Raw genomic sequence first — 108817 nt, forward strand, 5'->3', positions numbered from 1 at the left:
TGAATTCACCCGGGACTGCTAAGGACCGAGTCCCAGAAAAATGTTCAAGGCTCAAAACAAACTTTTGGCTCATGACTCCCAAATTCTTACCCACCTTTGCCTACCTGGCCCTTTTACTGACCGAAGCCAAAAGCAACCTGGCTGCTGGCTGGGGCACTGACGTGTGTTAATAGTGTGCTGTTCTGGCCCTTGCTCGAAGGGATACTTCAGAAAGGTATTACCCATTTTATGGTTAACCATTTTACTTTTGACCGTTTGGTCCTTTGCCTGTACTTCAGGACCTTGGTGAACTGGGGTCAGGGCAATCAGTTGGGCAGATTAGCATAGGCCTATTGAAGTCAGCTGTGGATGGCACAGTGCTGGGGTAACACTTTCTGTGGGCTCACTCAGTAACTTTTCTTCTTTTTGTTTATATAAATATATGCACATTTCATGCTTTGTCTTTCCTCTGCTGTGTTACAGAGCCACAGGCAGCTGAGCGGTGCCATCAGTGGCACAAGATCTTACACAACATCTCCTATTTTAATAACACGAGGTTCATTTGAGATTGCAGGCGTCGCAATACGTTGGTTCAGACATGATCGCTTCCACATTTCTTTTTCTTGGGGAACAGCTGAGGTTTCTTTCCATTAGTCTGCATGCCTTTGGTTGAGACCGCACTTTGTGGACAGCAGATGTTCCTCTCTGGCTTGAGTGCCAAAAAGATTTAATGGAAGATCAAAAAAGTGATGCTTGTCCCAGCCCCCAGCAGATGGACCACATCTGCTCTGGGCAGTTCCCATCGGGCCCCTCTGGAGTGGAGGCAGCCAGAGTCCCCTGTTCAACCTCTCCACCCCGGCATTCACTGTGAGCACGAAACACGGGGTTGGCCACGAACAAAGAAAGAAGAGTACTGTGGTAAGCAAGGATGAGGAATCTTCTAGAATTTCTTTTTCTTTGGCTTTTAAAAGAAAATTTGTAGTTTGTAATATACAGTAAGAAGAAGCATGTAGAATAATATTAAACTCATAAAAGTAACCCTGAAACTGCAAGGTCAGTTTTGGCATCCTGGATCCAACAACTACAGCAGGAGCAAAGCCACCCTTCCCTGTGCTCCTCCCAGCTTCAGAAGAGCAAAACATCTATGAAGAATGGTGCTGGCAGGAGTGTAGCTATGTGAAAATAGAGAGCAAGAGAGATATGAGCAAGAAATCTGCTGAGAGCAACTTGTTATTCTCTAGATTTTGACAGACTGACTCTTTAATGTCCTCTCTGGGAATATCCTTTGGCATCCATCTCCACGGCTGTTTTTCAGATTCGAATCCACACAGAGATGGTCCAGCTACAGCACCTGCATCTTCCCCAAAGCTCAGCATCGCCAGGGTCTGTGGCTTTCACATTGCCCCTCTGTAGTTCCTGGGCTCCCGTAAAAGCTCTCTGTTTATTTCTCTGATCACACATTTGTGTTTTAAGACCTTGTGGTTTATGACCAGTCAGCATCAAAGCCAGCAACGCTTCCAGCTTTGCTGCTTTGCATTCATGTGTATCTCAAAACATGGAGTGATCGTCCGCCAAGGGAACTGGAGGGTTTATATTGAGACAAGCTGGCTTGTAGGGTGTAACCATAGCAAACCTACAGCAAAAAGCCTTGGAAACCTTCAGGATCAGGGTCCAGAGTAAAGCTCGGCAAAGGGCTGTCCTCTTGTGCAAGAGAGACCTAATTTCACATGCAGTTCTGCAGCAGTTGAAACCTCCCAGGCTGGTGTGGAGCACTGTCTTCTTCATGTATGGTCTTCTCTCCTTCGCAGGATGCTGAGGAGGAGGAGGAGGAGGGAGAAGTCGTCACCACCTCAGTGGGGGAAGGAGAGGGATGCTCAGTGCCACTGCAGCTCTGCTTGTTGCGGAGGAGGTGGGAGGCAGCCTGGGAAGTGCTGGCTCCACGCTGGGACCCGAGGTGCCACCTCCCCCGGCGCCACTACCACTGCCAAATGGGGGTGAGGGAAGGACCTTTCTTCTGAGTTGGCTCGTATTTCAGAGTGAAGTTTCCCAGCAGCAAGGGGAGGGGAGGAAGGAAATCTTATTTTCCTGTAAAAGGATTCCCTGCCTGTATCCCACGTATGGCATGTGACTGGGATGATAACAGGGCGGGAAATCCTATAAACCATATCACAGGGCTGGAGGCTCTCGCTTTCTGCTTTTCCCCTCTGCCTTTGATATCTGCGACCCTCTGACAGATCCCTGGAGCTGCTCTGAAGAGAAATGCAAGAAGAAAGCACTCCAATCACATTGACACAACCCCGTTCCTTCAGCAAGCTATATATATTTTTTTATTTTATAGTCATTTGAACAGCGGAGAGTTTGGCAATAGTGACAGCCTCGGAAGTGTGCACTCTGCATTTGTGTGTGTGTGTGTGTGTTTCAGTCCTTCCAGCTTGGCTCCCATTCGACGTCTTGGAAGACCCACCATTGTGCTGTTTTTAAATAAAGCAGCAGATTGAAATACCTCTCCCATGGGCTCTCCAAGAGCATCATGTCTTGACACCCGCAACCTGGCAGTGCAGGGGACGTGACCTGAGCTGGAGGGGTTATTACCAAGCTCTGAACTGCAAAGAACCACTGATACCTTTCAACCAACAGCCAGCAAAGCTTTGTTAAGCTGTCGGGGTGGCCTGCACTTCTTTCCCATCATTGCTGTTTAGTTCAATTTATTTTTTTTCTTTAACCCTTTTCTCAGCAAAAAATTACTGAGGCCAGACCTTCAGCTGGGCATGACTTTACTGGCAGAAACAGTACTCAGCAGATTTATGTTTGCCGAGGACTGTGCCTGGACCAACAAAGACTGAACAATTTCAGCTGGGTTTCCATCGCTTAACAGGTCAGATGATTCCTAAAGCTGCTAAAGTGAGTTGTCTTGGGGTTCTTTTTCAATACACAGTTGTTTTTTATATGGCAGCATATTCCTTAATAGCATTACATTTCTGTTATTTATGTAATACTTTCACCTTCTATTTCCAAGAACATATTTGACTGACTGTACTGCAAGTCATCACTGCTTCCCCCATGCTGCTGGAGCATAAATAAAGCTTCCGATGGGATTTTTAAAAAGATCTGGCAGTGGGTCTCGCTCTCCGACTGAAATCAGTGAAACTGGCTTCTGGCTGATGAGAAAAGGCCCAACAAAGCAGGGAATGCTTCTGGAAAGGACACCCACCTTCTCAGTAAATCAACGCATGCCTGTTACTTAGTAATTCATTCATGCACATAACTGGACTAGTCGGACAACCCGTTGGGCAGCTGGTACTCAGCCAATAAGCCCAATTGTATCTCTCAATGCAAAGCAGGAGTAACTCCCTCTGCTTGTTGAGACAGGACCTTGATCCCCAGGAGCCTGAATCGGGGCATTGTGAGGAACAAGAAGCTCCCATGGATTGCTGCCAGGGCTTATGGGGAAGCAAAACAGGAGAAGAAAGCAGGAACTAGCTATGCTGGTGTCCCAACACAGCTCAGCAAGATGGGAAAGGACATTGCAGAGCGACAGCCCTGGGCAGCCAAGGCGGCTGTTTGCCAGGCTGGACTGCTGCACTGGTTCTTTGCCGAAACAACCAAGCCGTCCTAATAAATTCCCTGTGTAAAAAAATATATCTATAAATCGTGCCTTAGTAAGAACAATGCAGCTGCTAACGGGGCTGGATGTGGCCAAACAAAATGCTCTAACGCTCTCTAATCCGACTCCGAGCCATGATGACTCTCTTTGCAAAGAGTGACTCTACTTGAACATGTGCGCGCGTGCGTGCATACGTACATGTACACATACACATACCTATAGCTTTATAATCCTGCTGCCAAGGGGGAAGACTCTGGTTGCGGGCAGGCAGGGGGGAGCCCCCACCGCTACACGATCATGAACTGGCAGACGTAGGGCAGCTGGTCTTTGCACCTCTTATCGAACCACTTGCCGACGGCGGTCCCCGACAAAGCTGCGCAGTTTTCCAGCTTGCCGCCGTCGGGCTGGGTGGTGATTTCAGTCTCCCAGTTCTTGTAGCGGACGGGGCCGCCCGTCATGTCGACCCACTTGCCCTCCGCCGCCATGTCGTTGAGGCCCAGCCAGATCTCTGCCTCGGAGCCGATGCTCTTGCGCATGTAGTCGTAGAGAGCATCGTTCTCCTCCCCACTCTGCGGGGTGCTGAGCGTGCCGCCCTGCGAGATGCAGTTTTCGCTGGCCTCGTGGTACGTCTTGGTCTCCGAAAACGCAAGAAAGCATTTTAGGTGAATTTTGGTGCCTTTCAGGCAAACTGTGAGGTTACCACACAAACAGAACAAAAAGACAGAAAGGGAATTGGTTTTAAAAAGGGCACCCAGGAAGAGGCAGCAGCAGCAAAGGCAGTGGCCAAACTACAAATTTCATTTCTTAGGCTGCACAGCGACCCTCGGCAGCACGGGAGTCCCAGGGGCCCTCTCCCTCCCCACACAGGGCACGGCCGTGGGGATGTGCCTTCCCTGTCTGCAAACCATCAGGAAAAATGGACCTCAGGGTGCCCCTGCTACCCTTCTGGGCTTTGCCGCTGCCAGAGCAGAGGCACAGCATGGTCCTCCTGTCCCGTCCCCTGGCCTTGCTTTTCCCCAGCTGCTGCTACACTTTCTCTGACGAGTTTATTGGAGGCAAGGTTTGTGATGGGTGCTGCTGAGTGTTGGAGCGTTTTGGAAAAAAATGTGCAATGCCAATTCAATAATCTTAATTATGCCAGATGAAAAAAATGTCTTTTTTAATAAGCTTTGATCAGAAGTTTTGTGCTTGCATAGCTTGAGGTCTTCAGAGGAAATTTCTACTTGCCTCTGATTTTATTGTTAAGAATAGCAATTTATTTTATTTTTCTTTTAAGCTCTAAACCCTGAGAGTGCAGGGTACTCTAGCCAAACAATAACTAATATCGGAGCCATGTATTAATATCTAAACCAATTACAGCTCAATGAATGTGAGCTTGGAACTAAAGCCTTGAGTTTGCTTGTGTTCCTTTTCTTTTAAGGAGAAAATTCTCCTTAACCTGTATTTTCATCTCATTTCTGTTTTGTGTTCTGCAAATCCCTCTCCTATTGGTATCGGTGGAGTTTGCACAGAGTAACTGTGGAGCATGGCTGGAAGATGGATATTTTGGGACTGTCCTCTGTATGTGTTCAATGAAGCATGGTGGGACTGACCTCCAGTGAGGTTCCCTGGGCAATACCATGGTATGTATAAAAGACCAGGTCACCATTTCACTGGAGTTCAGGCAAAAGAGTAAGCTACATTTGATTAAAGCACAGACTAATCCATTACCCATCCCTCTAACTCATAAAGGAAAATGAACATCTGGCTTAGTGTCATAGAAATATCCATAGCTTTACAAATGGGAAGCTGTAGCACATAAAGATGGGGGCCAGACGCTGCACAACTCATGTCATTCATTAACTGCCTGAGGAGTTTCATCTGCCTGGAGGAACTGCAGCAAGCCCACACTCTGCTTTGATCCCCCAACCTCTCTCCCTGTGACGGACTCCTTGTCACGGGGCTCTTGGGCATCTCTTGTCAAAACGCGTGGAGCAATTGTAGCCGCTTTATAAGCAGCTCCTCTCTCAAAGAAAAAGCCATGTCTTCTTCAGCGAGTTCCTTACCTGTCTGGAGAGCTTGCTTTTCCTTCAGCAGAGCAACCTCCTGAGAGATGTTGTCAATCATAGCCTTCAGGTCTTCGATCATTTTGACGCTCACACCATCTGTCGGAGAAATCAAAGGAGGAGCATAAACATTGGTTGCATCCCCAGGGGAGGCAGCCAAAGCTGTTCCTATCATCAAAACTCCCCATTTCTCTGCCCTCAAAGACAAACAAAAGGAATCCACAAAGTCAACACCTGTGATCCCTTGCACATCCATCAGAGTGAATGTTTGCTTGCTAGCCTGGTTCCACCATCAAACCAGTTTTCCCAGTTTGGGTTTTGGGGCTTTGCACCCCATGGGGCTTCGTGCCGCAGGGGTCTCCCCTTGGGCTGCCGCTGCAGTGCTGGGGTGTGGGGGTCGTGTGCATGAGCATCATAAGCTGCAGGCTCGTCTTTGGTGCCCCTACGTAGGGCACTCACCTGGGGTGGTGCTGCACTGGGGTCAAGCTCCCAAAATGCAGGAGGACACCATCTGATGCTGCCCTGCCTGAGGAAGAGTCCTGCTACACATGAGTTTTGTGGGGAACTTAAAGCTGCTGATGAATAGGTTTTATTTTTTTCAATTCCTAAAAACCATGCCCTCCCTCTCTCTATATTCACAGCTCACCCTCCTGGCTTCCCTTAAACACCTTAATGCATGATTTTCTCTATATGCAGACCTTGCTGTGCCCCTGTGTTAGTCTGCTTTCATGGGTGCATTGGCAGGAAAGCGCTTTGCTTGCCAGGCTGATGCTCAGCAGGAAGGAGCTGGAAGGGCTGCAGTACCTCCACTAGATCTGCCCCTGCACCATCAGCCACCCCATCTCTCAGCCTACCCACTATGCCATCCCTCAGGCCATCACAGCTGCCTCTGTCCTGCCTCTGCCTTCAGCATCCCCAGTGCAGGTACCCCAAAACTGGCCAGAGCTGCTCTCCTGCCGTGAGAAGATGCCTCCTTGGCCGGGGAGTTGGTTGCAGCCTGCTACTAAAGCTTACATCTTGCTAGGTGTGTTGCCTCTGCAACGGCTCCCACCAGCTATTAATCAGTACTTGGATTTCTGCTGTCTAGGAACAAGAGGACCATTACACCTTGGAGGTGGTGGGAGATCGGACATAGAGGCATTTGTATTCGTTATGCTATCTCTGCTGCTCCTGTTGCTTTACCTTGCCTGGTGTAAGTATCTGGTAGTCCTCATGGGGTGAAAGGAAAGGGGACAATTTGCCCATGAATGCAGTAGGATGGGCTTCCTCGAGAGTCAAGGAGATGGGGAGCCGAGGCACCAAGCCAGGCAAGTGGGGAAGCAGCTTGGATGCGGACCAAAACCACCAGCCCAAAGATTACATGGTGCCATGAATATGAAAAGCCAGACACATCAGGAGGAGGGCATTAAGCTGCTTTACTCATTGCTCAATTAACTTTAATGGATTCACTTAACACTGAGGCACTAGTTATTATTTTGCTGCCTTTGATGAAAACACTTTGTGGGAAACAGCTAATTAATGCCTTTTTTTTTCCCATGCAACCCTGTCTTGCAGCAGAACAAATGTCACTTAAGTTTAAGTAACATCTAAGGGCCATGGCAGGGCACTGCCAATGAGTCTTGCTGGGGCAGCTCCTTACATTGTTCCAGCCGGGTTTGCTGGTGGGTTCCCACCTAGAGGGTCCCCGCCACACAAGGTGACATGTCTCCTTGATAACTACCTAAGCACTCTGTCCCTTTTCACCACCTTGTTTCCAAATCCTGGGCCACAAGATGTTCCTACAGCAGCGCGTTCACCGGGACATCGCAGGGAGAACCAGGAGTGGTTAATTTGCACTTCAGCTACAAAGCGAGTACCGTGGCTACGTCAACAGACATCGAGTTTTCTATTTTATTGCCAGAGGTTTTTGTCTCTGCACTGTCATTTCCTCAAGGCTCGCCTCCTGAAGCCCGTGATCAAGGCTATTTACAGCTTGGGTATGCTGCGACTGAAGCCAGCGTAGGGGTTGCCAATGCTGCCCATGAGAGCTGGACTGGGTCCGTGTGTGGCTAACCATGAGCAGCAGGATTAAGCGTGGGCAGAGGTGAGATGAAAAGGAGACTCGCAGAAGGATGTGGGTCACAATAGTCTGTTGGTTTGAAAGCCTGGCCAGTAATGTATTTGATGCTGCAAATGGGAGCTCTTGCCTCGTGTTCCTTGTTCTAATTATATGCTGAATAACAGACAAATCCCTCTGTACTTAATCTTGATCGTTTAGCTATCCCTATATGAAATTTGGATCTATATCTGGGTTGCTTAGCTTTGCCTGGGCAGGCATCATCTGGTTTTTTCCCATCCAAACAGGTTTCTGTCCCCCAGTGGGGCAAGCATCACTCTGGTTCACAATGTCTGTCATCAAACCTCCCCGGCCATCGGTATTTCTTCTGACACCAGTCATTTCCACGAATGTCCCAGCTGGAGAAGTCAGGTCCCATATTGCAGTCTGTTCCCTGCATCAGAGGAGGGGACCAAACACACCCGCACTGGGTTTATATCAGTGTAAATATTCACAGGCGTTTTCAGGGAAGAGCACGTAGACTACAAAATTACACCTAAATTTTGGGCAGCATCAGGAGTGGAGCCCAAATCAGTCCCTATCCACTGATTTAAGCATCCGGACTCTGATTTCTGTCTCCAGTTACCTTAAAAATACATGTGAGAGCTACACAAATATGCTCCCTCCCATGCTCCCCGCACCTCGCTGTGGCTGTGACCAAGGGGAGCCCCCCCCAGGGCCGGCAGGTCCCCAGCCCGCACCCACAAGCCAAGGGGTGCCATCACCCCCCAGGCAGGGGTGCCATTGCCCCCCTCCCCTGGGCACCCTTCTGGGTGAGACCCCTGGGGCCGCCGGAGGAGGGCAAATCCCGCCTGCCCCCCAAGACATCGGGGTTCAGGGAGAGTTTGCTGAACCACTGCGTCTGGAAAAATCACTGGGGAGCAATCTGAGGGGGAAAAAACCCAACAGCAGGCAAAGTGAATGTGCTGTCTCCGCATTTTCTAAATGCTGTGGTTTGGCTTTTTCATGTTGAAACAGCACCATTTTTGTTCTGAAGCAGATCCAAATGTAAGCAACAATTATAAAAAAGAAGAAGAAAAAACAAAACAAAAGAAAAAACAAATAAAAGTAAGAAAAAGCGAAAGAGCTTGGCTCAAATCATCATTTCCTTTTCTAACATTTGTGGTTTGGCTGCACAGATTAAAAAAAAAAAAATCCAGCCAAACACCTCAACCCTCCAGTGGCTTCACCCTGCCCGACCCTCCCCAGCAAAGGGCAGGGGGTGAGCCGGGATGGGGGTGCTGGGGGCCTGGGATGGAGATGGGATGGGGCCCTCCTGCCCTGCCTTAGGGCAGGAGCAGCTGAGCCCTGGCCCCTGTGGCAGGTGGGCAGGCAGGCTTGGACGTGGCAAGGGGCTGGGGGTGAAGAGGAGCCTCACAGGGGTTTTTTAGCGCTTTCCTCCCTCTTTCCCCACCCCCCTGGCATTGCTAAAAATCAGAAAAACATTAACCAAGAAATGCTGGAAGTTTCCAGTAAAGGCAGGGCAGCTGACCTACCACGGGGCTGGATGCAGCTGGCCAAAAAATGCCAAGTTGTTGGCTTTTGTCCTTTTCCTCACAGAAAACTTGACCTCTCCTTTGAAAAGAAACTCCCAAGCTCTCAGTAAAAATTGCCACCAGCTGTTCCAGATGGCTTGATTTTCAGGACACCCCCCTCAAATGTTTTTAAATCAGAGCCCAATTTTCCTGTCAAAAAGGGGATTTTTCTCCCACCTTCTTGTCACCAATAGGTTACAAACAGCAGTTGCAGTGATATGGAGAGACAAATAAGATTTCTCTAAGAAACATATCTCTCTCTCCTGGTACCTCCAGTGAGTGCAATGCACGTATGTACCCTATAGGAGCCCAAGGGGGTATTTTTTGCTCTAGAAAACAGCCACAGACTAGAGATGTGGAATAAGCAGCTATACCATGATTTCATAGAAAGATCTAATGGGAGAAAAAAGAAAAATTTCTCAAGGATGGGATCTGACGAAAATAGCCACCGGGTGAGTGTAGAGAGCAGCCTGGCCAAGCGAATTCCTGGGATGCTTCTTCCTTGCTCCCTGCTTCGTTCCAAGTGGGAAAGCGCCTGCCAGAAGCGGTCCAAGCCCACGCGACTGCAGTCGGACACATCAGGCAGGCAGGCTTACACGCTGCCAGGCTGCAACACAAGCTGCTTCCTTACCTGCCTTCTCCTATAATTAACGTGCATTAAGTTGGAGGGAGAAAGGATGGGACAGTAGCAAAAAAAGAAGAAAAGGGGGGGGGGGGCAGGAAACATTAAGGAAAAGAAAACTTAGGCATCTTTTTGTGTGCATTGCCCTCTGGCAAGCCTGAATAGTCAGAGCTCATGTACAGCTTGACATACACCCGGGGCAAGTGTTTTAAAATGAAGATCCGTGTTTATATTTAATGGATTATATGTTATCTGCCTACTCGTGCCTCCAAATCTACAACAGCAGTCTGTCATCTGCCACTTACTTGCTTCTGAAAAATGAACGAGGAGGGATAGGGGTCATAGAAAAGGAGATTTTAGTAGAGGAAAAGTTTGGGGCAAACCTTAGAGATAACATGGAAAATGCGTTGCCCTCTGAAATTCAGACCAAAGCGTCCCATCAAACTTCTTCAAGGTAGGAACCCACCAAAAACATTTCAATGTTCCCACTATTTTACAGAAGGGCTACACAATCATTCCCACAGGGGGGGGAAAAAAGACACTTTATTAGGTTTTTAGATGCTTTTTAAAAAGTTTCATTAAAGCACTGTTAAATGCCCAAACAACGGGGCTAATTGCATCCCCCCTCAAGCCCTGCAAGGTTTCGTTGCAGGGAAGGTGCCGCCGCTCCTTACCTTTCTTGGAAGCCACCGGTTTTTGCCGGACTTTGGCGTTTTGCTGTCCGGAGACCTGGGCGAGGGAGAGGAGGCAGAGGAGCAGGCAGGCTCCCCGGAGCGCCATGCCACTGCCGTCCACGGTGCCGAGCGGAGGTGGAGCGGCTCCGCTCTGCCCTCAGACAGCCGCCTTAACACCGGCTTGAATCAGAAATGGCTGTCCCAGAAAGCCGCCCGCTGAGCCCCGGCCAGAGGCAGCCTCCCGGCCCCGGGGGGGGCTCAGGCAGCTCCGGCCAAGGCTGAAAACATCCCAGCGGGTTTGCATTTCTTAGCACGCTGCTTGTTTTTGTTTCTTTTTAAAAAAAAAAAAAAAAAAAGGGAATGAATGTACTGAAAGTCTGCTAAGCTAAACATAAGGAAAGGCTGTGAGTATAGCTGGAATGATTTCCTACGGCTTTTAGCAAAATGCCACGAGTTTGATCTCGTGTGTCAGTGATGGCAATGACAACGTGAGGTGTGAAATGACGTTTGGGTGGCCAAGGGAATAGAGAGGGGCCAGCCTGCCCAGGACTCAGCAGCCCCTCAGCAGGGCTGCCTGCAAGGGGTGCTGCGAGCGCCAACAGAGGCGGAGGGAGCGTGTGGGGGGTCTGAGTGCCCCGGTCCCCACCATAGCATGACGCAAGGCCCTGCATGGAGATTTCTGGTTTATCCCCACTGCAAGGGGCTGCTGTGATCCCCCCAGCCTGAGCACAGCCACAGGGGGGGGCAGAGGGCTTTTTTTTTATCCTAGAGTAGTCCTTGCTCAAAGGACAGCTCTTACACCTCAAAAAACCAGTTCCACCGTGGCCTAGGCGGGGTTGTCCTGCCATCATTGCTTCTCCACGAGAGATGAGACTGGCACCTCATGCCCACCTCTTCCCAGCTCTGCACAGGGTCCCCTCTGGAGGGTGACCCTTGCTGCAGGGACACCCGTTTCCCCGCTCCCTGCAGGGACAGGAGGCAGGTGCTGGGCAGCCTTGCCCACTGTGGGCAGAGCCATCCCATGAGAGCCAGCTGCTTTGTCCCTTCTGCCCTGGCTGTGATTTCTTGTTTGTCCTTAGACAGTCACAGTTTGAGGGCAGCTTCCAACACAATAGGTTTGGACCCCTATTTTTGGGAAACCCCCCCCTCCAAAAGGGGGGTGCTCTGCACAGCAGCGCTGTGGTGCGTGTGGCTGTGCCTTTGCTCTCACCCAGCTCCCAAATTTACGTTGCAGGATAAGGCTTTGGTCTGTGCCCGTGTGGGGCAGCTTGGTGGCACCCCCCCTCGGCTGTGGGACCTGCCTGAGGCTGGGGGGCAGCAGGGGCTGACTTGCTGTTTGCCCCCCCTTTTCCTTGCACTGACGGCTGGGGACAGAGGATGGCTCCCAGTCCTGGGCTCGAATTGCCGGTTCTGGGGCAGTTCCAGCGTAAATTACTCTCCTCATAGAGATTCCCATCCTCGGGGGTGAGGACAGCTGCATTGGCCATACTGTCCCCTATCCCTATGGCAATTTTGCAAGGACAGGGGTCATCAGTGCTGTGGGGCTGCCTGGCAGCAGCATCACACTGAGACCTCAGAGGCGCCTGGGTGGCACCTTCCAGGGGAGCAAGACTCCTTTGCTGGCAAACGCATCCCCACCACCAGACCACGTGGTGGCTTCACGTGCTTTTCGTTTTCCAAAACTGCTTTCAGTTCTGTAGGATAGGAAACCAAACAACAGCTCCAGAGGTTTTAACCAAACCGGAGGGCTCCTTGTCGTGTTGCTCTTTAACCCTTTCCATTAAAGGACGCTGGAAGTGTTTTGGCTCTGCCTCACCCCACCGGGCAGCGAGAAGGGGAGATCTCAGCCTCTACACCTTTGTCCCAAAAGTGATCTGAAAAGGGACTGTGTTTTGCCAGGCCTGGGCAAAAGCACAGATGAAGCAAGCTAGGAAGATGTTCAACCTGCTACTGCAGATGTCCTACTAAGAGGAAGGCTGCTCCATCTCCATACCAAGTGCATTGCATCCGCCTGGTGCTGGACCGCTTCCCTTCCTCCTCTGGCAGTACTCACACCTTTGAGAGTCAATATCTACAGATGCACTTTGCACTTAGGAAACCTGGCACGTGCCAGGGTTGATAATCCACGTGGCCAGGTCTGTCAAAGCACTGAGACATTTCACGAGGCACGGTGGCTCTGAAAAGCTGGTTGATGCTTCACACCCACCACCCTGGAGTCAGGCTGAGTATGTGAGGGGTACTCCTTCCCAGGGCCACCTGAGTGGTTAGGTGACCAAAAATACTTAGAAATTTGGGTCTTCACTCAGTTTTGGGAATGTTCAGGCTTCTAAATACCCCTAGAGCTGTAACAGACAACCAGGATGAGCTGGACTCGTGACGGGGGGGAAAACATTCCACACAAAGCCATTCTCCCTGAGACTCCCTTGCAGGGTCCCAGCCTGACTTCTCAGAGCAGCTGAGCTGCGCTGAGCAGCCCTGCAGCCTAAACCAAGACCACTGCCTGATTTTTTGGGTGCTGCGGTTGTTCAGCAGCTGCAGCACAAGCGGGTGAGTCTTTCCTGCAGGAGGAACAGGAACAATCTGAGCAAGTGGAGGAAATTCATGTACAGAGAGGAGAGGAGGGACGGGAATTTTGGAGAACAAAGCGCTCCGGACATCGGTCATTAACCTTAAATCTTTTCTGAAAAATTAAGGCAAGATGCCACCCAGCACAATGTGAACCACTTGAGTCGTAGGAGCACAAAAGGTCCGAGATAAACAGGGCCGTGGCTGGAAAAAGAGCTCCATTCATTTAGTTTGGCCACAACTGTGTTACCCTGCCTTGCACTTTTGCTGAATAAGGAAAACCCTGCCCTTATATCCTACCTGAACAGACCTCCCTTGCAGTCCAAGCTTTTGATGCCAAGGAGGAACAGGTTTGATTTTCACTCCCCTTTACCACACATACCCAACCCCACTCAAATTTAAGCCAGAGAATATATATTTTGGGGATTTACCGTTCTCCCGCCTGGACTATCCCAAAATGGGATGAAGCTCAAGAGATGCCAGACACCTACATACACGTACATGTTCCCTTTTCTTGCCACTTGAGTAGCATTTACCTATCCAAAGTACTTTCGGTAACTCAGCACCTCCCAGTTTTCCTTGGCCCCAGATTTGCTCGCCTGCCTTTGCTTTGACTCATGTCCTGCCACGCTGGGGAAAAAGTGAAATGCTCTCTTTGCTGTGCATGGAACAGATGGCTCTGATGTGTAGTCCAACAGCAATCCCTAACCACAGGTTTGTGGGTGGCTGGGACCCACCGGAGTGTTGCATTTCTGATTCCCCAGCTGAAATGAGAAGGGCAGGGCAGCTTTCCATTAGCCCCTGAAGGACAGGTCTGCAGCCAAGGGGACCTCTCCCTGCGCCAGCCAGCATTTCCTATGCTGGATGCCACCATCATTTTTCTTGAAAAAGAGAAAAATGAAAAGAAGTAGATTCAAAAAACTTGTCTCTGGCTGTAACACCTATTCACAGGGGTCTTTGCTCCAATTCTGCCCTATGTAGACTGAAAAAAATAAATCCTTGCCATTATAAAAGCTCATAAACCCCCGCAAACCCACTTGACAGGAGGAAGCTGAAGTGTTGCTGCAATGGGTCCAGAACAGGGATGCTACGGGGAATGGCCACCTAAAAGCTGGAGGGCCCTTGCCTGTACCCAGCCCATCCCCTGCCTGGGCTCCTGCTGAAGCCCGAGGCTGCAGTTCCAGTTAAATAACGGGGCTATCAATCGTCCTTTGTAAGTTGGCTCGTTGGGCAGACATCATGCTTTTGAGATCCCGATGATTCACGCTTCTTATGTAAGGGAGGCGTGGGAGGTGGGTAGAGGTAATCCTTTTTATTAGATGAACTAATAGAACTGGAAGACAGCGGCGAGGTTTTGGCCACGCAAACCCTTCCCCTTCGGGGCTGAAAGAGAAGCAGCAAACGTCAGGGCTGAGGAGAAACAGCTGGGAGGCTTGTTAGGCACATATAGCCCATTGGAGAGGAAGGGAGCGACAGCTAATTCATGGAAGGGTTAATGAGAAGTAGAAAGACTATAATTATGCCAAGAAATCAGGCATAATTTTTGTCCATGATTTTTTAAATCTGTGCAATTATGCATTTTACTTCCCAGTAAAAGCACTTTACTCCCTGGTTTCAAGCCCGGTCTCCTGGCCAGACAGAGAGTAGCTCCTTTTAGCTGTCAGGAAACTGGTCCGAGATGAAAAAAAGAGGGCAGAAGAACCTCTGCTTATGCAAACTGTCCCAGGGCTGCAGGGAAGCAGTCAGAAAAGTTTACGTGGCTTTGGGAAACCCAGTAAGTAGGCTGCGATGCTGAAGTTGGAAGGCTTTCAGTTAGCAAAACAGTGGCTGGAATGAGCCCACGAAAGGAAGCTGGATGCTCCTGGCAGTGATGCAGACCTGTGATTTCGTGCCCAGCTAGGCAAGGAAATGGGCAGCGAGATCAGAGGCTATTTTGATTCGGCTCCTAGGAAATGAGCAGGTATCGCCAAGCCAAGAAATGAGGCAGCGCCACCGCACAATGGCTGGAAAGTGGAAGGGTGGACTAGGTAACAGTATTCACACGGTTATTATCAAGATCAGCAATTACCAGACCTGGCTTTTCAAGGCTAAGTTACCAGTTCAAAGGCAGGCCACCACAATGCTGAATGATGCCTGCTCTTTGCCTGCAGCCCCCCTCCTCTGGGAAGGCTCCTGCCTCCCCCGCTGGCGCTGACAGCAGGAGAGCAAAGGGGAGACCCAAAAGCATCTTTACGTGTGGGCCCGTGCAGCTCGGTGGCTTGACCCATGGCTGGGGCAGCACGCTGGGTTTCATACCTCTGCTGCCTTGACCAAATCCACTCTGCAGGGGGAGGATCTGTGTCTCAGTGGCACCACTGTAACCTCAAAGAGGGATAGGAGAGAAACAGCGGTGGACAGCAAAAAACACGCTGCAAGGAAGTGGGGCTAACAGAAGAAAATCTCTGATATTAATTAGCCGCTGCCCGAACTCATGCTGGCGTCATTCCTGATTTCCACCAGCATAAACAACATCAGAACAGGTTGAAATGGAAAGAGCCGAATCTAGGGATCATTGTTTTTGAGACCAATCGAGAAGAAATGCGATAATAGTACAGGAAAGGGCGGCTTTCATAAGGACAATGATGGGGAAAACCAAGGAGTCAGCACTTTGCCAAAACATTATCCCCAGCACCAACTTTAGGAAATTGGCTCTGAGCCTAAGGAGGGAGCCTTCCCATCACATCCCGTGGCAAGCACGGCTCACATCCCTACCCCACGTTAATCAAGGGTCACAGGACAGAAGACTCTGTGCTAAAGAAGATCCTTGGGCCTTAAACCGGACCCAAATGTGGCGAACTTGAGTTCAAGTGCTATCAGCTGCTCAAAATCCTCATTTCCAAAAGAAGCTGCACCGAAGGACTCACCCTCCCTTCTGTTTGGAGCATGTAGCTCCTGTGGACTAGGGGTAAATCTGGCTGTCTTCACTGCTCTCCTTTTCTGCCTGTCATCCACGTCCCAAAGTCCAACCAGCCAAAGGAAAACTGTAGTGAAGCGTCTAAATCTAACACCAAAACTCTGTAGAAATTCCTAATTGTGTAGGTTCGCTGAGCAGGCTGCACGAAACCGCCTGTCTCGGCGTCAGCTCAAGTGAAGTCACCATTGAAATTAAAGTCAGTATTTTAGGACTGGCAAGCAGACGGCAGTTCTGCCAGCTTATGATCTAGTTGCATGTTGTTCTCACCTTTCAGCGACTGGTTTGCTTTCATATGGCTGTGGATGCTGAATTAGGGATCGTAAGAGAATTTCAATGTCAGCCTCATGAATTCCTTCATTTTTTTAATTTAGAGAAAAGTTTGCATGATCAGACAGCAGGCAGAAAGCAATCCATGCCTTTGAAAAGCCTCATCAGATTAAAGTTGGTCTCTCTCTCTGGGGCGGAAGAGGAGAGGTAGGACTTAAATCATGACTTTTCAACCCATAGGTTTCCAACCCTGGAAACACCAAAACTTACCGTTTGCCAAAACACAGCGAGAACATGTAGTGAGAGCACTCCTCTGGAAGGGAGGGCCTGCAGGCTGGTGGCTCCGAGTACCTCCAACGCCTGAGCACAACTGGTTCGGCTGAGGTCCCTGCCGTGCCAGCTGGGTGGAGGAGGGCCTCTGAACGTCAGAAAGCGGCTGAGATTTCATTTCCTTTTTTCCCCTCCGAAGGTATCAGCTAAGGGGCCGGAGTAACTATGATCTTCTCAGTCTAAATCAGGGAGGTCAAATCTGATGTACAAATGGTGTGACATGAAAACTCGGGCATGCCTGTGCTGCTGATCTTATCCGAATCTCGAGAACAGGACAGCAACAGAGATGTTCCTAGAGCTTGTAAGATAACCACAGCCTTATTAAAAAGTCTCCCAGTCGATGAAATTGAGGTTGAAACCATCACCAGGGAGTCATTAACAGCAGCACATTTGAGATCCTAATGTTGTTTTGCAGGAACGGCAAAAAGGTCTTTGTTACTGGATAGCTAGAAATGCAGCTGATCCAAGGAAAAACTGAGGCACTGCAGACTCTCTGTGGGGAGATGGGTACCAAAGTGCCCTGCTGTGGCCAAGCACTACTATCACTGGGAGTCTGGGACTTCACCAAAGGAAAAGGAGCGAGGGACCAGGCATTTAAAGCGCCAGCCTGAAACCAGGCCCTGGCAGCTGCGTCCCTGACAGCAGGGAGCAGGCAGGTGACACCTGCCTCTGCGAGGCACAGCTAACAGGAGCATCCACGTGTTGCCTCAGAAGGCATAGCTGCCTCACACGGGCAGGGAGTGCAAACAGACAGGAGTGTACTAGGAGACAAGGGGTTGGTGGAGCAGGGAGGAACAGCACGGACGCTCACAGCCGAAGAGCTTCAGTCCCAGTTGCAGACCTGCTCTTGCATTTCGCTCAAGCGCGTTAAAGGAAAGGAGGGAACAAGGCTCTGGGGTAAGGACTGGAGCGCGCAGGTCTCACCAGTCACGGTGTCACTTCTTCCCCCCTCTCTGGGTCTCAGTGGCTGCTTACTACAGGCAAAGTAAACCAGTGACACAGCAGGGCTGGAGAACATCCCACTGCTGAGGAGAGCAGTGGCATCTGCTGAAGTTTAAAAGAAAAGCTGGAGGCAGTCCTAGCAGAAGGTGGTAAATCCCAGTTAATTCCTATTTACAGAGAAAATGCAGAAACTCCGTATTGTCTACGTCAAATCAAGGTGCTGAGTCCCTCGAAGAGAGACTTGCACACTCCAGTCTCACAGGAGCCATGAGCAAGCTCTGGCTCACACTAACTTGTCTTTACAACAGGCTGTACTGAAGCAAGTTTTCATAAAGCCTGACTGCAGGTGGCATAGCCCCCTTCCTCCCCATTGCCTCCACCCCCGCCCCCAGGGCAGAACAAGCTCCCCTCTCCTCCCCAAACTACAGAATTGCAATGTTGAACCACTACTGTACTTGTGAAACGTTGGCTGATGGGATTCCTGGGATTGGTAAATCTGCTGTGCATCACGCTGAGCATAAACACAGATCTGGAGGAACATGAGAAGCAAACCAGCCAGGTCCACTGACCTACAGCCTAGCCCTCTCCTGCTTCAAGGGGGCTGTTCCTGTCAAACAGACCTTTAAGCTGGGACACACGGGAGGAGGAGAGGGGGAAAAAAAAAAAAAAAAAAGAAAAAAGAAAAAAAAAAGAGGTAAATTGCAGCTGGGTGCTTTTTAGGCAACACAAGTAGAAGCCTAGGAGGAGTTGCTAGACTCCTCATCTCTAGTATACAGCTTTCAGACTCTCGACACTCCCAGCAGAAGCAAGCAATTTCTGGGACAAACAGAGAGCTATCCTGCTCTGCAGATGTTTCCTCTTAGTTCTACTGGACTCGAGTCAATGAAAACGTGGCAATATCTGCACAGCAACACATGGAACTTTCCACCAGCCCAGATGGGAACAGGAGCAGTCTCAGTTGAAGCCTCTATTAAAAATATCTAACTGCTATTTTTCTTTGGGATGGAAGGGAGGAGTTAAAGAGAGCTAAGAAAATACAAACGGGCAGCATAGCCCTTAGCATGCCTGAGAACCACAGTCTCAAAGATTTCTTGGCAGATGTTGTATCAACTGGGAGAGCTGTAGGCCCTTTTACCCCTGTCAGAGCTTTGTTTATCCATCTGGGACATGAGCTGGTAGCAGCAAACCTCCAGGGGCAGCTGAGACCAACTAGCAGCTGTGTAATACTTTTGGCCGGGCTCTTTATTTATATCTCGGGGTAGAAGCAGCTCCAGCCTGAACTGGGAGTCACACTCCAGCCCACTGCTTTTCCATGCCAACAGATGGGAGGTAGCAAGTGTGGAAGGAATAGGACCCCTTGAAGACCCCCAATTCATTCTGTGCCTGCTTACACAGCTACAGAAGACCTGGGAGGGGAACACGCATGGTTAGAGGAGGCACTGCAGATGCTTGCACCATATTAATTTACGGTGACGCTCTCAGGAGTGCTTCGTACCAAGTATTTTGTGACTGAGGTAGCCATTTTTGTACACACAGCTGCTCCACAGGCTTCCCTGTGCTGGCAGCAGACACAGATGCTCAGGTACCAAGAGTTTGCTTTTTAGGTATCTTGAGCACATAGCCTAGATCTCAGGATTTGCCATCCTTAGTAAGAAGTGGAGAGGGAAGGCACATATATTCATCTCCACAGAGGTGTCAGTTAACATGCTTGAAACAGTGAGGTTTCTCTCTACCTCCCCAGCTCTCGTAACAATCAATTTAAAATTAAAAGGATCTGGAGAGGGGACAAGAAGCATCTTAAATGATGTACCTTGCAAAACGCTTGGAGATCCTTCAGCTGGAAGGCTATATAGAAATACACTATTATTACCATGTTACAAAATTCACCCTGGAAGTAACTCTGGGCAGCCTTTTGGTATCCAACCACAAATCTGTAATAAAACAGGCAACAGCTATTCAGAGAATGGCTGTGGTTTAAGACTTCCAATCCTCATTTAAATTAACCATTTTCTGAAACATTAAACAATACATGACCAAACAAAAACTGCCTGTAGTAAGTCTAAGATACCGTAAATGTTTTTTCTCCCTTCAGTTTTCTTTCTTTCTACATTCTTACAAGTAGCTTTGTGTGGCACGGAATGGATCACAGCTACTGTAAAGCTGATGTCAGGTTAGTCTTTGCCTCACATGGAATAACTCTACTGGAGTGATTAAAGATGATGTATATAATCATTGTCACTTCTTGCCTGTATTATTATGTAGCACCATCATAACCTACCAAACTGTCATGGTTTAACCCCAGACAGCAGCTAAGCACCATGCAGCCGCTCCCTCACTCTCCCGCCCCGCTCCCAGTGGGATGGGGAGGAGAATCAGGAAAGAAGGTAAAACTCGTGGGTTGAGATAAGAACGGTTTAATAATTAAAGTAAAATATAATACTAACAATAATAATAATAATAATGAAATATTATAATAATAATAATAGTAATGAAAAGGAATGGAAAAAAAAAAAAAAAAAAGAAGAGGGGGGAAAAAAAAACCCAAAAAACCCAACAGTGATGCACAATGCAATTGCTCACCACCCACTGACCAATGCCTGAGCAGCAATCCACCCCTCCTGGCCAACTCCCAACCCCCTCCCCCCATTTATATACAGAGCGTGACATTCTATGGTATGGAATACGCCTTTGGCCTGTTCGGGTCAGCTGTCCTAGCTAGGCTCCCTCCCAGCTTCTGGTACACCTGCTTGCTGGCAAAGTATGGGAAACTGAAAAAATCCTTGACTTAGGATACGCGCTACTTAGCAACAACTAAAACATCAGTGTGTTATCAACAGTATTCTCACACTAAATCCAAAACACAGCACTGTACCAGCCAGTAAGAAGAAAATTAACTCTACCCCAGCTGAAACCAGGACACTAACCCATTACTTAAGGTACTGAAAAAATCCCACCTCTTCAAAATAGACACCTTGGGCAAATTTTGCAGGACAATTTATTTTTTCTGTTTTTTTTTTTTTTTAACCTGCCTGCTTGTTATAGTAGTGGCTATGCATATCTGAAATACACAGTAGTATTGCAGTCACCTTGAATAATTATGTGAGTGAGCTCTAGGAAAAGGGCTGAAGAGATCTGGGGACCTTAAGTACACCTTATATTTTAATGTGATCATGACTATTAGTTTGAGCCGTAATATGTTTTGTCCTGTATCTACAGCTGTCCTTCAGCAAAAACCTTTCCCTTCTCCCCACCAGACATGTTCCAGTCAAGAGAATGTTCTTAATCTGATATCAGGAAATTAAAACAGGAAATTCAGAAAACGCTGCTTGAGTAAGAGCTAAATGATTCCTGGATTATTGTAGTAACTTTTGCCATAACGTTTGTTCAAAACGATCCTTCTAACACTTGCAGCTGAAATATCAACTTCTTGAAAATCAACTTTTTCCTTTGACTTCTTCCATCTGTTGTTGCTTCCTATCCTGCCAAATAAACAGCTCTTACTCTTTGCTGGGTCAGCCAACTGACATAGGGAGGGAATCCACTGCTTTGAAGACCTGGTGATACAACTTGATTGCATACCTTATCTGCCATCTTCTGTCTTTCCCTGTAAAGTATCATTACTGACAGCCACTATGCTTTTCCAGCTGAATTATCAAACTCTTAAATATTAACTTATTTTCCCTTCTACCTTAGCCATGCCCCTTCTCCTTAGCCACTGTGAGAGGTTTTGGCTAGGTTACCATTGTACCTGTTGGCAAAAGGGATAGGCAGAGCTCTAGTGAGCAAAGAAATCTTGGTTTAAAATATGAATTGGAAACTTGGGACCATGTTGTATTTATAGTAAAATCTAACCACATTTTATTCAAAGAAAAGTAAGATAATTTGAAGGAAGACTTCCACCAAGTGCTGTTCTCATCTGGCTGGTGAACAAAAAAAAATTTCAAGAGGCCCAAAACCTTGCTTGTGCTGTACCGAGGACAACCCTATATATGCTCTAGAACACAGCAGCTGGTCTGCAGAAGTGGAACACATGCAAACAGAATTAAGTGGAACCTACACCAGTCACTCTTGAAAACAGACTCAAGACTTCCCAGGCAATTGCATCAATTGCTGCTGGTGCGCTTCCTAGGTGCGGACAGTTACCCTTACGGAAGGCATCTCAAATTTGCTTATTCGCATTTAACTGTAGCTTTCTTTATGTTTAGTAACATTTTAAAAGCCTCTTGGCCAGAAGGATAAAGGTACTGGAACAAAAAATATCCTTTTTCTATATACAAACTGACAACATTGCACAATCAATTAAAAACAGTTTTGAACATTTAATAAAAACTCATCCTAGAAATCCAACTTTCTGCCGTGAGGTCCCCAAACTCTCTTCTTCATCCAAAATCTTCTGAAGGGCTACGTGCAATGACTTGCCTACTCTTTTTCCCGTCTGCAATGCAAAGAAAGCAAAACAAATCTGAGACATATGCTTATTAGCAGGAAGACAACTCTCACACACCACTTCCTTTTGACAAATATTTTCCCTTTCATGATTGATATACACCAGCTAGCATAATAAAAGTATGCTTTTAATTAAGAAAAATAATGGTGGTGGAAGTTTCATTTTAATTTAAGTTTTGGAAAAATGTACACATAAAGGCAGTGCTCCCATTCATCAGAGAAGCATTCCGTGATCATTAATACCAGATCTGTGCACCACTGGATCACCCAGGAATAGAAATTAAATTCACATCAGGCACAAGCACACATTCAAATCAGCCAGCACACACAATATGAAGCAGTATGCTAGCTGCCAGAGGCCAAGAGATACCTGACCAGCAAAGCAGCCTAATAATACAAAGTTCAGTAAACTCTTCTGAATGTGCTCAGAATCAGCAGAGTGAATTTAGACCAGCTCAACACCGTGTGATGTGGCCAGAGAAGCCCAAAATGCACACTGGCTGCATCATCAAATCAGTCTGTGGGCAGATCCTTCATTATGATGTGCAATTCTGTACTGTCCAAGGACCTTAAAGGAGTTAACAGAAGGTCTTCTTTACAGAAATAAATGCCAGCTGTGGAAAACCACTAGGATTAGCTCCGATACCAGCCTCTACTCTTCCCACATGCACAGTTGTACTGTGGAAGCTGCAGGACAGGGAAACATTGGGCAATGCTGAAATAAAGATCTTAAGGCAGTGGTACCTATTAGAGCTTTCCCAGCGTTTCTCTAAATGACCTGAAATACTGACTCGATACAGAGATAAAGAGAGCCCACCTGTCCCTAAAGAGCCAAAGACAGATTATATTAAACTGAGTTTATTAGCTCCTGATCTATGCAATGAAGCCTATGCCTGCCATACAGCTGACCACAAAGCTCTCTTTCACCTGCTGATGACAATTGCTGACACCGTGGATGCACAAACCTTAAAATAAGGTATATTTCTAATCGAAGAACCAGGTGACAGAATATGGCCTATAGTACCAAAGGAAACTGGGAAGAGCTTTGATGCGGTAGGGTAGTTGTCAATCCTAGACACTATGAATCATGCTAAATAAAGTGGGGCACACACAAGAATTGTTACAGCTCTGCACTGGGACAAAGATCGCAGCAGCAGTCTGGAGTCCTGAGGGGTGATATACTTTGCGCATTCTTCTCCTCAAATGTAGGACAACATCACTCACACCAGGTCAAAGGGAATGGGAACTATGCAGAGCTTTGGTATTGACTTAACACTGTTGCCATCTTATTCCTGCTTGCCTCTCTTATGGATCGGATCATAAACTCAGTAAAAAAAGCCTAATGCTGGCAGCTTCCCAAAACTTTCCCATGAAGCTGCCTTCCAAAGAGATGTGTCCTAGGAACATCTGTTCTCTACCAGGCAGGGAAAGCTGAACACTCTCTGACCTGCAGCCAAATCATTAGGGAATGGAGGTGTCAAGCAAGGGTTAGGCAGCTCCTCCACTGGACATTCCCAGGCCTTTTTGTTTTTCTTGGTATCCTAATCAGGCAGCTGAGTCTGAGGCAGGGCCAAACAGATAATCTCTGACCTCCCAGAAAACATCTTGGTTTCTTCTGATCAGCTTTATCCCTCACGCCTTCAAACTGCTCACCACTCAGGAGGGAAGACTTCTTCCAAAGCAAGTGAGAGACAGCACAACTCACTGGGTGATTAGCTTAAGCTTTTAACTCCTTGCACCAACAAGTAGGGACAAGTTCACTAAAACTCTTAAATGGAGTAGGATGGTTTGAAGATTTCCCATGGTTACCTTCCATACTTCAAAACAGAGGCTCCAATCAAAGCTTTGTGCAGATAATTTGCATGGAGGCCAGCTTCTACCATGAACCTGTATCTGACTTAAGTACCCATCTCTTTGTAACAGCCCTAGACCCCAAACCTCAAGTATTCTATGACATTTAGTTAGAATTGGACTCAAAATCCGTCAAGGAAGACACATCAGATGTCCATCGAAGTTTGGTTTCTTTAGGATGCCAGATTAGAGATAACATCTCTCTACCCAGATAAAGGGGATAAGTGACATCTCTGAACGTAAATAAAAAGCCCACTGGTACCACCAAGATTAGCACTCTGGATTGACATCATGAAACAGTGGAGTGCAATATATACTCAGCATGTAATCTCCACTTGAGACCAACTGTTTTCAAACTTGGCTCCAATTTCTGCATTCCTCACTACAGCGATACTGAAATTAGTTCTGGATCTCTAGGAAACAGAGCAGTTTGAAGTACTTAATTTTCATTCTGACTCCAAGTTCAAAACCCATTTCTATCTCATGTTCAAGGCCAAACCCAGGCATGAGAATTTATACTGGAGAACAGATTTAAGAAGAGCCTGAAGCAAGGTTTAAAAAGGAATTCTTATGTGGATGTGAACACCGTCCAGATACTAGTATTTTCATGGAGTAGGGGCAGATCAGAACCCAATAAAGGAGCAAAGAAAAACAACAGTAAAATGAGAACAGTAAGCTTATCACAAAACAAATGAGTTGTGCTAGAAGAGAACACCACGCACTAGCAATTCAAAGTACCATCTCTACTTCTATAGGGACTTCAGCATGTTAGAAGTTTTGCTCTTTCAGTCTTTAAGGGAAACAATGAGAGAGGGAACATGTTCTTTAAAAATAGTCTCAAAGTTTAAAAACTTAAGCTTTACAGTTCTACAGCTGTGAAGTACTTGACTGAAACAAATGTGAGTACCATACATTTCAGCCATCTAAAAGTTTTAGATAACATCCCTTCATATTAGATTCTGTTTCAAAGGAACTGTCTATGACCTTCAGCAAGTCCCTTGTGCACCTAATAAAAGCACCAAGATCTCTGCTCTTAAAGTCCTTACTGCAGCTTTTCATATACCCAAGTTCCAGTTCATCCAGTATCACCCAAGACAGTAACTGCTCCTTACCTCCATCATTTCAAAAATACTCTCAGGATCCAGGCTACCTTTCCCCATTTTCTTCATAGACGTGAGGGCGCCTTTACTGGTCACAGAAATAAGCAGGCTGGCCAAAGAACAGGCTTCTTCCTGAAGGGTAGCATCCACCACATTCCTATATCCAATCTGTAAGTTAGTGACAAAATGACATATTAGTTTGCAGTTGTCTAAGCTCTTTATTAAGAAGTTAAACTGTGAGTGGTAGCTCTGTTAGTTATTTACAGCCTCCCATCCTAATATCATGTGGCCTTTGGTAGTGGTCAGAGACTGACTTGACAGCACAGTATTTAAACAGGCTCTGACCCCAAATTGTGTGTACATACAGAACAGAGGTGAGATAAGCATGTCACTATCATACTGTTTTCCTCTCTGACCATCCTTTCATCTATATGAAACTCCATATTCCCCTTTCCCCTGCAACTCCAAGCATGGACTTTCCTACCCCCTAGGTGAAAATTACACATCCTGAGACTCAGGTGAGCCCCCCTTCAGTGATGGCCTTTCTACTATTTATGCAACTTTCTTAAAAGAAATGTCAGACATACTTTCAGGTAACTATGCAAATCACTAACTCTTGCAATGGAAAATGCAGCATCCAGCAAATCAACTGTGTTAGCTCTGTGCTATATGTGGAAAAGGAAGACAAAAACCTGTTTGAAAGGAAAGGACAGTATTGCACCCATGAAAAGAGAGTTCTGTCCCCAGCAACAAATACTCATTGTGTAACTCCAGGCAGATCACACAACCTCTGCGCCTCACAACAATGACCATTTGTTTTAACATACTGAAGTATCTGCTGCTCTGGATGTTGAGCAAGGAGTAGATGAAAAATAACAAACAACTCTTATGCATGTAAGGAGATACATTTTAAGAATGCGTCAAGTAGAAACCTGCAAGTCAGAAGTGGAAAAAAACCCTTATTCAGTAAAAGTTCTTCTTAATTAGGAGGCCAAAGATGAACAAATATATACATAGTGACACTGACCATTTCTGTAACACAAGTTTTATCTCTAGGGAAAAAATAAATAGCAGGTGAAGTTAATAGAAACTGAAGTCTCTAGGTAGAAGGTCAGAAATTTGTCAGGCTTACTTTGCTCAGTGTGACGATGCAGGGCACATCATCCACATTAAGTCGAATACAATCATAGGGGTCATCAGACAGCTCAATCTCTTTAGAGCCTTCTTCATCCTCCAGAACACGCACTTTGGGTATTCTGTGGAAACAAAATGTGCAAAATCATTGCCAGAACAGATAACGAATACAGTTGTCATACAGTCTCAACTTCAGGAAGTGCCCTTTCCTCTAAATGACGCTAAATGTTTAGAAAAAAATCCAGAATGTTATCAAAGTATTAACAACTCACTCACCGAGACTAGGAAGAAAACATTGTAAATGGAAAGATTTAGGATAAGATCATCATATTTACATCATTCAAACCGTTAGAATTTGAACTGGTTTTTACACTAATATATGGGGAGAGATTCTTTTGGAATTTGCACAAATCAATTCTGAACAATTCTTTGTACATCTGCCTGGATGTACAGGAGAGAAATTACCACGACTGAATCCTTTCATACCGTGATTCTCAACCTTGCAAACAGTAGAGTTGTCACAATTACAGCAATTGCATTGCTTGGCAAAGCTGTGACATCAGTAGCAAATACAAGTAGTAAAGGTGTTCAGGAAAGAATGACACTAACTAGGACACTTGGGGTAAAAGGAAAAGATGACATTAGTAAAATCCTTTCTCTTTAGCAAGATGGGAAGATTGGCAAGATATTCTCATCCTTCAAGAAGCCAGAAGACTCTACTGTTCTAAGGACAGATATACAAAAGCAACAACCAGGGATAAAAACCCAGGCAGAAATCCAAGATGCTTTCTTCGCAGTTGTGAGTGATGAGCCTTCTCACAAATGAGCTAGACAGGCTCCTTATCAGTGGTACATATATTGTATTTGTGATAGGCATTTAATGGGAGTTTTACAGGATGATTTAATGCAGTTTTCTTAGCATAATGAATAAAGTAATTTAAAAGAATTTAGTAGAAGATGGTATCTCAAGCCACCAAGAACGTCATCATCTTATATACCCTCATTTATCCAGGTGCCCACTAGGATGGAGTACTGAGAGATTTTGCTTTACTGGCCAGTAAAACCTACACACAGCTCAACCATACTACTCTCACTTTTACACATTTGCACTTGAAAACATAAAATATTTCAAGACGTCCCTAGAAAGCTAACTCCAGTAACCATGTGGAATGTAACCACAATCTGTTTTTATATTAGTACTTTTACAGTAGCGTTGTGTTTTATAACTAGACTCTGGAGGTTACATTCTTTTATGCATTCTGTACCAAATCTCTTTTAAAAGAGGAGGAGATAGGGACTGATTTAGTGAACATTTCCCCCACCAACGCAAAGTGATTTTTGTTGTTCCCTGGAGGAGTATTTTAGTTATTTGTGGCTAAGAGTCCTAGAGGCAAGTACTTCACAACAGCTAACTCTGCTTCAGTGAGAACAAATTCCCTACAAGAACACTGGCCTGAGCCAAGCTAAAACTAAAACTTTCAGTAAGCAGAACAACTGCGATGTGTACTTCTTCCTGAAATGAAACTCAAAATGCTTTGCAACTCATTGGAAATGCACCAAAGCCTATTTTCAAGTTAAAAACATTCCATTAAAAACTGATGGAATAAAGTCACAAGGTGGGTAACCCTCAAGCTACACGGGACAATGGACAACACTGGACAACAGCCTAGACAAGAAGTGTATATGCCAGAGCAGTGTTTAAAAAAGAAGGAAGATTTCAAGAAAATCTGTGAGATTAAGCAATTTTTAACTCCATCCTAAAACAGCTATAAAACCAGAGCAATGTTTGGTCTGCAAGAAAAAGTTGCCAGAATTAATACCTGGAAAATGCCTGCAAGGAGCTGTTTTGGGCAAGAACAGATGAGAGAGGTACAAATTAGAACTACTGCACAGGCAAAAAGACAGTTGATCAGACACAAGCATCATAGTTGCATAAAAAGGGGGTATATACACACAAAAACTAGGCAAAGAGAGTGTAGCACAAAGCATTTCCAAAAAACTGGAGATTTCCTCTCCCAGCTTGTGAAGATTTATCTTAAGAACTAGCTGTACATGTTTACTTTGCAACTTTTATTCTCCTATTTTTATTCCTGCAACTAATCAGGACAGAAATCTGTACAGCAGGACTTAAGTCACATAACGAACAATGTGCTCTCTTTTCTGTGTGCTGCAGACTCAGATTTCACAACTGCAAAGCCAGTACTACCCTTGCAAGCAGGCATCAGTTCTGCCTCTACCATGCTGCCCAGCAAAAAACCACGACACCTGCAAGGCTATTGTGTTATAAACTCTGTAGCTTTTGTAACTTGCCTAGTTTCTGTTGCCTCGGTTGCAAGTAGGCACATTCCACAGGATCAAGTTTAATGCTAAGTCCTGACACAGTAGCTACTCGCATATTTTGCAGTATCTACTTCCATCATGGATAAATTGAGCCTTAAGCACCTTGGAGACGCAGTTAAGAAGAAAGTTTGATATCTGCTATCTTTTGCACACGATCCTGATATAGTTTTTAGAACACAATCAACAATACAAAACTGAGCAGTAAATGTTTCCCCTAAAACAGTCATATTGTCATTGTTCCATGCCTGAAGGGGATACAATGAGTCAGGTCAGACGTACAAAGGATTTAAATCCCCTAATTCTTGTGCAAAATTCCTTAAGTTACCATTTTGGATTTACTTAGCCCTAAAGAAAAATGTGCCCATAGCTATTATAAAAATGGTTAGAGCAAGATTTTAAGGATGAAGCTGAGGTTTTCAAATGGCTGTCTGAATATCTAAAAATTTGTAGCTTCAAAGAAAAAACAGCAGCTTGAGCTCCCTGCTCTTGGTTCCAAGGCTGCAGTCAAGGCTGACAAAGATCTGAAAACACTTATAATAAAAACCTGGTTGTAAACAGATTATGAAAGGCAAGTAAGACTCAAAGAGGGACACGCATGTCAAGCGAAGTTCAGAACACTTAATCTGAAGTGATCTTCAAACTGACATCTTTTATGGAGAGCGGGCAGCTACTCTAAACAACCTTGTGTCAATCCAAAGAAAACTTAGTAGGTACCAAGGGAAAGGGAGAGGAATAGCGAATGAGGACAACAGGTTTTCACTTTGAATTTCACCTCCTGACTTTCTGAACTAGTATGAGATTAGACGTACTAGCATTCCCTGCTCAAATCAATAGACAGGGTTTTCACAGGTGAAAAAATCAACAGGCTCTGCATTATGTCATACTGTACCACATTTTCATTTAATATCTGACTTCCATAAGACTGTGGATGCTTGCCCACAGATTAAAGATTATATAAAGGATACAGTTGTCAGAAGAATAAAAATAAAGCAGAATCATTAAAACAATTACACCCTCCATGTTGCCCACATCCCCAAAGCAACAGATTTTCTTTTATTTATTTAATTACTTTTTATATGATCTTCTCTCTTTATTCAGAACTAGGATTCTGGTTGAAATAAGAAAAAAAGACCTAGTTATCTTGTAAAGTATGTGCCTTGGATCTGCAAAACAACTCACATGGGAGCAACTGTTTTAACTGTATGACTTTTGCATCCTGGCAGCTCACACACACAGAGACATAGGCATTTCTTCCCCTTAGTGTACTGTCAACTCTTCTATGAGCCATTACGTTTGTGACAGTATTTCTTAATGCTGTAAGAACAATCTACTGTTAAAAGTTACTGTTGAGAACTTGATTAACATGGGAAATTTCTCAGCAATATATACAAGTTGTAGTCTGAGATAGAGTCTCCCCTTATCCCCTTTTAAAGTGTTTATAACCTGATATACTGCCTGTCTTCAAAAGCGTATTTTCCTCTTCTTCTTGCACGCACTTTTCCAGCGCTACTACTGTGCACTGATTCCCTGATGAATAAGCCAGAACTATTACCAGTGACATTAGCAGATCTCTAATTTACAGCTAAAGAACAATTTGAGATCCACTTTTAAAACATTTATGCCTGTAAGAGTCTAACTTTTGCACCTCTTCCAGCTACTTTTGCTACATAAATTTTTTAGCAAAGCCATTCACTAGTTTCTTTCTCAAGGGTGCTACAAAACTTCGTATTCCCTTTCACCTATAGATGAAGAAGATAAAAACATTAGAAAAAATATTAGTGAATGTTATCATTAAAACACACACAGAGCACTTGCATCATTCATTCTACTAGATTTTGTTCTTCCATTCTTTGAATTAAAATGCATGCAGCGAAGTTCTTTTAAAGACACATCATTTCCCCCTCCCTGCAATCTCTCACCACCATTTTTTCCTCTTAGCTTTAAAAAAACCCTCTAGACTAACAGTTAATGAGAAAGAACATCAGAAGTGGGAAATCAGGGCTAGTTACAAATCAGTAGTAACATTCACAGAGGGCTTCTTATTCAGGAGCATCACATATCAGTAAATGCTTCTTATTTTAAACACACAAGGCATCAACACAAAGGCCTCCAACTACTTGCAACAAAACCATATGGTCAAGTCAATTTTTTCTGGATCTGGCTACAGAACAAAAGTTATATTGTAAGCCTGATTGTGCATATAATGCAATATGACACTTGATTATTAGAAACTGAATTAAAGTCATTAGTTCATGTTACTTGCATGCAAATGGACTGCCTTGTATCTGAATGCAAGTTGCCTTGGGTATTTCTTATTTAAATAATTAAGCATTAAAAATACTTAGCTACCAGAGAGTACTTCTCTTCCACTTCCCATGCCACTTCCACTCACATGAAATGAGATTTGTCCTTTACCTTGTGTTAAAGAGAGCTGCCTTCACTGCGATAGAGATTGCATCAAAGAGGTTCCCACCACATTCCAATAACTGGAGAAGAAAAGAAGAAACTCTTTAAAAGAAAATCAGGCTAGTGCCTTTAAACCAAGTCTTTATTTTACTTAAACCTACTTGAAAAGGTACAAAATTAAGAACCAGAACAGGTTTTTAAAAAACAAAGTTGTCTTTAAAGCCTATCTATGAAAAGAAACAACAGATAGGAAATTAAGATTTCAGCTAACTGTATTATACATGCAAAATAGAAGAGTTAACGCAGTTCATAATAAAATTAATGATAAAATTTAATAATAGAAGCTGAAATGAAACCACCGCTGCTCTTAGTCTTCTTGTGCTAAGGCTCTGAACTAGACTACGACCAGAATACTTTTTATAAACTCACCACATTCGTTCTTTAATGTTAAATCAAGCCAATCCATTTTCTATACTTTGTTTCAAAGCGGAGTCTTTTTTAAATATCAGCTGGACAAACCCAATTGGTAGAATTGTTTTCAAAGCAGCAATGAAAATTGTCACCCAGATCATGGTATGAAAAGCTAGTTATAGAAGGTATAGTTATAAAGGCACATCGTGATTTATTCTCTATTCTTTATGGAAAAGGAGTCATCAGCAGGTTTGTCTTATAGCTGAAAAAGATCTAAGGAAATCCCAATGTTAAAGTCTACTTGTTGATAACACTATCATTTGTATTAAAGTGTGTGGAGGGGGTCTATCTTAGCTTTTTCCCATGAAGATCAGGAGAAGAACAGTCAAAGAGAACAGCACTGCATACTAGATAAAAAGGCAGGGCTCCCATAACCACTAATACCTTCTATAGGCTGACAGACAACTCAGAGATGTATTTCGCCATAGTCTAGTGTTAGTTCTCTGACAAGCTCCGCTCTCAGCTGCCAGTGCTATTCTATGAACACATACACACACCCCCAGCAAGCATTTGAAACTACTTCAGCGAGAACATATGGATGCTTCTCCATTACATCAATCTATGCTGTATGATGGGAGCAAAACAAGTTTTGCAACACTGATTGCATTGATTGTTCTTCAAAATCTATTTAAAAATGAGATAAACTCCCGCACTGGGAGCAAATCATAAATCAGATATTCTGGAAAGACAGTTTATTTTTATGAAGACAGACTGAGTTGTGTAAAAAGAACGACAAAAAGTTAGGATAGAAAGCTAAATACCAAGGTGATCAGATTATTTCTTTGCAAACAGCTGCTGGATACAGAGAGGTTAACTTGCCACTTTCAGTCATTATTGGATTTTACTGGATAACACAATAAGCCCTACAATATCTTTGTTATTAAAACACAATAATGGGATGTGCCTGTACTGTTGCTAGGCTTATGTTCAGGCTGCTATTCTAAAGCCTTATCTGTATTACAGTGGCACCTACAGGCTAGGAGCACAGCCTGTATCAAGCATGGTACAATTCCTCCAAAAAGAAATGAACACTCCCTTCTCAGCTGAAGTACCTTGTACTGAGATTGCCCTCATTTTTATTTTTTTTTAAGGACTAAGAAAGTCTGCACAACTGAGTTGTGGGAAGCAAAGGAGTCTTTAGAAAGGACTGCTTTTAATTTACTGATATGCAAATGAAAAAGTTGTTGGGTGTGGGAAAAAAGAGAAAACATTGTAGACCCTGCCTTATTCAAAGAAGTTTCTCCTCCAAAAGGAGAGATTTCTAACATTTTTTCTCCAAATGGGGGGGGGGGGGATAGAAAAGATGACAAAATCCTCTGAGGGATGCTCAGTAGTGAATTGCTAAAATTTCAACAGAACCTAATGCACCCCCTCAACACACAATGTACTGTGATTGGGTAGGGAATGGAAAGACATTGCACACTTTGATTCTCCTTGCTCAGCATGACAGGCTGCTGGGGCAAATTATGTGGAGAAGGCTACGCATGTATCAAAAACACCCTAAAAAAATGCCTAAAAGCTTATTTCTGACATCAATGACTTAGAAGGGGAAAGAAATTGAGGGAAAGACAGAGGGTGAAAACAGGCTTATAGTTTTGCAGTACTGTGTATCTCCACATTCATGAGCTACTCTTTCGAGAGGAGCTTTCCACATTCATGAGCTCTTTCAGGCTTATGACAGATTTAAGGCTTAGTTTCCCTCCAACTTAACTATGCAACACAAACACCAATGTGAACAATTTCCAGGAATTCTGAAGGAAAACATCATCCAAATAATGGACTCTCAATAAGCATTGTTATTATATTTAGAATCTGCCTCCCTCAAATAATGAATAATATGACTTGTACCTTATATTAGCACAAGTGTCATACTTCCACTATGTACTATTAAAATAGACTTCTATAGGAATGATTCAGCAAGAGCAGCTTCAGGAAAATCTGTAGGTATCAAGCACCTACATCAAGTATAAACTATCACATGTGATATACATGTCTTCTATTTAGAAAAGGAAATAGTAAAAATAACTCAAAAATGTGAAAATACAGAGGCCTGAGGTGGAAACAAAAAGGCGGGGGGGGGGGAACAGAATAAGAGACAAATGTTAACAGTATCTTGTTCGAACCATACCAGCAGCTCTTCAATGGCTCACAAACAAAATCCCTGCAGAATATGACATTAAAAAGACTCAACAAGTTTAGAGTCCTAATTATGAACCTACAACAGATTCTTTATTGGCACTGTAAAACAAAGCTAAATGTAAAATTCATCACATAACATAGGTCTTGATGTTCGTAATTCTGATACAACTAGTAGCATAAAAATACCAAGGCTGTTTTTCTCTGTAGCTGTGGACAATCAACAAATTTGTCCAGGAAGAATCAAATAATGACCAGTTATACCTCATACAAGAGCTATACAGAACTACTTCTGCAGCAGCCAGCTTTATGAAAGTCTTTGTTTATGCAGTGTTTATGCAATCTTAAGTAGTGTATTGCTTAAATAAGCACAGCATTTAATATTCTGTACCTCTGCTTGTAATTACCTAGTAACTAAAGGCCCCAGTGTGATTTCTCAGAACTAACACTTCATTCTCTATTAAACTATGCCAAGCTCCAATAAGCTGGTGGCTAGGACTGTTAAAGCACTCAGCAGTGGTACATATTTGATAATTCTGTATGCAGACTAAGTCACAGTATATACCATATCTACTACAATTAGGCTAATGCTACTGCTTTTTAAACATCTAATGGACTAATTTTCACGTTTATTTAGGTCTCAGTCTAAACGTTCCTGTTTTGTTTAACAAAACCCTGTATTTAATTTTTTTGGCAATACAGCTTAACATTTTGCAAATAATTTCATAGACATTAATGGATTCCTGTGAGTAAGATCCCTCAACATATTTTCAGTTACAAATTTGACAAATAGAAACTCAACTCTGGACCAATAAGAATTGGAAATAATGCTCAGGAGAGTCTGACTTGCAGACTTCTATTAAATTCCCATGACAGTGTGCTTTAAATACAGCATAGTTTGGAAATTGAGCTGCTGCATGCACAAGATTTATATGCATAAAATTCAATTTCCGTTTTTTAATGAGAACAAATATTCAGTTTCTCTTCTACATTCAATATATGCATACAACTTTCATCAAAAAATGCCTAGGCCGAACGTTACCGTACTGAATTAGTACTGATAATAGCGCAAAGAGGTAGACAGGATGGACAGTAATGTTAGGGCTAACATACACCCGTGCTAACTTACATTCATTAGAATGATACATTTGCTGTTATATCTAGCTTGGAAAAAAAGTTTAGCCTTCTTTAGTGGCAATTTCCTTGATCACTGATTTTTATCTGAGACAGATTTGGAGTATTCAGTGTTTTATTAGCGCTGCAGTAGAGTAGCGGCATCAAGAAGAGTAGAAAAAGAGCAAGCTGGAAGTAGTGATTAACTATTATACGTAGATTCACAAGAAAATGGCCATCCATGCTGTGAAGCATTATATCACATTATGAGAAGCTTTTTTTATATGAAAATACACATGGTTATGCTAAGTCAGTCAGTGCCTTGAAAAACCTCCTTGAATCTTAGTTTCATTTCCTTACTTACCAATACATCAACATAGAGAACCCAGCAGTGCTCTCTGGGATTAATACAAAGTGATTTCAAGTCTACACTGCTCTCGCTGCTAAATACTCTGTAGAGTGTATTTGCTATCTCTGTGCCAAGTTCTTCTCCTCCCCGGCCTTCAAATTCAGGAGTAGCATTTGCAGAACTAGATAAAGAAAGAAAAAACACTTTCACTTCTGAAGCAGCCAATACCCAAAGAACATTTCTGAAATATAAAGCATTAGAAATATCTAAGGATTTATTTGTACAAGAATAAGCATGCTATCTGTAAAGAAATTATTTGTTTTGCATAAGAAAATGTCTTGATGCAGATAATATACCCGCATTTTGCTACAAACTCTGATACTAATTAAATTCCACTACTATCTTCAGTTCCCAAGTTACAATATTAAAGTTGGTGAATTCTCTCAGGGATTATTTCTTAAGCACTCTCATATTCTATCACCTCAACCCTTTCAAAAATAAAAAAGTGAGAGAAATCTGTACTAAGTTCAGAATAGCTAACAAGACAGCCTGTTAGAGTTGAATGTTAAATTAATAAGATGAGAGTGGCTGAGACAGATGTGATGATATGACAAGTAGAATATGCATTTTTTTTTAAAGTAACATGACTGCCTGACCTTAATTGGTAATTTCCTTAGCGAGTATACTCTCTGCTATCAAGCCACTTACAGACAGCAGCTCATTATTTTCAGCAACTGCAGCTTATGGAGCGCAGCAGCTAAAGAACATTTTTTCCAGAAAGGATCTGACAAAAGCGTGTGGTCTTCACTTCCCTGATTCCAACATAACAAACTTTATTTATGAGCAGTCAGGAAAGAAAGTCCTTGGGTGCTGGGGCCTTGCACACAGCTAAGAACAAAATTCTAACAATAAAAGAAAACAAGCCTACAAAAACAAAACAAAACAAACCAAAACAAACCCACAAAAAAACCCAACCCCCCCCCCCCCCCCCCCCCCTCCAAGTCACAATGAAATAGAGCAGAAATGTCCAGAGATGCATATACAGCAAAATAACAAACAAATATTCTGAACCCAACCTCTGGTTTATAGAGAGGGCAATAGCATTCTCAAGCAGTGGACCCGTGGCACATATTGCGGATCTTGTTTTTAAATAAACTAGTCAGACCTCCCCCAAATTAATTTCTCATTACAGAACATAAGAAAGGAGGTGCTTCCACAGAAGTAGTTTCGATATGTTCAAAATCTATAATAGCAAAGCCTTGTATTCTCCTGACTGGGCACATCCCAGTGCCAATTTCTCATGTGTGTTTTGTGTTTATATGATGATACAAAATCTTAGCTCTTCCAACAGGCACACCGCAGGAATACAAACGTAGAGCAGAAAACAAAGTCTTGGTATATAATCTCTTCACCTTTAAAAAAACAACAACTAAAGATCCACATTATCTAGGTATGACTTAAACCATCAAGTGAGCTGTATCAACAAGACTGCAGAGTCTATAAGCTTACATATAATTACTTGTTATTATTCTTACCTATAAGAATTACCTCACAGTAATTCTCCCAACTTGTTCTTTTGCAGAACTGATGAACACTTAGAATGCCAGGAAGACCTACTGGATTTTATAGAAGTTATTTGCTGCTACTGTAAACAGACAGCACTATACATGCTTTAAAAAAAAAAAAAAAAATTACTGCCAATCAAGCACTGACCTATGCTTCCAGACTACATTTGCCACACGAATAAGCACTGCAAGTGTGACACACAATATTATTCACAGTTGTGTTAATATTAGACACCAATTTTATAAGATAGGACCACATCTAAGTATAACTTAATTCTGGAAATATGCTGAGTCAGGTCTTCAGGTTGTATTAAACAAGCATTTATCCATGGAAGCAGCTTTTATGCAAGTTAACTAGATCATTCTGTTTAAAGTATAGTTACGCAAGCATTGTGATTCCTATGATAAGTTGAAAAGAATTATACAAACCTCAATCTATACCTCATTATTATTTCTAAACACTAAGTTTTATCAAATGTTGTATTTTTTAGTTATAAATGGACACTTTCTTTGATAGTGAGTAGGAAGAACATAAGACTCAATTGGAATATCATTGCAAGTTTCACTGCATCCTAATTCCATTATTATTTTAACACTTCAGTTCCTTGCAATCAAAGTGAAATAAAGAAGTAAAGTTAGCAAGGTACTATTATAATAACTATATGGTAAACACTGCCACCTAATGCTTACAGACTATTGCAGTAATTTACACTGGGTAAAATTTGAAAAGGGGTTGTCTAGCACACCAGTAAGAGAAAATGCCAAAAAACTTGTTTTATGGAGCACAGAAAGAACTTAGTAGTGGCCAAGTGGAGCACAAAATTCCTACTCCCAAACATAATGTAATTTTAAAGACTTTCAAAATCATTTCAGTGTCGAATTGCATAACAATCAAGACTCCTCCTAAAGCATAATGATGCTTCTACCACAGATCTCTACTGAATTTCAAAATCCTTGCTGTTACCAGTCAAAACCTTTCTCTCACAGTAGTTAAGTACTTCCCATCTATCGCTCAGGCCATTAATATACTATAATCTACAATGTAAGTAATTATAACAGAGATAAAACAGTTAAGGCGTACAGCTGTTTTTCTGGTATACAAGGGCTTCATTACACAGAGGATATTCTTCACTTAAAGCCGTATTTACTTCAAGCAATCAATACCAGATTTCTATTCTTACACCAAAAGCAACACAATAATTTAAAACAAGAAGGCAGATTCACTGTTATAGAATCAGCAGTAAGTGACCCACCTCACTAATATTGTACTCTTCCAGAAAGCAGCCAGAAGACATCACGTTTATGACACATCTGGACTGCCAAGGCAGCCCCAGAAATAGACCTGAATACAGGTCCGGATGCTGACTGTGTTAATATGATTATGATGATATTGAAGCTCATGACCCTACAAAGAATTGGGCTAACAAGGGTTTCGATTTAGTCTAGTCAAACTGGTAACTCTACCAACATGGATTTACTGATTCAGGTCTTTGCCTGGTCAGGCACCGTCACCACACTTCCTATCCAAAAGAACATCTGCTTATAGAGTTTGAAACAGTTTTACTCAAGCATCAGACGGTGTTTCTCTCTGAAAACTGAGCTCAATCCCATCCAATACAGACAATACATCTTTAATGGAAGAAGTACCCTAAAAAAACGTAAAGACATTTCATTCTTTCAAAACTCATTAGTTTTCCTCTTGCCTCTGCAAAGAACAGTTGCCATGATAACAGGTTTATGGCAGGGGAGAGAGGGGGAGGAAAGGTTTCTTTCCTGCAGCCACCATTCAAGTGACCTTCAGTGACTGCACTGAAATTTGTTTTAAGTTAACATTTTCCCCGCAAAACACAATGGAACAATATCTGAGGATCACCTAAGAGCATGCTGATGTGGCTGTTCTGCAATACTGTCATCTCTTACGATTTGGAGAACTGCTTTCCATCTATAATATTTAGGATCCTATCTGATCCAGGCTCCCATGCAGGCATCACAAATAGGCCCACTCTCCCAGCTGGAACAAAAGTATGCCAGGCCTTCAAAGTGGAGGAACAGATGGCCAGACTTGGACAAATACATTCCTTGCTTCCCTAATTCCACAAACAAAATCTAATGCATTCAAGGAATTCAGATGTGGGGTTTTTTTTGTTATTTCTTGCACTTTGAAAATGATAAATCTTTGCTTCAGTCAAAAAAACAAAAAAACCCCTAACAAGTCAGTATTAGAACAGCCCTGAAACTCAAACATGAGAAAAGCAGACACAGCAGTCTTTCAACATCAATGGCCAGGATGACCGTCTTCTCCAGTGCTGATGGGCAGTAAGGACATCACACAGGACATGGACTTGTTCTATGATAATTAATTTCTAGTATCACAAATCAGTGCCCCCAAAATCATCTCTTCCAGAGACTCGCATTAAAGTCTGTCTCAAAACAGGACTAAACGTGCTTCTCAGATTCTACGTTAAGGACTCAGAGCAGAACGAAGAGAAATGGAATTTTGAGGCAGAGAATTATATGCATGACCCAGCAAGTGATCATTTCCAGCAGTACAAGAAACCATGAAAGTTTCAGGAAATAAGCATTTTAAGATAGCAAACACTGCAGTCCGAGTTTTTAATCATTAGTTTCAACAATATAAAAGCCAAGTAGAACATACAGGAACTTCACCGGGAGATGCAGTGTTATCAAACTATGCTCAGTTACTACCACCCAGTGGCAGCCTGGAAAAGCATCAGAGTACTGACAGCATCTCATTTCCCTTTACAAAGAACAACCCGCCTCCACATTTTGTCTTTTGGATCTTTCTGGAGGCTAGATGTCACCTTTCCCTGGTGGCACAAGCATGTGAGGAGTGACTACCCTTCTCTAAAGGCTTTTGGTCTGTGTTGTCACAGAAAGTAAGGATTACCTATTTCTAGAACTGACAAGATCCACCTTGCACAATATTGCTGCATGTCTCCCTCCCATCTTCTTATGAAGCAGAGATTAACAGTTAGAAAATACAACCCAACGTTAATCTAATGTTTTATTTACATATTAAAGAAGTGTCACAGAACTGCAACATCCCCACAGACCAGTTGTTTTAGTAAGGAAATGTCCCTGCTGTCAGTGGACTTTCTTCATATAGAAACCACCAGAACAAAGCGGGTACTATTTAGAATATCTCATACATGAGTTTTATAAAGCAGTCAAGCTCAGATCCCCTCTAACGGCAGGATTGCATTTGAGAAGATCGTCTCCCTGTCTGATATTTTTTGAACAGCTGTCTTGGTTTAACCCCAGTCAGCAACTAAGCACCACGCAGCCGTTTCCCCCTCCCCCTCCCAGTGGGGTGAGGAGGAGGAAAGGAAAGGAAAAAAAGTAAAACTCGTGGGTTGAGATAAAAACAGTTTAATAACTAAAGTAAAATATAATACTAACAATAGTAATAATGAAATATAATAATAATAGTAATGAAAAGAAATACAACAAAAAAAGGAAGAGGGGAAAGGAAAGGAAAAAAACCAGTGATGCACAATGCAATTGCTCACCGCCCACTGACCAATGCCCAGTTAGTTCCCGAGCCGCGATCCACGCCTCCTGGCCAACTCCCCCCTCTTTATATACTGGGCATGACGTTCCATGGTATGGAATACCCCTTTGGCTAGTTCAGGTCAGCTGCCCTGACTATGCTCCCTCCCAGCTTCTTGCACACCTGCTTGCTGGCAGAGCATGGGAAACTGAAAAGTCCTTGGCTGAAGATAAGCGCTACTTAGCAACAACTAAAACATCAGAGTGTTATCAACATCATTCTCACACTAAATCCAAAACACAGCACTGTACCAGCTACTAAAAAGAAAGTTAACTGTCCCAGCCGAAACCAGGACAACAGTAATCATAGATAAACCATTAATTCATAGGTGAGTCCTTCCCTCTACAAACCACTAAGTTTCCACAGTTAACTAGTACTTCGTGATGTACAGAGGCAGTCTTAGATAAGGCTGCATAATGTGAGAGAGATACAAACGTTAAGGCAGATATAGACAGTTAGGTCAGAAAGATTATCAGATATACCCTTACCTAGTAGCTCTCATACCTTAGCTTTACTAATGGTATATTGGTTTAATGTCAGAGTAGCAACATTTTTTGTTTTTAATAAAAATAAAAAGAAAGGTCACATGCAGAAGAGCTAACTTGACAGTGCCAAGGCTTTTATGAGAGGTTCCCAAAGCACATTATTTCATAAAGAACAGTTTTAGGAAGCCTGCAAGACATGGATACTGTAGTTTCAGACAGCAGACAGTCTGGAATAACACTGAGATGTCACTACACTATCGCAGAGCAACCTGCAAACAAGAGCTCTCAGTTTTCTTCTAGCTTCCTTCATAATTCAAGCACTATGAAGACTGTAAAGCTAAGCAATAGTCCATTTGTAGCACAAAGCCAGGAATATGATTAAAAACAAATACCATTTTAGTTAATGAAATACTGATTCACCAATAAATATGATAACTAAATTTTCTAACGAACTTTTGCATATGAAGTTTACAGTGAGGATTTTTTTTTTTTTCAACAAATGGATTTGTACGAAACACTTCAAAATTTTTCCACTGCTTTCACAGACAAAGTAAGCAAAGCTTTAAGTACAGTTAAAGTACAGTCTGTATCAGTCCATTTTTTTCTTCTGGAATACTTAATTTTTGAAAGAGATCTTCTCTATCATTGTAAAAAAGACAATTAACATTGTAGTCATGAAGTCATGTTAAATGCATGTGTAACTGAACCATTACTCTTTTCCATCTGCAGTGATGCTATGCAATTTGGGATTTTTTTATTTAACTTGTTTTCATTCTTTAACTCCTATTGTTTTGCTTATTTTGGGTCTGCAGAACCAGCAGAAAGTTGCTGAATATTCACCACTATTGAAACAGTAAAATAACTTGTTTCTATTACTCAGGCCCTTACAGGAGGTTAGTGGAATGAAGGTATAAACTTCAGAAGAATGGTAAGATCTGATTAGTCACTTATTCCAAATATTAGATCTATTTCCTTCTCTTCTAGTATACTAACCAGTCAACAAAGAATTCCAGGTAACCTTCATCTGGTTTCTCTAACTTCGGTGTCCCCATTTCAGCTTTTACACCTACCAAGATATCAGTGTGTCCCTGTTAAAAGAAAAAGACGTCGCACAACTGGAATTATAGTCACAGAACTACTCGTTTAATTTAAATGCCTACGGTAAGCTGACATTTCTACCTTTCAGTTATCTGCACTGATCATTCTATCAGAGTGAAATTAAAATAACATTAGGGTTTTTTTAAAAAAGGAAAGGCTTTAGAAGGACAATGTTACACCTAAGAAGAGTCTTCGAATTATTACCATACATATTAGCTTTCTCTAGGTTAAAAAGACACTCTTAATATCCATGACAACTTCTATCATTTTGGTTCTGGAAACAGCCATTTCTGTAGAACCTTTATAAGGTTCTACATTCTACTGTACTGCACAGTACATTTATCTTCTTCACAGTCAACACATGCCAGAAGTAGTTTTGCTTCACTCTAAAGGAACAGAATTATTTTTTCCAGGGTTTGGGCACAACAGCGATTTCAGTTTTCAAGATTAAGTGTTAGATTAGTTCAGACTGAAGGCTGTCCAGGTACTTCACAGTAAATCTAGCTCAAGCAGGTTAAGCCAGCCTGAATGAATTATATATCCTGTCATTATTTCCTTAACCCATAGTTTCAGTTAGTGCTATACACACACACAACTAGCCTCGGCTTATCTTAAGACTAGTCACATAAACCAGAAATTTCATCAGCAAGGTACACAATCCCTAAGAAATTTACCTACCAGCTTTACTCTTGCAGATCCACTTGTGGTTGATACAACATCTGTTTCTACTTCTGCACATCTGTAGTCTTCACAGCCACGACCATCTACACGAAGGTCCTCCTAAGTATGACAATCAATATATTGTGCTTCAGGGAATCAGTAATGAAAAGTAAAAAAAAGTCTGTGATTTTAAAGTTTCCTTTTCCTATGCCAAACACAGCAGTAAAAAGGATATAGAAGCAACAGCTCATAGTTTCATCACTAAATTTCACTTAAGAGTACAACAGAACCAACTGTACTTTTCCATCTACCTCTCATTTACCTAGAGCTTGCAACAGCTCTCTGCAGACTGACATGAACTCCTGCACTAAGTCCCTCCAATTCCAAAAGAAAGCTTCAGACTGCAGAAGTGTAAAGGTCTGGCCTTCAAAAGGCACTTGACCTAACACAACACAGGTCTTTCTTGGGATACTCAAGTTCTGTACTTTTATATATGTAATTAGGACCCAGCAGACAAAAATAACCCAGTAGCCTTCCAAATGCTTTCATCTGTTTGTATTTCAAAAACAGATATTATGCACCCTCAGATACTATTCAGCTCATCCCCATAAAAGTAGTTTTCTCTGCAGTAAAATACAGTTTCTGTACTTTGCAGAAAGTACAGTCCTTTTATCTTTGGCATTTCTCCCCACACATCCTTCACTCTTCCTCCTTGGTCCACTCACTGTTCCTTAGCTTAGTGACAGGCTAAAACTTTATGCAACGGCAAAAACTTGAGAAAGAGCAAGGGAAGAGGGGGAAAGAGGAGGACAAGAAATTAAAAAAAAAAAAACAAAACCCACGTCCTGTTCTCAGCATGCTTTCTGTTCTGATGCTCTGTTCTCAGTGTGCTTGGATGATTATTACCCCAGAGATTTTCCCCCTAGACACCAGGTAACGGGAAGCTCCCTCCCTCCTCCCCAGCCTACACTGTAACTCGTTCCCGCCCCACACCTGCTCACAGGGAGCAAGCCCGGAGGGGCGGGGAAGGGCCCTGCCCCACGCCTCACAGGGCAACGCTACCACCGGCCACAGGCACAGCCGGGCCGGACCGGGCCGAGCTGGCCCGAATGACTTCCCGCTCCCCGGAGCGGACGCTGCCGCCTACCACGCCGCCCCGGGCTAGCGGGACATCCCGCAAGGCGCCTGCCGCCGCTGCTGCTACCTGGACGCCATGCACGATGTAGACCTTCTCAGCCTCGCTCAGCACCACGGACGCCATGCCTCTCAGCGCCGGACGACACCGCGCTCCCGCTCTTCCGCTTCCGGCGCTCGCGCGCCGCCGCCGCTACTGGCAACGGCCGCCGCTACAGCAGGGAGAGAGGGCGGGAGCGCGGGGGCGCGCGCCCCACCGGGGGAAAGGTCCGAGCGAGGTGCGGTGCACGGGGCAGGAGCGGGGAAGAAACCAAATGCTCTCCTTCGGAGAGTGCTGTTGGTCCGGTACCAGGTACCGCTGGGAAAGTAGTATGGGAAATGCAATTAAAAACTCATGCCATATATTCAAACAATAATTAAGGGGTTTTTTTTGACAGCCTTAATTGAAAGTTTCATAACAGTGAGTGGTTAACGTTGCAAGTTTCACACTTTTTTGCGCAGCTTGTATATAATTTTCAAATTATTTTAAAAGTTTCTATCTGACTTCGCGCTGCTGCTTGCTTGGGTGAGAATCACCCATGGCTTCCAAGGATTACACAGCACGCCGCCAGACTTTATCTAGGCGTTTCTAGCTCTTCTCTCTAAGACTCCTGGCTCAATCAAATGCACCGAGCATTTCTGGCGGTGCCTACTTGAGCAGGCGGTGCGATGCAGTGGGAGCAAACCTGGAGAGAGAGAGATGTTTTGGAGATTTTACTTCGGGCTAGCGCTGGTCTGGTCCCATTAAGCAGGCTGCGCATCCATTAGCAGTCAGAGGGGAGCGGATGCGTTTCTGGGATGCGTCCCCCTGGGTCCAAAAGGAGTCAAGTTTGCACGCCAGGATTGTTGTATGGGGATCGCTTACCGCTTCTCAGCAGGGAGAGCGAGCGGTGGAGCCTGCCTGAGCTGGGAGCTGGGGCTTGGGTAGCTCACCCTCCCCGCTCACCCTGAGGAGGTGAGCAGGGCCAGGCCTCCTTCCTGGGCCAGGGCAGCGCCGGGCGAAGGCAGTGCCCGTGCAGAAAAGGGGCCTGGTTTGTACGTTCTCCCTAAATAGCATCTGCTAGTGCTGCTGTCCACCACAGATGGACCCTTCGTCTGACCCCGCGGCACGATTCTTGTGTCCTCACGTTCCACAGTGTGAGCCGAACTACGGTAAGGAGAAATTAGAAACTCCCTTGTAAAAGTGAATTCCTGATCTGAAATAAAGCGTTAATGCCGGTGCACCCTATGATTCCCACTGAGAGCACAGGGAGATGATATTCTGGCTCCCAGTCCTGCCTGTCTCATGGCTTAGCCCACAGCAGCTAACAGTTCCAATTGCAAGGAAAGAGTGATTTATTTTTCTCCGCCCCCGCCCCCCCCCGCCTGGAGTCTACCTAATGCATGTCAAATTCTCACGCAGCCCAGAGGCTCAGCTAGAAAATCCTGTTTACATGCAGACAGCAGTTTTCCAAAGGCTGGAGAAGCCCAGGTCCGGTTTGTTTTTCCTCCGGGATGGCAGAAGGCATCCCCTCGCTCTAAAGAGCGCTTCCTAGCGCATTCAAATTCCCTTCTCCAACGCGAGGCAACAGTGAAGGTTATGGGACAAAAAGGATGCCAGTTGTGTTGGTTTTTGTTGTGGTGGTGTTTTTTTTTTTAAACGAGGGCAAAGCAATGTCTTTTCCTCTAACCTCGTTATGGTAGATGGATGACATGCGTTGGCCGAAATAAAGCCAGCCTGCGGGAACCACCTGGCACGTAAGAAAAAAATTCGCACCGCATGATTAATGAATGCCTGGCGAGGCTGTGCGCGCTGGAAGCAGCGGCTCGTCATGGAGAGCGTCAAGCAAACTTAACCGCTGCTCCGCCTGCGAGCGCGGCACCTGCAGCGACACGCTCCGTCCTCTTGGACGCCGTAGGATTTTGGATACCTGCAAACCCAAAATACCCGAACTTGTCTGGGGCTCAGAGGGGCGCAGTGAAGCCCATCTGTTCCCCATGTAAAAAAAAAAAAAAAAAAAAAAAAAAAAAGAAAAAGGTTATTTTTCCCTCACAAAACCCGCATTCCCCCCCCCCCCCCGGACGCCCGAGACGTAAATGCGCACTAGGCACAGGCGCACCCCGGCCACACGGGACCCTGCGGCACCCCGGCGGCTGGGCCGAGCCGAGCCCCGCCGGGCGCGGCGCCGGTGCCCGCCCGTGGGCCGGGGAGCTCCCCGCGCCGCGCCCGGCGGCGGGGCGGGGAAGGGACGAGAAGGGCAAGGGGGGTTGCGCTGCCTCCCGCCACCGCCGCTCACTTCCTGGTTCCTCCCGGCGGCCGCCCCACCTCCTCGCCGAGCCAGCGTAAGGGGCGGCGGGGGAGGGGGCCGGGCCGTGCCGCTGCTGCGCGCGAGCTCCCCGGGGCGGCGGGGCGGATGGGGCGCGGCGCCGCTGCGGGGCAGCCTTGGCCGGCGCGGCGCTGCGTGGCGGCGTTGGCGGCGTGCGCTCGCGCGCGCGGCGTGGGGGCGGCGGGGCGCGCGCCGGACCCGCGGCGGCGGCGGCGGCGGCCTGTGGGGTAGGTGGTACGACTGACAGCGGCGGGGGGGGAGGCGGGCGGGCGGCCCGCCGCGCCCGCGCGGGCAGGTGTGCGCTGGCGGAGGGGGGCGGGAGCGGGCCGCCGTCGCCCGCCGGAGGGGAGGGGAGCAGACTAGCGCGGCCATCCCGCCGCCGGGGCTGAGGCGGGGGCCGCGCCCGCCGCCTGCGCCGCGCGACCGACCAACCAACCTCCCCCCCCCCCCCCCCCCCCCCCCCCCCCCCCCCCCCGGCCCTGCCGGTGCGCCCGGCGTCCGCTCCCCGCGCAGCCCCTCAGCCGTGCGGGAGCCGCGGGGGTGGCGCGGCCGGCCAGGGGCCACTCGGTGTCCCTCTTCCCTCGGCCGGGGCCCCGGGCAGGAGCTGGGCGGTGGGTCGCGTCCCGCAGCGGCGTCTCCTGGAGCTGTTGGCACCGGTCGGAAAACGGGAGGTGGGCTCCCGCTCGCCCCTCGTTGCCTTCTGATCCGCCGGCTTCCAGCGCAGGGCTTTAAATGCTATGAGGCTAAATATGTTAAATAATACCGGGCTAAATACGTTATTTAGGTCTGCTCCGGGGGCCGTTCCGTTCAGAGCAGTGTAACGTCCCCTCGGCAGGAAATTTAAACTCGGAGCCTCCAGCAATGTCGTCGGAGTCCTGTGGTCTCTTACTGGATTGCAGTGATGAAACGGGGTCCTGTAATCTGTTAATGCGTTGCAGCGATGAAACGTGCCCGTCGTGGAGCAGACCCTCTCGCTTCAGCGGTGGCCGCGGTCACCCGGCGTTTGACTGCGGCTGTCCGATGGGACCGTAGGGCAGTTGCGACTTCATCGGGAGTAATCTGTGTTGAAACCATGGCGCTGTTCTGTGGCGGGTTTAGTCGGAATGGATGGTGAGTTATACGTTAATAGGAAGTAATCTGGAGTGTTTTTAAACAGCAGCTTTTAAGTATTACTGGAGTACTTCTGAAGAGTAATTTTTAGAAGAAGCAAGAGCTCACGATGGTTCATTAGAAAACAATCTTCAAGAAAACATAGGCTCAGGGGAGGAGGAGGCAGCAGTCTAGTCTCTGATGCGCTCTCCCGCTGCCTGCGTGCCAGTGAGGGATGCCGGGTGGACACCAGAGGTCGTTTAGGTTTCTTTCCTTTGATCCTGATTCAGAAAAGATAAACTATGTTTTTCAGCACGCGAGAGAGAGATTGTGTGCCAGACTCCTGATGCAGCAAAGGTGCGCAATGCCAGATCTGTAGGAAAGGAGCCCACATTCAGATGGTCATTCTGATACATTGAAATGGCAGAGAAGGGGCTGGCGGGGTGCAGGGAGTAACTGCCTCCGATGCCTGGTGGTGTAGATAGCAAGGCTTTAGTGAGTACGGTGTCTTTCTTCACTTAGTGAAAGCAACAAATAAGTCTTTTGTGTAGTGTTATAGGTGTTTCGGTGATAAGAGTCATTATAAGGGGAGCCACACGTTAATTCATAGGTCTTTAAAAATGCAGCCTCACATGCAATAAAGATCCGGTCCTTCAAACACTATGACTCTGTCAGCGCAGCTCTTAGTGCTGTCTCACTGATGCAATAGTATTTGTCATACCAATGGGAGCTGCTTGTGGTAGTAAGTTGTGTCTGACTGAATGCTCCTTGAGATTTAGAAGGTGCAACCCAGAAGCTCTGTGCGGTTATAGGTTTATAAAAGGACAAATGTAAGGTCTGCCTCAAAGCTAAAATATTTGTTGCAATATTTAACACCTATTGGGTATGTTTGTGTACGTTTCTGCTTCCTTTTTAGTTTTCATTTTAGGTGGTGTAGTTACAGACAGAGCGTGTATTTCGGTTTGAAATTGCTTGTTTGGTAGTAGACAAAAATATAAAAATGTAGTTTAATCCAACTATTGGGAGCAGGTTGCAAGAAGATGAATGCTTGATTCCTCAGCAGATGCAGGTCCGCTGTGCCCAAGTAGTTATGTGTCTTTTCTGGGCAGTTTCCTTTGTGTCAGCAAAGGAGAGCAACTGATAGTCTTCAGCAATATATGTGTAGCGTGGGCAATGGTAACTCAGCTTTGGTGAATCTCTTTTTCTTTCCTAATATGAATTTACTTTTCTTGGTGAGTGGATTGCTGTGCATCTCCAACAGAACAGGAGCTAGCAGTGTCGCATAGTCAATGCAGTTTAAACCCATGTGTTGCATTATTTCAGGGAAACTTGCTCGTGGAGCCATGAAGCTTGCTCGTGCAGACATTTCCCATACCTCTATAATGGGATATCTCTCCTGTAGAAGAGACTACAGGGTAGGTGATGGGCACCCACGGTGGTGTCAGTCTGAAAATGGCTTGGCTGTAGCTCAGCCAGTCTCTGCAGATGTTAATTGACTGAGCTTATGGTTTTCTCTGGTCCCTCTGTGGTGTAGACATGACCTTTTTCTTAGGGCGATATTCTGGAATACAGTTTTTCTGCCTTCCTGAGAGAAGACAGCAGGTAATGTAAAATATGACACGATAGAAAAGCTTGTTGTCAGTTTTTATTTTCCCTGTCCTGTGCTTAGCTGGTTGAAGCAAACCAGGTGTGAATGATGGTACCCAGAACATCATATTTGACTTGTGCGTGTAACAAACCTGAAAGTTAAGGTTGCGTTAGAGAAAATGAGGAGTTAAAGCTTTCCTAATTAGAGGTGTGTATTTCCTGGGTTGTGCAGACAATAAGAAAAAAAGATAGCCTGTAACTTGACTGGAACTGCAGTGCAGCAAGTCTGCCAGTAACACTTTACACACTGTCCTTTTGAGAGGGAGTCCAAAAGAGCGAGCCGGCTTGCCTCTGCAGGCTGTGGGTGCCAAAGACCTCCTCACACAGCAGTAGTTCCCAGCTAGTGAGGTGCCAGGTGTTGCAGGCAAGGTGCAGCTAGGTACTGGCTCTTGCTCCACAGGAGCACTGGCATGTTAACTCCTTTTGCCTGCTTCTGGCTTTTCCCCTGGGGGTGGGGGGTGCTTGGGACTGCTTCTGGAGACTGGAGAGGGATTTATGTAGGCTTGTAGCCCCATATCTCTTCACCCCACCAGGTTACAAGGTGACCATACCGAACTGATGCTGTTACGGGAGAAGGTGTAGTGCAAGGAGGGGGGAAAAAAAAAAAGCAGAGGACAGGGATGGGAAAGTAAGGAGATGAGAAGGAAGGCTACAGCAGCAGAGTTCAGCTAGAAACATGTTGGGAATCACTGTTCCAGGAGCTGTAATAGCAAGTAAAACAAGGACACAGAAAACTCAGTGTTAATACTCTTGGACAACAGAGGAATGTTGAATGGGAGGAAGTGCAAGGCCCTTGTTGATGTTTTTGCTGCTAGGCCAGTGGTGGATGGCATGTTTGTGAAGTTCAGCTGCGAGTTTTGCAATAATGCAGAACTGACAGGGGCGACCAATCTTAAATGTGGTGCAGCATGCAGAAGTTAAACAAATGGACTCAAGTTGAAACAGTAAGAGTGAATAAAGGTAGTGTGAAGTACTACGTCTTTTTTTTTTTTTTTTAAATAGCGATGAAACACATACAGTCCTAGCAGGAAGGCAGTAGCACCATACCGTAGCTACAGAGAGGGCTGTAGCAGGCTATAAAGGGAGATAGTATTGTGATATACATCTTTGTTCTTTGCAATGACTACTTGAATTACTGGTGTCCAATATAGCATTGAATAGATAAGCAATATAGTATGTATTGCAGTTAGTCTGGTCTCCAGCTCTCAGTATTTCGAAGGATAACAAGATTAATGTTTACACACAGAAATTGTCTTTTTTATGGAGACAGGGATCCCTCGTGCTTGCTAACGCAACAGCGAGCAAAACAAGAAATAGTTAGTTTGCCAACTCAGGAGTTCTTTACTACATTTCAAAAGCTTTAACATACGGCAACTTTGCACCTGCAGGTTTTTCCAGTTCTCTGAAGTAGCAGCATAGGTATCTTCTAGGCTAACTCTTAACATCACAAAGGTGGATCATGACAGTTGTGATTTTAACTTCAGGCCTTTTCAGGATAGAGGTGATAATTTTTTGGTCCCTGTTTTATTAATGTGCTATTTTAATGGATGCTCTGTATTCAGTTTAGATACCTGCTTAGGTGTAGTATTTAGATTTAAAATCTAAATGCCTTGCAGCCTTCATACCTGTATCTTCCCTACCCCTTTATGGTAGGGAAGAAGTGTAGACTGCAAGTGGGGGAATAAAATACAGAGAGACTGACTTGTTCATGCTTGTGAAGGGGGGGCTGTAGCAGAAGCAGGTGAGAGTCAAATCCTGAGTTAGACCATCTGAGTGAAAAGGTATGTCTGATAGTTAAAGTGCTCTTTCTGCCTTGAAAGACAATATTCAGAATATTTTTTAGAGTAGCATGGTTCTGCCAGCTTCTTATTATGATTAAAACTTTAAAGCTGCCACTCTCTTCTGCTTCTCTGGAAAATATATTCCTTATGCCATGAAAGCAGTGTAGTTTTTTAAATAGATGCTAAAAATAATACCAGTTATATAGACAAACCTTCCCCCTTTAATTTTTGTCTTTCCTTTTTTTTCCTTTTTTTTTTTTTAAAAAAGTTGATACAGGGCAAATTGAGAATTTAAATTCCCTTGATCCAGTGGCTTGCTGTTTTAAATCCTGAGTCAGCATCAAAATTGCAAAGCTGTCTAGAAGACCGGGACAGCTTCTCCTGTTTTGTCTCATAAGACTGTCTCTATTCAGGAGAACTGCAATGCTGTGGAAAAGCATGACACCCCCATTTGTTGTTTTCTGTTTCCCAGTGCAGTCCCTTCTGCAAGATTGCTCTTTCCTTCCGATGCTTACTCCAGATAGGTGGCAATGCCACAAAGCTGGTTTGTATTTATATGTTCAGGATTAATATTTCTCTTTTTACATAAGTTAAGTAGCTCGTGTGTATTTAGTCTATTGGGAGACTGTAAGATTGAAGTGACAGAATTTCTCTGTTGCCCTTGCAGCTCTGATAGTTAAAAAGTTATCATACATTATTTTGTAATGGTTCACACTTAATGACAGTTTTATAAAGTACCTTCCATCTCTGATGAAAAGCTTATTAAGATCACTAACTTTGTGATCAGACCAAGTCAGATCCAAGTCTGACCTTAGTCTCTGTTGCCCTTGTGCCTTGTGTCCTGTTCCTAGATGTTGCCCTAATTATGTCACTCATCTGTAGCGGTCCAGTGTTGATGTACCTTGGACAGTAACTACATTGTCTTTGTCTCCTCTCCTTTGCTCAGGCTAGCAGCTGGCAGGCCTTGTAGGTGGGGGTGCAATCACTTACCAGGTAACTCAGACTCTTAGGTCAGTCTTTATTGCATTATAATTTATTTATACAATACATATCCATTAGTTAAACAGAAGTGATATAGACATTAACCAGGAAGCTGTTACCATCTGTCCCGAGAGATTGCGTACCACAAACGTTAGGATAGGAAAAAAACATGTTTTTAACCGAGAAAACGTGGCCTTATTTTCCTTACAGTTGTACTAATGAAATTCCTGTGGCACTGCTGAAGTTGCTTCTTGTTTACACTGATGCAAATGAGAGGAGAACTGTGGGGTTCGTGCCTTATGTGGCTGCATCTCTTTTGAGCCTGTCACTCTTAGCCTGATCCAGGCCCTCAGGATGGAGTTTCTAGATCTGACAGATGTCTTTGAGGTAATTTCCACCTCTCCCTGCTCTCCTTAGGGAGGAGTTCCCTTGACGTATTCATACTCCTGTTCAAATGTATTCTTCAGAAATGCACGACTTCAATTAAATCTTCCCCTCTAATAAGTTGCTTCTAATAAAAATAAAAAAAGTATGATTTTAGTGTGATCCATTTTTACTAAGGTCTTGTTCATGCATGGCCTCTTCAAAATAAAAAATAAAAAATAATGATTAATCAAAATAGTTGATGATGTAGACAGTTTTCTAAACTGGGACTATAAAGCAGCATTGTAATATAGCCACTTACTCCCTTCATGTATAGAAAAATGTTATAACTGAGTTACCATCTGGTTTTGTGTTCTCTCTTTCCCCCTTTCCAAGGCAGGTAATCCAAGCCTGTGCATTTAGCCTCAGAAAACACAAATTTGTTTTAAGCCTTGTAATTTTTAAAGATTATTTTTAAAGGATTTAATATAATTCATATTCTGATTTCTTTATGCCATTTTTCTTCAGTATGGGAACTGAAACTGTTGAAATCGCATGACTTCAGTAGCCAAAGGTTTCAGGGGAATTTGAGACGTTTGTGAGCCTCTTGCTAAAAGCAAACGCATAGCTAGTAATGTAGTACTTAGGCTGAAACTGTACTCCTTAATGGGGCCTGAATTTCCAGAAGAAAAATGAAAAATTATCTGTGCTAGGCATAATCCTGTTACCTGCTCCTGGGGTGGCTGGAGTAGGGCTAGCAGTACTCACTTTGCCCTATGACATTTTGATCTGAGTCATCGGGTGTCTTGTCAGCGCAGTGTTAAGCTCCGTGCCTGATCCTTCCCTATTGCTTTTGCCATTTTAACGCGAGAGGAGTAGTTTTTGACCTGTTTGAGGGTTTTGGATTGGATTGGGTTTGTTTTGTTTGTTGTTTGTTTTTTTTTTTTTAACCATGTGTGCAGTCCTGAAAATATTCCAATGGAAGTACAGCTCTCTATAGAAAATTTAAGCCTGCTAATAATAGGCTTGCTTTTTTTAGCTGCCTTTCACAGACCTGTTAGAAATGTCCCATTGACCCTCCAGGGTTTTGTAAACCAGGGATTGGAAACTGCCATGCTGATGGATATCTGGATGAATCTGCAGGAGACTGCCAAAAATTCTCAGCATAGCTGGGCTGTTTGTTCCACTCCTGCTGATCAGATAAAACTTTTTAGGCCTTGCAAGAGCCATTAGGAAAAAATATATGAATACTGATATTTCCTTATTATGCCTGCTAGAACTTGCTTTGGCAAGTTTTGACAAGCTTGTCATTAGATTTGGGCTGTATGAAAGTGTGGCAGGAGAAGCGTAGGTAAATATCCTGTTAGTTAGAAAACACACTTTCTCTCATTCTGTTGCAAAGGAAGATTAAATAGGCAGTGTTTTAATCAATGCAGTTTTATGTACAGGAAAATGAAATAAACTTCGAAATGACCTCTCTTGCACTTTCAATCTGTCTATCTATCTAGAGTTTGTTGGTTTTATTTAAAGGGACATCCTGTCCTGTGGATCTAGCTCGCCTAGTTTAGCTGTCATGAATATAACATGACTGGTTATGTATGTTTGCTTCCTTTTGATGACGATAAAAAGTTAACTTTGGTGTTGTTTGTCAGCTCTCAAACTACTGTCAGTGAACTCTGTGTGTGTCGTAAAAGCTGTTCTGAAGTATCTCTTTATATAAAAACTCAAACTGAAAACCTCAAAAAATGCCCATGATCTGCCTTGGTCTCATTTTCTCCGGCCCCCCCCGCAATTGTTTTCATGTAATTGCAGAACTTGAAATTCACTTAGTTCATATGACAAAATGTAACCTCTTCCCAAAGTTTAATGTTAATGGACTTCTAATAGAGGAAATGGTTGCAATGTACATAGTAATACTGTAGTTTTGCGAGTCAGACCCATGTGCTTGACTTTACTAGCATGAGTAATTACATGAAAATCAGCAGGGTGGTGATGATGATGGCATTAAGTGTGGTCTAAGTTTTATAACATCAGAACCTCAGGTAGCTTTCAGGTACACATTGGGTGAAGGCCCACATAATTTGTTAGTTCATTCTTAATGCATTCTTTGGCGGTCACAGGCCATTAAAAAATAGATTTTTTTGACATGGCTTATGGCAGGTCAAAAGGCAGTTACTTAATTTATGTAGGGTATAATAGCATATTTTAAGTGTTCATTGTAGCAGGAAGTGGATTTTAATTTGTTTTATTTACATTTCTAATGTGTATATTACATGTTTTTTTGATTATTCCCGTAATGCCAAATGCCTTCCAGATAAAAAAGGTCTTTGCTCTGACACGTGGTTAAGCTAAATTGATGTGTGTGTTTTCATTGTATCTCACACTTACCTAGTGGCCTCTCTTGTAGCCTGACACTGTGATTAAGTTCTTAAGCCCTTTGCCTTCATTGTTTACGTATTGTTTGCTCCAGAGCAGGAGAGACTGACATATTCCATCTGTGTGTTATAAATTAAGTTCATATGCAGCATGACTGAAGGGCAGAGTTACTGCTTCCTCCCCTCTACCATTTTTTTTTTTTGGTATTGTTTATATGAAAATACCAGGTTGGACAACATAAACAAAACCAGATGTTTGTGTATGTTAAAAACAAGGAATTAAAAAAACCAGCTAACTGGGTCATGTAGAAGAGAAGCTGAGACTCTAAGCTCCTACAACTTGACTTTTAAGATAAAGTACACTAAAACACATATGTATTTCTCAAATAATGAATGGTGTTTATGTACTGATTACTGATTTTTCATTTTGTTGCCTGATGGTGCCTCTAAAGCAAGCATTAAATAACAAAGTGCATTAAATAACGAATTTGTCCTGCAGCCGGAAGTTAGAATTGGAGGCCTGTGCTCTGTCCTCTTAACCGCTTCCTTACTGCACTGCAGAAACAAGTCCCCAGACTTTCAGACTGAGGTGCCTTAAGGCTCCTTCCAGTTTCTCCCTAGACAGTTACACAGCAATAGCTCCCCCCCCCTTCCAATTTAGCTCAATAATATTTCTGAGAGAGAGCTGTAGAACTCTTATTGGAGTGAAACCACTTCCTGCATTTGCAAGAGAGATGACTTTTTATTTGACTGCTGAAGTGTGCTATTCAGTACTAAACCCACAGTTTTAACCACTATGTATTTGTCTAGCTTTCAGACAGTCTCTACTAATACGGACCTTAAGGTGACTTGTCAAACTAATTACTTTGTTAAAGAAGAGTTTGCTTTTCCTGTGACCGTTTCATTCTTTTGCTTTGGGGGACAAAACCTCAGGGGAAAAAAAAAAAAAAGACTCAGAGTCTAGGCAAAAAATCCTGAAAGTGTGTGTTCAGGACTATCCCAGCTTGTCACTGCACCTGATGTGTCAAGTCTAAGACTTTAGTTTGAAAATTGAACACCTAAATTACTGTTTTCTTTCTTATTTTTTAATGCAGTACGATGTTACTGTCAACTAAACGTTGTCAGGTATGAGTCTTTAATTATGTCAGCTTTATTTTGAGCTGGCAAACCAGCATAACAATTTTAATAAGATTATTAAATAATGCAATGAAGGTTAACCTGTTTCCTTGGGGGAGGGGAAGGATTGGGTCTTTAAAATACTTGTTAAGTCTGTATGAAAGTATGAATACATAAACGTCCTTGCAGAAATTGTGAAAAACTGGGGAAAAGGTATGGATTTACTAGTAGGTATAGATATATCTGAACTTAGACCACCACATTGTTTGGGTAATCACTGTTTCTGAAAATTATATAGCTTGTCTCCCTAAGTATCAGGAGTCATGAGGCTAAATTATAGCTGTGGTTAAAATACAAAGTAATTACAATGTGGTATGTGAATTTTGTGAATGAGGAGAGGTTTTTTGGTTTTTTTCCTTGCCAAAGTAAATGAGACCCACATGTGCGCATTTTTCTCTTGATTTTTCTGTTCTGTGTGATGTATGCATAAATATGAGACTGATACGCTTTACCATTAATCCATGTGACTTCAGATTCATAAAAAATCTTAAACTCTCTCACTTGGCGGCATACTAAATGCTAAAAGCAGAAATAAAATACCTAATTCTCCTAGTTTATTTATACCAGTTATGTTAGAAAATAAATATTGTAAATGGTCTGATTCATGCACTTATGTGCACCTAGAAACTTTGCGCTCCTGATTTTTGCCTCTCATTGTGGCAATAGCAGTTCCAGTCACCTCTCTTCCACGTCACTTGCACTAACATGCACAAGCTCATTACTTCTGTGCTTGGATTTAATCATCCTGCTCATTAATAACCTTAATCTTTGGCTGTGATAGCCATAAAAGTTTTGAGAGAAGTTTAAGGTCCTAGGTACTTTTGCAATCCTCTCACTACATTTTCTGTAAAATTTATCCATTTTGTATAGGCAACAGTATCATTTTTTAACAATTAAACACAAAAATAGCTTCAGTATGAAGTTTTTTTGGCAGAAAACATTAATGATGAAGATTGTCTCCCTTTCTCTGAATTAAAATGGAAAAAATGGGCTATATTTTTTTTGCAAAGAAATGAGAGTAATCCTTACGTGTTGAAATAGGAGGCTGAACCCTTCTGTTTAGGTATATGCAATTCAGTGTATTTGGTAGCAAAATTATTGTATCCATTTTTGTAGAAGATGGGTCTTTATGTAGAGATTGTATTGTTTTTGAGTGTTTAGAGCATTGTGCAAATACCCTGTTAAGAAGTGTCTTTGGAAGAAGTTGCTGGGTGTATAAAGAGCCACTTTCAAAGCGTAGCATTCCAGGTGTGCTCTAACATTGAGTGGTGTACATTCACAGTGCAGATTGATCCCCTGCCAAAATCTTATGAGCGCCTTTTTTGTTTTCTCAAATGCCTGCGTTTGGTGGGAGTTAAACTGAAACTACAGTAAGTGCTGTGCATACCTGGAGTAGTACAGTTTCTGGCTCCAAAATGGACCTTACCCTCTGGGTAGACAAGGTGCCTGCAGAGACGGAGAGGACAGGGCAATGGCAGCAAATGTCATGTTAATGCCCTTATTACAGTGGAATTAGTTAGAAGTGCTAAAGGGGAGGTAAAACAAATGCCATTGAGGGATGGAGCAAAGGTGGTGGGAGAAGTGTGGCAGAGCAGAAGACTTACAGGGGATGTAAGGCCAAAGGAGGTGAGAGTGGGAGACAGCTGTTGTTTGGGCAGAGCATCCTCCAGCTGAGACTAGAAATTCCTGTCAAGATCTTTGCCTGGGTTGCTTCTTCAGCAGTTCCTGCCACTGTAACTTCACAGTAGTTTGTTTTTGCACTTTTACCCCAAAGCTATGAGTCAATGGATAAGGAGAAAGGAAACCTCTTCCACTTGCTAAGCTTCCCAGTATCTATAGGAGAGACCCTTCCCTTCCCCAGGTCTGAGGCAGCAAAAAGGACCCTGCTAGCTGTGCCAGGTGTTTCCTTTTTACCTCGCGTGACAGTGTCCAGTTCTTGCTTCAGTTCCTGCTGTGGCAGCTCCTGTTGGCACCTACCTGATCACTTGTTCTTCATTAAAACGCTTGTTGCCTTTCCTCTGGGGTGGGGGCGGCACACCGGTGGATTTAATGTGTAATTAAGCAAGTCTTAGAAGCACTTAGAGAGTCTTCTGAGTAAGAAGTGTTCTGATAAGCGCAAGAGTCTGGTTTCCAAATCCATTGTTTTGTGTTTGATTTATTTATCTTCTTTGCTTTTTCAACTCCCTTTCTGCAGTTTGGAGTTTCCCACGTGATCCTCATGCCATTATGTGAACGGAGGTCTACATGTCTTGCGAAGCAGTGAACACTGTTTCTGACTCTCTTTCAGATGCAAGTATGGACATAATAGCCTATGATGATTACTCCGGTCCACCGCTTCAGAGATATTGAAAGGAAACCTGAATACCTCCAGCCAGAAAAGTGTGTTCCACCTCCTAGCCACGCTTCCCTGGGAACAATGTGGTTTATTCGAGATGGCTGTGGTATTGCATGTGCTGTCGTTACCTGGATGCTGGTGTTCTATGCCGACTTTGTAGTCCTTCTTGTCATGCTAGTTCCATCGAGAGATTATGTTTATAGTGTCATCAATGGCACACTGTTCAACACCTTGGCTTTCCTCGCTTTGGCTTCACATTTTCGTGCTATGCTGACAGATCCAGTAAGTATATCTCTCTCTGTATGTCTCTGAAATAAATAGGCAGTGTTTTTCTTGTCTGCTAGATGTTGGGTAACTGAGTTGCTGAGTGAGTGGCAGATTTAAATAACTTCTGTGTGTCAGCCTGCTGAGTGAGGCTGCTGATGTGGTATGCTAATTTCTCATCCCACTCCAGTCAGATGCAAAGTCAAGGATCCAGCTTTAGATTCCCATTGTGTGAGCAGCTCCTCTTTTTGCACTGGGAAAGAGAGCGTTTCTCTCTGACCCTGTTTTCTCCCCAATGGCAGATCTCGTGTGTGTGGCTTGTCGTGTCTTGACAAACAGGAAAGCTGGAAAAGCTGGTTTTGGTTGACTGCCTTGGCAAGTATTGCTTCAGCAGAATGGAGCAGAACACGTGTTGTTTTGAAAAGCCATGTTACCATCTCTCATACTAGTGATTTAGTTGAGTGTATTGGACCATGCTGAAATAAATACTGTATGAGCATGCTAAGAACTGACAGTTCTTAGGCAAGTGGCAAGCATCAGAGTTCTAAGACCCCCTTGTATGTCTCTGTAAGACATTGCTTTGTGAGAGATCTGGTCTGCTGCTTTCTCATCTTTCAGCTAGTGAGACAGTACAGTTTAGTACCATGATGCTTATTCTGAGTGGCCTGTGATGGTTTATTTTTATAACCTCTGGACAGTAGATTCAGTTCAAAACCCCATCTCCACTAGTCAATGGAAGGAAAAACAGGCTTAGACTCCTCTTGGCCTCTTCCTCTTGAGTGTTCTTGTTGCTGTTGGGAATGGTCGTATGCCTCTGATACTCTAATTATTCCCTCCAAATGTCATTTCCTACTTGAAACCTTGTTAGGTGCCATTAAAACTTCAGTGTAATCTTTGTTTCTTAGTTTCCAGCTCTCCCAGAAGCCACAGCACTGCAGAAATGGCTTGATTTGGGGTAATTTCACAGTTTATGGTAAAGACTGATGAATTGCACGCTACTGCTGCCGGGCAGAACTATAAGTAGTAGTTGAGGCTCTGAAGCTTCTGGTCATAGGACTTGGGAATAGAGGGTTGCAGCAATTTGTTATATAGTTTGTATGCTAGGGGTTCTTGTTGTTGTTGTTGTTGTTAATTATTGTGTGTTGTGTGACTTTAATGCCTGGGGACCTTGAGGTCGCTGGAATTATTTTGCTGAGTTAGCAGAAACTCTTCTGAAACGAGCTGTATTCTGAAGCAGGCTGGGCAAGCAGTGTTGGAGAAGCAGATGCAGTCTCTGTGCAGAGTAATTGGGAAAAGATATGTTAATTCCTAGTGTGTGGTGGGATTTATGTGTGTGGATGGCAAGAGCTGGTGGGATTTTGTTTTATTTTTTTATGAGAAAATCAGCTAAACAAAATGGAGGAGGGAAGATAAAGTGAGGGGATGCAGCAACATCTGGCAGACAGTGTGAGTCAGGGATGAAGGAAGCTGCTGGGACATGGGGAACCAGGGGCACGTCTAGGATCAGAATGAAACAGAAAGCACTGCTGAGGCAAACAAATAGAATTCCTATTATAAATAAGTGAACACCTGAATTCTTCAGAATTGATAGTGTGTGTCATGCTCTTCAGGAACTGCTTCCTGTGGGTTCTTGCTAAAAACGTTCCTAAGGTTTTGAGCTTTTCTGTGTACTAAAGAGAGAATATGAATTGTAGCATTTTGTGGAAATTGGTCTTGGTAATTTTTAAATTGGTGAGGCCTGTTGGGAGGTTTTTGTGGAAAAACCCAAAGACTGCTCAAGAAAGCCTTATAGTACTGGTTTAACATGCAGTTCTCTCATTGATGTGTATTATTCCTGTTTATTGCTGTTAAGAGGTTGTATAGATGTGTTAAAAAGAGACTGTTTCATCAGAAATCTGTGAAAATATTACATCCCTGTTTTTATTTCAATATAAAAGCCTTACCTCCACAGAGGTGCATTTGTGCCGGTGTACCAGCACTGATTTCATACAGCACATTTCATGACTTTTTTTGGTGTTTTTGGGGGGTTTTTTTGAGCAAATTTATGGCCCTAGAAAGGCTGGCAACTCTTGAACTCAGGCTCCTGCAGCGGCAATATGTTACCTGTTTAAAGACACATATTTTAAAGTGGAAATTGCACAGCTAAGAATGTTTTACCTAGTCTTGTTCAGGTGGGAGGATTCTTAGTGTTCACTGTTTGAATGTTAAACCCCAATTTAAATAACAAATACACAATGGAAGCATAGCTATAAATACTTGAGGCATTTACCAGCAACTCGTAGTGTACACAATGATACTTCAGAAGTAGCTGCTTCTACTGGAATAAAACATCTGTGGTTTCCAGTTTGTGATATGAAATGCTGGCATGATAGATTTGTTGATAGATGTGAAGAGAGGGATGAGGATTCTTAAATATTTTAAGGTTACTATAGGATTTGTTGTGGTTTAACCCCAGCCAGCAACTAAGCACCACGCAGCTGCTTCCCCCTCCCCCCTCCCAGTGGGGTGGGGAGGAGGAAAGGAAAAAAGTAAAACTCGTGGGTTGAAATAAGAACAGTTTAATCACTAAAGTAAAAATAAAAATACACTACTAAGAATAATAATAATTGTAATGAAAAGGAATACAACAACAACAACAAAAAGAAATAAGAAACCAGTGATGCACAATGCAATTGCTCACCAGCCGCTGACCGATGCCAGAGCAGCGATCCGCCCCTCCTGGCCAAATCCCCCCTCTTTCTATACTGGGCATGATGTTCCACGGTATGGAATAGCCCTTTGGCTAGTTGGGGTCAGCTGCCCTGCCGATGCTCCCTCCCAGCTTCTTGTACACCTGCTTGCTGGCAGAGCATGGGAAACTGAAAAGTCCTTGGCTTAAGATAAGCACTACTTAGCAACAACTAAAACATCAGAGTGTTCTCAACATCATTCTCACACTAAATCCAAAACACAGCACTGTACCAGCTACTAAGAAGAGTTAACTCTGTCCCAGCCGAAACCAGGACAGGATTACAAAAGACTAATTGCTTAAGTGAGGATTTACTGATATTTAAAAAAACAAAAACCACCAAAATGATGTTTAAGTATGTGGTTCCATATATTAGGACCTTATTTTAATTTCTTTTCTGAATCTTCTTGCCCTTCTTGGAACTCTGATCTTAGGGGAGTTTTTATTTCTTTCTCTTCCCTACCCTCCCACAGTTTTAAGTCATCCTCTTGTTCTTAGCACTCGTTCCCAGATTAATCTTCTGGTTTGTTTCTTTTTTTCTGCAGGGTGCTGTACCCAAAGGTAATGCCACAAAGGAGTTCATTGAGAGTTTACAGCTAAAGCCAGGACAGGTGGTTTACAAGTGCCCAAAGTGTTGTAGCATCAAACCTGACAGAGCACATCACTGCAGGTAAAGTCTTTTCTGAGGACTGCTCTTTTATCAAGACCTCAACAATTATCCAGTGTGCCTTGATCTAAATTGTTATTGGAGTCTGAGACTGGAGTGGTTAAACTGAGAGATTGGCATCCGAATTCTGTTGCCAGTAGTGCCAGACATGTTCGAGCTTCTCTGAAAAAATCTCAGGCCTTTTCTGACAAGTTTTCATCTATAGCAGGCTGGGGCCACTTCTTGCAAAGTGAGAAACACTTAAAATGAATGCTGCCTTGACTCCAGACCTGTAATTGACATTCCATAAATTTTTATGTAAATGTGACTTAAAAAGAGACATCATATACCAGAATGCATAGAAATCCGTAAAATGTAATGTCTCTCAAAAGGTCAGTGTCCTTTCTATTTTTGTTTTTATTCACAAACCCATTTGTCTAACTGTAGATTCTATTTAGAAGTAATATTTAAAACTAAAGTTCAGGTAACTATATATTTTTTAAGAGTTCTGACTTCCACATTTTCATTGAGTACTGTGACTTTGTTTTGTGCTTTGTGATAGATCAGTATGCCTACTGATCTGTCATGTCCTTTCTTTTTCTGGTGGGATAAACTTCCCTGAAGAGAGTAACTGGTAGTGAGCTTTTTAGTACTAAAGGCAGTGAGCAAAAAAAATAACTATTTCCTAAAATTCTCTTCTGCTTTTAAAGCAAGCAAACCTGCTTTCCAGTAGGTAGTTAATGAGTTTGCACTGATTTCCCTTCCTTACCTACTCAAAACCCAATACATACTGAGAGAGCTCATATCAGGGTTACTGCTGATTCATGCAGGGGTCTTGTGGGGAGGGGAATATGTGGTACTGAGCTGAACAAACTTGTTCCGCTGTTTTGTGTTTTTCATATTTATTTTCAGAGCTTTAGTTTGCAAATATTTTTCTTTTTTGTTGTTTTTTATTTTAATCAAAATCAGGAGTTGGTTTTCAGCAGGAGCAATGTGATCATGCCTATCACTTATTAATGCTACTGTAAAATCCCCTCTGACACTTCTTCAATTATGAATGAAACTTCACATCTAAATTGCTGTCTTGCTGATGACTTGCAGCATAGGTAAATGAAAAAGACTCTTGACTAAACACAAAACCTCGTCTCCATGGTCCTTTTTTCTATGTTTTAAGATAACTTTTTAGACATTAAGATTTGGGAAACTGATCCACTGAGCACTGATGCTGTTGAGAATCTTCAGTCAAACATTTTTTAGTGGGGTAGGGGGATTTATTGGACTGTCACACATCAAGGTTGTGCATGTGCATCAGCAGGAGATACTGCTAGCTGTATGCCTGAGGGACCAGGGTGCTTTTTGATTCATATGCTACTTTGTGAGTCCCCCATGCCCAGCAAACTATTCCTGCCAGCATTTGGAAACTGGGTGGTTGAGTGGGGGGAAAGTGAGTATGGGCAATCCCTGCTGCCTATAGGTTTTGGTCCTAGTTTCTGTGTTTCCTTTTCCACCAGCTAGTTTCATGTTGTGCCTGTCATCCAACTGCTTTTGGTACGTATGCATGGAATAAAACCTCTCCTCTCGGCCTTAGCTACCTCCTTCACAGAGGTCGTCTTTGACTTGGCTGCTTCAGGTTGTCCCTCTGGGGAACTAGGACCTAGGAGCAATTGAAGGGTTTGCTTGGGTATTTACCTGTTTCAGAGCCCAAGGGAAGTGTGTGTGTCTGCACGAAGTAAATTAGACCACAGGGAGGCATCCTCCTGCTTTACACCACCTGCCCCGCCTCCCCCCCCCCTTTTTTTTTAACCAGTAATTGATACTTGTTATATGAAGTATGATGTTATCTGGCAGATAAATTGTTTTTACTGTGCCGGCTGATTTTAGTCCCCATGTAGCTCAAAAATAATTTCAAGCTGCTTTCATCCCCAAAACTCCTTTCTCTCACTTTCGGGGGGGAAAACCAGCTGCTTATTCTAGCAAAACAAGGTTTTTCCTGTTTTCCACTGCACCTGGGGCTGGCAGGTAATAGGGTACCCGTGTGTTGTGGATTAACCCCAGCCAGCAGCTAAGCACCACGCAGCCACTCCCTCAGTTGTTCCCCGCCCCAGCTCCCAGTGGGATGGGGAGGAGAATCAGGAAAGAAGGTAAAACTCGTGGGTTGAGATAAGAACGGTTTAATAACTAAAGAAAAATATAATACTAACAATAATAATAATGAAAAATAGTAATTGTAATGAAAAGTAATATAACAAAAAAAAAAGAAGGGGGGGGGGGGGGGGGAACCAACCAGTGATGCACAATGTAATTGCTCGCCACCCGCTGACCGATGGCCAAGCAGCAATCCGCCCCTCCTGGCCAACTCCACCCCACCCCCCCCCCCCATTTATATACTGAGCATGATGTTCCATGGTATGGAATAGCCCTTTAGCTAGTTCAGGTCAGCTGCCCTGCCAATGCTCCCTCCCAGCTTCTTGCACACCTGCTTGCTGGCGGAGCATGGGAAACTGAAAAATCCTTGGCTTAAGAGAAGCGCTACTTAGCAACAACTAAAACATCAGAGTGTTATCAACCTTATTCTCACACTAAATCCAAAACACAGCAGTGTACCAGCTACTAAGAAGAAAATTAACTCTATCCCAGCTGAAACCAGGACACAGTGCCTGCCTGATGAGAAGCAGTTCCTGATCTGGCCCCGTCCTGGGAGGCTTGGGCCTGCCTGACCAACCTTTCATTTAGGATCAAGGCTATAGCAACTCATTTGTTTTTCAGGCATGGCATGTATCCTTGGGGATTACCCCCTCCCACCATGTAAAGTGAGTGCAAGGCTGTTCTGACGGAGAGGTTTTCTATTATTTATTCATACGTGCTCATAAGAATGTGTTTATGTTTTTGTTTGAGTTTCCCTTAAGCATTTGGGTGTTGAAGTTTATTGTTTATATTAAGGTCAAAATATTTTTTGTTATAAGAATAAAAACAAAATTAGCAGAGCCCTCGATCCTTTCTGTTTCAGTGCTGCCAGAATTGTTCTGGAATGGCTGTTTCCTTTCTGGGTCTATAGTTTGTTTGTTTTGGGGTTTTGTGTTTTTTCATATTTGATTTCTGTGCTTGTTTGTGCAATGTGGTATCAGGAGACTGCCTTTTGTCTCCTATCGTATGAGAAAGCGGCAGAGAAAAAGACTTCCTTTATTATGTGAGTTGAAGCAGTTACTGACTAAGCAAGAGAATGATGTTCAGACAAAGTAATAATCTTTTAATTATTTGACTTCTAGCCACAATGTGCATGCTGGCAAGAATTTGAATTTTGATTTTATTAGTCTGGTTTTGTGAAGTGCTTTAACATCTAATTTTACCTTGAATGTATATTGTGGTACTGTCTTCCTGACTGACTGCCACAGCTGTTTTATGCTAGTATGTGGCTTACCTTGATGTCAAGAATCTTTTTTAATGCTTTATTTCATTTTCTTTTTTGCAAGTTCCTGCTACCAGCTAATGTTGGTAAATAAACCTTAGTCTGTTATTAGCAACTCTGAAAAAAAATCTTTATTCATTACTGCTTTTCATATCTTTCTGGGTTTTGTTTGGTTTTAATCTGTGGACATTTTCACAGACCAAACAGGTTAAAACTACAGTAAATCACAGATTTTTTTTCCATCTGTCTGAATGTATTGTTCAAACCATATTTTGGCAGAACCATTGACGTGAATATTACACTAAGGTGTCTTAATTGGCATTAATTTTTTACAATGGTGATTTGGTATTGTATGGTTCATTTTGAACAGACATAGTCAAGTGAGCAAACCACAAATATAAATGTGGTGACCAGTAAATTTATTTAGGTTCAAATTTCACCTCTGATTCTTTCCTTTAATTTCTGTGTCCCCCAAACCCCTGTGAAATCTTGCGTTCCTGGAATGAAACGTGCTATAAATAAAGACCTGTATTCTTTCAGTGTTTGCAAGAGGTGTATTCGGAAAATGGACCATCACTGCCCGTGGGTCAATAACTGTGTAGGAGAGAATAACCAGAAGTACTTTGTACTGTTTACAGTAAGTATTTTGCAAGTGGTGTTTGAGGTTGTCCAGTGGGCAGCGCTGAAATGCTGTGTGTAGTCTGTGAAGCAGCTCCGAAGGCTGGCTTTCTCTTCTTTCCTGTTTCAGAAGAACTTCATAGGGAACTGTTGCAGACTTTTGTTTCACTAATTAGGGAACACACACAACACAACAACGGGAAAAAGGCATCACAGGAAGTATTTGTCAGGGTTCTGTGAGGTTTGTGTTGACAGTTGTTCAGCACTTATTTTGTAATGCTATCGTGGGGAGGCGTGGGCCATCCCTTTACACCTTACTGTGGCTGGTAAGGTCCCAGGCCATATGTAGGGTTCCTAAATGTTGTAGTTGTACGAGTACCTGTGTGGGATCATATAATATGAGCTGTTGCCACATCTTAAGCGAGGAGTGGGAAGTCTGCATCCCCTTTGGCAAGAATTATCCACCTTTTACTTGCAAGTGGTTTATTTTCGTACTTGAAAACCAAGGAGGTGTTTGACTTTTTGTACTATATCTGTGGCATCATGAGTAAGAAAACAGGAGTGCAAACTTGAATACTACGTATTTCTGGAACGGTTGAGATCTGTTTCATCAAAGCGAACTGCAAATATCCTGTGGGAGTAGCGTGAACATTACAAGGCTGAGTTTCAGTGATGCTCTGTTTTATTAATAAATCTTTTGAGACATCTGTAGGTTTGAGGAAGTGTTCTCATATTACCAAGTAACAAGGGGGAGATTTTCAGTTAAATGGAAAGGCTTACTGTTCTGTGGTGTGGTTTGTTAGGATGCGGATTACAGAACAAACCAAATCCCGTTTCTTTCCCTTGAGCAAGGGTTTTTTCACCATGAGGAGTGAGCTAGGTGTTTTAATCCTATCAAAAGGATTTCTGTTTCTGTTAAAACTGACATCTACTTTCAAGCAGGCTGTATTAAACACTTAATATAGTTGAGAGAAACAAAATAAGGGTTGCTGGTTTTGTTCTTGGTTATTCTTTTTGAGACCTGAGGAGGTGAAAGAACGGCAGCATGCTCAACTTGCAAGGAAGACCAAAATACTCTCCTGTCACCTTTTACTGCTTCCACAGGGGTTTCTTGTAACAAAATCTCTCTCACTTCTAATATCTGCCAACCTTTGTCAGAGTCTGTAGGTTCAGGAGAGTCCTCTTTTTAGCCCTGTCTTGGTAAATTGTAGTGTATGTGTAGCATTGCATATAGTTTAAAGGTTTTTCTTACAAAGCTAAGACTTAATTTAAAACAAAAAGGATTAAGTACAAAGTATTAAAGCTTGAGAGAAACTTTCCATGCCAGTGTCTGCCTCAGGGCAAAATACTTATTAAAAAAAAAAAAAATTTTTTTTTCTGAAACTCATACTGGAAAATAGATAAAGTGCATTTTGTGGCTAAAACAAATTAGCTGTTGTTTCTCTGGGAAACTATAGTGCACTCAAGAGCAAGGATGTAAGCTTTGACAACATGATACCTCGATGTCAGAGTGTTGCTGTTCTCTGAAAGTTGCGCTGTACTCGGCAGAGATAAGGACAGTAAGCTGTGTGGAAAGCGGCGCTGGGGCACAGGAGGCTGTACTTTGTGTCCAGCTGGCTTTGCATTAAGCAGTCTCCCTCCTGTTCGCTCAGAGCTGTTCGTAAGGCCAGAATGAGTCTGTGTAGTCTTGGCATTTGCCAGCTTTGGGATGCTTGTTTAGGGGGGATGGGAGGGCTTGGTGGTTTTTGGGGTGGTTTGGTGGTTTTTTTGAAGTCTTAACACCTTGCTTTATTTAAAGTGTTTGGAAGATTTAGCATTTTGGTCTTTAAACTTACGTGATACCTCTATTACATCCTTTATTTTTCAGATGTATATAGCACTGATTTCCCTGCATGCTCTAATCATGGTGGGATTTCACTTCTTGTATTGCTTTGAAGAAGACTGGACAAGTGAGTACTAACAAAATACCTCATTAAAATACCAGATCAGCCTATGAATAAGACCTTATAATGTAGTTTGCTTGTAAGGCAACCCCTTTTACGCTAGTTTCAGAAGAATGCTATCAGGGCTCTGCTATGCTATTTCTATGGTTTTTTTTTTTAATAATCAATCCTGGAACTTCATAATTTTTTCTGACCTGCTGGGATCTCTGTCCTGAAAAGTCCTGTTTCAAGTTAAGCCTGATACTGCCTAGGGAGAAGCTGAGATGTAAAGACACCTAGATAGTATGTGTGCAATAATCTACCGTTGACACGAACGCAGCACTAATTTCCTGAATGCCAACACAAGATAAGAAGAATGTGTGTGCTTTTTTTAAAAGGGTAATGTGAATCATTCTTGCAAGACTACCAGGAAAACATGCTAACTCAGATCCAAAAATCCACCCTCACAAGAACAAACAATTCCTTTCTACAAAAAAAACCCCAACAACCCAAACAAACAAACAAACAAAAAACCCCAGCCCTCGCTCTGGAGCAGCCAGTGAGTAAGTTTTCACAAAGCCAGTTGAGATGTGTTTTTAAAAACCACAAATGGATATAGAAAATCCTCTAGGTAATGCTGAGTCAAACAGCGAGCTGTCAAAGAATGTGTGTGCAGATGTATGTGCTGCTTGTGGATTTTTCTGGAAGAGCATTAGCTTCGTTTTTCTTGGAATTTCAGTTGTGTCATTCAATATGACTGGTTTTAGTTTATAATACTGCAGAGGATGGGTACATTTACACATATGAACTGAATTTGACAAGGTTGTTCTGCAGTTCAAAACTTTGTAAAACAGCTGCCAGCTGTCACTGAGAACATCTGGATTTGAATGCAGTTGCCAAGGCCATAGGGGAAGGATACATCAAAAGACAGAGTTTCCTTTGACCCCTTTCTCAGAGCCTGTATCTGTGGGGAAGCACTTTCCCACCTGTGCCAGGTTTAGGTTGCAGAACAGAACTGTTATGAGAGATGGATCTGTCGTTCCAGCTGCCTTGGATTTGTGCTGATTGTGTTAGCCCCTGATTATGGTGTATCTGTTAAAGCTTAACATCTCATGAGAAAAATAGGGTTTTTTGGTGATACTTACTCTTGGATTTCAGAAAAATCTGGAGATGTTCTGACATGTACAACACTCAACACTATGATTTTTGCCCTGTAACATTTTCCTTCCTTTCCTTTCTTCTGCTCCTCTTTCATAGTTGCCTTCTCAATTTTTTTCAGCTCTTGCTTGAGTTTGCACTATAGAGTATGAGGAAAAATAAGAATTTGGCTTAATCTGCCCTTCTTTAGGTTATGAATTAGAGCAGTTATGAAAGGAAGCATACTCTGGTTTTATGTTAGTGCTACAGAAATAATTATCCTTGTGTCCTGACTACCAGCTTGAGATTTCTAATGGACTTTATCACTGTGGAAAATCCATTAAGATTAAGGTTTAAGAGAGAAGCTACAGGTGAAATGGAGTAGAGTGGAGTCCTAGCCAGTGTGCTGGGGAAACACCTAAGTGGAAAAGAAAGTTGCATTCTTGAAGTATTGCAGAGGGTTTTTTTGTTTTGCCTTTTTTTAAACTTGCAGGAGTGATCATTTCATTGTTGAATATCCTCAAGAATGTCAGAGCTTCCCTGTGGTGATCATATAATTTATTTTGACAGTTTGAGTATGGAAAACTCATAGCTTAGCAGGTGTTTTGCAGGTGCTGCATTACCTGATCTCTCCCCTTCCAACTCCGTTGTTCTGTCTTCACAGAATGCAGTTCCTTCTCTCCACCAACTACAGTGATTCTTCTCATCCTCTTGTGTTTTGAGGCTCTCCTATTTCTCATCTTCACCTCGGTTATGTTTGGGACCCAAGTACACTCCATCTGCACTGATGAAACGGTAGGTGTCTCACATACTCCCTCCTTTACCCTGTCTCTCACTGTTTGTAGAAACAGTGAAGGGCTGCAGGGTTTTACCTCATTGCATGAGGAGTTCATGTATGTGTACCCTTTGAGGAAAGATCCAATGTCATAAACTGAGCTAGCACAGTGCTGGATTGTGCTCTCTGAAGGTTACTGTGAGAAGTAGTGTACACCTATGTATTGGCTGGGATGCTGTGTTGACAGTACCTCTGATAAGGTAGGCATTGGTAACTGGGATTACTCTGTAGAGCGTATTTGTCCCTGTGGATTCAAGAACCTTTTTCCTTTAATGAAGTGCTTTTACATTGGTATTGTCTGAAATTTAGCTGTGTCTCCCCTGGTGTCACTATTTACAGCTTTATGTGCTGGAAAGCCAAGATGAGTAGGTGGGGGAGGGATATATATACACGCACACCCCCCCACTTCTTTTAGTCTAGAAGATTTCCAGTTTTAGCTGCTTGTTAAACAGTTCAAAAACTCTTGCCAGAGGGAAAAAGAAGAGGGAGTGGAGTAGCTCATGGAAACCTGCTGGGTACAGTGCTGCAAAGCCACTATGTCGTCCCCAATTCAAAGATGGCATAGTAGAGGTTACATAGTAGTGTTGCAGTCCGTCATATATCCCTCCATTTGCCCACTTCTGTAAAGGTGGAGCTGGTGACTCCCGAGGGCGTTCCCACACTTGTGAATACTGCCGGCCTTCACCAAGCATGCTCAGATATCTGAATTAAGTGGAGTGGTTGAAGAGAAGTGATAGTCTTAAAAGAGTGACAACTCTTATTTCCTCCCCTGCCTCCTTTAGTTTTCTTTCCCCTTCACTTGTTTGCCCATGGCCAGTTGAAGCTAGAATAGGTATTTTTGGTGCCACTGGAGAGCTATGACTGGCATTATAGACTGTAAGAGCCCATCGCTCCTGACTCTTTTTTGCAGTACTTTTTTTTTAATGCTTGGCTTCTGCAAGAGGCTGATGTTCACACTGTGGCTGTTCTGTGTTCAGAGGAAGACTTCAGGTGTTCTTTCTGCTGGGGAGAGCCCCAGGAAGAAGTACAGTGTCGTCCAGAACAAGATCCTGCCGAACTTGAGTTTATCAATAAGTGTGTAAACTAGCAATGCTGCCTGTGAAATCATCATCTGAATTTCTCAGTCTTTGAAACCTGTGAAGAATTTTTAGAAGCTGCTTCCTGCAGCTGGGCACCCAAATAAGTCCCCTCATTTTCCCTTCGCCTCAAATTCTGGGAACTTATAGATGTTAAAGGAACAATGTCACAATCTAAAATAAAAAATGAAATATGGTTGCCCCCTGTTGGGTTGTGGGTTTTAATTTTTGTTTTCTTTTTTAATATGTACCAGTAAGGATTTTGGTCTGTGGAACGTCTCATTGTTGATTTGCTAGCATTGAGCTAGCTGTGTCTGGCAAGCAATCTGTTTTGAGCAGAGGAATATTTCCAGGTGAAATTCTTCCTGGTGTGGTCTCTTGCAGTGTTGTACTTCACATTTTAGAGACAGGGCTGTGTCTTGCCCTTTCTCACCTTCCTCTTCCAATCACTGGGAGACCTCATTCCCCATCTTGTGTACACTGTCCCACCGGGATGGTTCCCTTCTGCCTGAAGGGACCCAGAACCCTAGTATTTTGCTGTTGTCTCTAGAGGTGACATTTACCAGGGATCAGCACAACTCTTGCAGTTGACTCATGTTGTGTTCTGCAGAGCTCCTAGAATCAGTAATTTGAGACACACAGATGTATTATAGTGCATTAATCCGTAGCATGGGAGAGCCATGTAGGTCAGGAGAAGCTTACCTTGCAAAAGATCCGAAGTTAAAGAACAGAGTGATCTGATCTGCCTGCTGCTGCTACCCGTAGGAGAGTAATGCTCTCCAGTGACTGCACTTGCTCATTTTGCTTCTGTGGCAGCCAGGCATAGCTTTCCTGAAAGACCAAATTCACTTTGTGGGTTTTAGACACAATACAGATAATTTATTTTGTTTTCATGATTGACTAGTGAATGTTTCAGCTGATTGCTTGATGGCTTATTTTTGTTCTCCCTCTAACCTTTACTAAACAATGCCAATGATTTCTGTCAAATCAGTATCTTATTTAACCCTTTCTCCCTGCTGTCAGTTCATGCATGTTTTAGCAGTGATTCTAATGAAACATGAAGAGGCACCAGGTAGAGTCGGCTACACTGAGCCATGGGCACTTCCTGAACTTGCTTGGTGAATCTGGGAGCATTATAGAGATTATCTTTGGGTTTGTGGGTTGTTTTTTTGTTTTTTTTTTTTTTTGTCTGCAAGCTTAAAATGGTTTCCTCTAAAACTCTTCCATCTGGTTAGCATATAATGCTTTCAGCCATTAAAGCACATACATTTTGTTTGGTTTTAGGTGGTGGGGTTTTTTTAATTGATGTCAGAGGCAATTGGATGGCAGGTCTTAAAAGGTTTATGAAATATCTAAGCCTGTACAAAATGAAAGGAATTTCATTTCCAAGGAATACTTTCTATCCTCAATATTTTTTTGGTATAAAACAATGAGAAGAAAAGGAAAGGCAGTATAGATGCATTTTTATTTTCTTACTCCATCCTTTGGATAAGGGGTAACTGAGAGTAGACCTTTCCCCAAATCCAGAACTACAAAATCTGAGTGTTTGACTGAAAATGTGATATTTCTGTTTTCAGGGAATAGAACAGTTGAAAAAGGAAGAGAGAAGATGGGCTAAAAAAACAAAATGGATGAACATGAAAGCAGTATTTGGCCATCCGTTCTCTATAGCATGGCTTAGCCCATTCGCAACACCAGACCAAGGAAAAGCAGACCCGTACCAGTATGTGGTCTGAGGAATTCTTGACCAGCATTTCCACTAAAATAGAAACATATTACAGCACTACTGTTATAAATTTTCCATGAATGTTCAAAACAAAATACAAAACAAACTTTTTTTATGTCTATTACATGGCTGATAATTGCAGAGAAAAAAAAGCCCTGTATTCCATAATTTTAGATAATTCTATATCTCTGGCTAAAACTGCTGCTGCTTTTTTTTTTCTTTTTTTTCTTCTCTTTCTTGGTTTTTTTTATCTTGTTAACTTTACTGGCCTTTGTTTCTCTCTGCTTTCTGTATGGCATAACTAATGTGAAGGGGATCCTCTGTCTCTGTTGTGACCCACGTCTTTTGAGTAGATTCTCATGCTGTCTCCTGACTGTGATGAGCTCTGTGGAAGACATATGAGTGCCAACAGCCCTACACAGACACCTTTGGACTTCCTGAAGGAGCACATTGCTCTTTCATAAGTGAACTTGAACGAGGAAGCAGACACTTCACTTACCAAAAGGTGCAAGACAAGAAAGCAACACAGCAAGAGAGCCAGTTGACCTGGTGTTCGCGTACAGTTAAACTACTTAAACATTGCCAACACCAATTCCCACCCCACCCTCCTTTTTCTTTCCAGCCACAGAACTGATTCCATCTTTCTGGCATTATTTTGTCTGTTCCCTCCCTTGTGTGCAGGAAATTGTTGCCCTCTTAGGATAACTATGGCAGATTTAGAAGACTCTTTGGATTATTAAATGCCTTACACTTGCAGGAAAGAAAGAAATCTAATTTTCAAGTGTTTAGAATAGCAGAATCATCTTGTTTGTGTGTGTGTGTCTTGGTAAATTACTTGTTAGAGCAATGCCTGCTAAACAGTGTTAACGTGAAAAACTGACATGAATGCCCAGATTACTATAAAGACTAATATTGACAGGATGTGTAGGTGTACCAGGGTGACTGATTCTATATTCTTAGCATTGCCCTGGTTTAGAGCTTTGTAAATCTTTTCTCATATTTATGCATACATATGTATGTGTGTAAACACATGCACATATATGTGTAAGTGTTTTAAATTGGGAAATATTTATGGTAAGGAGCATGCATACTGTTATGAACTTGTGTGGTGATGAAAGTGGGAGGGACAGAAGGCATTCCAAAAACGGTAGAGCTAAACCATTCATAACCAACTGACATCTTGTGTTCAGGCAGGAATTTTATTATATTTTTGGATCATGACTCCCATGGGCTCATCAAATGAATTGCAAACCAAGGAAAAATACAAATCTGCTGTGTCCATGACTTCCAAGGAATCTTTTTTTCCTTGGTTTAAAATAAAATGGTATTTTTTTGGAAAATTACCTGTTTAGACTGCTTCAAAGCCATGGGGGAAGGAAGGGAAATCAGGGAAGGAGAAATTTAATGGATGTCTCATTTTGGAAGTAATGTGAATGCTGCATCTTTTCAATCTGTCAATGCTTCCATATGGAAAACAAATGCAATAAAACTTTTCCAAAAACTTGTTTGCTGTTCTTATTTTCTTTCTTTACTTCAAATGTTGGGAAAAATCTGTAATGGTTTTCTGAACTTTCAGTTTGGTACGCAAGCAGGCAGAAGCATATAAAGGTTAATTAACTGAGTGTTCAACTTTTAAGTTTAAAAATGAGTTAATCAGTAATATACTAATCTGTTAATCAGTGGTTTTATTTCCCCACTTGGAAGAGGCTGTTAGTTACTGCTCCGCTGTGTAAGCGTGCTGTTTCTGCAATGCTACTTGCTCAGGGTTAGATCATGAGGAGTATGTTGTGATCCCTCCTGCAGGACTGCACGGAGGGAGCTGCGGGCTGCACTTGTGCCTCCGTGGGAAGATTCCGTGAAGGAAACGTGGCCTTTGCATACACATTTCCTTAATGAAGAAAAGTTCAGGAAAAGCTTAGGTTTTGTTTTTATAGTGCTGATACTGCTGATAATGGAAAGCTATTGTAAATATGTAACTCTGATTTTAGTATGCAATGGTGTTTTTCAGAGAATGCTCCTAGCTTAATAGTTAAGGTCTGGATCTTTGGCCAGGACCAGTTCAGCCAGTGAGACACATGCAGGTGGTACCTTGAACTGGTAGAGAATCCGGCCCTAAAGCTGTCTTGATGAAAAATCAGATGTATTGAGGGGAGAGGCTTTAGTCACCTAGGCAGTTAACAAATGAATGCATCTCTCTGTACGGTTCACCGCCTTAAAAATGGTTTCGATTATAAATTCTACTGGTGCACATTCCAGTTTTGGTTTATTTTAATTACCCATATTCACTATGCATTTTGGAGGAGGAAGATTGGTCACCTTGTTCTGGCATTTTGACCATTGTGAAAAAATGTATAATTATTCAGTTTTTCTTGTTTCAAACAAATGCAAATGGTTAAACAGCGTTACATAGTACTGATATTTTCAGTCAAATGGTTTTTGTTTTAAATGAGGCATCATCACAGCTTGCAGAAATGTCCATTGGTACCTGTCGTGTGTATGTCTCTGTAACCAGGGGTCCTCAGTTTTACTTGCACTGTACGTTTTGGTGGTGCAATGTGATGCAATTTGAATGATACTAAATATGGGTCAGTATTAAGATGAGAAAGGCAGACTTGCCAATTTGCTCATGGAAAGTATTTTCTCGGGCAGGACTACCTCATTTCAGGTGCTAGTTCTGTTTTAGCGTGCCCAAGAGAAATTGAAGGACAAACTCGATCAGAGGCGGGGTACTTCTTTTTTTGAAAAGCAAAGTGGTGGTCCAAGCAGAAATGAGTGGAAGGAACTGCTGTAGGGAAAGTCTGCCTTAATCGTGATTTCCAATAGCAGCGCTTCCTGCGTCTTCCCCTTAATGGACAAATTGTTACAACGCTTGCCTCTTCTGTTCCCTCTTTCCTTTTGGATTTCAAAAGCGTATTAAAAGAAATTAATGCGTTTCTTCTAACATGCAAGAGCTGTCCTGCAGATCGCTTCTGGGTCAGGCCACACAGCCCAGCATCCTCCTCTGGCACTGCGCAGGAGCCGATACTGAGGGGAATAGTGGGAGAAACAGGGTATATCCTACAGGATTGCAGTGGTAACAGGTCAACCTTGTCTTACTGTCCCCGTGTTTGCAACATTGTACCTCTTACTGAAATGGGAGTGTCCAGTGGTTTATATTTCTCAATGTATGTGTTCTCTTTCCAGTATTTGTTCAAAATTATGTAATTTGGAATAGTGAAAGATGATGCTTTCTGAGCACTTGTTTTTTTTAAAGTGAAATAGCTGCATGATGGGAAAGAGAAACAGGTGTTGGTTTAATTTGAAATACAAAATTCTCACTTTCTAAAATAATGGTGAGAGATTTTGGGTAAATATATTTTTAAAAAAAAGTTTCATTAAACAGTAATGAAGTGTCTTCAACAGTTGTGCATTCCTTCCATCCCCCTTAAATTTTTTTTTTTAAGGCAAAACCTCACGCCCTACTGACTGTGGGGCAGGCAGGCAAAATTAGACCAGGATACAATTTTTAAAACTTCTGCGCATTTTCAATATGTGCCCTGAAGGGATTAGTGAGGGCAGGCTGGGAGAGAGAAAGTATGCCCCTGCCTGCTCTGATTAACTGCTCCCTAATCTGGCATTAGTACAACCTCAGCCTGATCTTGCCTACTGCCTTGCTTAGCAGATACTGTTCAGAGCAGGTGAACAATGGGTTTTTGGGGAGGGGAGAGAGGGGTTGCTGCCCAGAAGTGTTCAAGATCCTTATTCCTGATCTAGATGGCAGCGTGGATCGAAACGGATTGCGTGCGTGACTGAGGGCAAGGTTAAAGCTTGTGCTACCAGGGAAGGGTTTAAATGCTTGGTGTCTGTTTCTCCTCCTGCCCCGTGCTACTTGTTTTCCTTCTCTCTAGAGAAGAATGCTGCAGCCACGGTGCCGGTTTGTTACTAACGCATTAGAAACCTCTGCAGTTTTCTAAGGAACAGCCAACAACCAAAGGTCATCTTCTGCTTCAAGCTGCAAAAGCGTCTGCCTCCTGGTTGCACAGCCGCAGGGCGCTGGAACCGGAGTATCCTGGAGGAAAAGCACACGGTAGTGCTAAAACGCTTTGCCAAGGCTCTGCTCTGCTGTGCACGAGCACTGCTCCTCTCCTGGCTTGCCCAGCAGGGAGGTAAGGACAGGCACTGGCCGCAGCAGCACCAAGTGTCGCATCCCAAGGGGCCAGAGGCTGCAAGGGATTTTCCCTGGAACAGTCGAAATGGCGCATTTGCAAGCTTGGGAGCAGAGCGAAGGGACACGTGCCTGTGCTTAGCATTGCAAAATGCACATTTGTCCTTCAGGGCTTGAATTTTTCCCGAAATTGCAACCCTGAAGACTTCAGTTTTGCGTCGTTTCTTTCTGCAAATTCACTGCTGGATTTCTCCTAAGTCAGCACGAGAAACGGGGCATGAATGAAGCTCACAGAAGCTTTGCACGTAATTCTTTGGTTTATGGTGTGTTTTCTCCTGGGCCTGCTCATGCTGACTCAATGTTATTGCAAAACCAAGCTGCTGCTATATTAAAATGTTGTGTTATTTATAAGGCTCGCTGTAAGTGCAGCTGTGGTGCCGCTGAGCTGCCGCATGTATTCATTTCACCCCCCTGCAAAGCTTTGAAATGTTTTGTGGGTCGTTAGGGAAAATCTGCAGAATTAGAATGTGACAAGTGTATTTTTCATCCAGCTCTTCTAAAACTGCTCGTTTAAATGATCTTAGCTGAATTTGCTCATTTTTCCTTTCCTTGAGCATCTCAAAACTTGGACCCAGTATTCTTGCTTCTCTAAGAACAGAGTTTCTACATGGTCACGTGTATATCATCATGAGCATATCATATGCAGCTGTAGATCTGACTCCTCTCTTATATGATACAGCAGATGGGCATAAAAAATTGTGCCCTATTTCACATAGCGGTAGCCTTAAAAAAAAAAAAAAGTTTCTTAGTTCCTTAATTCTACATGGAGAAGACTATCAGAAAAAAATGTCGCTGCCCAAATTTAATGGATCTGTTATTTAAATACAATCAAAATGTTTGCTTTACTAGCAGTGACATTCTTGGAGGGAGAATGAACCAGAATATTGACTGGCCAAGACTCCGGTCCCATTTTGAGGCCTCCACTTCCACCTGTACAGATTTCCTCACCTCCCAGTGGGTATCCAGCTTGCATTGTGATTTGTCTTTGACAACCTGTTAGATGGAAATTGTGTTCTTAAATGTTTGCTATTAATTGGCACGGAGTAAGCTTGGTCTTAACATCAGCTTCTAGTGACAAGCCTAGATATGGCTGTGGTAAATTCCTGATCACTGGAGAAAGCTGCAGTATTTTGCCTGTATCTGAACTATTGTAAAAATGCCCAAATAAGGTGAAATTTTAAGTTCTAATTGTATTTTGTTACTCCTTGGAGGGATTAAAAAAGCAATGGGAGAAGAGGTCCATGTTTTCAAAAGGGATGGCTTTTAAGAAGCCATCTCTTTACCTTAAAAATCAATAGCAACTTATACCGAAATACGTCGCCGAAATTCAGATTGTCCATGAATTTGGTCTTGGTTTAGGGTTTTGTTGTTAAATTTGGGGATGAAACTCTCAGTAATGCAGGACGTCTGCCTTCATTGTTAACTAAAACTTGAACAACATCCTGGCTGTAGATAGGCAGTTTTGCACGTGCTACAGCAGTTGGTGCCCAAATACCTGCTATAAACATGAGACGACCCAAAGCTCTTCTCTTCTTGCAGGGTATTGAGCGTCTTAAAAATCAGAAGCCAACCTGGGAGAAGATCAGCGGCTGGGAAGGAATGAAGCTGGCATTTGGTGGTGCCTTCTCCTTGGGTTGGTTCAACCCTTTTTCAAACCTGAACTGCGAGAGCCCAGTGCCGGCCGAAGCGGTGGCAGCAGCTCCTGCGTCTGCAATAATGACCCAAGAAGAAATCGAGCAGTTTCTCGCTCAAGACATTGCCGTCCAAGTGTTACATGAATAAGCAAAGCATCCTCTACAATGTCAGGAGGTTTTCAGTTTTTTTTTTTTAATAACTCCTTGTGCTGGAGATGTAAGGGTCTTTTTTTTAACATACTTTTGGTGCATTAAAAAATTCAGGAGTATTTGTCTGGAAGCCAGGTACAGCACTAGCAGAAGCAATGCAAATCTCCAGAGAAAGCTTTATAAGTGATGAGATTCATAAGCTCCTTTTTGGACCTGCATCAACTGCCTTATTGAGTTTTTCTTACTTGGCCTTTAAGGAAAGTTTATAGTGGTTGGATAGATTCGTCCCAGCTCCCAGAAATGTGCAGTCCTAAGGAGTCTGGTTAATCTTTTGTTCTTGCAGCCTTTTGGAGGGCTGAATGATTAAGCCCTGCGCGAGGGCCAGATTAGCCCAGCTCTAAAGGTTTTCTTGAAAAACGCATCCTTTTTAGCTCATCCTGTGGATGCTGCCTCTGGATTATGAAAGCTGCTGGTGCTCAGGTCTTAGCAGAGATGGGATACGGGGCGATGGCTGCAGCAGATGGGTGAGCTCTCCCTGGGTGTAATTCCTTTGGGCTCCGAAATATCTCCAGGGGTAAATTTTAACCCTCTGTGCTCGTGGGGCTGCCCAAGACAGGTGGCGCTTGCCTGAGCGGCGTCGGAGCTGACGGGCTGGTGGTGGTGCCGGGCCGGCAGGAGCGTTTGCCCGTGGCCAGTACAGCCGAGAGCAGGCAAATATTGGCCGGGTTGTCGAGCTGCTGGTGGGGAGAAGCTTTCGCCCTGGGGCTGCGCTTTGTTAGCACGTAGGACATGTGGAGCGGGAGCTGCCTGGCTGAACTCTGCAGCCCAGAAAGCAGTCAGCTTGTCTAGGCCAGGCACCGGGGCTCTTTCTGCAGTCAAAGAGAGGGAGACCTGAGCACCCTGCTGATGGAGGTACTGGCTCTCTCAGTTTGACTTGTCTAATTTAGATATGTCTCTTTTTTTTCTTTTCTTGGTAGCTAGAGTGAGTTGAGAATGAGTATTGCCTCTTAATCTTACTGGGGTTTAATGTTGTCCTATTAGTACTTGCCATTATGCAGGGTTTCCTTACACTAATTTTGCAGCCAGCTCCTGGGGAACGTTGGTGAACCCGTAGAAGGAACATGCATCGCTCAAGGAAGGCGTCACTGCAGGTGGCAATAGTTGCAGTAAAATCATGCAGAGGTGACGCTAGCTGCTGCATTCAAATATGCTACAAACACTTGGCATGCTCCAGATGTCAGTGTAGTTTTAATTTAGACTGTTTTTCAATTGTGGGTTTTTTTTTTTCCTGTTGTCTCCCTTAGCTTAATTGTCAGTAAATTTTGCAGGATATGAGAAACATGCTCCTGGTTTTCCCCCCACAGGACATACTTGACTTTATCTCCCCCTTCCCTGTAACACAGACCAAAGATAATTGCTTTCTCTCGAAAGTGAGAGAAAGGAGTTTTGGGGATGAAAGCATGGTATTGTGAAAGATCTATATGAAGTTTTTATTTTTTATAGAAGCAATACCAAATGGAATTTGTGCAAGATTTTTTTCTTTTTTCCCCCCAAAAAAGCATCTTAATATGTATTAATGGTGTGACATTCAGGGCTACTGTGGAGGGGTGAGATTCTCTCCTGGACTTGTCCTCTGCCACAGCAGTCCCTTTTCCTGGCAAAGGGACTGGGAACAAACGGAGTACCATGACTATTAGGAGCACAGCTTGGCTAAAACCCAGGGGGTATTTCCAAACAGTTGTCCCATCCCCTATCCCCTCTGGATGTCTCCTCTTTGTCAATGAAAAATGGATTTAGAAAAAATCATTAGGAACTGTGTATTTATAAAAACCCTTTTAGGTAAAGGGAAACACCCTGCATTTAGGGCGAATTGAGGTATCCTCTCATGTCATTTAGACATGGGGTCTTGAATGTCTTTGCCCTGTGCAGCAGTGTGATAGTGAGGGAAGAAGCTCTCCTACTTCTGCACCAGCCTATGTTCCTTTCTGTCAGCGTCCCACAGGAAAGGGACATCGGGGACATACGCCGATCTGTAAGGGATTTCCTATAGGGAGCAATAGGGATGTTGAAGGAGGAAAAGTAAGAGTGCCCTTTTTAGCTCATGTTTTCTAATTTTGGCTTGCTGCTCGGCCTCTGCATCCAGTTAACGTCCCTGGCTCCGGTGTTGTGTCTGCAGTAGGAATGGTGCTACAGGGTCCTGGGGGGGAGAAACTAGTTAATGGCTGAAAATCACCTTGAGACAGGCGCATGGGGACGTCAGCTTGGGGGAGACCCCCTCGTACTGCATTTTGGTGATGCTTCTCGGGACGCGGACCCCACTTATGTGGCTTCGGGTAGGCACAGATGGTGGTAGCATATTTCCTTCTCCATGCTGAAACCTGGTTCACCTCATGATAAGAACAGGCATCCTTCGCTTCTGTTTCCCACCTCTTGCGTTGTTCCTCAGGTGCTGGCATGTCTGGGTTTATTTTCTGAAACTGAGAAGCAGTGTGAAGAGGAGGGTGAGAGCCAGAACAGCCGTCTCCCCTCCTCCCACAGCACAGTTACGGTCCGAGTGAGAGATGGGGACGTGTCCCTGTGCCTTATGCAGAGCCGTGGGCAGCCAGCCCAGCCCTGGCTCTGGGGCCCCCCAAGATCTGGCGGGATGACTTCCTACACCCAGCAAATCAGTTCTTCTCATGTGTCTTGCCTGTCAGTCTCCCTCATCCCCCTCTTCTTCCTCCCCTGCAAAGTTCCAGTACCCCTCGGTGTATCTGCTCTCTGTCTCGGTATAGTGTGGCAACTGTTGGAAGCTGCAAAAGTCTTCACAAGTTGGAAAAATCTGTTTTATGCACAGCTCTAGTATAAACCTCCTTCTTTAATGACTACCTGGTAGCTTGAGACCAAACGTGATTTTCGTGAAACTGAAACCAAACCCACCGTTTTCCTTCCCTTCCCTCCACACACTCCTTGCCCCTTGTTAAATTGTGCCTTCATCTTCAGGCCATGCTGCTATGGTCCTGGCCGGCTTGCCGGGCCCCGGGGAGGGTGCTCCTTTGAGAGCATGCTTGTGGTGCCACAAACGTGGGGGGCTGTGGAGGATGCCCCCCCTGCGCTGCTCAGTGCGATGTGGTCTGCTGGAGATCCCATCACTGCTCCGGTGTGAGGCGTTAATACGTGATGGACAGGGTTCTGGCAGACGTGGAAAGCATATCTGCTTATCTGGTGTCTTCTACAGCAGGTTTTCTGTGCAAGTAAAGAATTTATATCTCTTGAATATATATATATTTTGTTGTTTGTAACTCCTTTTTATGCCTCTGGTTGCTATTGTACTTATTAAAGAACTAATGCTTCATCTGCCAAGGACCACCTGCTCCTCTCTTCCCCACGGGCACCACACACACGGACCCTCCACCCGCTCTGCCTGCGGAGAGGGGCTCCTCCCTGCCGTGCCACCACAGGAGGTGGCCTTGTGGGGACCCCGTGCTGCTGCGGCGTGCCGGGATGCCGTGGGTGGCAGGGGCCAGGGCAGCCTGACCACTTTTTGTGGCCCAACAGCCACTTGGGTGCTCCTCCAGGGGCTCCCCAAATCTTTGAAACGCAAGGGAGTGGTTAAAACCTTTTTTTCACCTTTTCCCTCCTCCCTTTTTTCCCTCCTCCCTTTTTTTGGGCTGGCACATAACCAGGTGTAGTCACCGTTTCTTTTTTCCACTCTACAGCCCTAATGCTTGAGCATTTGCCTTTTAAATAAACAAATAAATAAACCCCTATACTACTGTGTGGCTCAATTTCCTCTTTCCTCATGGAAATGCTGGAAACCCCAGTGCCTGACTGCTGCTGTCCATGTTGCGGCGATGCCGTGGGGCAGAGCAATGCCTTGCTGGGCTCAGGAGGTGCTGGGGTGTGCAGTGTAGCAGTGGGCTCCAGCTGTGCACAGCTGTTGTCTCCTTTGACGTGACTATGGCTGGAAGAGCTCCAGACGTACACCGCCATCAAGGTCCTACCTGTAATCCAGCAGCATTCTGGGTGGAAGGGGAAGGACAGAGGTTATACATTTCTAGGGAAGCACTAGTAATGCTGCTGGAGATGGTACTTCTTCCAAAAATGCCTGAAAACCCCCAAAAGAAATTGGGTGGGATAGGAAGAAGTTGTATGAAAAATGGTGTTTGGGGAGACTGTGCCAGGTTTGCTCTTTCTGTTGTCTAAAGACAAAAAAAAGGTGCATGCCAGTACATTCCCCAGCTGGCTGGGAGGGAGAGGGAATCGCCCTGGAGGGATTTGCTTAAAACGTTTCTTGAGCTGTGCAGCAGCCCGTGGTGCAGTGAGGTGCCTGGGTGGCCTCCCACGTAGGACCACAGCACTGCTGGCCCCGGCAGCCAGGAGGCTGCAAAACACCCCTGGGCTCACACCCGCCGCCAGCTGAAGCTGACACCTTCGTGAGCTCTGATCCCTGGCGTGAGGTGGGAACATCCCCTTGCAGGTTCGGAGCCATCCCAACCCGGCAATATCATACAATCCAATCACACAGTTGATTTTAACAATCTTTATTGAATCACAATTAACTGCAAGCAATGCAACTGTGCCTTTTAGGTCAGTTTAATTCCCTTAGCTTAATGGGATTTTTGCTCTTTAATTCGAGAGTACTATCCATCAATCAAGGAGACAAGAAGTGCCTGAGACGTGCAGCGGTGCTACGCGTTTAGCAAGGCCACTGTTTACACCCTGCCGAGGCACCGATCCTACTCAATGATGGTGATGGCCTTCTCTGTAGAGATCCCTTTGATCTGGGTCGAGGTCAGCTTGGCTACTATTTTCTTCTCTCCTAGTCTTGTCGGAGTGCATATTATTTCGGACTTAATGATCCTACCAGGCTTTACATCCCTAAGGAGAAAGAAAAAATAAATAGTCCCAGCATGAGTCATGGTTCTTAGTTGCTGCTTTCGAATCGTTTCGCTTAAGGAAATAACTGCTGCGTGTGTTTAGGGTGGGTGTTTCCCTTCTCCCGTGACCAACATGCAAGTGGGGCTTCGCACGGTGGCGCTGGCTGGTGGTCCCAGCGATCCTGGGGACCTTCCCCAGACTTCACCGTACTGCTGAAACACTAAATTTGGCTCTGAAGGAAGCAGCTGTGTTCACACTGGCCGGGCAGCACCCGGCATCACAGCAGGCGCGTGGGGAGAGCCCCTGTTGTGCCCAAATGCCCTGAGCACACGAACCTCTGTCTGGGTCTTTCTGCGGTGTGGACTGCGCCCAAATGTGGCGCGGTTTCAAACATAGCTTGCAAAGGGCACTGTTACTCCAAATCCCCTAACTGCTTCTTCAAGGGAAATAAAAAAAAGAAACAAAGCAGAGTCCTATCATGCTCATTTCATACTGGGCTCATCTCCTTACCCCTCATCAAATGTTGACATCTTAAATATGCCCAAGCCCTCCACCAGCAGCTTGCAGTTGTCCAGGGGCACGTTCAGCTTGTTCTTGAAGATGAAGGCACAGGTGAACTCCTTGTTCAGTTTGGCTGTTTCTGGCATCTGGCAGAGGAGGAACGAGAGAAACAAACCCGAATACCGGGGATCAGAGGGGTAATAAAGATGCCAGAGCTGCTGCAGGTTTGCTCCTCACCACCAGCGTGGTGGGGGACAACCTCCTCATATCATTTCCACCCTCCTGTGGCATCATGTGCTCTGCCCTGCCAGCTGTTTTCCCAGCTCTTCTCTCTGGTTTCTCAACATGTTTTTCCTTCAGGAGGTGGAGCTGTGGGATTGGAGATGGGCCCCGCACAAACTGTCCTCTTCCATCCCCTTCCCTCCAGCAGCCCCTGCCTGCCCATTTTAGATGGGGCAATAAAAATCTTAATTTCATGGCTGCTTTCAACCTTCAAATAAAGGTTGAATAGCCAGATAAAATGCTGAGGACTGAGCATCCCAGGAGGCAGCTGTTTGGGAGATCCCCTGGGAATGCTAACACCACCATGGTGTTACAGTGAGCAGGGCTTTAACCCTCGTCCCCGAGGAGTCAGGCTGGCGGCTGCCTCACCTGGATGGTGATGGGGGGGTACTCGAAGGTCATTGTTGTCTCCTTGGTGAGTTTGTCATCTGTCCCCTGGACCTCGGCAATGGCAGTGATGTGGATGAGCATTTCGTCTTCCACCGAGGCCAGCATCTTCATGTACGTGTTGGCCGCGATTTTCAGAGGGACCTGCATCTCTGCAGGAAAGAAAACACAACTCGGTGCTTCATCACACGCCCAGGAATCGGGTGGCAAAGTCAGCTCTGGTGGCTGGTGTCCCAGGGTGCGGGATGAGACGTGTTTGCTGAGACCATCCTGCTTTCGGCTAGACCTGGGGGCCCTTTGGGGCCATGTCCCCATGGGGGGAAGCCCCGGCTGGGTGGGTGGTGCCTGGCACACTCAGCCCATGGGAAGGGTGGCTGAGCCCACACCACTTCCCTGCCAAGCCGAGCACTGGCTTGGGCTCACATTCAGCATCTCGGCAGGCCTCGTCCCTGGGTGCCCTGGCACTCAGGAGGAGGCAGAGGAGCGTGAGGTTGGGTACATTTAAGCCCATGTCCCTTGGGGTTTCTCTGAGGCACTGCTTGCTATAAAATTAGCACCTTTCCTTTCACTTCAGATTTTATCTTTAATTGCCTGGACAAACTTCCAGTGGCTTGGAAAAGCCCCAGAATCAGCAGCGCTGGAGCCTGAACATTGCTTTAGCCACAAGACTTCCTGGCTTCTGGGAATCAAAAAGAAAAAGCCTGTCCTTATCTCTAAATGTATGTAGCTACCTTTGTGTCCTACCCTGCTGCATTTTGATAGCCACAGTATACGTGTGAAAACACTCAGCAATCACCAGCAGCAAAGATTTTTTTTTGCGAGAGTGACTCACACTTGGAATAAGCAAGTGCTGTTCATTATTCATCACTTGTTAGTCTCTTGCTTAGCAAATTTCAGTCACATTGCTGGGGATCAGAAATGCAACCCAGGTTGCTCAAGGATATGCAATGAACAGCAAACAGCTCTTGGGATCAGCCAGGCAGGTGGTCATGAGGTTGAAATTTGCTTGGGCAAAGAATTCAGAAAATAACACTCACCAGCATCACCACCAGCTGATCAACATTAGAGTGGCAAGCACAAGAACAAAAAAAGGCTGAAATTTCCAGCCATCTAAATCCTGTGAGGGATCTGACCCATACGGATGCATCCAAAGCCTGCGGTGGCATTTTTGATAGTTACACGGTGAGGATGGGAGGGAGATGCTCCAGCACACCTCGCTCACACTGTGAAAACGTCTGTCTGCCCACACTGACGTATTTCTAACCATCTTTTTGAAGCTGCAGCAGGGACAGGGCCTTCACATTTTGGTCTCTGCTATGGTGGGATCCCAGTCTATAACTGAGTCTCCCAAATGCAGTAACAAGAGTGGTAGGTAGCAGGCAGGCAATTTCTGCTCTTTGTGCCGTACGGAGCCATGCATTGACCTATAGCTGAGCTATTATGAACCAGTTCAAGTGAAACCCCAGACTGCCACAGTAAATAGTCCATAGAACACAGCAAGCTTCCCGTGCCTACCAGATTTGCCTTCAAGCTTGACAGTCTCCTTGACATATCCAAGGCTGGCCTCAACTTTCCCAGTATAGGACTGCAGCTGGCAGGAGCCGGCAAGATTGATGGTCCAGCTCCCAGGAGTAGAGGTCTTCACTGTGATAGCCAGTTCAAGGGGATTGCCAGGATACAAAGCTTCTTTATTGGTTATCTCAAGCTGGAGGCCAGTCTTGGAGACTGCCTCATGCAGGACCCTAGGCTTGGAGTCCACATCATCCACGGGCACAGACAAAGCAAAGGATGCACGAGGTGTCATTCCTGAAGGGCGTATGAAGGAGGAAGCTTTCTGCATGGCCTTCCTTTCCTCTTTGGAGCCTGGATGAAGAAAAAAGATGGGTGATAGCTGTATCTCAGTCTCCTCACCCAGAGCCACCTTCCCTTTATTTATGCTTCTGCTGCTGAGCAGAGAGGATGGCAGGGCACCTCCAGCCTGTGCTCAGGAGACCCTCTTGGTTTACGCTACTACCAGATCTAACTGTAGCATTTTGGACTGGAAGAATTTCCTGAAGGAGACACTTTTAGAGGATGGATGCTCTTAAATTTTTCAGCCTAAGAATTTCCCGCTCCTCACTGGGAAGGGTTTAAAAGTCTAGCACAACATGGCTGGATCTGAGAACTGTGGGGAGGGAATGTGGGTTTTTTTGTTTCCAATATGGACTGGGGAATGGAAAGACAAAAAGAAGAAGAATGAAGAAATGAAGCAGCGCAAGTCCAACCACTACGTTGGTCACTCAGCCCATTTCTTTCACTGCCTGCAAGCTTGCTTGCACCTGTCCCTAAAGAGCAGCCTATAGGTGTCACTGCGGGCATAAAGATGCTCAGGAGCAGCGCTTCCTCCCCCAAGTCTCCAGGCCTTAACACGGGGTTTGCCACTGCAGCTACCCCTGTGGTTTTCTCCTGGAGAAAACACACATTGTGGGGTGACCTACATGGCCAGGGGTCTCCTCTTTGGCACTACTTTAGAGGATGGGGGCAGTCACCTTCAGGGAACTTGTACTGTGCAGTGATGTCTTCCCGCTTGTCCTGCCCTACGGCTTTTGTGCTTATGTTCACGCCGATGCCTTGGGTCTCCGTGTTAATCCTGGTGTACTTATCCTTGCCGTTCACCTTCTTGACGACCCAGTAGACTTTGTCAGCATTCACTTCCGCATACACAAACTTACTGTCAAAGGGCAAATACACATCCCCTTCCCGGATAGCCTTCAGTGGGCATGGACCACACTGGAAAATACCTAGAAAGTGCATTCAACACCATTTGCTTTTCCAAATATGAGCAGAGCCTCCAATTTTTGTTCCACCCTCAGACCCACCCAAGCAGGAATCTGTGGCCATGGTAGTTGACTCCTAGTAGTAAATATTCCTCCAACTCAGTGATGAACTCCAAAAGCCCCCATTTATCCCATAACTGTTTGGGCTTTTTTATAGATGACCGAGGTCTGGTAAGAGCTTTTATGTGTTTCCCCTCACTTAAATAATTTTAAGGTTTGAAAGTCATGGCTCAGTGATGGAGTTAATTGAGTCCAGCCACCTGTGTTTGATCTCCTGGCAATACCCCACTTTCTGCGCAGCCTTGAGGATTAATGTTTTCTTTCCCGCCTCCAAATTCCCCGCATCTGTGCAGGGAGAGTAGTCACCAATTTTGGCAGTCACTCCTCTCATTTACCAATGAACGGAATCATGACTTCCTCAGGAAAGTTCTACAGAAAGCATCTTTACTGGGGAAAGCTGTGGCACCTCTTACTACAGGCTGCTTTGAGTCCTCAACTTCACCAAAGAAATCAGAGGATGGTGGAAAGAGAAATTAGCTCTGATTTCCAGCTGTGCACCCTAACCTCTGAAATGACATTCATGTCCCCACAGCATCCTATAAGGTTGGTTTTCTGTCTGCTGAGAAAAGCTGTTCCTCCCGTCCTGGGCTGAGACGGCAGGAGTGAGACCTCCGGCTTTAGGATGTCACTGCCCAAGTGCGTGAAGGTGTGCATGGGGAGTACACGCTTTGCTGACTGGGGACCATGGTTTTCATACGAAATGTCCCTGCCTCCCTCAGGAGTTGCAGAAGAGCCTTTCTAGGCAAATCCTACCTTGACTTTGCTCCTGAGGAGTTGAATCGATTGCCTGCCAGCCATCAAACCCCACCGGCAGGTCTGTCCGTTTCATCCAGACGTCGTTCCACACGTGGAAGTTCCTGTGTGTGTTTGGGTTGGAAAGAAAAGGAGTGAGCTGTTACAGCCAGAAGAGTCGCAATCTCCTCCTTTAATCCTTAAGTAAGGGCAGGTTTAATGGGGATTTGCGTGTAACCCTGTGAAACCCTAGGCTTTCTCTCTCTCCCAGACAGCAAACCCAAAGCAGTAGGGAAATTCTAAAGGAATTGCTGGGACTGGGAAACATGGCGCTGCGGGGCGGCGCAGCGGGTAGGAAGCGTTAGACCCCTTGGGCAGTACCAGACGGAGTCGAAGGTCTTCCAGTTCAGCTTTTCTCCAAATTCGTTCAGGTAGATGTCAACTGTCAGGTTCTCCTCCGTGTCGTGTGCCGAGTTGAAGTTACTCACGCAGCGGGATGGGATCCCCAAGCAGCGCATGACTGCAGCACAGACAGACAAAACACAGCGTCACAAAATCACTCAGGTTGGTGGGTGCCTCTGGGGATCATCTCGTCCGACCCCTCTGCCCACCCAGGGTCCTCTAGAGCAGGTGCCCAAGACTGTGTCCAGACAGCTTTTGATTATCTCCAAGAATGGAGACTCCACAACCTTTCTGGGCAACCTGTGCCAGTGCTCCATCACCCTCACAGTGAAAAAAGCTTTTTTCTCATGTTCAGACAGAACCTCCTGTGTTTCAGGTTATGCCCATCACCTCTGGTCCTGTCACTGGGCACCACTGAGAAAAGCCTGGCTCTGTTTGCCCCACTCCCTCCCATCGGGTATTTATACACATGGATAAGACCCCCTGAGCCTTCTCTTCTCCAGGCTGAGCCTGGCTCCCTCAGCCTCTCCTTACATGATAGACCCTGCCACCTCCGGTGCTCAGAGGCACGGTAATTTGGCTTACTAGCATAGTAATTAGGACATCAGAGAAGGGAGACAGTTCACTGTTTACCTGTAGTAAGGACTCCTGCGAAGACCCAACATTGACCATAACAGACTGGCTTCTTCGTTTTGTAATACTGCTGCAAAATTGAGACACTCCCAATCCAATCTGTAGGGGAGGTCCCGTTGTTGTAATTCCCTGACCAGTTCCCCAGCAGGACACCGCTGTCGTCATTGGCATTAACCTGTGGCCACACACACATGCAAAGGAGAAAAATACGGGGATGAGGCTGAATGAGGCTTAAACCCCGGGGTCTCTGCCCACCCTCTGGCTCCCCAGGTGCTCCACAGCCCTGTGGCACCCAGCAAGGCTGCTGGTGCTGGCTGGGGGCTCCCCTAGTTGGAAACCCTCCACCTGGATATCTAGAGGGAGGTGGCACCGCTGCTCAGGGCAGCTGAATTGCACTCTGCATCTTGTATCTTAAACCCCAGGGCTCCAAGAAGGGTCCCACCACAAGGAGCAGTTGCCCCCTGAAACAGAACCCTTGTGTTGGTCCTGCCAACGCAGCTGCTGAGGAAGGACAACCACCAGGGCAGCTGCAAGCTTTGGAGATGGGGAGGTGCTGTATTTCGCTCGCCTCTTCCCTCCACCCAAAATGCCTCCGGCTCTTTCCTTGCGGTTTCCCAAAGGAACCCGTTTCAGATGCATCCTGAAATGGTGTTCAAGGCCCCGGGGAAAGAAGAGCAAGTAAGAAGGAGGAAGGAAAGCTGGAGGGGCAAAGCACTTCTCTGAGAGAGGCGTACCAAAGCAGACATGGCTCTGGACACAACCACAGGATCCCTCCTATTGCTCAGCTTGAGTTTGCTTTTGTCCAGCAGATACATGCAGGCGTCCAAGATGAATTCCTCAAACTGTTTTGGAGAGAAAGTGGAGACATTTTTATACGCCACTCTAAAACAGAATTTGCTCAATCACTACAAAGTCTATCTAAGTACTTGGAGGAAACTGTCTGACTAGTCCTAACTTCTAAACTTCCTTTATGATATTGAATTTTCAAGCCTACGAGGCTTCCCAAAGCTGTTCTCTCCAAAGAAGGGCTTAAATGAAACCCCACCTTGGAAGACAAAAGCCCGTCTCACGTGTCTTTCAAACACAGTTGGAACCTGACCCTTTACTCCTGTGAGTAGTCCTAAGTTACCCACGTCATCTCCCTGCAGCCCTGCAAATTACTCACAAGAGTAATGAAAATTTAAGAGCGCTACAGATATTCAGTCTATTGACATTAGGTACAAAATGAACCCTGGGAAAAAAAAAGGTACATAAATGAAGATTATTACAGCAAAAGATTCCTAATCAGCAGTTGCTGATAAAGCTCCCTGAGGTCCAATTCACAGAGATGTCAAACATCTGATCCAACGAAGCTTGGCAGAATATCAGTATTAATTCTCATTGCTTAACAGCAGAATAAATATTAGGATAGGAACAGCCCTATGGACAATGCCTTTTGGACCCTTTGTGGAAATCATCATCGCAGGGAAAAAGGCATCAGTGCAAGCACTTTTGCTGGGCTATTTGTATTCTGCAGCTTGAAATCACAGACTTACAAAACAAAACAAAAAAAAAAGAAAAAAACCTAGTTTCCAACATTTTTTTGTGGGGAAGACTGTCTGGATAGGGTGCAGGATGCTCCGTTTGGGTGCCTGTGTGCTTTCTATGGGGTGCAAATAAACCTGCTCTGGCATCCACCTCTTACGGCTAGCCCGAGTGAGTTTGTCGTTCCACTCCACTGGAGTTATCTCAGAGGCAGCGTGGAGGAACACCCCTCCTGAGAGGGCGGGCTGATTGTGTCCTGCACCCAACAGTTCACCTTGCAGTTGGTGAAGGCACCACCTGAACGACGACAACCTCTGCCAGTGCTTTTCCTCTATTTTTTTCCCGATCATGATGCAACAGGTAAACAATCAGATTTTTTTCCTCCCGTCAGGCCCACAAGCTGGTTACCGACAGCTACTGTGTTGCATGAGAGTGGGGAGGACTCCTTATGGGAATTTTTTCAACCAGAAATGCTCAGTCCCCAGTTTCCACGTCCTTTGCCAGGGGTCTCGTGATCTGACTATAAACGTGCCATTAAACCCCGTTCTCCAGCTGTGGCTGGGGAAAACACTTTAAGCACGCAGATTACTCTAAGCAGGTGAGCCCTCCCAGTGAAGCTGGCAGGATTATTCAAGCAGTTTGAGCTACTCACGGGCTTAAACTGTTTATAGGTCTGATTCACTGAAACGAATGCCTAAGGGAGAAAGAGCGAATAAGGGTAATAATGCCGACAAGACAGCTGTGTTTTACCTGCCCAAAATTCCAGGGTCTACTGTATATGCTGTATGCAGACCCAACATAGATGCAGCCTGTATCGTTGAGCACATACTCCTTTCTCTGCGCCTCATCAGCCAGGAAGACGACATCACCTGGAGCAAGAAAACCTCAGATGTTAGTTGTTTTGCACACACACTATACAAAATTTTCCTTTGGAAAGCTAAACTGGGGGAGCTGGTGGTCTGTAACATTCACACCAAATGATGACTGTGCAGCACTCACTTTTTTTCCTATAGTGGAAGAATTTCCTATAAGACTACTCTTTATTTTATCCCTGTAGGACTATTGCTATATGACCACTGTTTTATTTTAGTGAAATGCTTCTTTCTGAACAAACACTTTAGTGGACTAAGTAGACAGCAGAGAGAACTGGGGGACTGATGCCAACCAACAACACACGTTTTTTGCCTGGTTATTTTTTTATCTGGATTTTAAGCCAACCCAGTCCTCTCAGTTAACCTTTGTGCTGGCCCAGGGAAACAGAGGGGTGACACAGAGGTGCAAACAGAGGTGACAGAGAGAAGCCCCTTAACCCGGCACTGGGGACTCTCCAGCGAGGAGCTGGCTCATTGCTATTGCCCAGCTTCCTGCTGGCTCCATGAGGATGCTGCTTGCGGTGTTTTACGGGGAAAAAGCAATGTAGGTGGGAAAGAGAGGAGGAAAAATGTGAGGAAAAGGTCCCCCAGGGACAATCCCTGGCAGCAGTAATTATGACCTGCGGTTGCAGGACCACTCACCTTCACACCAAGGATTGAACAAAAGGTAGATAGCATTGTTTTCGGGCTTGTAAATGTTAGTCCCAGTCTTCACGTCCAGGGTGTATTTTCCCACCAGGGCCCGGGGCGAGCTGGTGACAGACAGCAGGCACTGGGGAGGTGACAAGGAGAGACGGCATGATGGACCCTCCACCATGGCCACAGGCATGGCACAAGCACGGTGCCGCAGGACCAGCACGGGTGCCGAAGCTGGTGGCCATGGGGGTCTGTGCAGGGAGAGAGGGGAAGGCAGCGGGATGGGGCACATCCTGCGTGCACAATGGGGGAGCAATGAATTTAACAGGGCAAGGCTGCTGCCCACCTAAAATTATAGAGCTAAGGGAAAGCAGGACAGGGCTATGAGGATTTGCTCTGTAGCTCCCGACGAGCTTGGCATTGCTGCCCTCCATGTGGGAGCGCTGCCCACAGGCTCTACCTCTTTGCCGCTGTTCTTGACGATGGAGATTTGCCACCCGCTGAGATCCTGCTCCTGCCTCGGTTTCAGCGACATCAGGGTCTCCCTGATTTTCATCGGCTTTTCACCTGGAAACAAACCCAACACAAGATGCGGGAGGGTTACACAGGTCTGCAACGACCGCGCAGTGCCCGGCAGCAGGAACAGGTAGCCGGAGGCTGCCGGGGCTCTCCCACTTTGCCCGACGGCCGTGGAGGGGGGACCCGCTTACCGATGGCAAAATGCAGCACCAGCTTGTCAGCAGCCTTCAGCTCCCTGCTGAAGCTGAGCTGCAGCTGAAAGACCTGCCCGCGCCGCACCACCAGGTTCTTGATGTTGTACGCATCCGTGTGGTGCAGGCGGGAGTTCTGGCTCTTGAGAAAGTCAATCCCAGTGACCTTCAGATCAGCCCCTGGAAAGCCATTAGCAGAAACGGAGAAAGAAAAAAAAAGAAAGAGATTGGTGGTAAATTGCTCAGTAAAGACAGTTTTCTTCTTCTTAATGGAGCCCTGTAAGTCATCAAAACATCTAAGCATCCAGTGATCTAGCACAAGGAATCACGTCGAGGATTGCCACAACTAATGGATGGTATAACAGTTTTTATATATATATATAAAAAAATAAAGTATAGCATAGTATAGTATCGTATAATATAATATAATATAAATACTTAGTATATGTATATAGAGATATATAGGGAGTCATGTTGCTGGGATGGGTTACGGAGGCTGGCAGTGGTGAGCGTGCTGCAGCAATCCGCACGGAACAGGGACGAGCGCCTGCCTCGCCCTCCGACTAGTCGGCCCCGGGTTGCTGCGGCGTGCCTCTGCCTCCCTCCCTCGCCGCCCAGGGAGTCTGAGGGATGTTTGACCTCTGAGGTGGCCCTAGGTGAGTGGGGAACGAGTGGCTTGAGGGAGCTGGCAGCAGCATGAGGATTTCTGCCCTTGCCAGCAGCCAGGCATCCAGCCGGCATCCCAGCACGTCCGCGCACAGGCAGCTGCCCACCGAGTGCCCTTGGGGCTGCTTCCTCAGCAGTCAAAAGGCTGCAAATGGGATCTCACTGGTTTGGCAATCCATGTCTGCTGGCCCACCGCCTACCCTTGCACACTGCCAGCTGGCCGGAGGGCCAGCAGCCATGAGCCAGCTCCACAGCCTGCCACGAGCCAGGAAGATGGCATGACTGCAAGTTTTGTTGCAATACTGAAAGTCTTGCTTCTGCGAAAGTCTTGCTTCCCCCTCGAAAGTGGAGCGGGGACAGTGCATCTGCACCCCATCACTGCAGCTGCTGCGAGGCAGCTCCGCTCCCCGGAGCGTCTCGCACAGGAGCCCACCAAAGGTCCTGACCACCGCAGCATCCCCGTGGGCAATGCCCATGGTCCTGCCACGTCCCTGAGCCCTCTTCTCCTTGCCCCCATCTGCTCAGCTGCTTTGCTGGTGGCACCTTGTCAAAGCCAAGGCTGTGACAGCAACTCCTGTTTGCTGCATGTCTGTGCCGTGCCAAACGCATGGAGCATCATCTCCTTGACTATTACAAATGGTTCTTTGCTATTGCAGGTATTAAAACAAGTAGTAATAGTAGTAGTAGTAATACAGACAGGTGAAGAAAGTGCTGCTTGCCAAGGCACATTCAGAGGTCATGCTCCCAAGCAGCTCCCAGCTAGCACAGGGCAGCTTAAAAATTAAACCTCACTGTTGGGACTTTTATCTCAGTGTATTCCCCTCTGGTCAAAGACTAGCCTTATATTAGCATTGAACACATTCTTCATGATTATCAAATAATAATTGACAGTAGCTTTAATTGCTCCTTACAAAACATAGCACACACAGTGAAGCTGGGAGTAAACCAAATGTGCCAAAATTCAGCTCCCCTCAATTGCTGAGATCCCCAGTGTCTCTGGCATGCCAAGGGCCTGGGAAATGGGGCTCGTCAGGACACTGAAGCTGATTCTTTGTATTTCACCCTCAAAAATTAGTCCCAAATAATATCACAACAGTCATTAATCAGCCTCTTATGGAAGTCTGCATATATGAATCTTTGCAAGGTTTTTTTTTTCCAAGGACTTGGTTTCTCCTACAACCCAAGTAACCAAAGGAAGGTCTGGGGCTGGGAGCCAGCTGTGCTGCAGAGATGCTGCCTGTCTGGGGAGATGCTAAACATGGGGGGGCAGAGCACTGTATAGTATAGTATCGTATCGTATCGTATCATATCGTATCGTATCGTATAATATAATATAATATAATATGATCTAATATAATATAATATGATCTAATATAATATAATATAAATACTCAGAGGTCAAACATCCCTCAGACTCCCTGGGCAGCGAGGGAGGGAGGCAGAGGCACTCCACAGCAGCCCGAGGCCAAATAGTCGGAGGGTGAGGCAGGCGCTTGTCCCTGCTCCATGAGGATTGCTGCAGCACGCTCACCACAGAGCACTGCCCCCCTTCACGCCAGCTGGTGCTTTTGCCATTTGACTTCAGCACAGTTTTGGACTCCAGCAAGAGTCCCTGCCAGGTGCCTCGCTCCCATTCATTCCCAACACAGCAGCTGATTTTGGAAGTCACGGCATTCAAAATCACTGTCTCCTGGGCTGCTCTCCGCTCCTGCAATTCCGGACAGGAGCAGGGCTGGGAAAAGCCTCAGCACCTCCGTGCCCAGCGGGCTCATGGCTCAGGGCTGCGGCGTAGGAGCGGAGCTCCGAGAGGCACAGCCCGGTGATACACTTGAGCAAAGAGAAAGCCCTCACCTTTCAATGAAGATGGGGATTTGGGAGTCTGCATCAGGCTTTGGCAGGCTGCCCAGGTGTGACAGGGAAAGCCGGAGCATGTCAGAACGTGGCTGAGCTATATTTGGAAGTGTCTAACCTTTCTTGTACCTGCCCATTAAATATCCTTAAAGGATAAATTCCGTGTAAACAGTAGGGAGTAACAATACCTCAAAAGCACTTGGCTCATGAGTGATTCAGATGAAGATATGGGAGCGTCAGGAAATTTAAAACGGCTTATGGTAACTTAGAAATCAGCAAGTCAAAGGCATAATAGTTGAAGGGATTAATTCACCAAATGTCTTGACAGATTCGTACAGTACCAGGCAACCATGCTAACTTGCCTATCAACAAGAGCCATCCCTAACACCGAAGAGGCTCAAACCTGCTGGTAGCTGCTGTGGCATGAGAGGTGCCACAGGCAGGGCTGGATCCAGGGCAGGCTGAAATCACTGGCACGTTTCCCACTGCGACCTGCACCAGGCAGCGACTGCAGCCTTCAGTAAACTGAACTGACTGCCCATGGATCCCCACCAGATTACTACCTCCATGTATTTCTTCGTAGTAACTACATAAACCATATTTATCTTAATTACATAACAGTTATCAGTGGTACAGCAAATAGACTTAAAATTGACCATCAATTTTCATTAACTGATTTAATTTTTGAGCACTTTTTGTTTGCTTGCTGCCTGCCAGATGCCAACCTTGGGCTGATGTTTTGCACAACGGGGGTGGTGGTGTGGTGTGTATTGACACATTTTGTGTCAACAAATTTCAGCTGAAATTGCTTAACCCTCTTGAGAAGGACGAAGGGGAAGTGTGTCTTCCTCAGCATTAACAAATCTCCAGCCACCAAAGCTGCTCAACCTTGTTCCTTACAGAAACCTTGGTGCCGGGTTGAGAAGCCACCAGAAAACAGCCCTGGTGATGGGAGAGGGCTACCGAGGAATGTGAGAGCTGAATGCATAGGATAGCTGTGGGAAAGAGCCCTGGGGAATCCGTCCTTCCAGCATGTCCTAACTTAGGGACTGCATTTCCATCCCTTGTTTCTGGACATCACTGAAGTTGAGGATGCACAGAGAAAAACCGCAGAAAACAGCTGTCTTGGAATATGCCCTGACAGTGCAGAGCGCGGTGCCAAAGACCTGTCCCCATGCAGCGCTGCCTGTCAATCGTGCTGCACTTATTCCTGTGCAAACACACCCGTGATACCCTGTGATCCGGCTGGCGCGGTGTCCCACGCCAAGATATGCCGCGGAGCGAGCCGGCAGCGCGCCCATCACTGCATCCGAGGGGGCTTGGCCGCAGCCCGCCCTCCCTGGGCAGTCCCCACGTGCCGCTTTTGGCTTCCTGCTCTGCCTCCTGCCCAGGGCACAGGGCCGGGCGCCCACACGCCCTGTGCCCGGCTGCCTGCAGGCACCCTGGTTTGCCAACATGGGAATTAATGATTTATAGCAGAGCTGAGCACGCCAAGAATGCGCCTGCTCACGGGACGGAGGCTCAAGCTGCAAGAGGCAGCCCTGGCTGCTCTTGCTCCTGGGGCAGGCCAGAAGCAAACCCAAACTCTGAACGCTGTCAGATTTTTTTTTTCCTATTTTTTAGAAGAAATTTCAAGGCAGTGTTTTTATTTTTATCTCCTAGTTCCATGACTTATCACTTACAGAGCTCCTTCCTACACTAACCCGCTGGCCCCATTGCATTGCTACCTGCCTGGGGAGATGTTTGGAGCTTCGAGAGCACAGCAATCACCCAGAACAAACATGGGGACGTGAGGACTTTGCACTGGTAAGGATCTGGGGCCTTTTTTCCATGAGCATGAGGTGATGGGGTTTAAAAAAAAATTAATATGGAGCAGAGTGTTTATAGCATGCCTGGCTTCAGTGGGAATAAGGGCTGCTCAGAAGGACAGGAGGGATGTAGGATGAGAACTGTAGTTTTGCAAGAGAGAGCAGAATTTGGACGTCTGCATTTACTCCCCATCCTCGCCCAACCTCCAGGCAAACACTCTCACATCCCAGAGACGTGAGATCATATCCCAAAGGTGCTGCTGTCCAAGACTTCCTGAAAAATTTCAGTTCATCCATACCCAGAGAACGGAGGTGTGATATGGAGGGGCTCAGAGTGGTGTCAGGACACCCTTCCCCTCCTGACAGCTGTGGAGACCCGCTCCCGGCTCCGCTGCAGGCACCAGCCAGCCCGCACGCACAGCTGCTCAGCTATGCCCCAAACCCCAGCGGTTTTGGGCATCCTGGGGTTGGGCTGGCCCCAGGAGCACAGCCAGCGGTGGTGGTTCAACAGCTGCTACAGGATTGACTCAGGCACCTTTCTAGGTAGGTGCAGGATCTTCTGATAATAGGGCCAGCAGGACGGCCATGGGACGGAGCTCAAGTCCAAATAAATCCCCTTTGCAGTTATTTTGAGACTTCTGTCAGATGGTATCAGACATCACTAAAGAGCAACAATCTACACAATTAAGTAGCTTGAAGGAACAAAATTCCTTTCACCTTGACACAGAACAAGTTTAGAAAAGCTGCATTTCTTTCCCATTATCACCGCTAGAGCCAGATGTCTACAGGTTGATGAAAAGTGTGTGGCATTTTTCAGTTGGTTTACCAATCCATCAAAACCACAATTTGTGTAGCCAAAGCAAATCCATCCCTCGTGAGCAGCGGTGGCACTGAAACACCTTTCCCCAAGGTGTCACCCACGGCAGTCAGAGGGGTGAGAAACCCCCCACCTCCACCGGAGCTGCCATCATCCCCACAGGAGACCTGCCAAACTACACATCTAATATAGGCTATCGTATCGAGCGTTAAAAACTCACCAGCGTTGCCGCTCATGGTTCTTGTCGGTGTTTCGACCCGAGGCGCCTGCGATGCCAGCAGCTTCCAAGCTCTTGAGTAGCCTCTGCCGCTTGCTTCTGAGTGTGGAGAAGGAAGACGGGCTGCCCTTTTTATCAGTGTCTCGCTCTGAGGTGTCAGCAGGTCCACTGCCAAGGGGTGGTGTTTAGAGAAAGGAAGTTCCCATGGAAAAAAAAAAAATGACTACAACTCCCTCTGCACATAGTCAGACCCTGAAAAACAGCGAAACTTAAATCCCAGCTCACATGGAGGGTGGATTTGCACAATCAGATGACAAGTGGACAGACCCTTCACTGACAAACAGTAAAATCATGGGCTAGATGAGTAACAGGAATGCACCTATGCCCTAACATCCAGGTTACCGGGACTGCAACTCGAGGGCTAACCTTACAAGGCAGCCCCCACACACTTAATTCTTTTCCTAAACAGAGTTCCCCATTAGGACCAGTCTAACTTCCTTTGAAGTTAATGAGATTTTTGTCGTCGCATTTGGGACAGAAGCACTTGAAGCTGTGGGCTAAAATGCAGCGTTTACACGTGTGGGTTGGAAAGCCCAAGGATACTGGTGCTGGCCCCCTCCCTGCGGGGTCAGGCGGATGCCAGGGGAGATAGCCCAGCAGGAGCACCGGGTGGGAAAGAGGAGAAACAGGCCATGTCCAGGAGGAGCAAGAAACGTGGTGCATCAGGAGCCGTTTGCTGGCTGCTCTTGGCTGACAGCTGTACCACAGATCTCTGCCCAGGAGGTGGCTGGACCCCATGTGCCCCACTGCCACTCTGGTCCTCAGGGTGACCAAAGATGGAGAGATGAGTCTACCCCACAGAGGGGAGAGCTGGTGGCACACAGGCCAACAGCGACATGGGCACAGTGGCCAGAAAGAGATACAAACATGTCCCCGAATACCCAAAAGGAAGAGGCGGCTTAGCCATGGAAGCAGCCTCAGTCCCCCGATGCCTCCCTTCACGGCAGCAGCCCAGGGTCCAGCAAAGTAGGATTCAGTCTGCAAGGCTGGCACATCTAAATGTAGGATCTCCCTAAACAATATCTCCCTGTGGAAGCCTTCAAAGGCACCGACTTTTCTCCATCAATTCAGGTAGCTAGGTATTTACTTTACGAGGACTGTTTCATTTGGTGCTGAAATGTCGGTGCAAGCTAGGTGCTGAGTTAGCAGATCCCACCCTTCGAGCATGTCACTGCTTGCTGGCAGGTGTACCTTGGGTGTCCTTACTGGAGAGCATGACTAGCGCATCACAGGGCACCGAGGGTTCAGTATACATCCATAATCTCGCAGGACATCTGCATGAACATCTGAACTGCCAGCATTCTTAGTAGACGGAGCATCACTCACCATTCAGCATCAGACAATGTGCTGGCAATTACGTATTTCACTATTGAAAAAACCACTACGACCCCAATTTACCTCTCAGCATTGCTTTTACTCTGCATTTCTTTCCTCCTGGAGGGTGAAAGACATTTTTGTTTAGAAACAGCATGGGATGAAGTAAAGTATACGTGGAATGTTGCTACAATAACATAACCAATAATACATGTAATCTGAACATTTCTGATGTATATTACTGGTTTCCACTTAATTGCAGCAACAGAGTAATCCACTTCATCTGAAGTCACTGACAGTAGCTTTCTAATCCAGTCTCAATCTGTTTTATATATATATATCATTCCATGCTTGGTTGGAGGCAGCTTAAATTGTGTTGACACAGTAGTCCTACAGCAAAACTACAGATTTTTGCAAACAGGAACAGGTTGATGTCAGTAACACTTTGCTCCTGGAAAAATTTTGTTAGGTGTGTGCTGAAGGGTCAGTGGTGGAGGCAGGGCATGTATTCACCAGGGTCAGTCACGTTTCCAGTCCTATAGGGTTTTGCAAAAGGCTGATTTCAACAGTGTGCATGTTCTGACCCTCACTTTGAACCTCAGAGTTCAAGGAAAGATTGTAGAAATTAAATGGGTGTGGTTTCTGGCCTGCCATGACCTACTCAGTCTTGGAAAGCGGCTGACCTTTTCACTATCTACAGGAATTTTTGGTTTATGCCAGCAGACAGCATCTAGCTTTCAGTTCTCCTTTCACTTTGTGCAGCTGCTGATCTTGCCTGCTCCCATTGTCTTTTCCTATGCACTGGTAGTATCTCAATTCAACAGCACTAAACTTGGCATATGGTACAATGCTCCTACACGAGCTTCCTCCCCTGGCTCGAACAAGCTTGCCCTGCCAGAAAAGGCCATTGAACTCTAATACCCTCCGAGACAGTTGTTGGCAAGGTCTGAGAAAAGGGATTTCAACTTAAACTGCAGGAACATTTTTCAAAGACATGGCTTCAGCTTGTTTCATGTTGTCAGCAGGTGATCTCTGTCCTTCCTACAGGCAAATCTCCTTTTGTCTTTGCTGGTCAGAGTGGCCAGAGTGGCTGGCTGAGGTTCAGCAGTGTGGCTTTTTTTCCTCCTCCTTGGTGAAGCTATGAAAACTACCAGCCCTTTTGAATTTTTTTTTTCCCCAAACAGTTACAACAGTTAATCACTTCAATCTGTCTCATAAAAGTATACTCTTCTAACTAACAGAAGCAGGAGATGATGTCTTTTTCAGAGGCAATCTCCAGCCTATTACCAATAACTTCAGTGACTCACTTCCCAGCTTGCAAAACCAGACACCAGAGGCTATCAGCCTTATCTGCATCTATCCGCTGCAAGGTAAATCACCTTATTAGCTGGCATAAGAATGTAATAAAATGCAAACTAATAAAATCAGAATTCCCCAGTGGCTGCTCCCCTATTTACAAGCTTGCCCTTTGTCTCAGGTTTTGTTTATTTTGTGTATAAAAAACGACAAGAACAAGTCAAATTTCCAGAGCATGACCACAGATATCGATGCCAAGTAGGAACGATATGAAGTGCAACCCAATCCTTAGCTTTAGAGTTTTATTCACTTGCGACCCCATGTCTAGTTATGGAGAAGTTGCCTTTTATAATAGCAATGTACCAACCTACATTTTTTATAACCATCCAAGGCTTCAAGTTGCTTCTGTTTCGTCTTTTTTTTTCTATGTCCAGTCAGAGTAACACTCAAAATAAAACAGAGATCAAAAGCACCACAGGTTTCCTTTTCAGCACTCCGGAAAAGTGAACTTATCCTCCCAGCTGCTCCGTGGAGTTGCTCCGAGGTGCTAGGGGGTGAGCAGTGCATCCACCAAGGTACGCAGGAATACAGCCCATGTCTGGGTCCTGAGGGGCACCACGGCGAGAAGGTGCCTTCCACTGACCACAGCAGGACTGCTCCCACATGTACCATCTAGTACATGTTGAGTCCTTCCTGAATCACAGCCTAGGGAACGAAAAGTAATGAGAAGTCTTGGGGGGATAAAAAGAAAAAAAAACGCAGAGATGGAGAACAGCCGAGGATCTGGTCCGTCTCTTTTGAGCTGGACCTTATTCCAGGTGCTACATTGGTCCTCCCCTCACCATTTCATTAAGCTTGTATCTCAGTCATTAGGAATTTCCTAGTAGTGAGACGTGTCTCATCCACGTAATGATCCTGACATGCTAGTGCTGCTATTACTCTGAAAGGAGCATTGATCTGATCACTTCTCACTCATGTACACCAACTATGAGCCATGACAGTGGCCTGTCAGCTATGCCCCGAGGCCATCCCGTGTCCCCAGCAGGCATATTCTCTTCTAATCTTACATGAGCCAACTTGTGGCAGGCAATCAGACGTCAGGGGTTGATGCAAGATGGCCAAGCCCAGATCTTAAATGATTCCAAGTCCTCTGGCTCCAGCTACCTGGTAAGAAGTTTCTCACAGGCAAATACCAGAGAAGTGACTGATGCCAATAAAATTATTACAGAAATTCCATTGTTCCCTTCTCACTGAACCTTGAAAGAGGGTTTTTGGACCTAAAGTTAAGGATGTAGGTGACTAGCTTTAGGCATTTACCTCCAGAAGGAATGAAAACCATATCACTCTGTGCCCAACCCAGCACCACCCAGGGAATCTGCTCCTGAAGAAGGCAAAGACAGAGATAAAACAGAGACCATAACTACACATATACCAAATGTAGACTTACAACTATTCAGGCAAAACACTCTTGTGTAGCACTTTTCCTGCCCTGAAAGAGAAATCCTGTGGTCATCACAGGAAACTGAGGTTTTAGGCCAGGCCATCTTGGAAAAATACAGAGCTGCTTTAACAGCAAGCCAAAATGCTATAATGTTAAAATATATTTTCCCATTATTTTTCAAGATCCCTTTCCCCTTCCCTGGCTGAGATGCAAGAGGCAAAATTGCAAAATCAGTCTAGATATAGGGACTGTGATAGCAGCAACCACGTGTGAAGGTTGAACTTGGGATTTCAGTACTATGACTGCTTGACCCTCAACTCTGGTACATCTGTTGCACTGGAAACACCGAAATAAGCATGCTCCAATGCCAAGATGTTTATGTTATGTATTGGACTAAAATGACTCAGGATAAGGTACTTCTGCTTCTCAGCAAAACACTTATTTAGACTTTTGTGCAAGAAATGACAAAAGAAGATCTCCATCATGTCACTTCTTCCAGACAGCAGCTTTTTTTTTTTTAATAAAACTGCTCCCTTTTTGAACCCGAGGAACTTGCCAGCCTCTGTGGTGTCCTGCAGGCAGGAGTTCCTTGGCTGAATGACATACTGTAGGAGGAAGAAGCTCATCTGGCTTCGAAGATACTGCTTGCTACCTTCCCTTGCAGCCCCCGTCCTTGTGGTAGAGGAGACAGTCAACAGCTATCCCAGCTTACTTTCTCCATGCAACTCACCGTCTTAGCCCCTGTTACAAACCACCACTGTCTCTTTTCCACACTGAAGGAACCTAGCCTGCTAACTCGCTCCTCACACCTTCCTCCCACTCCATCAAGAGACCCGAGATGGGGAGAAGGACCCCCCCCACACACCTCGCCGTGCGATCCCACAGCCTGCAGTGTGTGCTTGGAAAGGGTCCAACGGGGTGGGTGTAGTTACTCCAGGGCCGTATCAACCCTACTGCCACTGACCCATTAACTAGCTTCGAGTGTGCATGTATGACCACACTGACTGATTGCAGTGTGGACATGTATCCACAGACTACACCTAAAGCAAACAATATGAAGAGGTACGAGGAAAAATAAAGCAAAAGAGGGCTGCAAAAAATAAATGGTAAGGGAAGGGAAATCAATAGCGCAAATATTGAATCAGGGCTAAAATAGTTTATCCATATATTAAAAACAGCTTCAGAGAACAAGGAAAATACTGACAGAATACCTTCACACCTACAGGATATGTGTTTGGTTGCACGTGTCTAAGTGAGAAAACAGAAACTTGCATGCCATTGTCTTCAAGTTAAGATTTCTTTCTGCAGGGGTGATGTAAGAGCTCCTCCCATCTGTCTGTGCGGGTGTGTGTGTCTATATACACATAGATTTACACAGTCTACAGACTATAGATCAGGTTATGCCATGCCGCATCCCCACCAGCCAGCAGTGCGACTGAAATCGCAGCGTGGTGGGAAGGGAGAACCTTCCTAAACCAGGAGGATTTGCAGGAAGGAGCTGGTCCTGTGCAGCACTGGGGATCCAGCTCATGCAACAGTATGGGAGCAGACCCAAAGCCCGGCGGGTACAAGGGCTTTGGCCCACCCCTGGACATGTGGATGTCACGTGTGGTAGTCTCCTTGGTATGGTGGGACAGATTGAGGGCAGGGATCTGTGGCTATTTGTCCTGAAAAGTAACCAAGCCAGCATACTCCTGCTCACCCCTCTTTGCAGCATCCAGGCCATTCTCCTTCACAGCAGCACGAGATGCTCTCACCTTGGTGGGCAGCTGGAGCAGCTCCATGCCCACCAGGGTTTCTTAGGAAGCATTTTCGTGCAGCACTGGTTCCTGGCAGAGCCATGCCTGTGAGTTGCATAACTCAGGAGTGTCCTGCAAGGAACAAGTCATTCGAAATAATACCTCCTCTCTGGATGAGGAAACACTCACTTGGCAGCAGGAGATGTGGCATTTGTAATGCCTCATCCTTCCCTGAGGCACTGCTCATTTCTCCCTAAGTGTTGCCTTAACTTACTGAAAGCAATTAGGTTCGAAGCCCTGGCTGATGTTCAGACCATGCACACGCACCGAGAGCAGGTCGGTGCCAAGCAGAGTTGTTCGACTCTTATCTCTCACTGCAAAAACAGAGAGGCTCCGCTTGTGTCAGGGGAGGAGGCGAGCTGCTCATGCGGCCAAGCCCCAGCCCTGACTCCCACATGTGGGAAGAAACCGCAGCTCATAGTGACCTCTGAGCCAAGCGAGATTGAGTGACAGGTTCAAAATGTACGTGCCTCTTCCAAAAAGTGGTGGTACCATCTGCCACGCCCCACTTAATACCACTCTTTCCAGCCCTTCTCTCCCACTTATTTCCGTTGTCATGGCTTTATCCCCGCGGGGTGCAGTGGAGCCTCTGTGTCGTGCAAGACCCATGCAGGTTTGAGCAGGGTGTGCATCATCTCTCCCCAGCAAAACGGGGAGCAGGAGGCCCAACCCAGGAGCTCCCCAGGCATTAACCCAGCATCAGCAATCCCTCAGGACTTCAAGGGCGTGCCCCAGGAGCTGCTAGGAAGTCTTGGTAATTAGTGCAGCCATTCACAGCCACTTTTTCCTCAAACCCCGAGGAAAAATTGAAACAACTAAGAGGGTTATTAAACAGTCAGAAACCAAAAAGTTTCCATGGAGAGTGAAGAGAGTGGCTGGTTGGTTGCTCAGCAGGGCAAAAAGTGTCCTGTGTATGCCAAGTGCTGCTACTGGACCTGGGTTACTGTGGTGCTGCATGCAGCTACAGGATGGAGCACTGCAAGGTCCAGGCTTCCCGGTGCTTTGGTCACCCCATGCTGGGGTCCTGCAGCTGGTCAGTGTTACCCTGCCCTGGGAGCCACCACTAGCTTTGCACGCAGCAGGCTGTCTTCTCAACCAGCAAAGGTCCAAATGCACAAAGCACTTCATTATCAGCAGCTGAGTACGGTGGGGTCCTTCTCCTTTGTTAACAGTGCGTTTGTTTTCAGCCTATGAATGCATATGCAAGTGTCTGTTATGGTTTCTGCGGTTAGCCAAAGAGCCTCTGGTGGCCTAGGTCTGTATGGCGCCTCAAGGAGGAATCTCTTTTCTGTGGCACAGCAGCATTTAATTGGAACTGCCAAACTTGGAGGCAAAAGGGCAAACCAGTTTCAGTTATAGATGGTGTTGTCCATGAAATCCGTCCATAGGTCACAGGAAGTCCAGCCTCCTGCCCAGAAAGGATGGTCAGCAACACTAGATCGGGTCAGTTGAGGTCTTGTCTAGCTAAGCCTCGAAAACCTCCATGGGTGGAAACTCTGCTGCCTCTCGGGGCAACTAACCTCCTGGTGACATTTTTTTCCCTGATTGCCAGCTTGAAACTCCCAAGACATAACACGTGCCTGTTGCCTCTTCTTGTTCTGGCCATTTCTATGGAGCAGAGCTTGGCTCCGTTGCCTCTGTAACTCCTCTCTAAGCACGTGTTGGCTGCTATCAGGTCAGCCTGAGCCTCCCTATCTCCAACAAGCCCGCATCCCTCAGCCTCTCCTCGTAGGCCCCTGCCATCTTGGTATCCTTGTGCCAGACTAGTTTCCCAACACCCCTCTTGAACTGGGGGGTCCAGTGCTGGAAACAACACCCCAGGTACAGCCATTGACTACGTCAGGGCCCTTCGGGCACCACTGGGACTGACTGCCCCTGCCCGACCCCCAGGGCCTCCCACCCTGCCCATGGCCCAGGACCCCATTTCAGATTTTACAGGCAAGTCCCTGACCTTTTTTTTGGTGTTAAAGTATCTAGAGACAGACTTGCCTTAGAAAGGGCACTGAAACACCTAGCTCAACAACCATCTGCTGCTTGAAGCTAGAAGGTGTTGCTTTACAGTCTAAAATACTTTGTTTCTTCCTCAGAACCGCATTTTCAGAAATGTCTTCTTGCAATCCTTTCCTTTAAAAAGTGATGTGGCGCAACAACCCCGCACACTTGATTTTTAGAGGCAAACTCCTGGCTTTCCTGGGAAGGCTTTTATGACTGACTTGAGCTCACCCCAGATTTTTCTTTGAGACCAAGCAAGCTGCAGCCACCGTGACATTTGCTGTGGACAAGTGCCCACGCTGCGCAACTCCCCTCTGCAGCTCTTGGACCCCCAAAATGGAAGGCATGCTGCTGCTCTTCTGCAGAAGGCAAGTAGAGAACTTGGAATGACGAACACATCAGGATTAATACCCATTTGTTCATAACTTCATGTTTTTTCTGTGACAGCCAAGGCCAGAGCCATGGCACCACTCTTCTGGTGTGTTGAGTCACCATGACCTCCTTCTTCGAAAGCACCCCACCGCTTGCAATATTTTAGTGGAATTAAGTGTGTGTGACACCCTTGCAATGTGATCAATATTTAAGGTCTCTAAAGGGTTAACACAGGGCACTGAATCAAATTCCTTGGAAATTTTAAATATACCAAATTTGGCAGAACAATCTACCGATCTTATTTATTGCATTTACTTCTACTACTTATTACCTGGGCAAACATACCATCCTTCAAGTTATTTTGATATATGCTGTGACCGAGATGTTGTACAAACCTTCCAAGTTTCAGTGGCTCCTTGTCAATGACAACAGGGACATTTCTCAGGTGTTATGTATAGTTCCTTATCTAACCAGTCAAACTATGCTTTAAGGTTCAACTACAACTGTAATTTCATTTGGCTTTGTTCCTTGTAAAGGTACACAAGGTATTATTTACCTTAGAATATAATACTCTTGGACCTTGTTTATACAACAGATTTTTCAAACGCTTCCCACCATTAATTCAAGAATATTTACTTCAATCTTCATGAGCGACATTGTGAGCCTTGCTGTTAATCATGCACCTGCTTCTTCTACTGTTTAAAGCATGACATGGTATAGCCCTGCTTGAGGGAAATCTGATGAACAAGATGCTGAAAAACTAGGGTTGTGTTTGAGAATGAGGGGAAGGTGCAGGAAAGACTCATTACAGCCAACGCCTGGGAGATACGCAAACAAAAGTGTATTTCGCTGGAATTTGAGCGGAAATGTGTGCCAAGACTCTTCTCGAAAAATACCTTGGCTCAAGTGTGCAAAAACTCCACACAAGCACACTACTGTAGTTCCCGCATAAGGATAACCCACCTTCTGCCCTGGTAAACCAAGGTCTTACGGTTGGCCATGATCTTCAGCCACCTTACAAGGTCTACCACATTCGAACTGCTCACTCTTCAAACACAGGTCGCTCATTAGTCTCACATCACTTTTTTGTGTGTGTGTGGTCTAAAATATCTGTAAATATTAAATTTCAGCCACTAAGCTTTGGACAGTGTTTTAATTTGGAAATGCCGGCACCTCTTTTTGAAATCACCTCCAGCCGCTTTTTGGATGACCACACATGAACCATTTACGAGAAGCGCACTGCTTTGCTGTACAGCGATTGCAGGCTTCCTTGCAGCCCTGGCCCCACGCTGACAAGCAACACTGGCAGACGTGCACCAAATCCTGTGTACATAGAGGAGAGGGATTCTGCCAAAATATGGACCCTGCTCGGCAGGAATTGGAGGAAAACTCGTTTCCATTCCCATCTTCAAGTATTTACGACAGCGAATTTACAGCCCTCGCTTATGTTCTTCCACCTTAAACGTGAGCGTCACGAAGTAAAACACTACTCGCACTTTCTGCACCTGTGCAAACATCTCCTAGACCTTGACCTCCAACAATGACTGTAATAAAGAAATGTCACTTTTGAGATAGTCCATGTTAAAAAACTTTCCGAATGGTTTGTTAGGAGGAGGAGCAACAGCCAAATTAACCAGAGGAGAGAATCTGGTCCTTCTCCTGCCGTTCGTGCGAAGATGGCCATGGCTTACAGCTGGCTGAGAGTTAATAACAACGGCAAACAAATCAGGCTTGCAGCTTTCATTATGTCTCCATCATGTATGAAGGTCTAAGGAGACTTGATGTGCTTAGAAATGCATAGTACTGGTTGTCATCTCCGCTGACCTATGAGGGATGCTGGGTCACCATATCAAGTCCCAGCTTCCCAAGCGGCCGCACGTGTCCCAATCTGTCACTGCTGCTACCCAAAAGAGCTCCCCAGGTGCAAAGCCCCATGTTGGTGAGGAAAGGCACCCAGAGCACTCTGCCCTCTTCCCCACCACATGTGCAGCTCCTCTCTTTGGAGGGGAAGACTTTTGAGCACACTGAGGGGAGAGGCAAAGGCTTTGCCCCTCTTGGGACATGGCTGCCAGATGTGATGAGCTAGGATGGTCTCCTGAAGCAGGGGACTTGGAGCAAACAGCTCCCATCCTCTTCTGGGGACACTGACTTTTTGTCTTTCCAATACCAAGAAGCAAAAGGCACAAACCCAACCCCAGTGGTATTTCCACCCACAAGTCTATTTTTACGCTCATGCTGGACACGGTGCAGATCTGCCAGTCATGATAAACCTGATAGGTTCTGATACAGAGGCTCGCAGAAATGTGTCCTTAGGTTTTCTGCACATGCCACAACTGTGACTCATGTTCTGTGATTACAAGAAGACAGGGACAACCTGGCAAGCCCAGAGCAAACAAGTGTTACCACCAGCATGATGCATACATTTATAGGCATCATTATATTTCTCAATTAGGATTGCAACTAAAAAATTTCCAAGTAAAACAAGATGTGTGGGCAGGGGAAAGAAGTCAATACCTTAGAAATGATGACTCCTGACACATGTACTGTGTTGACACCTGAACACAGAGTAATCACTGACCCAAAATTTAGCAGATGTGTGGGTACCAGTGATCTGGTTGATTACATTGCACGAATGGGAACCAACATCATCCAGAGGTAAAAAAAACGTTGTTTGAGAAACTCCATTTTACCAAACATTAAAGCAATTGCCAACTTAAGCAGGGAGGGGGGATGTGTTGAACATGGACACTTCTAGTGAAAGTGTCTGACTGTTCACATGCACCCTGTTGTATTGTCCCAAAATTACAGTTTGACCTACACACAGCAGGAATGGTGATCAAAACTCCATCCTGGTTAAGAGT

At 45.0% G+C, this 108817-nt stretch overlaps 4 protein-coding genes across 8 annotated transcripts; 1 reads left to right on the forward strand and 3 right to left on the reverse strand.

Moving 5' to 3' along the window:
• Positions 1-2287: 2287 nt before the first annotated feature.
• Positions 2288-10677, reverse strand: CLEC3B (C-type lectin domain family 3 member B). The gene is made up of 3 exons (XM_050891471.1): positions 10555-10677; positions 5629-5727; positions 2288-4271 (listed from the first exon to the last, which is right to left on the reverse strand). The coding sequence occupies exons 1-3, from the start codon at positions 10658-10660 to the stop codon at positions 3871-3873; spliced, it is 606 nt and encodes a 201-aa protein (XP_050747428.1). The 5' UTR covers positions 10661-10677; the 3' UTR covers positions 2288-3870.
• Positions 10678-21440: 10763 nt separating this feature from the next.
• Positions 21441-43597, reverse strand: EXOSC7 (exosome component 7). Its single transcript, XM_050891399.1, has 8 exons — positions 43541-43597; positions 42355-42456; positions 41572-41666; positions 34973-35138; positions 30898-30968; positions 26141-26264; positions 25021-25176; positions 21441-22046 (listed from the first exon to the last, which is right to left on the reverse strand). Exons 1-8 carry the CDS (start codon positions 43595-43597, stop codon positions 21942-21944), a joined length of 876 nt encoding a protein of 291 aa, XP_050747356.1. The 3' UTR covers positions 21441-21941.
• Positions 43598-45769: 2172 nt separating this feature from the next.
• On the forward strand, positions 45770-81647 carry ZDHHC3 (zinc finger DHHC-type palmitoyltransferase 3). Of its 5 annotated transcripts, none has more exons than XM_050891321.1 (7): positions 45770-45831; positions 57515-57844; positions 61100-61224; positions 65147-65243; positions 67092-67173; positions 68948-69078; positions 77664-81647. In XM_050891321.1, exons 2-7 carry the CDS (start codon positions 57539-57541, stop codon positions 77904-77906), a joined length of 984 nt encoding a protein of 327 aa, XP_050747278.1. In that variant the 5' UTR covers positions 45770-45831; positions 57515-57538; the 3' UTR covers positions 77907-81647. The 5 variants fall into 5 exon arrangements, with proteins under 5 accessions (XP_050747278.1, XP_050747279.1, XP_050747277.1 ...); XM_050891322.1 differs by lacking the exon at positions 45770-45831 and adding an exon at positions 45989-46042; XM_050891320.1 differs by lacking the exon at positions 45770-45831 and adding an exon at positions 46838-46925.
• Positions 81648-82421: 774 nt separating this feature from the next.
• TGM4 (transglutaminase 4) lies at positions 82422-92627 on the reverse strand. The gene is made up of 13 exons (XM_050890911.1): positions 92324-92627; positions 92074-92180; positions 91620-91749; positions 90856-90974; positions 89316-89423; positions 88582-88756; positions 87928-88066; positions 87568-87671; positions 86467-86718; positions 85454-85801; positions 83921-84090; positions 83279-83415; positions 82422-82768 (listed from the first exon to the last, which is right to left on the reverse strand). The coding sequence occupies exons 1-13, from the start codon at positions 92625-92627 to the stop codon at positions 82627-82629; spliced, it is 2235 nt and encodes a 744-aa protein (XP_050746868.1). The 3' UTR covers positions 82422-82626.
• Positions 92628-108817: the final 16190 nt, after the last annotated feature.

Source organism: Gymnogyps californianus, chromosome 2, assembly GCF_018139145.2.
Source record: "Gymnogyps californianus isolate 813 chromosome 2, ASM1813914v2, whole genome shotgun sequence".
NCBI classification, from domain to species: Eukaryota; Metazoa; Chordata; class Aves; order Accipitriformes; family Cathartidae; genus Gymnogyps; species Gymnogyps californianus.

Bases quoted from the DNA above. Each gene is read 5' to 3' on its own strand.
- TGM4 (XM_050890911.1), bottom strand. From the start codon at position 92,627: ATGCTTAGATGTTTTGATGACTTACAGGGCTCCATTAAGAAGAAGAAA. The intron at 90,975-91,619 runs GTGAGTGGTCCT...TTCTTGCTCCAG, and splicing joins GTTCAATCCTTGGTGTGAAG to GTGATGTCGTCTTCCTGGCT. The intron at 83,416-83,920 runs GTGAGGCAGCCG...CTCCTCTGCCAG, and splicing joins ACCCCCCCATCACCATCCAG to ATGCCAGAAACAGCCAAACT.
- CLEC3B (XM_050891471.1), bottom strand. From the start codon at position 10,660: ATGGCGCTCCGGGGAGCCTGCCTGCTCCTCTGCCTCCTCTCCCTCGCC. The intron at 5,728-10,554 runs GTAAGGAGCGGC...TTTCTCCGACAG, and splicing joins ACCGGTGGCTTCCAAGAAAG to ATGGTGTGAGCGTCAAAATG. The intron at 4,272-5,628 runs GTAAGGAACTCG...GTAACCTCACAG, and splicing joins AAAGCAAGCTCTCCAGACAG to TTTGCCTGAAAGGCACCAAA.
- EXOSC7 (XM_050891399.1), bottom strand. From the start codon at position 43,597: ATGGCGTCCGTGGTGCTGAGCGAGGCTGAGAAGGTCTACATCGTGCAT. The intron at 35,139-41,571 runs GTTAGTATACTA...TTCTTTATCTAG, and splicing joins CTGGAATTCTTTGTTGACTG to TTCTGCAAATGCTACTCCTG. The intron at 30,969-34,972 runs GTAAGTAAGGAA...TTTCTTCTCCAG, and splicing joins TTCTCTATGTTGATGTATTG to TTATTGGAATGTGGTGGGAA.
- ZDHHC3 (XM_050891321.1), top strand. From the start codon at position 57,539: ATGATGATTACTCCGGTCCACCGCTTCAGAGATATTGAAAGGAAACCT. The intron at 57,845-61,099 runs GTAAGTATATCT...TTTTTTCTGCAG, and splicing joins GTGCTATGCTGACAGATCCA to GGTGCTGTACCCAAAGGTAA. The intron at 67,174-68,947 runs GTGAGTACTAAC...CTGTCTTCACAG, and splicing joins CTTTGAAGAAGACTGGACAA to AATGCAGTTCCTTCTCTCCA.